The sequence below is a fragment of the Cetorhinus maximus genome, chromosome 8 (genome assembly GCF_964194155.1).
Source record: "Cetorhinus maximus chromosome 8, sCetMax3.hap1.1, whole genome shotgun sequence".
NCBI lineage: Eukaryota > Metazoa > Chordata > Chondrichthyes > Lamniformes > Cetorhinidae > Cetorhinus > Cetorhinus maximus.
Genome location: NC_135886.1, coordinates 110,544,540 through 110,688,718, shown reverse-complemented (window position 1 = coordinate 110,688,718; position 144,179 = coordinate 110,544,540). Strand labels below are relative to the sequence as shown.

General features: G+C 44.5%; 1 protein-coding gene across 2 annotated transcripts; it reads left to right on the top strand.

Annotated features, from left to right (window-relative positions):
- Positions 1 to 68,907: 68,907 nt before the first annotated feature.
- On the top strand, positions 68,908 to 137,074 carry LOC144683323 (uncharacterized). Of its 2 annotated transcripts, XM_078546259.1 has the most exons (6): positions 68,908 to 69,109; positions 70,203 to 70,499; positions 92,308 to 92,457; positions 105,424 to 105,656; positions 128,377 to 128,529; positions 136,876 to 137,074. In XM_078546259.1, the coding sequence occupies exons 1-6, from the start codon at positions 69,070 to 69,072 to the stop codon at positions 136,978 to 136,980; spliced, it is 978 nt and encodes a 325-aa protein (XP_078402385.1). In that variant the 5' UTR covers positions 68,908 to 69,069; the 3' UTR covers positions 136,981 to 137,074. The 2 variants fall into 2 exon arrangements, with proteins under 2 accessions (XP_078402385.1, XP_078402386.1); XM_078546260.1 differs by lacking the exons at positions 128,377 to 128,529; positions 136,876 to 137,074 and adding an exon at positions 117,491 to 117,762 and having other exon boundaries at positions 68,937 to 69,109.
- The last annotated feature ends 7,105 nt before the right edge of the window (positions 137,075 to 144,179 follow it).

The window sequence follows — 144,179 nt, the reverse complement described above, 5'->3', positions numbered from 1 at the left end:
GGAAATTGGAGTTGAGAAGTTCAGCATTGATTTTATTGAATAGCAGAGCAGGCTTGAGGGGCAGAATGGCCTACTCCTACTCCTCCTATTTCTTAGTGTCTTAGGAGAAAAAAAATTGGCAGAGTAATAAAATAATTTCATTTGAATGACTTTTCTTCATGTATGCTCTGTGCTGGTGTTAGGCTATTTAAAAACAAGTATATTACACCTAAGCCAGCTGCCCCCACTCAATAAATGTACAAGTACTACTTGCATCCCTGACTGGGATCAACTAAAAGCACAATGGGATCTTGACCTGTCTGGTTTGCATTGCTCAATAACTCATTAAGCACTTTGATTTTTTTAAAAAATCTTGTTATTCATTGCTTTTTATTTACTTAAGACAGTGAGAATTTATAAAGCAGAGATTATTGCTAATGACCAAATACTGCACCTAACCTTTTGGAATAGTCTGTTCCTTTTTGCCGAAGGGAACTGTTTACAGAATCAAAGCCACAAGGGTTGGTAGGAGTGGGTTTTTTTGCTTTTTGTTCAGAGGAGTCAATTGACCTGCACCAATTGTAATACTAGACTATCAAAAGTGCCAGGAAACCTAGCCTTGTGTGTCAATCAGATTAGACAACGCCCTAAGAAATCCATTAGTGTGGATTCCATGACATTTTCTTCAGTAACTCTGTGATTGCTCAGGCAGTACCAGGTCAATGTGAGACACAGTGGTTTTGTGCCTCTCCATTTCCTAAAACATAGCCTGTATCCAGCATGTCTTATAAATTGCCCCGCTTAATCCTTCAACAGTCCCAATAACAAACGCAGGGAAAATATCAGTATTAGCTTCAGGAATCCAGGAGAGTTCCAGTTTGGGCTGAGAGAGGGAGAAGTGTTAACATGAACCGGAAGGGTAAAGTTGGAATAGTTACAGAGTCAATATGAACTGGATCTGGAGAGGTTTGAACAGGAATAACTAATTTAGATGTGAGAGAGAATAACTGGGACAGTTTTTGGGGCCTGTTGAAAATCCAGAAGTTTTTCCTTTGTCACCAAATGACAAATAGAGAGTAGTTTTCAATAAATTCCCACAGTGGACTAAAACAATGCAATGCCCCCATATAGATTCCAAAACACTGGCAAATGCATCAAATGAAGTGCCAAAAATGAACATTTTTCAGGACTATTTCAGGAAAATAAATTTTATTTCCTCAATATTTGTGTTTTCTCCCTAATTATTTCAAACCAAGGAACCTTCAGATTATGTGGTAATTTATTCTGCGGCTGTTTGTGGAATGTGGTATGTGTAAAATAGATGCTGTGTTTTTCTACAGTCACTGCTTCAAAGTTATTCGTTGTATGTGCAGCACTTTGAGATGTTTGAGAGAAGTGTTAAAATGCTTTATAAACGGAAGCTTTTTAATAATAATAATAAAGAACCCCAATCCTTGAAAGACCCAGATATAAATGCATTTCTTTACTTATTCATTTTTTAGACATGTCAGTGGCTTTTCTTGCTCTTCAGCATATTAAGAACAATATTATCCCCTGCTTTCCTAAATGTAATGAAAAATTAAACAGGTGTATAAAGTGAGGAACTCATACCTAAACCCAAACTTTGATCTCATAGACTCCCCATTCTAGCAGCAAGGAGGCCTGCCCTTACCAATTTCTCCTACAGTTGAATAGGCTGCCTGGATACAGGAAATCTGTATAGTGTGTTAGGCCAGCAATGCCATGAGCTGAGTTGCAAAAACTTGTCGGGCTCTAGCTCTTAAAGGGCTGCTGTGGGCTTAAAATTTTTGGGATTCCAAAAAACACCTTGATGTGTACACGTGCAGCAAGGGGAAATATGGACAAAACTGTTCTGTTCACTGGTCATGAATTGGAGGCTCTTGGGATGATCACCTTCTTGTGAAGACTGAAATCCACGCAGTAGGGAAGATGGTGGCTGAGCGAGTGAAAGAAGCCCATCCATCTTACCTAGAAACCAATCAGGAAGATGATTCCTAGAAAACAGAGAAGTGCCAAGGTAGGTGCACATTCCTTACCGTGCATGTCTGCTTACCAGCCTAAATATCTACCTCCTGTACCCAAGGCAGATAACTGCAGAGATTATTTACCCCTTTTTGCAAAATATGTGCCTGAGTGCCTGATACCTGTAACAGAAGGTACAGGGTACAATTGCAGCAAGACACCATAATACCTTGCTGTTCTAAGATTAGCTTGTATACAATATTTCCACTAGTTCATTGGAAATTCCTGTGCAGAAGAGAAGTGGCCTGTGCATAGATGTGATGCTTGCTGTGCTCAGATATAGACGTCAGATAAGAATGGGATTACATTTAGCTGTGATACTGTCCATTGTGGAATGACCAGTTGACACTCATTCACTGTCACGGCTCACTTAGGTAAAGTGCTAAAGAGCTGCCAGTGCGGAAAGAATTGTTACTTTCAGGAGAAGGGATTTTTGAATGGAGGAAAATTGCCATCAAAAACAAACTTGTTTTCTGCAGCAAAAACAGGAAATGCCAGAAACGCACAGCAGGTTCATCTATATACGGCTGAAAGAAAAAAGATAAAATAATGTTTTCAGTGAGGATTTTTCTCAGTTCACCACATTTCCAGTTCTTTTTTTAAATCTATTCTGCTGGAGCATCTTTATACTAGTTCTCGTCCATCCAAATAGAAATAGCCTAATTTTCATAGGACCATAGGAAATAGGGGGTTGGCCATTCAGCCCCTCGAGCCTGCTCTGCCATTCAACTAGATCATGGCTGATCTTCTACCTCAAAGCCATTTTCCCACACTTTCCCCATATCTCTTAATGCCTTTAATATCTATAAATTTATCAACTTTTGACTTGAACATACTCAGTGACTGAGCTTCCACAGCCCTCTGGGGTAGAGAATTCCAAAGATTCATCATCCCCTGATGTGAAGAAATTCCTCCTCATCTCAGTCCTAAATGGCCTGCCCCTCATTCTGACACTGTGTCCCCTGGCTCTAGACCGCCCAGACTGACGAAACATCCGTCCTGCATCTACCCCGTCAAACCTTGCAAGAATTTTGTACGTTACAATGAGGTCACCTTTCATTCTTCTAAACTCTAGAGAATACAGGTCCAGTCATAAGACCATGAGACCATATGATGTAGGAGCAGAAGTAGGCCATTCGGCCCATTGAGTCTTCTCTGCCATTCAGTGAGATCATGGCTGATCTGATAATCCTCAACTTCACTTTCCTGCCTTTTCCCCATAACCCTTGATTCCCTTACTGATTAAAAATCTGTCTATCTCAGCCTTGAATATACTTAACAATCCAGTCTCTACAGCCCTCCGTGGTAAAGAATTCCACAGGTTGACTATCCTCTGAGAGAAGAAATTCCTCCTCATCTCTGTTTTAACTGGGCGCCCCCTTACTCTGAGATTATGCCTTCTGGCTCTAGACTCTCCCAAAAGGGGAAACAACCTCTCAGCATCTACCCTGTCAAGCCCCCTAAGAATCTTATCTGTTTCAATAAAGTCACCTCTCATTCTTCTAAATTCCAATAGGTACAGGTCCAACCTACTCAACCTTTCCTCATAAGAAAATTCATCCATACCCAGGATCAACCTAGTGAACCTTCTCTGGACTGCCTCTAATGTCAGTATATCTTTCCTTAGGTAAGGAGACCAAAATTGTTCACAGTATTCTAGGTGTGGTCTAACTAGTGCCTTGTATAGTTTTAGCAAGACTTCCCTATTTTCATACTCTATTCCCTTTCAAATAAAGCCAACATTTCATTTGCCTTACCTATTACCTGTTGAACTTGAATGTTAGCTTTTTGGGATTCATGGACAAGGACTCCCAAATCCCTCTGTGCTGCAGCCTTCTGCAGTCTTCCTTCATTTAAATAATATTCAGCTCCTCTATTCTTCCTGCCAAAGTGCATAACCTCACATTTTCCTACATTATAGCCTATCTGCCAGGTTGTTGCCCACTCGCTTAACCTGTCTATATCCTTCTGTAGACTCCTTGTGTCATCCTCACCATTTGCCCTCCCAACTATTTTTGTGTCATCCACAAACTTGGCGATAGTGCATTCACTTCCCTCATTTAAGTCATTAATATATATTGTAAATAATTGAGGCCCCAGCACTGATCCCTGTGGAACCCCACTAGTTACAGGTTGCCATCCCGAAAATGCCCCTTTTATCCCATCTCCATGTCTTCTATTAGTTAGCCAATCCTCTATCCATGCTAATATACTACCCCCAACACCATGGTCTCTTATCTTATTGAGTAGCCTTATTTGAGGTACCTTATCGATGCCTTTTGGAAATCCAAATATGTTACGTCTACTCCTCAATCTCTTTTCCGAGGACAAACCAGCCACCCCAGGAATCAGCCTGGTGAAACTTCATTGCACTCCCTCCATGGCAAGTATATCCTTCTTTAGGCAAGGAGGCTAAAAGTGCACACAAAACTCCAGGTGCAGCCTCACCAAGGCAATTGCAGCAAGGCATCTTTACCCCTGTATTCAAATCCTCTTGCAATGAAGGCCAACATATGATTTGCCTTCTTAATTGCTTGCTGCACCTGCATTTAGCCTTCAGTGACCCATGAACAAGGACACCCAGGTCCCTTTGGACATCAACACTTCCCAATCTCTCACCAAAACCAGAAATATTCCGCATTTCCGGCTTTCCTACCAAAGTGGATAACTTCTCATTTTTCCACATTATATTCTATCTGCCATGTTTTTGCCCACTCACTTAGCCTGTGCAAATCCCCTTGAAGTCTTTTTGCATCCTCCTCACAATTCACATTCCCACCTAGTTTTATGTCATTCGCAAGCTTGGAAATATTACATTTGGTCTCCACATCCAAATCATTGATATAGACTGTGCATAGCTGGGGCCTACACACTGATCCTTGTGGTGCCCCACTAGTCACAGCCTGCCAACCAGAGAATAACCCATTTACTCCTAATTTCAGTTTTCTGTCCATTAACTAATTCTCAATCCATGCCAGTATATTACCCTCTATTCGTAGTGCTCTAATTTTGTTTCTTAACCTCTTGTGTGGGACCTTGTCAAAAGCCTTCTGAAAATCCAAAAACACCACATCTACTGGTTCCCCTCTATCTATTGCACTAGTTAAATCCTCAATAAACTCCAACAAGTTTGTCAAACATGATTTCTCTTTCATAAATCCATGTTGATTCTGCCCAATCCTACCATTATTTTCTAAGTGTCCTGTTATTGCATCCTTTATAATAGATTCATTTCCCTGCTACTGATGTCAGGCTAACAGGTCTGTAGTTCCCTGTTTTCTCTCTCCCTGCTTTCTTAAATAGTGAGGTTACATTTGCTTCTTCCAATCTGCAGGAACCATTCCAGAGTATAGAATTTTGAAAGATGACCTCCAACGCATCCACTATCTCTTCAGCCACCTCTTTCGACACTCTGGGATGTAGATCATCAGGTCCGGGGGATTTACCAACATTTAGAGCCATTAATTTCTCCAGTGCTACAATTTTACTAATATTAATTTCTTTCAGTTTCTAATTCTTGCTTGTCCTTTGGTTCTTTAATATTCCTGGGAGGTTTTTTGTATCTTCCTCTGTGAAGGCAAACTTCCCCATGGGGTTTCCACAACTACATCTAGCTCCTTTATTCAAGCAGAGGAAGTCAAGGGGAGATTTGATAGAAGTGTTCAAAGTCATTAAAGGTTTTGATAGGCAGTTTTCAGTGGTTGTAGGGTCAACAACTTGAGGACACAAATTTAAAGTAATTGATAAAAGAACCAGAGGCAATGTGAGGGAAAAAAATTAGCCGTTATCTGGAAATCATTGCCCGAAAGGTTAAGATTCAATAGTAACTTTCAAAAGAAATTGGAACATACTTCAAGGGGGAAAATTTGCATAACTTTTGGGAAAGAAAAAGGGAATAAGATGAATTGGATTGATCTTTCAAAAAGCTGGCACAGGAACAATGGGTTGAATGGTCTCCTGTGTGTATCATTCTATGATTCTACGAGAAGGCAAATTCATAGACCCACAATAAACTGGGTCTATAAATCTGTTGCTGGGATAAGGGGAATCAGATTTACTAATGTAAGTGCTGCACTTGATTGTGAATCTTCCAGAATCTGAACTAAATTGAATTGAAACAACAGCAATGTAAAAGTTAAAGCAGCTGCAATTACAAATCCCCAACTAGGTGAATAGTAGGATTATGATTTAAGCTTAGAAAATAAATGCATTTTGTTGTCTTCAGCTTGGTTTAAAGCTATAGCCCAAGAGAAAAGTATACTGGGATTTGTACAAAATGCATAACAATGACATGAGTGGACAGCAGATAGTCAACAGCAGCTGTGTCAATGAGAAGGGTGGAGCTGTGGAGAAAAAAGCTGCTTAAGCATGTCGAGGAAAACAAAACGAGAAACTTTAAACCACTCACACTAATACTTAACACTTAGATTACAAATCAACATGATAAACAGATTTTAATTGGGAAAGATTGTCTTGAAATGACATTCAGTTAAATGTAAGAGCTGAAGATAGCACAGTCTGCAGAGACTAAATATCTGTGCCAGTCTTGTCTCAGAATGTTGAGGCTTTGTGCTTCACTGAGTGTATGAGCTAGTCCACAATTTTGTCAAGTATTGATGGATACTGCATATTGAGAAGAGATACGTAAATAAACCCAAGCTTTGTCAACTTGATTTGCTGGTTCAAGTGGACATTAAAAACCTCATGAGATTGCATGAAAAAAAGGAGGGAATTCTGGCCAAACTTCCTTCCTCAACCCTACCAAAATAGATTAACTAATCTTTCTTCTCTTTCTAGGACAATGCTATTGATCCCAAAGCTTTTCAGCTGACTTTCCAGTTAGTAGTATCTTCCTCCTCAAGTTCTAGCCCTAGTGCTTTTGTACAGCTGTGCTCTGTGCATTACCCACTTCTAATTCAACAAAAACAAAAATACCTGGAAAAACTCAGCAGGTCTGACAGCATCTGCGGAGAGGGATACAGTTGACATTTCGTGTCCGTATGACCCTTAATCAGAACTAAGACATATAGAAAATTCACTCACTAATTCTCTTGGATGAGTGTCTCTGAGCGAATGCATGGGAGGGATAGAGTAAATGACAACACCTACTGTGAAGTGTTGGCAGAGTCATATGGACTTGAAACATTAACTCTGTTTCACGCTCCGCAGATGCTGCCAGACCTGATGAGTTTTTCCAGCATTTTCTGTTTTTTATTTCTTGGTTCTTCAATTTCTTAGTCAAGCATATCTAGACTCAGAGTGAAATAGAAAGAGCGTTTAGGAGGAGTTGTTGCAGAACAGAGTTCAAATATGACTTTCAGAACAAAGAATGATTTAAAGGCTTCATGGTATGGTTTGTGGACAAATAATGCAGTATATAAGATGAATGTCATCATGAACCTGTAGCAGACATTTGCTTTCCCACCACCTTATATTGAGTCCTTTAACATAAACACCCCTCCTCCTCCATTTGTTCCAGGAACTTCAAGACTTTCTCGTCAAAGGATGTAAAAAAAATTGCAGGTTTAGGAGTCCATCACCTATTTCTGATCTCTCTCGGCTGTTACAGGTTGCCTTCTTGAAAAATAATACAAGTGAGATGTAAAAATCACACCATATTTTTCTCTTGGGCCTCTAGCTTTCAACCAAACTGAAGATAGCATAACACATTTATTTTCTCAACTCATATCATAATCCTGCTGTTCACCCTGCTAAGTATTTGAAACAGCAGCTTCTTTAGCCTCTTTTACATTGGTACTGGTTTAGTTTAGACAGTTTAGTTTGGATGCTGAGTGACCAGAAACTAGACCAGTTTGCAGCATTTACATTAGTAAATCTGATCCCTTTACTCCAACAGCAGACTTGTAGACCCAACTGCTTTGTGGGTCTACAAATTTTACATCTGGATGAAGGTGCAAGAGTTGAATCATGGAATCATACAGCACAGAGGGAAGCCATTCGCCCCATCATGCCTGTGCCAGCTCTTTGAAAGAGCTATCCAATTAGTTCTACTCCACTGCTCTTTCTTTCTTTTCAGGTATTTATCCGATTAGTAGTGTAAACATCAAGGGACAGATTGAAAATTGGTCTTCATTCATTTTGAAAACAGCAGGAAATATTCTTGTTAAATCATATCCCAAAGCCATAATAAAAAGCTAATAGAAATCATTGTTTCATCATGAGTTACAGAATATAAAGTCCAAGAGGTAATAATGAGACAATATAAAACCTTGCTAAGACCTCATAGTATTGGGCTCCACAGGAAAGGAAATATTAGAAAGGGCTCAGTGTCATTAGGATACTGCCTGGTATGAGAAAATACATATGAAGAAGTACTTGAAAAATTGAGGCATTTTTCATCAGAACAATGTAAATTATTGGGCAATATGATATGTGTTCAAAATGATAAAATTATGGGACTGTGTTGGTAGAAACAAGCTGTTTCCAGTAGTTGAAGGGTCATGAATGTAAGAGATTGAATGTAAGAGATTTACAACAGTGAGCGGGAGAAACTTTTGTACATAGAGTTTTGAGGCAGTGGAATTCATTTCCAGGGCTAGTGATTGAGGCAGCAACACTGAGGATTATATTGGATGGGTGGATGTAAGGAAAGAAGGATAAGGGATGCCACAACAACTCAGCTTGTTTAGCTGAGCCATTGAGGGAGTGAGAGCTAAAACTTAAGTCTGGATTTTCTCCCAGCAGGAGTTATGCAGGCATGATCCCACTTCCTATCGCTCTACCCCCCTTCCCCCAATCCCCAATCCCCACCCCCCAGTGTGATGGCACGAGAAATTTTAAATCCTGGACCTCATCTGCATAATGATTCCTCCAAAATTGGCTGGATGTGTTAACTGGCCAACAGGTGGAAGCAGGATTTCAGATGGCAACAAGTTGCTGCCAAGGACTCTTAGGAATAGTTTCCAGCAGTAATATAAGGCTTTTGGGGATGGTGGTGTCAGGAGGGTCTTGTTGGGGAGGGGGAGTGAAGTCCCGGGCAGGGAAAGCACAAGGTGTCTCCGTGGGGCCTAGAGGAACACTTTTTCTCTTCCTTTCCTACAAGGAACTAAAAAGAAAATCTAAAAATAAATTTCTTTTCTACATCTGTTTGCCATCAGATTCGAGGAGAGCTACAATAATTTCCCCACTAAAAGCCTGGATTAAAATTGCGGTCAGACCCCAATGATGTCATTGGAGTCTGATCTCTTTGCTAAAGCAGGACCTGCCACCTTTCGGTGAATGCACCACAGGCAGGTTAAAATCACAACCCGTGTGAAGTTAGTGGGATCAGAGGAGGAACATCACTGTAGCCACACGTCTGATTTTCCACTGGGCGAGTAAGGTTAAAATCAGCCCTTTACGTTCAGTCTTGAAAGTGGTCAACACAATCACACTTTTCAGTAAGGAAAAGCAGCTGGAACGTGCCATTAACAGAAAAACCTCAGGGACAATTTCCTCTAAACATGTTCATGACAAACACAACACTAAGAGAATTACTGCTTAAAAAACAAAAATTTAGAGAAACAACCTTTTAAAAAAAAGATACATTCATCCTTCATGTCAAAAACAAGAACTGTTTTTCAATTTAAAAGGCATAGCCATATTGAGAAGCTCAACTAGTCCTGTAGTTCATTTGGCAGATCCTGCACAAGCAGTACAAAGGTTCTTTCAGGCAAGAATCCCAAGAGATTAAAACAAAAGTTTTAGAGGGTGCATGATAACAGTCATTGAGGATTGATTTGTCTCCTAAATGCCCTTTTAATCTGGGACAAATACAAATGTGAAATTACTATGGTCAAGAAATATTACTGCTATTTTTCAACTACCTTCCTTGATAGTTTTATAAGTCCAATGTAATAAGAAATTAATTTAATACCCTAAGTGCCTGTGTCAAACGCCTTTTTAGTGGGATGACCTGTAGCCTTATACACAATGTGAACTTTCTCACCAGGGATTTTTGCTTTCTGCAAGATTGTAAGATTGGTGCAGATGAGGAGGGTCATTTTACCCACCCAAAATGTCCCTACAAATCTTAGCATCCAATTATATTTTTAAATCAATTCGAGAATTCTTTGTCTACCCTGAAATCCATTCCAAGTGCTAATCACCCTTTGTGTGACACCAGGTCTTTTATTCCTTTCATCAGTTTGAACCTATGGTTCTTGTCCAACTGGTAGCTCTGGGCTAAAAATTGGATTGCTCCAGTTTTCTGATGCTGGGGTCACAATTCATGATTAACCCACGTCTGGTCCTGTTGAGGCAGATGGGAACACAAACTTTAAATGACTGTGGCTTTCAGTCAAGCATGACCTTTGCTGCTGACTGACAGAATGCTCACCAGCGATCCAACAGCATGTGTAGCTAGCACATGATTCAGCTAGCCTGCACCTCTCAAAGTCAGCCTGCCCTTCTTAAAGGGGAGCTTCACTCAGTGCACAAAAGCTGCTGCTGATTGCTTCAGTGCAATTGGGTTTAAGGAGAAGAACATCAAATGGAGCAACAGCCAAGAGAGGGGCTCAGGTTCTCGGATGCGGCTTTAGAGACCTTAACCTCTGGAGGTTAACAGTATGAGAGAGGCTATGAGGGGACTGGGAGACCATCATAAGGGAATGGGAGAAGGTGGCCATTGAGGTCAATTCTCAGATTCCGACCCTGAGGAGCTGACAGCAGTGCTGGAAGAAATTCAATGACTTTAAACGGGTAATCAAGTTCAGTGGATCCACCTTCAAGTGACAACTCCTACCCACTGCACCACCAACCTCTCAAGCAGCTCATTGCATCATAGACCTCATCACTCGCCCATTAGCAGTCCCTAGCAGTCAGGACTGAAGCCTAAAATTCAGATGCTCCACCTCACTCTCACATACCCACCTCTTACAGCATCGACATACTTCTAGCTATTCAGCTAATGAAGGCAGACTACCCAAACATATTGCAACATACTCGTTCTTCTCACTCTCTTGCAGAATAATGTGACTCACAACCACAGGGAGCAGAGCAAAACCAAAGGGTGACAGGCTCACCTGTCTCACATAAACCATTCAGAGGAGGTGGTGCTCTACATCAAGGGGCCAGTTGAAACAGAGTATGTGGCATTCGAGATGCTGAGAACATTAAGGATAACAGTAAATTCCTGCTTTATGGCCCTTCTCAACTTCCACCTCACCCTTATCCTGCTTTCTGGCATGAACTTAAAACTGCTGATCATGGACCCCTTGCTTTCCAACCCACTCATTTTTCTCACCCGAATGCTCCCTCTCTGATTTTCTGCTTTTAGATACCCAAGCCCCTACTGCAGCCTCTTCAGGAGGGTGAGAGCTGCTACAAACTCTGAAGAAGAAGCACCATCATTTAGCCTGACACTTGCGGCCACCTGTTTGAATACTGACATAGTGTGTACCTTAGAGGGTAGTATGGAATCAGCATTAGCATGTGATGAGTCACTGTGCATGAGTGGCTGCAGCCAGGCTTGAAGGAAAAGGACACTCTAACTGCCAGCTCACAGGAGGGTGAAGTCACAGTTGAGCTCTGCTACATGGAACTCAGATGAGGTTTTTGATGGGGAAGCGTACAGGAAAACGCCAATGAGCGTGCACACCGGGATGCTTGATGCATTGGCAGTCTTGGCAGACAACTTCTTGTCATTGTGAAGGAGCATGGAGAAGTCCGGCTCCAACTTGGCACAGGGTTTCATGCAGAGTCGGAGCCCATCCTTTTCACTGTGGAAGTGATGGCCAGCTCCATGGTTGCACTTGCAGACCCAGCCATGATGCAGCATCTGGTGGCTGATAGCTCAGCTTCTATTGCAGTATGGGCGAAAGCTGCAACATCTCATTGTTGCAGTGGATGTTCAGGCAGAGGCCATGAGATCCATACTTGCTGCCATGCAAGCTCAGACTGCTATCATCATAGCTGTGGATCTCAGTCCTGAAAGGGCATCTGCAGTCTTGCACAGCAGACCAACAATCTGTCCTCCAACAGATTAAAAGGACTATTGAGGCGCTGTCCCAGAGGAGTGGCAGTGGCTCCATGGAGAACAAACCTGTTACTCTCTCTCAGGTTGAGAGCTTTCAAGGTCCAACAACTTCCATTCTGCTTGGATCCTCACTGTCAGCCAGCCAGCCCAAACCCCAGCACCAATGCTGAGGCGGTGCAGTCTGAAGCAAGGCCCTCAAGGCCTAGAGCTTTTCAAGGACATCCCGCAAGGCCATCTACAGTCTCTATCAGTGAAATTCAGCAGCCTTTCATCAACCATGCTGCAGCCACTGGGGTAGCACTGCTTGGGAACACTAGGATAGACAAAGGAATCTACAGAACAGGCACTAAGGGAAAGCAGAAGGGTAAATAGTTGGGTTTTGTATATGCTATTGGATGTATTATTGGGTTAAGTCATTATGGAATTTTTTTTTTGGGTAAATTTTATTGCAGGAATTTGGCCAAGTGAGGGACCATTTGTGAGGGACCATAGCAGATGGACTGGAAGGTGGGGAATTGTTGAACAATGGCGGTGATAGGGTAATGGAGGCACTCACAGACAGTCTGATTGGAATAAAAGGGTTCTGCATGTCTCCTCCCTTCCTCTCCTTTCTCCTCTTCCTCTTCTTCCTCCATTTCCAAAGATGGCCTTTGTATGCCTGATGGAAGGCTGCACCTTCATGACAGCGATGTTGTGGAGGATGCAGTAGGCCATCATAAATTTGGAGACATGCTCTGGCGAATATTTTAGAGCTCCCCCCCAACCCTGCTGGGTCCAGGCAGAGAAACCATTGCTTGAGAATGCCAATGATTTTTCTCCATAATGTTCCTGGTGACAGCCTGGCTCTCATTGTAGGTGTGTTGTTCTTGCGTGATAGGGTGTGGGAAGGGGAGTTGTCAACCATGTGTAAAGGGGCTACACCTTGTCTCCAAGCAGTCAGCCTCTGGTTCTTCTTAATGACCTAGGAATGACAGACTGTCTCAGGAGGAAGGTATTGTGGCTGATGATGGATAGCGATCATTCACCGACATGATGGTTTGGGCATGGCTGCACACCAACTGTGTGTCAATGCGGTGCAAAATTTTGTGTTTCCCATACTTCTCCCCATTTACATGTGGGGCCTGCAGAGCCATGTGAGTGCAGTCAATGACTCCCTGCTCCACTGGGATACCATTACCCTGACAAAGCCACATACCCACTCCTCCTCCTTCTCTATGCTTAGAGGGAAGACGTCTCCCCTCCTGCGGTGCAAGGCCTCTGTCACTTCTTGGATGCAGCGATGGACGGTGAATTGGGAAATGTTTGCTCTGTTGCAACTGAAGGATCCGACTGCATAGAGGTTGACAGTGACGGTTAGCTTGAAGGCTATTGGTAGTGCGCTCCTGCCTTACTGTGAGGCTGAAGCTCCTGCTGAAAGAGGTGACATTGTGATTGGCTGCTAGGGGTGGGTGTTGTGGGGAGTGGGGGAACAACCCCCTTAGTGAATAAAACATTGCTCCCGGTTGAGGTGGTGGTGGGTAGGGTCTTCAGTAGGGCCTCCTCCTCCTCACTCTGAACACAGCTTCTCCTCCTTACAGAATCAACTCCATCTCCCTGTCATATTGCAGGTCAAGAGGGACTACAACTCCAGCCTCCATAACTGTAGCAACCTTTCTGTGGGCAGGTCACAAATGTCCTCTGAACTCCCTGTCGGGATGAAGCAACAGGCTTTTTCAAAAGCAAGAAGTCACCAAAACTCCTCCGAGGACAAACCACAGTATGTCCACAAACTTTGGAAGAGCAAAACTAAGTCAAAAGCACCTCACATGCAAGTTGGATGGCAGGCCCTTTAAACAGTATGAGTGTTGGGTGCAGCTGAATGTGTGTTCAGCTGTGACTGATTAGGACATGGCATTCACTGGACCTGCATGGTCCAAGTTAGCAGAATGTGAACCAAATCAGCCTGAGAGTTGTTTGATATCATGGTCTGCCAACTGTAAAGGCTCCCGGCTCAGGCATGGCACATTATGCTAGCGCCTTTCCCAATGTGGGATGCCACGTTGGCCATGCCAGAAGTGCTGCACCTGCCATTTTGAGGGACTCTGGCCTGCATAGTCCCAGGTCCAGGAATGCTACGGAGCTGGAACTTTCAGCCTTTGAATTTATTTTTTCTACACCATTTACTAACGCTAATTGGTTCCCCACTCAGTGGTTTTCTTTTGAGGTTAAAAAAGTTTAAAAGCTTCTCTGGTCTTCCCAAAAAGCAAATAGTTGTTTGATGCTGAAGATCAGCCTTGTAACACCACTTCCAGGGTCTGAATGTCTGCTTTTCTATTCTTTTAATTTTGATTTAATTTGGATTATGGGCTAGCTTTAGCAGCTGGTACTTATGGAGCTATAGCACAGTGAGTAGTCAGCACCTATAGGAGAGAAGAGAGGAAAGAGGGAGGGAAAAGTGACGACCAGAATAAAAGACTTTGTGATGCAAGTTGTGAATTAACAATCGTGTATGATGTATGTTTATATATTTGGGAAAAGAAACTCATCAGTTGTGTCCAGAAAGATGACAGCAGACAACAGGTGGGGTTTGTATAGTAGTAAAATAAAACGGGGACTGCATCAATCGCTAAGGCTCACAGTAAATGGTGCAAACAAGAAGAAATGATGAACCAGGTGTTACCGATCAAACATCGAGATCAAACGGCCACATAGACATATGTAATTTACGCTTACTGAAAAGGAAGAAACACTTGGCAGCTGGCAATCAGCAGTAAGTTATTTAAAGATTCAGCAGTGTCAGCAGGGCTTTGTTGGCACCAATCTCTGACTCAGAGGGTTGTAAGTTTAAACTCTTCATCAAAACTTGGAGCAGAATTTTCCATGCCTTCTGGCATCGGGCATGTTCGGAGGTGTGAGCGGACAATATGGTGAGAAGGCCAAGAATTGGCTTCGCGACATCATGAGACCAGTTTGCAATTGTCCGGTCTGGCCGTCGATGGCGGGCCGCTTTTCCAGCTGTTGGACGTCGGAAGCCTCATTATAATACATCTGTATATAAAGATAAACCAAGCCGGAATTATCCTCCCACACTGGATCATCCGCCCACGTTGGCGGGAAAACACGCCAGTACAGAATATGTCTTGACAAGTGTGATGTCCAGAAGTTGGGACTTACCGCCATTGGGCTTTACTCACATCATGGACCTCTGAGGAGCAGAAGATGCTGGAGCCTGACAGCAACGGGACCCTGGAGGAATGTCAATGGCATGCTGGGTGGATTCTCATGGACATGGCTTCACAGCGAGCCAGCCCATGGAAATTGGAAAGTCATCGTTGAGGGTCTGCTTACAATGGATGATGGTCGAGGGGGTGGAAAGGAAGATCCAGCTGTGAGTGGGAGAGGAAGATGTACCGTGGAGTGGGAGAGGAAGGTCTAGGAACAACTGGGAAAGGAATTGTCGGTATGGGGGGGGTGGTTGGGTTAGTTGAGATGGAGGAGGGGAGTGAAGGTGTCGGGGGGGTGAGGTTGGGTGTGGGGAACAAAGGTGTCGGGGGGGGTGAGGTTGGAGGGGAACAAAGGTGTCGGAGGTGAGGTTGGGTGGGGGGGTGAGTGAGGGGGTCAGAGGGGTTGTTGTGAGGGGGGAGGGACTACGGGGGACGTGGGGTAACAGGAGGAAGACAGCAACTGGGGAGGTAGATGTAAGGGGTGAGGGAGGTGTAAGGGAAGAGGTTTGGATTAGGGGGAAGGAGTACAGGGAGAAATGCAGTGGGAAGACTCGCAAAGCCTGTCAACAAAGCTGAAAGACGCCATTCCATGTTATTCAGTGAAAGTGAATTTATTTCCAGGTTATAAAGTGACAAAATGTGTTCACCCATGCAACCAACTGTGATCAGAATTTCTTAACTTTTGAATGCCTTAGACTTCTAGTTGCTGCCCTGATATCCACAGCAGGGGTGGAGACGGCCTGTGCAATGGTTGACCCTGTTGCCTCTGAAGCCTTCAGTGTGGGTCCTCTGGAGACCCGAGGCCTTGGAGGCCCCGGCTTGCTTTGGCTGTCCTCCTGTGGGCCAGCTGTTCCCTCTTCAGTGACAGAGAACAATGTTGAAGGGGTCACAGGCAAAGGGGGCTCAAAGGAAGTGGACAGCCTCTGAGATTCTTAAGTGGATGACCCAGGTGTATCCAGCTGCCACTCCTTCTCCCTTCAGGTGCCCAGGGGCCCCAACCTGACTCCTTGAGGGGAAGGAGCACCTGGAGGAACGTCGAGGTGCCCCGCTTCCCTCTCGCATTGCCACTGCAGGAACTCACCCATGGCTCCTGCGATGGAGTGCAGGTCTGCTCACATCTACACATCCTGCTGGGCCAGGATCTTCTTGGCATCCGCCATCCCCAACATGGAGACCTCCATATGTGCACATGTGAGCACCACTTCATCAGAGAGCAGGTGGATGCACTCCTCTGTTGAGAGCTTCCAACAGCTCTGTGTGATGTTCCACTGCCTTCTGCTGACTCTCCATGATGGGTTGGAAGGCCAGATCCAGAGGCTCGTCATCTGACTCACACCTCACAGATGCCTCTTCCCAGCAGACTTCTGAGTGCCAGGGAGCTCGACTGAGCCTGCCTCCCCCTGCTGTAGTCATGTTGCAAAAAAATATTTTGGATTAGGGGAGAGTGGATTTTAGTAAAATAAGGCAGGATCTGGCCAAGGTAGACTGGGAACAGCTACTTGTGGGGAAATCTACAGAGGAGCAGTGAGGGGGGGGTTCAAAAAGGAAATGGGGAGGGTACAGGCTCAACATGTTCCCTCCAGAGCGATAGGAAGGAGTAACAAGCCCAGAGAGCCATGGATGGCCAGAGATATTCAGGTTATGATGAGAAGGAAAAGAGAGGCTTTTAGCAGGTACAAGGGAAGCAAATCAGCAGAGGCATTAGTGAAGTACAGAAAGTGCAAGGTGGAGCTTCACAAAGCAATTAGGAGAGCAAAGAGGGGATATGAGAAAGTTCTGGCTAATCAAAGTAGGGAAAATCCCAAGATATTCTATAAGTATATCAATGGGAAGAGGATAACCGGGGTAAGAGTAGGGCCCATAAGGGACCAAGGAGGCAATCTATGGGTGGAGACAGAGGACATCGCTAGAGTGTTGAATGAATACTTCACATCTGTCTTCACCCAAGAGAATGAGGATGAAGGTATGGAACTTGGGGAGAGAGACTGTGAGGTTCTTGAGCAAATTGATATAGGGAGTGACAAGGTATTGGAGGTGATGCCAGGCTTAAAAGTGGACAAATCTCCAGGTCCGGATGATTTGTGTCCCAGACTGCTGAGAGAGGCAAGGGAGGAGGTCGCAGGGGCTCTGACCCAAAATTTTAATTCCTCTCTGGCCACGGGTGAGGTGCCAGAGGACTGGAGAACAGCTAATGTGGTTCCGCTATTTAAGAAGGGTTATAGAGATAAGCCAGGGAACTACAGGCCAGTGAGTCTCGCTTCAGTGGTAGGGAAACTGTTGGAGAAAATTCTGAAGGAAAGAATCTGTCTCCACTTGGAGAGGCAAGGTTTGATCAGGGATAGTCAGCATGGCTTTGTCAGAGGGAGGTCGTGCCTAACAAATTTGATTTGATTTAATTTTTGAGGAGGTGACCAGGTGTGTAGATGAGGGTAGTGTAGTTGATGTAGTTTATATGGATTTCAGCAAAGCCTTTGACAAGGTCCCACATGGGAGACTTATAAAGAAGGCAAATGCACATGGGATACAGGGTAATTTGATAAGGTGGATTCAAAATTGGCTTAGTTGTAGGAGACAGAGGGTGATGACAGAAGGATGCTTTAGTGACTGGAAGCCAGTGTCCAGTGTCGTACCACAGGGATCTGTGCTGGGTCCCCTATTATTTGTCATTTATATAAATGACATAGATGACTATGTGGGGGGTGGGATAAGTAAGTTTGTGGATGACACAAAGATTGGCCGAATGGTTAACAGTGAGGTTGAGTGTCTTGGGCCACAGGAAAATATAGACTGGATGGTCAAATGGGCAGATAAGTGGCAGATGGAATTTAACCCTGAAAAGTGTGAGGTGATACACTTTGGAAGGAGTAATTTGACAAGGAAGTATTCAATGAATGGCATGACACTAGGAAGTTCTGAGGAACAAAGGGACCTTGGCGTGTGTGTCCATAGATCTCTGAAGGTGGACGGGCATGTTAGTGGGGTGTTGAAAAAGGCATATGGGACACTTGCCTTTATCAATCGAGGCATAGATTACAAAAGCAGGAAGGTCATGTTGGAGTTGTATAGAACCTTGGCGAGGCCACAGCTGGAGTACTGTGTGCAGTTTTGGTCGCCACATTATAGGAAGAATGTGATTGCATTGGAGGCGATGCAGTGGAGATTCACCAGAATGTTGCCTGGGATGAAACATTTAAGTTATGAAGAGAGTTTGGATAGACTTGGGTTGTTTTCGTTGGAGCAGAGAAGACTGAGGGGTGACCTGATCGAGGTGTACAAGATTATGAGGGGCATGGACAGGTTGGATAGGGAGCAGCTGTTCCCCTTAGTTGAAGGGTCAATCACAAGGGGACATAAGTTCAAGGTGAGGAGCAGGAGGTTTAGGGGGGATGTGAGGAAAAACTTTTTTACCCAGAGGGTGGTGATGGTCTGGAATGCACTGCCTGGGAGGTTGGTGGAGGTGGGTTGCCTCACATCCTTTAAAAAGTACCTGAATGAGCACTTGGCACGTCATAACATTCAATGCTATGGGCCAAGTGCTGATAAATGGGATTAGGTAGATAGGTCAGGTGTTTCTCACGTGTTGGTGCAGACTTGATGGGCCGAAGGGCCTCTTCTGCACTCTGTGATTCTGTGATATGCGCCTGTGGGGCAACCACCAGATTGTGAACCCGAGCCTGCTCTAGATCGACGTCCCACCAAGATGTGTGTCTCTGTGCTGCTGGAGGGTATGGTTAAGTGCAGTGACAGGTCTTCCAGGCTGCTTATTTCAAGCTCTTCAATGGAGATGGTGTTCTCTTCACTGGAGGTGAGGAGGTGGATGGAGCTGAGGGACTGGCTGGTTGAGGGTGTCAGTCGCTTGGCAGAGCTCCCTGTGAACCAAAGTAGAGATAATTAGTGCATGGCAGCAGGGTCAAAAGCAGGAGAGAGAGCACCCATATTTGCATTGAGAGAGGGATGATATGGTCCAGGATCCTCATGAGGGTGGTCGCCGCCGCCCTCACCGTCACCACAGGCATGGTCCACAACCTCACCAGTGAGTGTGTTGGCACGCTCCTCAAAGTGAGTGAGGAGCCTAATGTGGGCCACTGCATGAGGTCTGGGACCTCTCCCTGCTATTGTGAGCCAGCTTCTCCTGGAGAGAATGTGAGCTGGACACATGACACTGCATGGAATGTTTGTGTGGTGAGTGGAGACATGAACTGGATGAGGACACAAGCTTCAGGGGATATGAACCTGATGGAGATGTGAGGGTGTGTGTGACAGTTAGTGGTGTTGTCCCTTGAGGTGTGAGATCCCTGTGGATGTGTGATGGGTTTGTGAGTTTGAGAGTTGAGAGTAATGAGACGAGTGACTCACTCTGGCAGAATGGATGAGACCATTCAACCTCTTTTGGCATTGGGTGGCTGTCCTCTTTTGCAGGGCATTGGCACTGACCACTGCTGCTGCCACCTTCCATGCTGGATTAGTGATGTTGTTGCCTTTCCTGCGGCCAGAGCAGGGGTAGAGGTCATCACAGCAGGCCTCCACTGCATCACAAAGGTGCTTGAGGGACGTGTTATTAAACCTTGGGGCTGCAGTCTTCTTGCCTTTCAGGGTGTTTCCTCTGTGCAGCAGTCCTGGGCTGGAAGCACTGAGAAGTGTGCTCATGGCTGCACTTGAAATATGGCACCCAGCATGATGAAGCAGCAAAGTGATGGCATGGCGGGGGGAATGAGAGCCCGCCCGTCATCGAAACAGCGTGTTTCCTGGGAATGCATAATTAATGAGGCGGGATTGGGATGATAGGGCGCAAAAACCTGTCATTGCGGCCTGCAGGAAAAACTTTCTTTTTTTTGCCCACTTCTGCACTTAGTGCAAATCTGGGATGATTCCACCCTTGATCTCATAATCAATGAGGAAATGCTGCATTGTCAGAGGCGCTGTCTTTGAATGAAATATGAAGCTAAGGCTTGGTCTAAGGCTTGGTTTAAATGGGTATTGAAGATCCTACGATGCTTTATGAAGAACAGAAAGTGACCCTGGAACTAATTCCTCTATCAAGCAAACCACCAAAAGCAAATGAACTAATCAGCTGTTGTGTTGTTGTTTCTGGGATTTCGCTGTGGGTGTTCCTGGATAGTGATCAAGAGTAGGAACTCTGGCTTACTTTTTCCTTTTTAAAGTAGATGCACTGAAATCAGTTGTAATATCTTTACTGCTGCCCCAGCCAACTCAGCAAAGACAAAGGATCAAGATTGGAACAGTTTGTATGTATAGCTCAGCTATGCGCTGCTTAAACCAGCTGACCATTTCCTATTTCTACTATTTTACTGACAGGAACAATCTATCTCTAGGATTCATCCAGTAGAGACAACATGGAGTACGTTCTTCATGGCAATCTGGAGGAATAGAGTACATAACAGAGACAAGGGGTGGCAGAGTGAATCAAAGATTCCACCATAGCACTTGAATATTTCTAACATTACATTGGCGGCTACACTTCAAAAATATTTAATTAATTATGAAGTGCTTTGGGATGTCCTGAGAACGTGAAAGGTGTTATATAAATAGTGTCCCTCTCCTTAAGGGGGTGAGGTAGGAGATGGTGCAAAAGCTGAACTTATGGCCTTGGTTTTGATCTTTGACGTCCATCAGGTGAGCAGTGGGCAATTTGATTGCAGTGCCTGGCCAATGTTGTCCACAATCTACTTGGATGGTCAGGTTTCATTTAAATGTAGTTGCTGGGCTGCACTCCTGACTTGAGTGCTGTCAGGAAGCTTGCCACTTTGGAAGGATGGGAAAGCCAGTAGGCTACCTCCTGAGCACGGCCCTGCAGTCTTCCATTAAAGGGGGGGCCTGGGCAGAGTAAGAGGGATGGCCAAGGGCTTAATTTAAGAGACAGAAGGTGTGGCAAACGTGGCATTTTAAATAATCCTGAAGGTTCAAAGCTGACAAATGAATTAATTAATATGGTGGGCAAGATATCCAAAACGGGGACACATCAAAAAGTTATGCGAAGGCGGGGCTGTGATTATTGACATGACGGGCAACCAATGGCAGGAGCCTGGAGGCGGGGCAGTCGAAGGTGGGCGGTCATGTGATGACGTCTCCCGGAATATGTCCAGCGGGAGTTGGCAACCTTTTTCCGTAGATTGTCCAAAAGGTGTCCTCAGCAAAAAGGTAACGTTAACGCCGCTGGAGACATCAAAGGGACGATGGGGGGTGGGTGGGGGGGGGGGGGTACAGGTCTGCTGCCTGCAACGCAACTGAATGGATGTTGACCCAGATTCCACCCCCCCCCAATCAGGCCCAGTTTATATTTGATAAAAAGGGGAAAAGTGAAAACCGGGACATTTGAACTATTTGTAGCAAATTGTCAAGACACCGGGATATTTAATAAAAAAGCGGGACTGTTCCGGCAAACAGGGGGGGTGGGGGGTCTGGCCACCCTATTAATAATATCCCCAGCCCTGCTTTCATTGATTTCTTTAACTTGCACTGGATCTGGCTGGTTCCTGCCGACACCACCCCACCCCCAGTGTATCACCCATGAATAGTGAGTGGGTCTAGTGATAAGAGTGGTGAGAGAAGTGGCCTAATCTTCTTAAAGGCATCCCAGGATCTCAATTTGTATTGAATAATAAAGCTCCAGCCTCTTTCTACTGGGAGCACCTTCAAGGCCTGTTTGAAAAATCAGGTCAAGCAGCTCCCAAACTCATCCAGTTGTTCGGGACATAAATTATGCCAACATTCAAGGTTAAATTGAGTAATGATATGAAGAAGAAGAAGGGGATAAAAAGCAGGTAAATGTGGTTAGGACTCTTTCCTGATGTTGACACAAGAAGCAGGCGAGTAAACACCAACATTAAAACTAATGGGCACTGCAGGACCTGGAGTGCATAGTAGATATGTGGATTTGATTGAGATGTGATTTAATTTAATACATTTTTTTTAATGATTTGAGTGTTTACTATTTCTATTCCTCGAAAAGGAAGCCCTTGTGGGACTGGGGCAGTCCAGTGTTGTTCCAAGTAAAAGTAAAATTCTTTGGACCAAATCGCCTGCTCAGTGTTATAACTTTGTATTTTATGGTTACAACTGCAAATGAATCAAGCAGCATGGTGCACCTTTCCACCGGTGGTTAAAGTTTCTTCATGTAGCCTGGGTCTTAATTGAGAGTATTCTTCTCAGATTCTGAGTGCTTCTTAAAAGTGTTTCCTTACAGCCAGGTCATTGTTGTCTCTGTCTGACTGCTGTCTGATTGTAATCCTGAGCCAGGGGTAAAGTTGCAGGGCTAGCACTGAGGGGAAGGGGGAGGGGGATGGCAGGGGGGAGGGCAGGAGTGGTTTGGTCATCAATATCTAGTGTTTTTTCCTGATAAGTGTTGAATGATAGAATCATTGCACAGAAACATGAGCAGTTGGACCTGCTGGCCTGCTCGTTTGAGCTCAATGAGCTGGAATTCAATTCTTGCTATTCACATTCACTGAGGAAAAAACCTATCTAACGTGTATCGGGGTGGAATCTGATTAAATCTCACTGAATTCCTTCTTGAATGCAACAATTTGTCCCTTAATCTGGTTTCTTTAGACGAATTTGACACCTTGAGTTTGTCATATGTAACACTTGTTTTGTTCAACTCTGCAATAAGTTTCTCCTAAAGCAGCGTGTATACTCTACACAATTACTGGATATGTGGCAATAGTAAGCAAAAGTTCAGAGATCTTCTCTATTCTGGCAAATAGAAACAAAATAAAAATATGGTAGAATTTAGGACTTGGGTATTCTTATTACCAGTTTGAAGAGTGAAATGGGACTCCCTGATGGCTTGGTGGATTAAGGCACTGCCTGGTATGTTGAATCATTAAGGTCTCATGTTTCATTCTTGATCTGCTGCACTGATCTCAGCCAGTGCAATAGTTGATTTGCCTCAATTTATAACAGTGTCTCTGTCATAGCAAAGTGAAAAATTGGCCCCAATTCCTGATTCTAATATTTATCTGGTGACTCCTGCTGGTAAGTACTTGTGGGTGAAGAGAGGCTTTATTGCCTCTGTGGTTGAATCCCACAAAAAGTAAGGCTAAAAATTCTGTGCTCCAGGGGGCAGAACTGGGTTTTTTTTCCCAAATATTTCCTTGGATCTCAAGTGGAGCTTCCACACATTCTCCATTGCTACAGCTGTCTTCCCTTTAGCTTCTTTTACATCCTGTCATCCTTTCAGGCTTTAAGTTACCTCATTTTCTCTCTAAAATACTGTATGTATTCGCTCCCATGGTTTCACCTTTTCATGTGTTTATAACTGCTCCCTTTTGCTATTAAGCAAGTATAAGTGCAAAAAAGGACCCATGCTCTTTCCACCAAATTACACAATGACTTAAACTTTAAAGCTCCCCCCACAAACCTTTTTGCCTCTCTATCTCTCTCTTTCCCCTCTCAAGATGCCCCGTAAAAACCTATCTCTTTGTTCAAGCTTTTGATCACCTGCCCTAATATCTCCATCTGAGGCTCAATCAGTGTTTTTTTTTATTGACGCTGCTCTCCCTATAACCCTGGGACATTTTATTACTTTAAATGCTCTGTATAAATATGATATGTTGTTGTAATCATTGAATTGTACGATACTGCAGCACAGAAGGAGGCCACTTGGCCCATTGAGGCTGCGTCATGTATTTCAAAGAGCAATCCAGTTTTTTTTTGTTCATGGGATGTGAGTGTTGTTGTCTAGGCCAGCATTTATTGCCCAACCCTAATTGCCCTTGAGAAGGTGGTGGTGAGTTGCCTTCTTGAACTACTGAAGTCCCTATGTTATAAGTACACCCACAGTTGTGTTAGGGAGGGAGTTCCAGGTTTTTGACCAGCGACAGTGAAGAAATGGTGATATATGTCCATGTTAGGATGGTGAGTGGTTTGGAGTGGAACTTCCAGGTGATTATGTTCCCATGTGTCTGTTGCCCCTATCCTTCTAGATGGTAGTGGTCGTGGGTTTAGAGGGTGTTGTCTAAGGAGCCTTGATGAGTTCCCGCAGTGCATCTTGTCCATGTTACACACTGCTGCCTCTGTGCATCAGTGGTGGAGGGAGTGAATGGATGGGGTGCCAATCAAGTGAGCTTCTTCAGTATTGTTGGAGCTGTACTCATCCAGGCAAGTGAAGTGTATTCCATCACATTCCTTACTTGTGCCTTGCAGATGGTGGACAGGCTTTGGGGAGTCAAGAGATGAGTTACTTGCCACAGAATTCCTAATTTCTAACCTGCTCTTGCCACAGTATTTATATGGCTGTGTCCACTTTAATTCCTGGTCATGGTAACTGCCACGATGTTGATAGTGGGGGATTCAGTGATGGTAATGCCATTGAATGTCAAGGGGCGATGGTTAGATTCTCACTTGTTGGAGATGGTCATTGCCTGGCACTTGTGTGGTGCGAATGTTACTTGCCACTTGTCAACCCAAGTCTAGATTTGGTCCAGGTCTTGCTGCATTTGGACATGGACTGCTTCAGTATCTGAGGAGTTGCAAATGGTGCTGAACATTCTGCAATCATTAGTGACTATCCCCACTTCTGACCTTACGATGGAAGGAAGGTTATTGATGAAGTAGCTGAAGATGGTTGGGCCTAGGACACTACCCTGAGGAACTCCTGCAGTGATGTCCTGGAACTGAGATGATTGATGTCCAACAACCACAACGATCTTCCTTTACGCTAATTATGACTCCAACCAGCGGACAGTGTTCCCTCTGATTCCCATTGACTCCAGTTTGGCTAGGGCTCCTTGATGCCATGCTCGGTCAAATGCTGCCTTGATGTCAAAGGCGATCACTCTCGCCTCACCTTGGGAGTTCAGCTCTCTTGTTCATGTTTGAACCATGGCTGTAATGAGGTAAGGAACTGAGTGTTCCTGGCAGAACATAAACTGTGCATCAGTGAGCAGATTATTGCTAAGCAAGTGCCACATCATAGCACTGTTGATGACCCCTTACATCACTTCACTGATGATTGAGAGTAGACTGACGGTCCGGTAATTGGCTGGGTTGGATTTGTCCTGCTTTTTGTGTACAGGATATACCTGGGCAATTTTCCATATTGCCTTATAGTTGCCAGTGTTGTAGCAGCACTGGAATAGCTTGGCTAGGGGTGCAGCAAGTTCTGGAGCACAGGTCTTCAGTGCTATTGCCAGAATATTGTCATTGCCCATAACCTTTGCAGTATCCAGTGCCCTCAGCTGTTTCTTGATATCACGTGGAGTGAATCAAATTGGCTGAAGGCTGGCATCTGTGATGCTGGATACCTCCTGAGGATGCTGAGATGGGTCATCCACTTGGCACTTCTGGCTGAATATTGTTGCAAATGCTTCAGCCTGATTATAGTGGGCTCCCCCATCATCAAGGATGGGGATATTTGTGGCGTCTCCTCCTCCAGTGAGTTGTTTAATCGTCCCACTCCTCCACTGCATATTCTTGCAATTATTCATCCAGTTCCTTTTTGAAGGCTATTATTCAATCTGTTTCCTCCACCTTATCAGGGAGTACATTCCTGATCCTAACATCTCATTGCATAATAAAGGTTTTCGGCATGTCACTTCTGCTCACCTTAAACACCTTAAATCTGTGCCCTCTGGGAGACAGATTTATCAACCCTTCGATCAGAAACAATTTTTAAAATTCACTCTATCTAAACCATTCATGATTTTAAACACCTCTATCAAACCTCCAGTTAGCCTTCTCTGCTCTAAGGGGAACAATAGCTTCTGCAGTCTACCAACATAACTGTTTCCTTCATCACTGGAATCAGAGAATCAGAATCACAGAATCACACAGTGCAGAAGAGGCCCTTCGGCCCATCGAGTCTGCACCGACACGTGAGAAACACCTGACCTACCTACCTAATCCCATTTACCAGCACTTGGCCCATAGCCTTGAATGTTATGATGTTCCAAGTAATCATTCTAGTAAATCTCTTCTGTCACCTCTCCAAATACTCATGTCCTTCCTAAAGTGCAGTGCCTAGAACTGGCCACAAGTTGGGGTGAAATAATGTTTTATATAAGTTTGAGAACTTCCTGGCTTTTGTACTCTATACGTCTATTTATAAAGCCCAGAATCCCATACATAAGCTTAATTAACCGCTTTATTAACCTGTCTGGCCACCTTCAAACATTTATGCACAAGCTCCCCTGGGTGTCTCTGTTCTTGCACCCTCTTAAATTTGTACCATTTAGCTTGTTATGACTCTCCTGATTCTCCCTACCAAAAACCTCAACTTTTCTGTATTGAATTTCATCTGCCATGTTTTTGCCCATTCCTTCAGCCTGTTTATGTCCTCTTGAAGCCTATTACCATCTTCCTTAGTGTTTACTATACTTTCAAGTTTAATGTCATCTGCAAGTTTTGACATGGTGCCCTTTACCCCCCAAGTCCAAGTTTTATTGAATCCCTGCTGTTTGTTACCTGCTGCAGTTTCCTGTGGATTCCTGTGCATGTGTGTAAATCACATGTCTACTAGTCAGCTGATATATTATGCCATGAAGTTGATGTATGTTGTATGTCATTTCATGTATTTTTCTTTTTTCTTGCCCAACAGTGCTATAAACAAAGGACACTGGTCCCTCCCTGGCATATTTTCTTCTTCCAGTTGTTTGAGGAAATTTGAATATAATAAATTCCCAATTCTGTGACTGATCCCTTTACAATTTTCTGGAAAATTCCTTTGGAAGTCTAATGACATCATTAGAGTGAAACCCTGAACCACGTAAGAGTTAGTGCGTTCCATCCTGGAATCTCAAATCTCTATATAAATAATCTGATCACTTACTACATGGAGAGCCCATATGTGTGGAATTGGCACATTCTCCATGGTACAATTCAGTGTTGTAAAATCACCACGAAAGGTTGTACATGTAGTGATAGTGAGCTCCTACAGCCAAGTGTCATTTTCAGCATGCTGCTTAGCATTGTTTCTGGTTACATCAGCGTACCAAGCTGGGAAAGCATCCTTCTTTTGGGCTGAATATTGAATTCAACAACTTTAGATCTTAAACTCCCCCTCCCCCCCATCCCCACCCCGTTTCTCCCCCCTCCCTTTTTTTTCAATAATTTATATAGATTCTTCTTTTCCCACCTATTTCCATTATTTTTAAATCTAAAACTAAAACTTTGTTAGTCTTTCCACCCCACCCCCACTAGAGCTGTACCTTGAGTATCCTGTCTTCCATTCTTAATTAGCACTTTTCTTAGACAATATCACCACCTTCAACACCTCTTTGATCCTTTTGTCTGTGACATCTTTTGATTATCTGCTCCTATCACTGCTCGCTTATCTCCACAATCACCACACCCTCAACTTCTCTCTCCCCCCGCCCCCCCCACCTTAAACCAGCTTATATTTCTCCTTTCTCCTAACTATACTCAGTTCTGCCGAAGGGTCATGAAGACTCGAAACGTTAACTGATTTCCTCTCCACCGATGCTGCCAGAGCTGCTGAGTTTTTCCAGGTAATTCTGTTTTTGTTTTGGATTTCCAGCATCCGCAGTAGCTTTTAGCTTCTTTTGAAAGCACTCCCCTGAATTCCAGATCCCTGAGCTTATCTGCTAAAGAGGGATGCAATTTAGTCCTCCAGGCAGCTGCTCATCTCCCATATTCAGTGACTTCTGCTCACTTGTGCTCTCCATTTCCCCATCTGATCAGTGTTCTTTTACAACATGCTTTGGTATCATTTGAAATCTGTGCTATTTTCTCTTTATCTAGATAAGTGGTAATGCCATCCTTTAAAAACACTAATTTTGCCATAGATGTTAACTTAACTGACTATAATTACATGAAATAAATCCGCCTTTTAAACATGGGTCCTCATTGGCCACTCTTCCTTGACTAATGAACTTGACTAAAATATTCCTTTTATGAGGTATTTTGAGGTATTTTGATTGAAATGTAAAATGTGCTAATTATAGTTTGTCGCTATTTCTGTGTTCAAAAGAAAGCTAGTTGTAAACTTTGCATTTAATTATAGTTAATTTTCTGACCTCCTTTCCTGAAAGTGCTGACTCCCAAGTACCTTGCTCAAGTGACCATTATTGATGTAAAAGAGAGATTGATAGATTTTTTGTTATTTAAAGGTTGGGGAATTTGAGCAAGGTTTATATGGAGTTTGGTCACAGATCAGCCATAGTCTCATTGAAAGCTGAAAGACGCTTGAGCAGTAAATGGCCTGTTCCTATATTGCTAAGAAAATGTAGGTTGTTAAGACACTTATTCATAGTGTGGAGATAGTTGTCTTAGCTGAACCTAACCCTATCCTCATCTGACATCCCCTTCATCTTTGTACCACCATACCATGGGTTGTCAACTCTGATTGGATTATCCCTGGAGGTTTTACCATATGATCTCCCACCTCCAATTGCCCACCCGCTCAAATAGTCATTTTTTTCATATCCAATATTTTTTATATCTAATACACAAGTGTTAAAAGATGTTTTTTTTTAGAAAAGTCTCCTATGATTTTTCTCCCAAGTTGCTCACAGCAGTGTCCAGGGGATTAATCTTCATTTCCCAGAGACTCTAAGCGACAATGCTAGAGGGTTGACAGCCTTACTCCCATGTATGTAGACACACTCTCTAGCAATGATTGCTTGATGATACTCAGCAATCAATGATCCCCTTCCTACCTCAGGGTTGCTGTGGCTGCTTGTGATCTAACTACCATTGACTGCTCTGACTGACAGTAGCTAACTAACTCCACTCAGATCAGGGATCAATGGTGTGTAACTACTCACTTGGCAGGAAGAATAGGTCATTAAAATAAATTTATATTTGTTTAAGTTACCATGGGAATGATACCAATTAGAAAAGATGAAACTGAAACTGATATGGTAGTGGCTTTTTATTGTTAGGTGCACAGGACAGTCTGGTTGCTATGGCAATAAACAGTTGGGCCTCCACATAAGAGGTCTAGTTTGAATACTAATCTCAACTGGCGCTGACTTATCTCCCTATAACCTTTGACAGCTCAGACATTACTCCTGGTGATTGAACCTGTGGGGTAATCCACACCTGGATGATCTGAGATTCCCGACCAGCTCTGAAGCATTGGATGAACCTAATCTATGTTGAGTTAATGCACTTTTACTTTAATGCTCTGACTTCAGGGAGGCTTTTGGTCTATGGCCTTCAAGTGCCATGTTCCTCCATTTACATTTCAAACTGGCACGGTACTGAACAAATGCAGAGAAGATGAATCACAAGTTCAAAAAACCTTGTGAAGAAAATGGTTCTCCATTGCTGCTTGAAAAAGGGAAGTTTACATTTTTCGATTTCCTTGTATAGCTGTTGGCTGCCCAGTTATAACGTAACAATGCCTTCAGCTAAATGACACTGTGGCAGCAGTTACATGCTACCATTGACCTCCCTGGGTTAATCAGAGGTAAATTAGCCTGGGTTCCTGATCCTACTTTTGTCCAGTGGCGACTTCTGGAAAATATACTTATGTAGATGTGGAACGTGAATGCTGTAAGACTTGACTGTGATTCAACCCCTTTCCTCTGGCTCCGTGATCAAAGAACCATCTACACTCACTAACCCTGACATCAAAAGAAGAGAGCTTCAGAGTGGTGAAGCGGAATTGGTAAGACAAAGCTCAGAAATCAAATGAGTGGGTAGGAATCTGTGATCTCAACTCAATTGTACCAATTAAATTTGACTTCTGGATTTTACATCTCCAAGCTGCACATCAGACATGATGCGCACTTGCATTACGCAGCCTCAGCTGTATTTAAAAGGGTAATGCACTAATAGAAATTGGAGGAGTTTAGGATGGTTGGTGGACAGAGGATAAGGGCGGCACCTAGGTTCAAAGACATCTTGCTGGAAGTAACTGCTGGGTGCAAGTTACAAGCGAGGTACAAGCCAGAGGGACAGACCTTTCCTTAGCAATGGGACAAAAAAACCTGTGGCTCTCACCAAGGCGGCATTATTGGACGTAACTGAGAAGGTGAGCAATAGGACCATGTCTCAAAGCCACCTCTCCGAATGACCACATCCAGTGGGTGAATACCATACCTTCAGTCACTCTCAGGTCTGTTTTCTTTGTAGTAGAAGAGAGCGTAAAACAAAAGGGAAGTGGGCCATCACAAATAGTCCAGCTGAGGATTTCATTTCTTGCGTTTTACACTGTGAACCTTTGCAATATTGGGGCACCCTTGGGATCCCTGGCAGCAATATAAGCAGCTGGTTTAGCATGGATGTCTATCTCCAACCCCTCCTCCTTGATATTCTCCGCTTCCAAAGATGAGCAATGAGCCCCTTTGTTGTCCTCCGCCTTTTTTTTATTATTCATTTACGGGATGTGGACGTCGCTGGCTAGGCCAGCATTTGTTGCCCATCCCTAATTGCCCTTGAGAAGGTAGTGGTGAGCTGCCTTCTTGAACCGCTAGTTCCTGTGGTGTAGGTACACCCACAGTGCTGCACAATGTTATACAGGTTGCACACACAGGTATCATCCTAGATAGTTTGGTGGTGAGTACTGAAGAGCACCTTTAGACCTATCTAGTCACCTGAAGCATATCTTCAGAATGACAATACACAAAAGCAAAATACTGAGGATGCTGGAAATCTGAAATGAAAAATTCCAATGGTCTGCTTGCTGGTGGCCATGTGGCTCTTGCTGCGATGTTCTTGCACCTCATTGGTGAGGTTCCCCACAGGCATCATGGACCGAGTTTGAAGGTGGTATCCCATGTTTCTTACAAGTCAGTCATTAAGTCTGTTCCTGGAAAGAAAAGGCTTAGAGCATTGAACTGCTACAGTATAAAGGCTCCTAGAGAACCTGATGCAATCCTCTTCTCATGGTTGCGCACAAAAGCTGTGCATTTTTGGACAAGTTCTCCATGTGGTTGATTAATAACTCCTGGTTTCTGTGGTGGTGCTCAGATTGCTGTGTGTGTGCAGTCAATAGCACCCTGCACCTGAGGGAATCCAACCATTGAGACAAAAAGTGCCCGCTCATTCTGGTTACTATTATCGCTGGGGTGACTTACATAATTGCCAAATCTGGCAAATAATTCATTTGTCACCTGCCTTATGTGCAGCTAACTGAGAAATCCTGGATCGATCTCTGGTAGAGCCTTGGAAGGATCTGTAGGTGAAAACATTTATGGCGTGGTCACTTTCTCAACCCCTGGCAACGCATGGCTGCGAGCTCCAGCAGGGAGTTTGGTATCACCTGACTTGACAGCCTCAGCCTGCAGAAGCACTGCTCTTTCAAGAGGCCAAGGAAACTGACCTTCTGTTTGTAAATCCTATCGTGGGTAGTGCCTCCTGTGACTTCAGCCTCTTTCCTGTGCACCTCCCTCATGTGTGCCCCTCTGCAATGTCTATGCTGATCCCACCATGTCTCAAAGCCACCTCTCTGAATGACCACATCCAGTGGGTGAATACCATACCTTCAGTCACTCTCAGGTCTGTTTTCTCACCCTTTGTAGTAGAAGAGAGCGTCAAACAAAAGGGAAGTGGGCCATCACAAATAGTCCAGCTGAGGATTTCATTTCTTGCGATACCGTGAATGGTCATTATCTTTCTTTTCTGATCTGCTCTAAATATATCCAACAACCCCCCTGTCTTGATCTCCAATGTAAAAGCCCCCAAGGTTGGAAAAAAAGCTGTACTCACACAAGCACTCTCTGCCAAATGTTTGCCACAGGCAATGAGACAGCAGCTACAATAGTGAGATTTTATTCTGATGGGGCAACGACAAATTTAAATACCCACCTGAATTGCTGCTCAAAACTCGCCTCTGTTTCACTGGTCAGTTTCCCAAACTTCAGGAAACACTTGATGCACAAGTTAAGTTTGAAGCCAAATTGAAAGCAATTTGCAAAGATCTCATTAGCATTGCTAAGGACATTAGCTACACAAATCAGTACCTGTCTGCCTGCAACAATTAAACCCCTGACTACATTGAGTAGGTTTCTCATTAGCATCCAAACGTGTCTCCGTTAAACCTGGAAGTGGGTACACTGGATTTGGGTTACACTCCGAATTGAAAACTCAAAAATTTTAAGCTGGACCTAACCGCTGATCCTTGTGGAGATTCTGTCCAAGGTCATCGCCAATCGGGTCAAATCCGCTCTGGAATTGGTGATTCACCCTGACCAGACCTGCTCTGTGCCAGGCAGGAAGATCTCTGACAGCCTGGCGCTGCTCAGGGATACGATTGCCTATGTACAGGACAGGGGTGTGGATACCTGCCTCATCAGCTTGGATCAGGAGAAGGCCTTTGACAGAATATCGCACACCTACATGGGGGATGTGCTCTCCAAAATGGGGTTTGGGGAGGGAATTCGAAATTGGATCCAACTGCTCTACACTAACATCAGTAGCGCAGTCTCAATCAATGGGTGGGAAACAGATAGCTTTCCGATTAAATCTGGAGTCAGGCAGGGCTGTCTTCTCTCGCCTGTCCTTTTCGTGTGCTGCATAGAACCCTTTGCCGAGTCCATCAGGAAGGATCCGGGCATAAGAGGAGTGACGATCCCAGGCAGTGGAGGCACTCAGGTAAAAGCCTCCCTGTACATGGACGACGTCGCCGTCTTCTGCTCGGATCCGCTGTCGGTGCGCAGACTGATGCACATCTGCGACCAGTTCGAACTGGCCTCGGGAGCCAAGGTAAATCGTGGGAAGAGCGAGGCCATGTTCTTTGGGAACTGGGCTGACCGATCCTTTGTCCCCTTCACTGTCAGGGCTGACGGCCTGAAGGTGCTGGGGATATGGTTCGGAGGGACCGGGGCATGCGTTAGAAACTGGAAGGAGCGAGTGGCTATGGTGAAAAGGAAACTGGGCATGTGGGAGCGACGCTCCCTCTCCATTGCGGGTAAGAACCTGGTCATCAGGTGTGAGGTACTCTCGCTGTTGCTGTACGTGGCGCAGGTCTGGCCCATTCCAGACTCCTGCGCGATGGCGATCACTCGAGCCATCTTCCGCTTTATCTGGAGGTCGAAAATGGATCGTGTCCGCAGGGACGCGATGTACAAGCCTCTAGATCAAGGGGGAAAAAACGTGCCCAACATCGCCCTCATACTGATGGCCACCTTTGTGTGCGGCTGCATCAAGTGGTGCGTAGACCCTCAGTACGCAAACACCAAGTGTCACTACGTGCTGAGGTTCTACCTGTCCCCGGTGTTGCGAAGGATGGGTCTGGCCACGCTGCCGCGGAACGCTCCAAGTAGTTGGACCGTGCCGTACCACCTGTCCCTGGTGGAAAAATTTATGCAGAAAAACACCTTTGACCACAAGTCCATCAGGCAGTGGTCAGCACGTAACGTCCTAGAGGCCCTGAGGGAAAAGGAGAGGGTGGACCCTGTGGGATGGTTCCCCGAGCAGACTGTCAAAGTCATTTGGCAGAATGCCTCATCGCCAGAACTTTCCAACAAGCACCAAGACGTAGCTTGGCTGGTGGTGAGAAAGGCCCTCCCCGTCAGATCCTTCCTACACGCCAGGAGGCTCACCCCCTCTGCACGTTGCCCTCGAGGTGGCTGTGGTGGGGAAGAGACCGTTGTTCACCTCCTTGTGGATTGTGCCTTTGCAAAGAAAGTCTGGAGAGAGATGCAGTGGTTGCTGTCGAGGTTCATCCCGAGCAGTTCTGTGACACAGGACTCTGTGCTCTACGGGCTGTTCCCAGGGACACACACCGAGACAAACATCAACTGCAGCTGGAGGATCATCAACTCGGTGAAAGAGGCGCTTTGGTCTGCCCGAAACTTGTTGGTCTTCCAGCACAAAGAGTTGTCCCCGACCGATTGTTGCGGACTGGCACAATCCAAAGTCCAGGACTACGTGCTGAGGGACGCACTAAAGCTTGGGGCAGCTGCCGCAAAGGCGCAATGGGGAAGGGTCGCTGTCTAAGACCTTTCTACCACAGCGCACCGAGAGACTGGGAACTGTTTAGAGCCCCTCGGGCTGTACAGATCAAAATGAAAGGCTGTAAATGATTGTAATATTGTTTGTACTGATGCACCTGGTGATACATTTTGTAAAAGTTTAACCTGGATTGTACCCTTGTAATGTTGTTTTTGAAATGGTTTGGAATGTGATTGAAGATATTTTATGAATAAAGTATATTTTTACAAAAAAAAAAAAAAAAATTCCCTCCATTGTTTAGTTCACTTATGAAGACTAGCTCCATTGGCAGTTGGTAACCATGGAATCAGAAGAGGTAAAAAAAAATTGATAAAAAGAATAGAAGGTGTTAGAACGATGCATGATTACAGCATCTTCCAATTCAATCAGTCCTGAACATCGAATTCTATAGGACATAAGGACATATCTGTTTCACATTACAAAATGGCTCAGTACACCTTGGCCTGATGCTATTTCCTGTGTGTGGCCCTTATGCGCAGAATGATCAATTTGTTTTGATAAACAGAAATCAAAGGGGAGAAAAACAGATGATCCAAATTATGTTTATTGTGGCTCTGACATACCAAAATCTGTCATTCATTACCTTGTGTGCGGCATTATTTGTTAACAGAAACTTGTTGCTACAGGGTATCAACTCCTGAGAATGTTGTCAGTTGTGCACTAGCTCAGAGTGAAACACATGTCCTTTGGCAGCAACTCGTCTTCTTTTAGCCCATGATCTGTTACAAAGAAATAACTTGTATACATGTAGTGCCTTTCACAATCTCAGGCTGCCCCAAGTATATGAACATACATGGAATTTCCCGTGCCCGCTGGCATCGGGTGTGTTCGGTGGCTTGAGTGGGACAATATGGTGAGAAGGCCAAAAATCATTTTCACGATGTTGTGGAACTAGATTTTGATCATCCATTAAGCCCGTTGTTGGTGGGCCACGTCCCCCGCAATCGGACGTCAGGAACCTCATTGTAAAACATCAGCATATCACTATAAGGCCAGCCAGCCGGGCTCATTCCCCCCCTCCACCTCCACTGGCTGGACGGTCCGCCCACATGGTGGGGAAACACACTGGTGCAGAACATGTCTTGGCAAGTGTGATGTGCAGGAGTTGAGACTTATCGCCAGGGCCTTGCTCGCATCACGGACATCCGAGGAGCAGAAGATGCTGGAGCCCAACAGCAACGGGATCCTGGAGGAACGTCCATGGCATGCTGGGTGAATTCTCATGGACATGGCTCTTCTGCGAAGCAGCTCGCAGAAGTTGGAAAGTCACTGTTGATGTTCACAATGGACGATGGACGAGGGAGAGGAAAGCCAAGCATCAACTGGGAGAGGAAGACGTGTTGGGGGGTAATAAAGGGAGGGGGGGACTGAAGGTGTCAGGGGGGTGAGGTTGGGAGGGCGGGAATGAAGGTGTTGAAGGGGGAGAGGTTGGGAGGAGGGGAAAGAAAGTGTCAGCCGGATTCAGGAAGGGGGAGGGACTAAGCAGGGAGGTAGGCCGGGTGGAGGGGGTGGAAGGACTAAGTGGGGGGAAAGGGGGTACGGGGGGGTGGTGAAGGAGTCTGGAGGGGGGGACGTCCAGATGAATGTGCAAGGGAGGGGTTTGATGGGTCCATGACTGCCTCCTGAGGAGCGGACTGAGGGTAGGCGTGGTATGAGGAAATGGTGAGAATGACGGAGGGCAGAGTGAGGTGTTATGGTGGGAGGGTGAGGGTTCAATGGTAGCGGTAGAAGGGACGGCAAGGGTGGTTGGTGGAGACTGGGAGGCAGACATGGACCCGAGGGGTGGGAAGGAGGAGGTCAGGAAGGTGAATATGGATGGGGGTGGGATTTTCAGGAAGGAAGGTAATGTGCACGTTCACCTGGACATCCTGAAGAAAAAGGGTCGTGGCTGATAGGTCACAGAGGGGAGGTGGAAAATGATGCTAGAGGGGGTCAATGGGGGAACTGAAATGGGTGACTGGGGGAGGGGAAAAGACAGGGGAGCACATGAGAAACTGAATCCAGGCCATACTGTCCAAGTCGAAAGTGAAACGACATTTGTGGTCAGTGAGATCAGGTGCTGCATGGGAGTGTGATCATTGGGTGGGCAGAGATGCAGGTCAGCTCAGATGTACAACTGAAAATGAACCCCAGCAGGCAGCATTCAAAATGCTCAGGACATTAAGGATGGGTAAGGTACATGAAGGACCTGCATGCTTGGGAGTGTGCTTGCACAAGGCTCTCAAAGGCCCTGCCGCAGACACACTTCTCCCTCCAGAATCATTCATTGGCCAGCTGCTCCCTCTGCAGTGACAGAGGACGAGGTTGAGGAGCTCACAGGCAAAGGGGACTTTGAGGGAGAAGACGGCCTCTGCGATTACTGAGTGGATGACCCAGGGGTATCCAGCTGCTGCTCCTCCCTTCCCTTGGCAAATTGGATCCAGAATTGGCTGAGTAGCAGGAAGCAGAGGGTGATGGTCGAGGGGTGTTTTTGCGACTGGATGCCTGTGCCCAGTGGGGTTCCACAGGGATCGGTGTTGGGTCCCTTGCTGTTTGTGATATGTATAAACGATTTAGACTTTAATGTAGGAGGGTTGATCAGTAAGTTTGCGGATGACACGAAAATTGGTGGGGTGGTAAATAGTGAGGAGGATATAGACGGGCTGGTCAGATCGGCTGATCAGTGGCAAATGGAATTTAATCCGGATAAGTGTGAGGTGGTGCACTTGAGCAGGACAAACAAGGCACGGGAATACATGATGAATGGTAGGACCCTGGGAAGTACCAAGGATCAGAGGGATCTTGGTGTGCATGTCCACCGGTCCCTTAAGGTAGCGGGACAGGTAGATAAGTTGGTTAAAAAGGCATACGGGATACTTGCCTTTATTAGCCGAGGCATAAGATGTAAGAGCAGGGGGTTTATGCTGGAACTGTATAAAATGATGGGTAGGCTACAGCTAGAGTATTGCGTGCAGTTCTGGAATCTGCATTATAGGAAGGATGTGATTATACTAGAGTGAGTGCAAAGGAGATTTACCAGGATATTGCCTGGGCTGGAGAGTTTTAGTTATGAGGAGAGATTGATAGATTGGGGTTATTTTCCCTGGAGCAGAGGAGATTGAGGGTGTACAGGATTGAGGTGTATAAAATTATGAGGGGCATAGATAGGGTAGACAGGAAGGAACATTTGAACATTTCCCCTTGGTGGAAGGATCAATAACCAGGAGGCATAGATTTAAGGTAAGGGGCAGGAGGTTTAGAGGGAATGTGAGGAAGAATTTTTTCACCCAGAGGGTGGTGGGAATCTGGAGCTCACTGCCTGAAAGGGTGGTAGAGGCAGAAACCCTCATAACATTTAAGAAGTATTGGATGTGCACTTGCGATGCCATGGCATACAAGGCTATGAGCCTAGTGCTGGAAAATGGGATTAAAATAGTTAGATACTTGTTTGACCGGTGCAGACTCAATGGGCCAAAGGGCCATTTTCTGTGCTGTAGACCTCTGAGTCTATGACACTAGGTGCCCGAGGGCCCCAGCCTGACTCCATGAGGGGAAGGAGCACCTGGAGGGACGTCGAGGTGTCCCATTCCCCTCTCGTGTTGCCACTGCCACTGTCACCGCAGGCATGGTCCATGTCCTTACCTGTCAGTGCGATGGCACATTCCTCAAAGTGAGTGAGGATCCTCATGTAGGCCACTCCACCCCCAGTCTGGGACCTCTCCCTGCTGCTCTGAGCAAGCTTCTCCTGCATGAAAACAGATGGAGCAGGAGACATGGCACTGCATGGAATGTTTGTGTGGTGAGTGGAGCCGTGGACGGGATGAGGATGTGAGCTCCAGAGGATATGAGCCTGATGGAGATGTGAGGGTGTGTGTGAGAGTTAGAGGTGTTGTCCCTTGAGGTGTGAGATCCCTGTGAATGTGCGATGGGCTTGAGTGTGTGAGTTGAGAGTGATAAGAAGAATGAATTACCTTGGAGGAACAAAGGAGATCATTCATCCTGTAGTGGTACTGGGTGGCTGTCCCCTTTTGCAGGGCATTGGCGCTGACTGCCACTACCTCCCCAGAGGGATAGGTGAGATTGCTGCCCATCCTGTGGTCTGAGTGGGGGCAGAGGACATCACAGCAGGCCCCCACTGCATCCAAAAGCTGCTCGCGGGACGCATCATTAAACTGGGGGGCTGCAGTTTTTTCACCTTTCAGGGCCACATCTTCTTTGCAGCAATCTTGGGCTAGAAGTACTGAGATGTGTGTGTACATCTGGACTTTAAACATGGCACCCGGGGGATGAAGCAGCGAGGTGATGGCATGTTGGGTGAATAAGAGCCAGCCCGCCATGGAAACAGAGTGTTTCTCGGAAATGTATAATTAATGCAGCGGGTTTGGGAAGATATGGCGTGAAAAGCCACCATTGCGGCTGGCGCCTGTTACACCTGTGAATCAGGAGCAGGAATAGGCCATTTGGCGCATCAAGCCTGCTCTGCCATTCAGTAAGATCGTGGCTGATCTGATTGTGGTCTCAACTCCACATTCCTGCCTACCCCTGATAACCTTTGACTCCCTTGTTAATCAAGAATCTATCTACCTCTGCCCTAAAAATATTCAATGACCCTGCCTCCATTGCTGTCTGGGGAAGAGTTCCAAAGATGAATGACCCCCTGAGAGAGAAATTCTCCTCATATCAGTCTTGAATGGGACACCCCTTATTTTTAATAAATTACCGCCAATGAAATACCTTTTGAAGTGAAGTCACTTCTGTAATGTTGGAAACACGGTAGCCAATTTTTACACAAAAAGCTTCCACAAACAACTATATGTTAACACGCTCGACCTCTCCCTCCAGCAGCACCACCACACCCTATTTCTAAGTTGCGCGTGCCCCCAGTTTCATTTTATTCTTCGTCTCATCCGATGCCTCAACAAGAAACTTTGTCTCTTTCTTTCAGGTGCAAAGGAACGCAAGCTCCAACAACTCATCGACACCACCACCCATCAGGACCCTCCACCCCTGCCTGTCCCTCTCTCCCCATCCCGTCTTCCAATCCCAGCCCCGGTCGTGTATTCACCATACCCCCTGACCTTCCCCTCTCCGACGCTGAACATTCAGTGCTCAGCAAAGAACTTAGTTTCATACCCTTATGCCCTCATCTCAATGAATTTTGGGCTCGGCACGATGCTGAACTCTTCTTCCGCCACCTTCGTCTCCGTGCTCACTTCTTTGGGCAGGAGTCCTCTCCCCGTGCAATGGATCCTTTTACCCACCTCCAATATTCTCCCTCCACCTGGACCCCTTCCTCTGGATTCTTAGCTTCTCTTGATCTTTTCGTTGAGAACTGTCGGTGTGACATTAGTTGTTTCAATTTCTCTGCTCCTCTCACCCACTCTAACCTGTCTCTCCCTGAACTTGCTGCACTCCGTTCTCTCAGGTCCAACCCTGACATTGCCATCAAACCTGCTGACAAGGGTGGTGCTGTTGTTGTCTGGCGCACTGAACTCTACCTCGCAGAGGCTGAGCGCCAACTCGCAGACACTTCCTCCTACCTCCCCCTGGACCATGACCCCACCACCGAACATCAAGCCATTGTTTCCAGGACTGTTACTGACCTCATCTCCTCTGGAGATCTTCCTTCCAAAGCTTCCAACCTCATAGTCTCCCAACCTCGGATGGCCCACTTCTACCTCCTACCCCAAATCCACAAACAGGACTGTCCCAGCAGACCGATCGTGTCAGCCTGTTCCTGCCCCACGGAACTCATTTATTGCTATCTTGACTCCATTCTCTCTCTCCTTGTCCAATTCCTTCTCACCTACATCCATGATTCCTCTGACACCCTACATCATATCAACAATTTCCATTTCCCTGGCCCCAACCGCCTCCTCTTCACCATGGACGTCCAATCCCTCGACACCTCTATCCCCCACCAGGATGGTCTGATGGCTCTCCGCTTCTTCCTCGAACAGAGGCTCGAACAATCCCCATCCACCACTACTCTCCTCCGGCTGGCTGAACTTGTTCTCACACAGAACAATTTCTCCTTAAACTCCTCTCACTTCCTCCAAATAAAAGGTGTGGCTACGGGTACCCACATGGGCCCCAGTTATGCCGGTCTCTTTATGGGGTTTGTGGAACATTCCTTGTTCCAGTCCTACTCTGGCCCCCTCCCACAACTCTTTCTCTGGTACATCCCATTCTCTCAGTTCCTTCGCATCTGTTCTGATGATGCCACTTTCAAATACAGTTCCTCTGACATGTCTTCCTTAACCAAGGTTTTCCACCCACGGTGGTTGACAGGGCCCTCATCCATGTCCGGCCCATCTCCCGTGCATCCGCCCTCACACATTCCTCTCCCTCCCAGAACCATGATAGAGTCCCCCTTGTCCTCACTTATCACCCCACCAGCCTCCGCATTCAAAGGATCATCCTCCACCATTTCCGCCAACTCCAGCATGATGCCACCACCAAACACATCTTCCCTTTACCCCCCTGGTGGCAATCCGCAGGGATCGTTCCCTCCGTGACACCCTGGTCCACTCCTCCATCACCCCCTACACCTCAACTCCCTCCCACGGCTCCTTCTCATGCAACTGCAGAAGGTGCAACACCTGCCCCTTTACTTCCCTTCTCCTCACCGTCCAAGGGCCCAAACATTCCTTTCAAGTGAAGCAGCATTTCACTTGCACTTCCCTCAATTTAGTCTACTGCATTCGTTGCTCCCAATGTGGTTTCCTCTACATTGGAGAGACCAAACGCAGACTGGGTGACCGCTTTGCAGAACACCTTCGGTCTGTCTGCAAGCATGACCCAGACCTCCCTGTCGCTTGCCATTTCAACACTCCATCCTGCTCTCATGCCTACATGTCCGTCCTTGCCCTGCTGGATTGTTCCAGTGAAGCTCAACGCAAACTGGAGGAACAGCACCTCATCTTCCGACTAGGCACTTTACAGCCTTCCGGACTGAATATTGAGTTCAACAATTTTAGATCATGAACTCTCTCCTCCATCCCCACCCCCTTTCCGATCCCCCCTTTTCTTTCCAATAATTTATATAGATTTTTCTTTTCCCACCTATTTCCAGTATTTTTAAATGTATTTCCATCCATTGTTTTATCTCTACCTTTTAGTCTATTTCGATCCCTTACCTTCACCCCACCCCACCCCCACTAGGGCTATCTGTATCTTGCTTGTCCTGCTTTTTACCCTTAATTAGCACATTCCTTAGATAATATCACCACCTTCAACACCTCTTTGTCATTTTGTCTATGACATCTTTTGGCTATCTCCACCTATCACTGGCCCTCTATCCAGCTCTACCTGTCCCACCCCCCCCACTTAAACCAGCTTATATTTCACCTCTTTTCTATTTTTACTAGTTCTGTTGAAGAGTCATACAGACTCGAAACATTAACTGTGTTCCTCTCCGCAGATGCTGCCAGACCTGCTGAGTTTTTCCAGGTATTTTTATTTTTGTTTTGGATTTCCAGCAACTGCAGTTTTTTGCTTTTAACAATATGTTAATACCCAGATAACCTCTTTTTGTGGTGTTGGTTGGAGGATAAATATCAGCCAGGACATTGAGGAGAACACCCCTGCTCTTTTTTGAATTAGTCACATGGGATCACATATGTCTACCTGAGCGGGCAGATGGGGCCTCTGTTTAAAGTCTCATCTGAAAGGCTGTAAAGGAAGAAACACTTCCTCAGTGCCACATCAGCCAACTTAGAAATATCGTCACTGGCTCAAAATCCTGGAACTCCTATTCTAACAGCATTTTGTGAGTGCCTTCACCACATGGACTACAGTGGTTCAAGAATAATGTCCACCACCGCCTTCTCAAGGGCAACTAGTAACAGACAATAAGTACCAACCTTGCTTGTGATGATCACATCTCAAGAATCAATTAAAGTAAAACCCCACAGAATCGCCATCATAAAGCCCTCCTGGTGCATTCCAACCTGAGTGATAGCAGAAGTTTGTCCCATATAGAAGACTAAGAGATGATCTTATTGAGGAGTTTGATACATATTGACAGGGCTTATAAGGAAATACCTTTTTCTCTCATAGGGGAATACAGAGTAAGGGGAGATATCTTAAAATTAGAACTTACCTGAATCAAAGTGGACCCGGAGAAAAAAGAATCTTCCTCTCTCAGTTGGTGCGAATATGGAACGTACATAGGAAACAGGATCAGGAGTCGGCCATTCAGCCCCTTGAGCCTGCTGCACCATTCAACTAGATCAGAGCTGATCGTCTACCTCAATGCCATTTTCCTACGCTTTCCCCATTTCCCTTGATGTCATGAGTATCTAGAAATCTATCGATCTCTTTCTTGAACATACTCCGTGACTGAGTCTCCACAACCCTCTGTAGTAGAAAATTCCAAAGATTCCCTACCCTCTGAGTGAAGAAATTCTTACATCCCCAGAACGCCAAAGGGGAACTTGATTGAGATAAATATTTACCTGGGTTGTAACATTTAGAGGAATGTGCAGAAATTGGGAATAAAAGGAAAAAGAGCTGCCATATCAAAGTAACAGAATAAACTCAATGGGCTAGATGGTCTATTCCTATAATTAGTCAACAATTAGCCTCAGTGTCCCTAGACTATCAAGGAAATGAAATCAGTCAGAATTTCTGCTTAATGATTGTTATCACTAGCCCTCACTTAAAGTGCATGTGTGGATGTTGGATGAAAACACATGGTTTGGCTGTCATGCACACTACCTGTTTGAAATCTGTTGGCACTCGCTGTCTATTTTCATACCCTAAGCAATAAGTCTACATGTAAAATCCCACAGAGCAACTGGTGCCATTGGAGCTGTGCCCCAGCAAATGTCAGAGCCTCAGGAGAGAAAGAGAGAATAGCAGGTAAGAAACAGAAGACCTTTAAGTTACATTGCACACGTCAATGCTATTTTCCTACATTTATAGCAGTTAGTAGAGCTTGGAGTTGTCACGCTAAATCACAATATTTCAGGAGGTTTTAGCACATGATGATGAAAGCTCCTGTCACAGCATTCCCCAGCACCCTAGCTGCGCTGTAAAGCCTGTATCAAACCTTGTATGGATTCAGCAGTGAGAGTTGAGACACCCTTGGGTAAGAAGACTATAATGTTATTATTTAAGGCCAGACAGCTGTATGCAGTCAGACTGAAGTTTAAGTACACAGAGACTGAAATTGATTGTGTAGACATCTATTTATTTTGGTAGATTAATCTTGCAGATATTCAAGTAACTTGAGATACAAGTGGAAACAAAAATTACGAGTGCCAACAAACACATCTGTGAATTCACAAAAAAACTACCTTCTCAAGGGCAATTAGAAATGGACAACAAACGCTGGCCTTGCCAATGATACTTGCATCCAATCAAATAATAAAAAAAAACCCTTCTTAGAACAATTATTAGCACATTTGAACCAGTATCGGTATTAGGGCTGCAACACTGCACTGATTCTCCAGCTTATACTTCATTGGAGTGTGAATTTACCAAAGCATAATAATACATATGATATCACTCTTGCTTTATTATCCTCCATCTCTCCCTACCCCTGTTAAACGAATGCTTAGAGACCATCCCTTAACAGTCAATCCTGATGAAAGGTCACAGACCTGAAACATGGGCCTGAATTTTCATCCTCGAGGCGGATAGCGGGTATTGGGATAACCTCCGGCTTCACACGCCCGTCTCGGGATAAAGTGGCTCTGGAGGCGTGTTCCTCAGTGCCAGTAGGCGGATGCAAGCTGAAGTCGGGCCAGCCAACCCAGAAACACTTTGGAGGCAGAGGTGGGACCGATTTAGGAGGTGGGTTTTTCAAGACTCAGGCCTGGGGTTGCCAACTGTGATCAAATGTATTCCTGGTGATTTCATCACATGACTTACCCCCGTGCTGTAGCTATTCATCAGCAAACACATCCATCCTTGCGGCATACGGTCTTCGCCTGCCAATTGGAAAGCAAAAAGACTTATTATCAAATTGGATGATGCTTGACTGTCAGTCAAATAGCCTTTTTTTTTACCATTTCAAATATTTTTATATCTGGTAAACAGAAATGTTCAAAGAAATATTTTTTTTTAGGTATCTTTTTTAATGTCCCTATGATTTTTCTCCAGGATTGCACACAGCAGTGTCCTGAAGATTGATCTTTAATTTCTGGAGATTCCAGACCAATGCTAGAAGTTTGGCTACATTACTCAGGCTGTATATAAAGGGCCTGGAAGTTACTCACTGTGACAGGAAGGAAGTTGTGAAGGGGTGGCAAGGCTGAGTGGGAGGTGACGTCATTGCGTTGTCATGTGAGTTTAAGTTTTAAATGATGGCCATCTGGTTATATTTGTTGTCACAGGTGACCCATTCAGAGCCTTCCATAGGAAATTTTAGATGCTGTAGTCTGCCTATTGCAAACGTGTCAGGAGTGTCCACAAAGCTTTTTTTTCATTCACTCATAGGATGTGGGCGTTGCTGGCTAGGCCAGCATTTATTGCCCATCCCTAATTGCCCTTGAGAAGGTGGTGGTGAGCTATCTTCTTGAACCGCTGCAGTCCTTGAGGTGTAGGTACATCCATAGTGCTGTTAGGGAGGGAGTTTTAGGATTTTGACCCAATGACAGTGAAATGACTCCAACCAGCGGAGAGTTTTCCCCCTGATTCCTATTGACTCCAGATTTGTTATACTCAGTCAAATGCTGCCTTGATGTCAAGGGCAGTCACTCTCACCTCACCTCGGGAGTTCAGCACTTTTGTCCATGTTTGAACCAAGACTGTAATGAGGTCAGGAGCTGAGTGACCCTGTCAGAATCCAAACTGAGCCTCAGTGAGCAGGTTATTGCTAAGGGAGTGCTGCTTGATAGCACCGTTGATGACCCCTTCCATTACTTTATTGATGATTCGAGAGTAAACTGATGGGGCAGTAATTGGCTGGGTTGGATTTGTCCTGCTTTTTGTACAGGACCTACCTGGGCAATTTTCCACACTGCCGGGTAGATTCTAACGTTGTAGCTGTATTGGAACAGCTTGGCTAGGGGCACGGCAAGTTCTGGAGCACAAGTCTTCAGTATTGTTGCTGGAATACTATCAGGGCTCACAGCCTTTGCAGTATCCAGTGCCTTCAGCTGTCTTTTGATATCATGTGGAGCGAATCGAATTGCCTGAAGACTGGCATCTGTGAAGCTGGGGACCTCTGGAGGAGGCCGGGATGGACCATCCACTTGGCACTTCTGGCTGAATATTGTTGCAAATGCTTCAGGTTTATCTTTTGCACTGATGTGCTGGTCTCCCCATCATTGAGGATGGGGATAGTCATTGTTTGCAAAGATCCACCATCCCCTGCCGTGTTGATGTCAGCATCTTTGCAGCTACATCAGGTCAGAATACAACAAGTGAAATGAGCAAGGCTCCTCAGAGGCAAGAACTAGGACCCTGCACGCAGATCCTTCATGTTCAGTCACATGCCATTTCATCTGTCACATTTTCAAATGTGGTTACCCAAAAGTGCCTCACCTATAACCGTCACATCAGTGCACTGTCCTCACAGGCATGTGTGACTTCCAAGGGAGTATTCCATGAGGGCCCTATAAGCTCCAGGCCACACCATGACATTCTGAGGTGCTCACACACAAGCGCAGAGCACCCAACCCAACAATGGGCACCCCACCACCACACCCCTCCCCATGCCACAACAACATAAGCCTGTGCACTACTTGAGAAGATAATTCTAGCAGGTGGTTGCACATTGAGTAACGTGGCATAAAGAGAGAATCATGATTCATCCGTGTGCTTTATTCATTGTCATGTCAGAATGTCCCAGAGGAGCGGAATGTCTGATTCTCATGGATTAAATGCACCCAGATTCTATGCCCAGGACCTGGAGATCCTAGTGCAGGAGGTTAAAGGCCGGAGGGATGCCCTGTATCCAGCAGGTAGAAGGAACCCTCCTGCCTTCACAAAGAGTGCATGGCAGACAATTGCTGCTGCTGTGAGTGTTTCAGGAGCATATGGCTGAACGTGGATTCAGTGCTGCCAGCGGCTTCGTGACCTGCTGCACTCAGGCAAGTTGACCTGTTTGACTGAAGCATACATTTGCCTCTGGTTTGGGTCCTGGATGACTGAGACATCAGATGGGGCGCAGATGCTGCATATATCACCATCAACGAGGATGATTGAATAGACATTCTTGTATGTCTTGTAAGCATAAATGAGATGGCATCTGAATGCCCACTATGACACCTGGCTACATAGACCATGCTCGTATGTGGATGCAGGATTCAAAGTCCCCCAGTTTGTTTTTATTATTCACTTACAGGAGAAGAGAGCTCAAAATGCTAAGGTGATGGCCGGGACAGGGGGTGGACGTGCGAACCTCAGGGTGATTCGCCCAGTGGAGGAGAGCGCGATGCAGAGAGTGTGAGTGCCTTCCCAGACCAGTGTAGGAGATGGCAAATCACCCATTGCAAGTGCCAAAGGTGGCGTCAAAGCCACCTTCGATCATGGCTGCACTGGTGGTGGTGATGGTTGTTCAGCATGGGGGGAGGGGGATCAAGTGTAATGGGCATTTGACGCATTGTAGAGCACAATGGATGCACTCCGCGCCAAAGTTCCTGCTCATATAGTTTTTAATAATGACCTGTAACTGCATGTGCGCTCACACTGAGCAAGGATTACACTAATTATGTCCTGTTGTGTCTCACACAGATCCCACCACTGCACACCCAGCCCCCAGAGCCAGAACTTCCATCGGGCATCAGGAGGGGGATGAAGAGATGTCTGAGGAAGCACCATTCCATCTGACCAGCCCACAGGTCACCAACATAGATACGAGCACTGCGTAGGGAAATAGTGAGTGTTTAGAGTCAGTTGCACGTGGTGAAGGTCACAGCACCAGAGTGCAGGAGGAGGTGTCTGAGTCAGAGACATCTGTGCACAGCCCCCCTTGAAGGAGGGAGAGCAGTGATGATGATGCTCCAGCTGGTATAGAGGTGGAGCCTCAGGAGTCACCTTATGGGGCACAGTACTGGGACCAGCAGCAGCAGATGTATGGACGCCTGGAGGAGTTCCCTGAGGTAATGTGTGCTCATGCATTGCGAGTGGAGGAGTCCATCGCGGTGATGATCTCAACCTTGTCTCGGGGGATCGACTATGTGAGCTGTAACCATGAGAGAATGGCTAATCTCATGGAGAGTCATAGAAATATAGAAAATAGGAGCAGGAGTAGGCCCTTTGAGCCTGCTTCACCATTCAATATGATCATGGCTGATCCTCCATTTGAACACTATATACTCCCGCTCTATCCCCATGCTCCTTGACGCCTTTAGTGTCCAGAAATTTATCTACTTCCTTCTTAAATATATTGACTGACTTGGCCTCCACAGCCTTCTGTGGTACAGAATTCCATAGGTTCACCACCCTCTGAGTAAAGAAGTTTCTCCTCATCTCAGTCTCTACCCCCGAACCTGAGACTGTGACCCCTTGTTCTAGACTCCACAGCCAGAAGAAATATCATCCCTGTACCCAGTCTGTTCATACCTGTCAGAACTTTACATGTTTCAATGAGACCCCTCCTCATTCTTCCAAACTCCAGTGAATACAGGCCTAGTCAGCCCTATCTGTCCTCGTACGACAATCCTGCCATCCCAGGAATCAGTCTGGTGAACCTTCACTGCACTCCTTCTGTGGCAAGTATATCCTTTCTTGGGTAAAGAGAACAAAACTGCACACATTACTCCAGGTTGTGGTCTCACCGAGGCCCTGTACAGCTGCAGTAAGACATCCTTGCTGTTGTTCTCAAGTCCTTTCGCAATAAAGGCCAAAATACTAGTTGCCTTCCTAACTGCTTGTTGCACTTGCATGCTTGTTTTCAGTGAGTGATGTACAAGGACACCCAGGTCCCTTTGCACATCAGCATTTCCCAATCTATCACCAATTAAATAATACTCTGCCATTTTATTTGTCCTACCGAAGTGAATAACTTCACACTTAACCCTGTTATACTGCATCTGCCATGTAGTTGCCCACTCTCTCAACCTGTCTAAATCACCTTGAAGCCTTTTAACATCCTCCACATTGCTCACATTCCTACCAAGTTTCGTGTCATCAACAAACTTGAAAATAATACATTGGTTCCCTCGTCCAAACCATTGATATATATTTGAATACCTGGGACCCAAGCATTGATGAGGTACCCCGCTAGTCACCATGTGCCACTCCAAAAAAGACACATTTATTCCTACTCTGTTTCCTGTCTGCTAACCAGTTCTCAATCCATGCCAGTATATTACCCCCAATCCCCAATCCCATGTGCTTTAATTTTACACGTTAACATCTTATGTGGGGCTTTATCAAAAGCTTTCTGAAAATCCAAATACACCACATCCACGATTCTCCTTTATCTATTCTACTAGTTACATCCTCAAAAAAACTCCAGTGGGTTTGTCAAACATGATTTCCTTTTCATAAACCCATGTTGACTTTGTCTAATCTTGTTGATATTTTCTAAGCGTCCTGTTATCCTATTGTTTATTATATACTCTAGCATTTTCCCTACTACTGATGTTAGGCTAACTGGTCTGTAATTTGCTGTTTTCTCCATCCCTCCTTTTTTAAATAGTGGGGTCATATTTGCCACCACCCCCCCGCCCCCCTCCGCCGCCCCCCAGTCTGCTGGGACTGTCCCTGAATCTACAGAATTTTGGAAAATGACATCCAACACATCCACTATTTCCATGGCCACCTCCTTTAATATCATTGGGTAGATCATTGGGTTCTGGAGATTTATCAGCTTTCAGTTCCATTAATTTCCCCAGCACTATTTTTTTCACAAATACTAATTTCCTTCCCACTAGACCCTTGGTTCCCTAATATTTCTGGGAAGTTATTTGTGCCTTCTTCCATGAAGACAGAACTAAAGTAGTTTAATTGCTCTGCCATTTCCTTTTTCTCTATTATAAATTCTCCCGTTTCAGCCTGTAAGGGACCTACGTTTGTCTTCACTAACCTTTTTCTTTTTACATTCTTGTAGAAACTTTTACAGTCTGCTTTTATGTTCCTTGCAACTTTACTCTCATAATCTATTTTTCCCCTCTTAATCAACCACTTGGTCTTCCTTTGCTGAATTCTAAAATGCTCCCAATCCTCAGGCTTGCTACTTTTTCTAGCAACTTTGTGACTCCTCTTTTGATCTAATACTGCCCTTAATTTATTTTGTTCGCCATGGTTGGGCCACTTTTCCTGTTGTGTTTTTGTGCCAGAAAGGAATGTATAACTGTTGCAATGAGTACATTGGTTCCTTAAATATTAGCCATTGTCTATCCACCATCATGCCAATCTATCTTAGTCAACACACATCTCATAGCTTTGCAGTAACAAGCCTTTGTCACCCTGCAGCCATGTCTCCGTAATTGCAATCATATCATATCCATTTACATCTATTCGCGATGTTAATTCGTCTACCTTATTGTGAATATCCGTGCATTCAGATACTGTACCTTTACTCTTGCCTTTTTAACATTTTTATGCATCATTTTTTGTACTATGGCCGTATTTGCTCCTAGCCCTTGTTTTTTCTGCCTTCCACTTTTGCTTTCTACTTTTCTGTCTTTCATTCCTATCTTTGTTTCCCTCTCTTGTGTCTTCCCGCTCAGGTTCCCATTCCCCTGCCAATCTAGTTTAAACCCTACCCCACAGCGAATATCTCTGAGAGGGTGTCACTCCCGGTCCTGCTGGGGTGCAACCCGTCCAGCTTGAACAGGCCTTACCTTCCCCAGAATTGGCCCCAGTACCTCAGGATTCTAAATCCCTCCCTACTATACCATCTCTCCAGCCACACATTCATCTAGTCTATTCTCCTATTCCTGATCTTGCTAGCACGTGGCCCTGGGAGTAATCCTGAGATTACTACATTTGAGGTCCTGTTTTTTAATTTATCTCCTAGCTCCCTAAATTCTGCTTTCAGGACCTCATCCCTCTTTTTACCTATGTCGTTGGTACCGATATGGACCACAACCTTGAGCTGTTAACCCTCCCCCTTCAGAATGTCCTGCAGCCACTTAGTGACATCCTTGACCCTGGCACCAGGGAGGTAACATACCATCCTGGTGTCACAACTGCGGCCGCAGAAATGTCTATCCATTGCCCTTATGATAGAATCCCCTGTCGCAATTGCTCTTCCACTCTTTTTCCCCCTCGCTGTGCAGCTGAGCCACTCATGGAGCCACAGACTTGGCTCTTGCTGAATGCCCCTGAGAAACCATCTCCCTGGGATCCAAAACATGAAACAGAAAAAGAAAATCTGTTGGAGTTACATTTAGTATTACTCCCAGTGGATGCAAGAGCAGCGTGAATTCCTGCAAAAGGCTGGAACAGTCCGTTCAGAGTATGAGCACTGACCTCCATGGAATACATGAGGAACTGTGTACCTGTAACAGGGTGTCCTCACCGGTCACACAGCGGATGCTGGGATTGATGAGTGCTGCGCCCCAGCAGCCCACCCCATCCAACCCCCAGAAAGCCAACACAGGGATGAGGAGGTTTCAGAAGAGCATGAGTCTGCTGTGAGCAGCTCTGCACACTCATCTTCCTGGCTTACCCATCCCCTCAGCCAGAGCCCTCATCTGTGATACGTGCTCCAGAGACCACGGCTGCCCCTGCAGAATTGTAGGTCCTGCAGTCTCAGGTTGGTCCCCAATGGTACCTCCACAAAACTGGCCATGACACTCCTCAATACCTTATAGACAGAGAGCTGAGCAGATTGCCTCTATCTCCTCCAAGGCAGCATAGGGAGCACTACGCAGGAGTGGTTAAGCTCGAAATGGGCTGTGGCATTTTGATCACTGATGGGTTCACATGTAATGTTATATCTCACATTGTTAAATATAACTTCTTCATTTTCTGTAAATACACTGTACAAATCAAAGGATGGATGTATTGTTCTGTATTTGCTTACTGGTGCATATAATAACCAAGTAAACATACAAGTGCGTGATCTTACCAGTGTCACTGAAGATTGCAGCCAGAAGTCCATCCTTCAGTCACCTGACAGTTGTGAAGGGAGAAGCCATGCATGTCCATCATCATCAATTTGGATGCTAAGTGAAACATCCGCTGCTGGCAGCAGTCAACCATGGGATGTCGGTGTCGATGGACAGGTCAGCAGGTATTGCCCATCCCTTAATGCCCTTGAGAAGGTTGTGATGAGCTGTTATCTTGAATTGTTGCATTCCATGTGATGTAGGTACACCCACAATGTTCTTAGGAAGCGAGTTGCAGGATTTTGACCGAGACTGAAGGAACAGCGATATAGTTCCAAGTTTTTTTTATTCATTCATGGGATGTGGGCTTCGCTGGCTGGGCCAGCATTTATTGCCCCTCCCTAATTGCCCTTGAGATGGTGGTGGTGAGCTGCCGCCTTGAACCACTGCAGTCCATGTGGTGTAGGTACACCCACAGTGTTCTTAGGAAGGGAGTTCCAGGATTTTGACCTAGCGACAGTGAAGGAACAGCGATATTTTTCCAAGTCAGGATGGTGAGTGATTTGGAGGGGAACTTTCAGGTAGTGGTGTTCCTATCTATCTGCTGCCCTTGTCCTTCTAGATGGCAGTGGTCATAGGTTTGGAAGGTGCTGTCGAAGGAGCCGTTCAGGATTGGCTTGGAGGGGACCTTGCGAGTGATGGTGTTCCCATGCACTTGCTGCCCTTGTCTTTGTAGGTAATAGATGTTGCAGGTTTAGAAGGTGCTGTTGAAGGAGCCTTGATGAGTTGCTGCCATTCATCTTGAGGATGGTGTACACTGTTGGAGGCAGTGAATGTTTGAGGTGGTTGATGGGGTGCCAATCAAGCCAGCTGCTTTGTCCTGGATGGTGCCAAGCTTCTTGAATGTTGTTGGAACTGCACTGATCCAGGCAAGTGGAGAGTATTCCATCACACTCCTGACTTGTGTCTTGTAGATAGTGGACAGGCTTTGGGGAGTCAGGAGGTGAATTGCTTGCCACATAATTTCCAGTCTCTGACCTGCCCTTGTAGGCGGGTCCAGTTCAGTTTCTGGCCAATGGTAAACCCCAGGATTTGATAGTGGAGAATTCAGCGATGGTAATTCCATTGAAAGTCAAGGGGTGATGGTTAGATTCTCTCTTGTTGGAGATTGTCATTGCCTCACACTTGTGTGGCATGAATGTTACTTGCCACTTATCAGCCCAAGCCTGAATATTGTCCAGGTCTTGCTGCATATGGGCACTGCTTCAGTATCTGAGGAGTCATGAATGGTGCTGAACGTTGTGCAATCATCAGCAAACATCCCCAGTTCTGACCTTATGATGGAAGGAAGGTCATTGATGAAGCAGCTGAAGACGACTGGGCCTAGGACACTAGCCTGAGGAACTCCTACAGTGATATTCTAGAACTGAGATGATTGACCTCCAACAACCACAACCATATTCCTTTTTGCTAGGTATGACTCCAACCAGCGGAGAGTTTTCCTCCTGATTCCCATTGACTCCAGTTTTGCTAGGGCTCCTTGATGCCACATTTAGTCAAATGCTGCCCTGATGTCAAGGGAAGTCACTCTCACCTCACTCTTTGAGTTCAGCTCTTTTGTCCAGGATGTTGATAGTGGGGGATTCAGAGATTGTAATGCTATTGAATGTCGAGGGCAGCCTGCTAGATTCTCTCATGTTGGAGATGGTCATTGCCTGGCACTTGTGTGGTGATAAAGGTTACTTTACGATGCCCAGTCTTGAACTGCAGCCTTTCCATTGCTGCATTCAACATATCTGCACCTTCTGAGTCTCCAATAACATTGCACAGGAGTGCTCTTGACGTAGGGGCCAGGCCTTCATTAGTGACTGGATGACTTCTTCACCATCTATTTGACAGCTTCCAGGAAACACTTACAGGCCTCTCTGTCACAGGGCATCTCAAGGTCAATCTCTCAAGGTGACTGAATGCTGACTTATGAGGGTGAAGATTTTAGCCATTGTGATGCCAGAGAGTCTCAAGGACACTTGCAGATTTTCTCCCTTGTGGCAGAATGGGCATCTCCTGAAAGATGAGGCAGCAACGGTATCAAAGGCACTCGTCTAGCGATGGCTGGACAACCATTTGCTTCCTAGGGTGTATTTATATCCTCAATGTTGCCATGGAGGATCACCTCTGTATTGGTCCTCCCTGTTTACTACGGCGTCATGTGCTGAGCCGGCCCTAGGAACCCAGCTATACCTCTCATCATTCCCCCCATTGTCCCGCTCATGTTCATGCTCATCCTCCTTGGTTAAATCTTCATCCGAGGCAGATGGCACCACCTCCTCCTTGACCTCTTCCTCTGCTGAACAGTCTACTTCACCTGGCTCTGGATCTTGCACATGTACATTCTTTCACTGCATGATATTATGCAGCAGGCCACCAGTATCCTTGACACCCTCGCACGAGAGTATTGCAGAGCTCCTCCCGAGCGGTTAAAGCATCGAAATGCTTTTTTGAGTAGGCCACTGGCCTTTTAATGGTTGCCCTGGTTTGAATGTGACTGCTCTTATAACGCTGTTGTCATGACAGCGGGTCATAGCCCCGAATTACTTACGGACATATTGAACTTTTAAGTAAGGCATATGTTTTTTAAAGAAGGACGTACAAGCAAAAGCTGGCTAAGACTGTAAAGTAACCACTTGCTAGAAAATTCCTATGTGGATTACACTTGACCAACTAGTCCAGAGAGAATGGAATGTCGCACCTAAAAAGGTGTCAAGGCCTCCTTCAGACAGAGACACTTGAAAGGAAGAGATGCAATGCAAACAAAAATTAATTACCATCTCAGCAGAAACCATCTCCTGTTGAGTTATATCCCAGACTGTGGACATGATCTGAGCTGTAAGAAAGCAGTTTCTGGGCAAAAAATATGTTTGTTTTTCCCTTTCAAGAACACACAAGAAAAGGGATTAAAAGCCAACTGCAACCCTGATCTCTGTGTGCTAGTCTTGTATTCTAGCTGGTGTTAGTGTGTGCTGTGAAGGTCACAGTTGAAGAACATCAACAAGGTATCCCTGCAGTTGCAGGGAAAAGAAAATCTTTCTCTCTGATTGCTGGAAGCAAGTCACAAGTCAGCAAAGCCACAGTCCAAAAAGAAACAGGACAACTCCTTTCAGCTAATCTGCAGAATGAAGAATCTCCAAACCAACTGCTCAGCTGCTAAAGCCAGTTCTATCGGAATCATCCAACTTAATGGCCACAACAATTCACCATCTACTCCTCACGAACAAGCCAAACACTGATTTCAGAGACAACAAAAAACAGAAATTGCTGGATCCATATATCTTTCTTCACTTTTATTTTTGGACTCGCTTCTCATTTCTAATCTGTGTGTGTGTGTGTGTGTTGCATTTTTATTATTTTTTTCTCGCATTTTAGTAACTAATAAACTCTCTCTTTCTTTGACTTAAAGCCTGTTTAAATTGGCTCCTTCTAAAACGTAAATACATTTGGACTGGGAAAAGGTATCCACGAGGGAAGGGATCCTTTTTAAATTAACCTTGCAGTGACCAACCGAGGGGGTTGAATAAAGAAGGGGAGACAGTTCATGGCCTCCTCATCTGGGGGCATAACAATTTGGGGTACCTCACCCTTCTGGTACACCAATTCCTGCTCCCCAGCCAGGCATTGATTCCCACCAGCTTCGGATAGGAGTCCAGGTCTGAATATTTAATGAGGCCAGGGAGTCGCAGGGTGCAATTTTGGGTCAGGATCCTGACATGATCCAGCTGGAAGAAGGTGAGACCCCCAACACAGGTTCGGCAGACAAAGGATCATCTCTTGACATGCCTGAACACCAGTGCCTCAGGTGTTCAGACTCTCATGGCTGGTCACTGCTGGTATCTGCAGCCTCAAGACCTACTTCCCAGTGAACCAGGTGTGCATACATTACCAATGGCCAACAAAAGCATCCCTCAACCTGCCTCTTTGCCTCTCACCAAGTTCAGTGCTCTCTTCTCCTGTAAAGCACGAAGGGAACTGAGAGTGCTGGGAATGGGCTAGTGTGCAGAGGAGGGAAGGGCACGTGTGTGGGAGGAGGTTGGGTTCGCAACCTGAAAATGGTCGTGCTGATGCACCAGAGACTAAGGCAGTAAGATATCAACCAAACCTTGCCTTGGCATGTGCTTTCATCACTCGACCAGGCTCCCCGTGTACATAATCCCACCCTGACTTAAAATCAAGGCTGTTAACCTGTCTTTTCTCTCTTGGGTGCTCTGCAATGCTAACATTTTTTGGCTTTATTTGAACATTTAAACCCAAACTTCAATTTTACATTTGAACAGTATTGATCCAATTCCTATCCGATATAATTTGCAGAAAATATTGGAGATTTGTAAGCAGGTGCAGAGCAACATGATTGAAATGTATTTAGTTCTTTATTTTCAAAGGTTATTTCTGTTTAGTATCCTTACCCCTTCCCTCACTAATGGTCCGTGAGGAACATGTACCTTTCACAGTTGAACAGTTGAGTGAGCATGCCTCAAGCACCTGGCACTGATCTGGTTTAAAGCAGATTTTTGTAATGACTTGAGACGATTCTCTCAGATCAGATCAGGCCATGATCCCACCTCTTAACCCTATATGGAACAATCCACTGTTATGCACTCTGTGACAGAAATCTCTCATGGTCCGGCCTATTTTTAGTATTGGATTTGATTTCTTCCTTCCCTGATGCTTATTTCCTGTTTGAGAATATTTACCAAGTGACAGGTGCCCTCTGGTAACTCTCCGAAATGGCCATTCATTATGAGGAGAATTTTCTCCATGTTGGGAGCGGGCGCGGAGCCAATCACTACCCGCAGTCGGCTCTGCGCCGCCATTTTACGTGGGTGGGCCAATTAAGGCTGGTGGCACTCATTGCTACCTGTGCGAGCAGGGGGAGGAGAGAGAGTTGGGGCATGCACGTGAAAGAGCCTAGAAATCTCCCCGAGACATGGAGTTGCCTCAGGAAGATTAAGTTCAGATCGACAATTTTTTAATAAAGATAAAAATTATTTACACGTACCCTCATGTGACAGTGTCACATGAGCTGGGACATGTTTGTCAATTTATCAGAATTTATTTATTTATTTAATAAAACCTTCAGGAAACCTCATCCCGCCTGTAGATGAGGTTTCCTGAAAAACGTGAAGGCCGCTTGGGCTCTTCGCCTGCCTACCAACCTTAAGGTTGGATGGTCAGTGTTGATAAGTACCTTAATTGGTTTTTTAATGGCCTTTAATAGACCGTTGACAGTTTGGTGGGCGCGCAGCCACCTCCAGTGTGTGCCCGCCGAACGTAATATCTAAATGGTGCACGCTGAAGTCAGGGTGCACGCCCGATGTCACCGCGCGTCATTTTACACATCGGCGTGTCAGCTTGCGGGGGCGGGCCCGATGTTAAAATTCTGGCCTATGTGTGGCAATGAACAGATTGTGGTAGATGAATTGATTGTGTCTGCTATTATTCTCTGAGGCATCACAGCCTAACATCCATACATGCGTGCCAGTTAATGACCGAAAATATTGGGAGGACAAGTCCCTCTCATCTACACCTGAGCCAACACTCATTATCGGGGGTCACTCATGCAGAATAGCCACTTGAACTCAGTGCCAGCAGTTACCTGGTGTCCACAGAGTTGCACCTCAGTTACAGTTAGCACCTTCACAAGAGGAGGGAAAGGGGCTAATTGACAGTAAGAAATGGAAAGGAATTGCAGCACATTCCAGTTCAATTAATCCCAAACATTGAATTACATTGCACATCAGCTTTGGGTTACAGAATACAGATACACCTTGACCCAATAACTTTCCGTGTGTGTGTGTGGCCTTTAATTTGTTAAGATAAACAGATGTCAAAAGGAAGAGAAACAAACCATTCAAATAATGTTTATTGTGGAACTATGGCTCTGAAATACCCAATCTATTACTCAGTCCTTTATGACACATAAAGCATGCTGTTACATTGAAGCAGCGAGAACTTCATAAGCAGTAATATTCATTCACAGGAATCTATCTCAGCAAGTAACCCGAATTCCTGATAATGTTAGCTCTTTTTTCTGCCATGAGTGGCAAAGCAGTGTTCAAATGGAAACCCATGATCTATGAGAGTATGTTTCCCTTTTAGCTTGCAATGTACTGACAATCTCTATTGCCTTCTGTACAGATGGGGACCCATGTTTAGTATTTATCCAAAAATTATGAACATTTGGCCCAGGATGCGAAAGGTAGAGAGTTTGCTTTCTTCAAATTGGGAAGCCCTGTAAATGGAAAATCAATCTAAAACACTTGGAGTGAAACTATGCTTTATATCAAAAAAATGATATTTGAATTTACTGGCTGGAAATACCTAACTGTAATGTAAAAAAAAGACATTCAGTGAATTGGGATCACAGTCAAAGATGACTACACATTTGCATTACTGCACCTTTCACATTCCAAAAACTATTGAAACTGAGACAAACTGTCTGAAAAGCTGAACCAGGAACAAAGGCCTTGAAAGAGAATGGGCAGAATCATTTGCTCCCACCAGCAGTGGGAATCATGGCGGGCGGGGGCACTTCATTTGGTGGGAAGCAAAAAAACCTGTTGCCCAATGGTGGGATAAACTCTTTGAATTTTGTTCCCCCAAATTTTGTTCCCCAGACTTTCAAGGCAGGTTAAAGGCAAGTAGAGCTTCCCGATGAATAATGTTGGAACTTCATTTGCATGAACTAGCATCTTGTGCATGCTCATTAAAGGGCCGCCTCATTGGAATTAAGTTTGCCCTTCAAATTAAGTTCCCCACCAGTGAAATATTAGAATGTTCAGTTTTACGGCTGTATAAGTGGCGTGCACCTTGCGAGCTTCCCTTCTTCCATGGTTTTGAGGCTAGTAGATGTTGCTTTCACCTTGTTGGAGACTGCGTGTAACTTCATTCATATCGAGTGCTGGTAGCAATAGCTGCACCAAGGCTTGACATGGGAGGCAGGCTAAGCAGAGAATTGGGGGTGAGGAGCAGGAGAGTGTCTTAGAGGGCTGGGTCGTTGGTGACAACAGTGGGGTTTGGTGGGGGGAGGTGAGCTTAGAGCACTAGTGATAGGAGGGAACAGTCACAGTCAGAGAGGAGTAGTGGGATGCAGTAGGGTGGTAGGTCCATGGTGAGAGTCTGGCAGGTGAAGGTTTCATCGGGTGGGTCACAGAGGTGGAATAAACAGGTGACTCGGATAAGGGAAGGGGCACGGTCAAGGTGGGCATAGGAATTGTAATGAGTGTCAGCTCTGAGGGGAAGGAGGCATTTGAAGGTGGGTTGTAAAAGGGTCCAGAGTAATGGGGGGAGGTTCAAGGGTGACAGAGGGGAGAGGAATGGTGATAGTTGGTGGGTCAAGGGTGATGGGCGAAGTTGGTCGGTGATAGGGGCAGGGCAGAAAGTGGTGGAGAGAGTCTGGAATTGACACCATTTTTCAAATTTGACCTTGACCATACAGTTAGTCATTAAGTGAGATCCCTCAAAGTGGAAGAAGGGTCTTTTCAGGTGGCTGGAGTTCCTAATAATTATGAGGCAACTGGTTGTCAACCATGATCAACTGTGTTCTCTTCTCTGTGGTGAAGCCCACATGGCAGCAGGTTTGTTCCCGACCCATGGGTCTTATAACATCGAGATCCCAGCAAGGTGTGAAGCTACCGTTCATTCTGTGCCATTTGTCATCTGCTGCGGTCAGAGGCAGGGACGGAGTGAGGTGGATGCCTTCAAGGGGCATAGCTGGTGGACTGCAGTCAACTTGTAACTCCAAACCCTCATCCTCCCGGGTGAATGTCGTGGCTGACGGGCTCATGTGGTTAGTCTTTCTATGCCATCAAGGCAATGGTCTCTCTATAGAGTCTCGATGGGTGTGGAGGCAAGTGCAATAGTGTTAGAGGGAGGCTTATCACTATTGGCTCTCATCACCCTGATCAAAGAGCAATGTCTCCATGTGTAGTCATATATGAATGGGGGAAACACCCATCTCTGGTCCTCCAGAATGTCCTTCACCTGGAAGGGGTAGGGTGGGACGGGGGAAGCCATGTCTAGACACAGACCAGGTGAAGGGCATTGGACTGGCCAGCTGGTTTTGAGATGGAGGGAAACCTGTGAAGGACATGCTCACTAAATATATCATTTCAATTTGTTCATGAATCCACTGACGCGTTGATGCAGGCTGCAGGCAACCCTGCTTTTGTAACGGCTCTCATCCAGATGAGGAGAAGGAGGGCCTATTGCTAATTGGCACAGGGCCATGAAGAGAAAGGGCCTGAGCAGCAAAAGGCAGTGGGGCTTCAAGAAAATCTAGATGCTGGGAAGCAGGGTCCACTGCAATGGCGAGCATTGGCCCCACCATGGGGGTATCACCGGTAGTGCTCTTATCTGGAAATGAGCAAAAGGCAATGCCAGAGGTGCCTTTGGATGTCCTGGGATGTAGTTGCTCACGTCTGACAGCTTTTCCAGTATGGGCTGCAGCCGCAGGGACGCTAGAGGTGTAATGTGAAGCTCCTGGCAGTGAGTGAATGTCTGACTGGGTGCTGTTTAAATATGACACCAGGACCTTCGACCCCATAAGGTAATGGGATGGCAGGCAACTTACTGCCCGCCCCACCACGAGATTTGCCAAGCCCATCATGGATGCATAATTAATGAGTTGAACAGTGGGAGATCACATGTGTTCATCCGTCCCATCATCCAGTGGGAATCATTCCAACTTCCCTGCCTGCCACCTGACTTACACTCCAGAATGGAAGATTCAGTCTAATCAATGGGGGCCATTTCCTGCCACCCTAGCAAATCAATCCAAACAATCAACTGGGTGCTCAACTGGGTGGAGACAAACCATTAGCCGTAATCACTTGGACAATAGGACCCTGGCTGAGTGAGGAATTCCCAGCCATGATCCAATCAAATTACAATTGGAATACACTAACCATGACCTTGTTTGGATCACTGGGCAGTTTGAAAAAGAAGTGACAAACTTTTGTGCGTTTTAAGCACCTGCTTTCTCAGAGGAACAGGGCAAGCAGCTGAGACGCTGAATGAACAAGACCTGGAGTGTTTATTTCTCTCTCCATCCAACTTGCAAGTTTTTGAACCCTGTCTGCTGATTTTGACTATCCACATGCTGAAGATACAGATTTTTAAAGGAGCTCAATGCAGCGCTGTTGTCTCCAGAAGAACAGAAAAATCATTCATTTACAGTTTTAAACTGCCTCGATGCCTAAAGCAGCAGGACCAGCAAATTCAGTCCGAAACCAGCTGAGTCGCTGACCTTTAAGAGCTGTATACACCTTTAATTTTACTGGACTCTAAACTCCTTAATTTATCCTCCCCCACTCTGTAATTGATTTGTGTGTGTGTGAAAGTTGGAGCATTTTTATTATTTTACTTAGATTGGGTTAAGCACAATAAAAACTATCCCTGTTTTTTAAATACTCAACAAAACCTGCCTGATCATGCCTTTTATGCTCACAGCACATAAGCAGTTAAGCACTCACAGAATTGGCTTGAGGTTAGGATCCTGGTGGGGAACTGGCACGGAAGCTGGCAGCACAAAATTGCAGGCTGCCCACCTCCAATTCAGACACTGGCCCTTTTAAAAATTCAGCCCTCTTGTGTCGAACAGAGCAAATGACAGTCTTCTGATTGCTAGCAGGAAATGGACAAACTAAGTCCTTTTTAAGCTGCTCTGGGAGATACTTTGAAACGAAAATAAAGCTACCTTGTACTGTGCAGGCATCTTACTTTCGTACAAAGCTAGCTTTGTATCTGTAGTTAAGACCGGTCTTGTACAAAAGGATAATTACAATTTGAAACATGTTTGCCATCTATTGGTTTAGGAGTAAAACTGCAGAAATAGGGCAACAACCTCAATGGAGGCTGTAGGCAAATTTACCTGCACACTAGACATGGAATAATTGCCTTACTGACATCCGTAGATCTAAAATTGAGCAGGAAAAATTGCATTATCATAATGGAGACCACTAGATTTTCTATCCATTACTATAAGTATTCAAGTGCAAAAGAGAAAGAGCCAACTTGTCATTTATATAGCTTCTTTCATGATCTCAGGGCATCACATAGTACCTTATATTCAGTAAAATTCTTTTGAATTTTATTCACTGTTGTAATGTAGGACACATGGCAGCCCAATGACTGTAGATGGGGGAAGAACAAGCAGAAGGCTATTCCCACCAAGTTAGCACAGCAACACTGAGGCTGCACCAACTTCTAGTTCAGGCCCAATGACATTATCCTTAAAAGCCCCAGGATTTCCTGGAGCAATACAAGAGGAATGGAGACCTAATTTAAGTGATCTTTGCAAATTTTCCTCTTACCTTTACTGTCTAGTGTAAATTTCTTGAGTGCAGGATGGAGCAAATAGCCTGCTTATAATAAATATTCCTTTCAGCACCTACTTGGGAACAGGCTGTTTTAGATCTAGCAATGTGTAATGAGGCAGGATTAATAAGAGATCTTGTAGTTAAGGATCCTCCAGGGGGTAGCGATCACAACATGGTAGAATTTCAAATTCAGTTTGAGGGTGAGCAATTGGGGTCTCAAACCAGTGTCCTCAACTTAAATAAGGGCAATTACAGAGGTATGAAGAAAGAGTTGTCTAAAGTGGGCTGGGAAAATAGGTAAGTGGATGAGCAGTGGCAGACATTTAAGCAGATATTTCATAAAGCTCAGCAAAAATTTTATCCCTGTCAAAAAGAAGGACTTGATGAGAAGGATGAATCACCTGTGGTTAACAAAGGTGGTCAAGGAGAGTATCCAATCAAAAACTAAGGCATACAAAGCAGCAAAAACTAGTGGTGGGCCAAAAGATTGGGAATTGTTTAGGAACCAGCAACAGATAACTATAAAGCTAATAAAGAGGGAGAAAATTGTTTATGAAAATAAAAACAAACAGCAAGAGCTTCTACGGGTATATAAAAAGACAGAGAGAAGCTCAAGTGAGCGTGGGGCCCTTGGAGGATGCGACTGAAGAATTGGTAACGGGAAACAGGGAGATAACTTAAACCAATATTTTGCATCGGTCTTCACAGTGCAGGACACTATAAACATATCCCAAGGATATCAGATAAACAAGGAGCTAATGGGAGGAAAGATCTTGTAACAGTCTCTATCACGAGGGACAAAGTATTTGACAAGGGGGATCAATAACCTGTGGGCATAGATTTAAAGTAAGGGCAGGAGGTTTAGGGGGGATGTGAAGAAGAATTTTTTCACCCAGAGGGTGGTGGGAATCTGGAACTCACTGCGTGAAAGGGTGGTAGAGGCAGAAACCATCGTAACATTGAAGAAGTATTTGGATGTGCACTTGCGATGCCATGGCATACAAGGCTATGGGCCTAGTGCTGGAAAATGGGATTAAAATAATTAGATACTTGTTTGACTGGCGCAGGCTCAATGGGCTGAAGGGCCTTTTTCTGTGCTGTAGACCTCTGACTACAGGAGGGCAAGTTGCCAGGACCTGATGGTCTGTGTCCAAGGGTTTTAAAGGAAGTGGCTGCAAAGATAGTGGAGGCATTGATCAAAATATTCTAGAACTCACTGGAATCCAGAAGGGTCCCAGTGGATTGGAAAACCATTAGTGTGACACCCATGTTCAGGAAGGGAGGGAGACAAAAAGCAGGAAACTTATAGACCAGTCAGTCTAACATCTGTCGTTGGGAAAATGAGAGACTCCATTATTAAGGAAGAAATAGCAGGATATTTAGAACAGCTTAACTCAATCAAACAGAGTCAACATGGTTTTATGAAAGGGAAGGCATGTTTGATAAATTTGCTAGAGTTCTTTGAGGATATAACAGGCAGAGTTGATAAAGGGAAACCGGTAGATGCAGTATATTTGGATTTCCAGAAGGCATTCAATAAGGTGCCGCACCAAAGGTTATTGCACAGGATAGGAGCTCGCAGTATTGGGGGTAACATATTAGCATGGATTGAGGATTGGTTAACACACAGAAGACAGAGAGTCAGGATTAATGGGTCTTTTTCAGGTTGGAAAGACGTAACTAGTGGAGTACCACGAGGATCAGTCCTAGGTCCTCAATTATTTACTGTCTATATTAATGACTTGGAGGAGGGGGCAGAGTGTAATGTATCCAAATTTGCTGAAGATACAAAAATAGATGGGAAGGCATGTTGTGATGAGGACATAAGGAATCTGCAAGGGGATATAGATAGGTTGAGTGAGTGTACAAAAACTTGGCAGATGGAGTTTAATGCATGAAAGTGTGAGGTCATGCACTTTGGTGGGAAAAATCAAAAGGCAGACCATTATTTAAATGGAAAAAGACTCCAAAAAGTACAACACAGAGGGATCTGGGTGTTCTTGTGCATGAAACACAAAAAGTTAGCATGCAGGTGCAGCAAGTAATTAAGGCAGCAAATTTTGGAATTTTGGCCTGTATTGCTAGGGGGTTGGAGTTCAAAAATAGGGAAGTCTTGTTACAACTGTACAGGGCGTTGCTGAGGCCGCACCTGGAGTACTGTGTACAGTTTTGGTTCCCGTATTTAAGAAAGGATATACCTGCTTTGGAGGCAGTTCAAAAGAGATTCAGTAGGCTGATTCCTGGGATGAAGGGGTTGACTTATCAAGAACGGCTAAACAGGTTAGGTATTTATTCATTAGAGTTTAGAAGAATGAGTGGTGATCTTATTGAAATGTATAAGATTCTGAGGGGGCTTGATAGGGTAGATGCTGAGAATAATGTTATTCAAGCAAATAAATCCCTTTTAAAAGAATTTATGAAGTCTGATGGGCCAATACTTCATCAGCTGTAAATAAACATACTGAACATAAGAAATAAGAGCAGGAGTAGGCCATTCAGCCCATCAAGCCCGCCCTGCTATTCAATAAGATCATGGCTAGTTGGGGAATCTCGAACTACGGGACATAATTACAGAATAAGGGGACATTCATTTAAAACTGAGATGCAAAGGAATTTCTTATCTCAGAGGGTAGTGAATGTCTGGAATTCTCTATCCCAGAGAGTTGTGGAGGCTAAATCACTGAAAGTAATTAAAGAGGAGGTAGATAGATTTTTGAAATATCAGGAAGTTGAGGGCTATGAGGAGCTGGCAATAAGAGGAGTTGAGGCCTGGGGCAGATCAGCCATGATCTTATTGAATAGCAGGGTGGGCTTGATGGGCTGAATGGCCTACTCCTGCTCCTATTTCTTATGATCAGAATGTTTATTTACAGCTGATGAAGTATTGGCCCATCAGACTTCATAAATTCTTCTAAAAGGGATTTATTTGCTTGAATAACATTAATTTTAACAGGTTTGAGAAAGGACAGGATTAACTTCTTCAGTCAATCTGGTATAGTTCATCAGAGATTGTATGTATACAATCAGTTTCTGATGGTGTTTGAGCTTACTATAGTGCATTCAGTGGAGGCTTGTGTCATGCTTAGGAAAAGTTAAACAGTCAGATGCTGTTGTGTTACAAAAGAGAGCATCTACACTGTGGTAATCTGAGGTGCAATACACCTTTAAGAGAATGTGAGCAGATTGATCATGTGACTGTATTACCCAATTGCTGTGTAGTGGACTACAATGTTAATCAGTAGTATAGAGTAGGGTCTGGTTTGAGAAGCACACATGTGTTAGTGCTCTGTTACTTGTGTTAATAAACAGCATATGCTTCATCTTACATTGGTCTCTGTGTCTGCAGTATCTTGTTTACCAACTCACTCACCAGTAGCTAGGTGTGCAACCGTGTTCACTGAGCAAAGTGACCTGACAGAGAAGGAACATAACCACTGGCGATGAGGCAAAACATGACCAGTCGATGACACCAAAGAAAGCCACGAAAATTAAACAGAAGTAAATCAGCCGTACCTTGTAAGATTGTAAGTACAGCCTTCACCATAGTTGTCGAAGTTATGGAGTATACCACAGCTTGGCCGTATCGAACCGTTTGATCGGACCACTGATGACTGGTCTTATTATATTGAACGCCTCACGGTCTTTTTAGCCAATGACATATCAGGGGAGGAGAAGAGGTGAGCGATCCTCTTATTGACATGTGGCAGTGAAACATACGGCCTAATTAATAGCCTAACGACACCCAATGCCCCCGATTCCAAGAGCTTTGATGAGTTGGTAAATGTTGTGAAAAGCCACATTTAGCCGAAATCTTCGGTAACAACGCAGCGTTTTAAATTTAATTCGAGGTGTCGCATCCCTGGAGAGACAGTCGCTTGCTATGTAGCAGCCTGAAAACAACTGACAGGGCACTGTGAGTTCGAGATGTCGATTAACGACATGTTAAGAGACTGATTAGTATGTGGGATAAATGAAGACGCCATTCAAAAAAGGTTGTCAGAAACAAATTTAGACTTCAGCAAAAACAAAAATACCTGGAAAAACTCAGCTGGTCTGGCAGCATCTGCGGAGAGGAACACAGTTAACGTTTCGAGTCCAAATGACCCTTCAACAGAACTAAGTAAAAATAGAAGAGAGGTGAAATATAAGCTGGTTTAAGGGGGGTGGTGGGACAAGTAGAGCTGGATAGAGGGCAAGTGATAGGTGGAGATAGTCAAAAGATGTCACAGACAAAAGGACAAAGAGGTGTTGAAGGTGGTGATATTATCTAAGGAATGTGCTAATTAAGGGTAGAAAGCAAGACAAGCAAGGTACAGATAGCCCTAGTGGAGTTATTGATGAGATGTCTCAGGACAGGTTTGAGTCTCATAAGGCCGAATTTGGGGGGAGAGTAGGGAGAAGCTGGGAGGCCCAGAAAAATGGACATGATTACCACAGTCGTGAAAGAAACTTCATTGTTGGAGACACAGTTTTTGCAAAGAACTTTGGAGATGGGCCCAAATGGCTATCAGGTGAAGTGACAGGACCTCTTTTCCATCACATATCGGTTGAAGATCGGATAATTAGAAGACATGTAGATCACCTCAGGAAAAGAGAAACAGTTCTACAAGAAAGGATGCGCCAAGTGTTTCTGTTGGAACCTACTCCACACGTGAAAGGAACTCCACTCGGTATGGAAATGCCTGTAGGATCCGTTGAGCCTGAGAGAGCTGAAGAAACAAACTTACAGGTTCCTCCTGGGGAGCCTAGTGGACAGATAACTCCTGAGAGGGGGGCCTCAGATAAACCATTCGAAGTCGTAGAACTATGACGTTCGACATGTTTGAAGAAGCCTCCAGACAGACTGAATTTGTAAATAGTTTATTTATGTAAATTGTTCATATATTGTAAAGATTGTAAATTGTACTTTCGACTCAAGGGGGAGGGATGTGGTAATCTGAGGTGCAATACACCTTTAAGAGGATGTGGGCAGGTTGACTCCATGATTGCATTACCCAATTGCTATATAGTGCAGGCTACAATGTTAATCAGTAGTTTAGAATAGGGTCTGGTTGGAGAAGTACACTTGTGTTAGTGGTCTGTTATTTGTGTTAATAAACGGCACGTGCTTCATCTTAAATTGGTCTCTGCGTCTGCAGTACCTTGTTTACCAACTCACTCACCAGTAGATAGGCGTGCAACCGTGTTCACTGAGCAAAGCGACCCAACAGAGGAGGAACATAAAATGCACATTTGGGCCATGGATGTGAATATCTCTGCATGTTTACATAAAAGGCACCCCTTAAAGATGAGCGCTGTATGGGGTCAACTGTTGCATAAACTAGACTTCCTGGTTCTTGCAGGCACACTGCTGGGTTGTGATGGGGAGCCAATGGCTGAGAAACTCCTTCACTCTGGGAGCTTTTCATCATACTTCTGGCAAAGTCATGCTGGCCAAATAGGAGCAGTCCCGAGGAACTATCCAGCTATATTGCCAGTATGGACAGTCAGGTAAATTGTTTTTATATGATATTTCACATACTGTTGCTGTGCAGGAAAACACAGTACTCAATCCAAGCCACAAATGTTGCTTCAATAGCAATGACATGAATTATCAGATAATCTGTTTTTGGAGATATTGATTGAAAGAGAACCTGGAAGATGCTATGCATTATGTATGCCTAATGTCATAGTTCATATATTTTAGAAGTATAATTTTTTAGTTTTGGAAATTAATTTTAAATGTAAGTTCAGTGGGAAAAATGCCCTGGTAAACATCTAGAGGCTGGAAAACCACACAGACTTAAGATAATTATAATTCAAAAGGTTACTTTGTGTTTATTGGACAAAGTCAGAGTAAAAAGGTGAGAGTCATAAAACAGCAGGTTGTCTTACTTAGCTAAAGAACTGGAGACATGACGTCTGCAGCTATTCCAGTAAAGGATTTAAGCTATTCATGTAGTTTCCCAGAATTAAGGAAAATTTGGAATCAAAAGGTAGTTAATTTGCATTTTTATCTGTGAACAGGTGTGTGTGTCACATTGCCATGGAGATGGATGGAACTTAGTGAGATCGTTTGTTGGCTTTATCAGGTTATCTCTGTGAATGGAGTTAGTGCATGGCCAGCAGACAAGACTGGGTGAGCTGCTAAGAGACTATGTCAGCTTTGGATCTTATGTAGCTTGTAGCTCTTTGGAAATCAAGAGATAATGCCAGACCTGCACCTAAAGTGGATTAAATGCTAGACCTATTGTCCATGACACAAACTGCGAGTGGGAGCTGGTATTCAGTATAAGACAAAGTTGGAAGGGGGGAAAGAATGACAGGAAGATTTGTTTAGCTGGAAGCTAAAGGAAGAAATCTACACTAAACCTCAGTGAAGGGCAGTTAACTTTGTTGCAATTGGAGTTTTGGAAGTAATCAGCTTGGTTGCAGTTTGAAACTATAGTGGCGGGCTATTGGAAACCAAGGATGTTTTCTGATATTTTAAGCCACTGCACAGGAGTCGCAGGGAAGCCTGTGCTGGAGCTGTGGAATCCAGAGTTATTAGATTGGTAAAGAAATTGGGCAGGTTGCTAAGCCAAAAAGCTAATAGAAATGAAATCTTGTACTTTGGCGAATAGCTGGAACATTGAAGAGAAATCAGAGTGAATTCCAGGGAGTGGTTATATATCTTTGAATTGGTCCCAGGAAAAGTGAATGAACCTTTAAAGATCTCTTAAGACAAGGGAACTCTTGTGAAGAAGTAAAAAGTAGAACTGAGTTCATAGCATAAGTCTCTATAAGCTATAGTGTTGTTAATACTTTGTTTAATTCTTTTTGATATACATAAAGTTAGTTTTTGTTTAAAAAGTGAAATCTTGTGGCATGTTTCTGTTGGTTAATTGCTGATTGTTCAGATTTCTTCTTTAAATGTTAATGGTCCCCAACAGGATCGTAACAATTGGAACTCTTCCTTTTCACCTAATAGTGCCACAGGATCTTTATGTTATTTGACTCAACTATACAGGACTCATGCAGGGTTCAGTGAAAGAAAAAAGCATGGATTTTTATTGCATATTATAATATCATCAGAATATCACAAAGTAATTTCTAACCAATTTTATTATTTAGGCAAACAAGGGCAGCTATTTATTGTCCAGCAAAACCCTAAAACAGCAAATGTGCCAAACTATTTCAAAATACATTCCAATGATATAAGCATAAATAAAATTTTTGCTACATATGGAATAACTGACAATTAGAATACTGGAGCTACATTTAACCAAAGAGTGGGAGGGATTATTGACATTATGGAGAGTCACGTGGGAGTCTTAAGCTGCTCTCATGCCTTGATTCAGTGAAGGAATAAAAACATCTATTCAAGCAATAGCAAAGCTGCAAATTTAAATCAGAAGTCTGTGTTAACAGTAAGCAATTATACATGATATCTATTTCCAGCAGATCTTTATTTAGGTTACTTGTAAAATCAAATGCCTTGGTTGAGACTCTGGGGAAATTCCTCCCCTCAGAACATATTTGGAATGGAACATTCCAGTTCCTTTAAGAACTATGCAGCAGTGTGAGGTTGGGGAGGAAGTCCAGCAGCTCACAGGAACTCAGTTATTTATTATTTAACTTTATGTTCTCAGGGACCTGAGTGAACTGTAGAAACAGAGCACAGTACATAATCTCCCATTGAACATGAAGGAAACCACTAAATGTGTCTCACCCAAGGGTCACAGCTCACTAAGCTGAAAGGTGAGATGAGATAATATGCCTGTTACCAAGACGACGCTTTCAGCCTACAGAGGTTTGCAAAAGAAAAATGGAAGCAGGAATGATTTCACTAGCTCTCTGTGAGAGATAGCACTCAGCTCATGGAGTTAACAAACTGTTGTATTTCCAACCTCACTCTTCAGGCCTATAATGTCAGGTTTCATTGACTTTGTTAAACTGTATATTTAACAGTTAATTGTTCTCTGTTCTCTTGCAACACTTGGGCTAATTCTGAACTCTCATGTGCTGACAGGGAGTATGAGTCAGTGAATCAGTGCTACAATTTTTCCGCCCTCTTACCCTGATCCTTGTATCTGTGGCAACCTGCTGGCAGCAATGAATTATTAAATTACCTCAACTGTTTTCTGTTTTGTTTTAAAAAATATAATTTCTCCCATTTCAATTTTCTGTTATTTGACCATAGTGAGGGGCTGGGTGGTAGTGGGTGGTGGTTCTTCACAGCTGAGTCTGATCTTAGCTCTCACACTTCCAGCCAGGGTATTTGACTGAGATCAAGAGCAGATACTCCAGGCATTTAAAAAATTTGCTAATATAGGTTTATACCTAGTACCGTAACTGTTAATGCAGCTGAGATCAGCTAATGCTGTATAATGGGAATGGTTTGTTGCATGGCCCAAAGTCCCTTCTGAATCCAGTCTCTCAATTTTATTCCTCTTCTCTAGGTGCCAGACTTCAGTTCCACAGGGGCCAGGAACTCTGTTACCTGGTCTAAGTGATCATTCTTCATGCATGAGTTTAGATAACGAGGGCAGGCAGGTTATTTAACCATGGGAGGAAGTCACAGCTGAGCCTTACTTGACATTGAGACACATGCATTTTCCAGTAGGAACCATGTGGGAAGGTGAACTCCCACTGATTTTCCCTTTTTCCTATTAGCCCAGGGAACTGAGGGAAATCTATGCCATCCCACTTGAGATCATCTAACTCAGCAGATGCCAGGAATTGAATCTGTGTTCAATCGTACACATTAGTGCGTACAGTGGATTTTACTTTTAACAAGCAAAACATTAGGGAAGCTGTCGCTTACAGATTATCTTTATTCTTTTTGTTTTAGGTGCCCTCCTGTTACCCATGGCAAACAAAACAGAAACTTGTGAAGGGCAGATTCTGATCAAGTACGCTGAAGATGACTCCTGTGAATCATACCACAGCTGCAGTAGCAGTATAGTGAAATACAGTGATGAATCCTTTGCATCCTACACTGATGAAAATGAGGAGAGTGGTCAATCCTACAGTCAATCGTTTGAATCTTATCATCCTTTCAATGAGGATTTTGAACCAAATACAGAATCAGAAACCAAGACAATCAAATCTGAAGTGAAGTCTCTGTCACCTCCAAATGTCAAACAAGGTGAGGGAGAATAATCAATTGTTTGTTAAGGTACATTCCTGAGCAAGCTTGACTATGCTATCTTTGATTATTTTCCCCTCTAATTTTATCCCCCTTTCTTGACCAGTGACTCCTGGAAAACACACTATATAGAGATTGGATAAATATAGGAACATCAGAACAGGAGTAGACCATTCAGCTCCATGAGCCTATTCCTTCGTTCTGTGAGATTATGGCTAATCAGCGACCTAAATCTTTTTCTTGTCTTTGTTCCATATCCTTTAATACCTTTGCTTAACAAAAATATATCAATTTCACTTTTAAATTTAACAGTTGATCGAGCATTAATTGCCATTTGCGTAAGAGAGTTCCAAACTTCTATCACCCTCTGTGTGAAGATGTATTTCCTAATTTCACTGCTGAAAGGCCTGGCTCTAATTTTTAGATTATGCCCCCCAGTCCTAGACTCTCCAGCCAGCAGAATTGATTTCAACCAATGCCCCTATCTGTTATCCTTAATATCTTGAAAACTTGGATTAAATCACCCCTTAACCTTCTAAATTCCAGAGAATACGACCTGAGTTTGTTTAGTCTTGTAATTTAACCCATTGGGTTTAGGTGGCATTCTGGCAAATCAACGCTGCACTCTCTCCAAGGCCAATATATCCTTCATAAGGTGCAATGTCAGAACTGCTCACAATACTCCAAGTGTTGTCAAACCATTGAATCATAGAATAGTTACACCACAGAAGGAGGTCATCTGATCTATCATGCTGGCTTTCTGCAAGAACAACTCAATTAGGTTCACTTCTCTGCCCTTTCCCTTTAGTAATATTGTTTTCTTCAGATGCTTATCCAATTCCCTTTTGAAAGCCATGATTGAATCTGTCTCCACCATACTGTCAGGCAGTGGATTCCTGATCCTACTGACTCGCTGTGTTGGTTGTTTTGTAAATCACCTTAGACCTGTGTCTTCTGGTACTTGACCCTCCCACTAATTGGAACAGTTTCTTTCTATCTACTCTGTCGAAACTCCTCATGATTTTGAACAGCTCTATAAAATCTTTTAATTCTTCTCTTCTCTAAGGAGAATAACCCACCTTCTCCAATCTACCATGTAACTGAAGTCCCTCATCCGGGAACAAATTTTGTAAATCCTTTCTGCAAGGTCTCTAAAGCCTTCACATCCTTCCTAAATTGCTGCTCCCATAATTGGACTCAATACTCCAGTTGGGGCTGAACTAGTGTTTTATAAAGATTCAAAATAACAGGGCTTTGTTTAGCTGAAGGATGACTTCTACCCATTATGTTCCAGTCCTCTGGATATAAAGGTCAGCATTCATAGAGTGTAGTAGAGACCCTTCGGCCCATCGAGTCTACACTGACATGTGAGAAACACCTGACCTACCTACCAAATCCCATTTACCAGCACTTGGCCCATAGCCTTGAATGTTATGACGTGCCAAGTGCTCATCCAGGTACTTTTTAAAGGATGTGAGGCAACCCGCCTCCACCACTCTCCCAGGCAGCGCATTCCAGACCATCACCACCCTCTGGCTAAAAAGGTTTTTCCTCACATCCCCCCTGAACCTCCTGCTCCTCACCTTGAACTTGTGTCCCCTTGTAACTGACCCTTCAGCTAAGGGGAACAGCTGCTCCCTATCCACTCTGCCCATGCCCCTCATAATCTTGTACACCTCGATCAGGTCACCCCTCAGCCTTCTCTGCTCCAACGAAAACAACCCAAGTCTATCCAACCTCTCTTCATAACTTAAATGTTTCATCCCAGGCAACATCCTGGTGAATCTCCTCTGCACCATCTCCAGTGCAATCACATCCTTCCTATAATGTGGCCACCAGAACTGCACACAGTACTCCAGCTGTGGCCTCACCAAGGTTCTACAGAACTCCAACATGACCTCCCTACTTTTGTAATCTATGCCTCGATTGATAAAGGCAAATGTCCCATATGCCTTTTTCACCACCCCACTAATATTCCCTTCTGCCTTCAGAGATCTATGGACACACACACCAAGGTCCCTTTGTTCCTCAGAACTTCCTAGTGCCATGCCGTTCATTGAATACTTCCTTGTCAAATTACTCCTTCCAAAGTGTATCACTTCACACTTTTCAGGGTTAAACTCCATCTACCACTTGCCTGCCCATCTGACCATCCCGTCTATATCTTCACGTAGCCCAAGATACTCAACCTCACTGTTAACCACCCAGCCAATTTTTGTGTCATCCACAAACTTACTAATCCTACCCCCCACATAGTCATCTATGTCATTTATATAAATGACGAATAATAGGGGACCGAGCACAGATTCCTGTGGTACGCCACTGGACACTGGCTTCCAGTCACTAAAGCAGCCATCTGTCATCACCCTCTGTCTCCTACAACTAAGCCAATTTTGAATCCACCTTATCAAATTACCCTGTATCCCATGTGCATTTGCCTTCTTTATAAGTCTCCCATGTGGGACCTTGTCAAAGGCTTTGCTGAAATCCATATAAACTACATCAACTGCACTACCCTCATCTACACACCTGGTCACCTCCTCAAAAAATTCAATCAGATTTGTTAGGCATGACCTCCCTTTGACAAAGCCATGCTGACTATCCCTGATCAAACCTTGCCTCTCCAAGTGGAGATAGATTCTCTCCTTCAGAATTTTCTCCAATAGTTTCCCTACCACTGACGTGAGACTCACTGGCTTGTAGTTCCCTGGCTTATCTCTATAACCCTTCTTAAATAGCGGAACCACATTAGCTGTTCTCCAGTCCTCTGGCACCTCCCCCGTGGTCAGAGAGGAATTAAAAATTTGGGTCAGAGCCCCTGCGATCTCCTCCCTTGCCTCTCTCAGCAGTCTGGGACACAAATCATCCGGACCTGGAGATTTGCCCACTTTTAAGCCTGCCAACACCTCCAATACCTTGTCACTCCCTATATTAATTTGCTCAAGAACCTCGCAGTCTCTCTTCTTGAGTTCGATACCTTCATCTTCATTCTCTTGGGTGAAGACGTTTGTGAAGCATTCGTTCGACACTCTACTGATGCCCTCTGGCTCCACCCATAGATTGCCCCCTTGGTCCCTAATGGGCCCTACTCTTTCTCTGGTTATCCTCTTCCCATTGATATACTTATAGAATATCTTGGGATTTTCCCTACTTTTACCAGCCAGAACTTTCTCATATCCCCTCTTTGCTCTCCTAATTGCTTTCTGAAGCTCCACCCTGCACTTTCTCTACTCCACTAATGCCTCTGCTGATTTGCTTCCCTTGTACCTGCTAAAAGCCTCTCTTTTCCTTCTCATCGTATCCTGAATATCTCTGGTCATCCATGGTTCTCTGGGCTTGTTGCACCTTCCTATCACCTGAGAGGTAACATGTTGAGCCTGCATCCTCCCCATTTTCTTTTTGAACGCCCCCCCCCACTGCTCCTCTGTAGATTTCCCCACAAGTAGCTGTTCCCAGTCTACCTTGGCCAGATCCTGCCTTATTTTACTAAAATCCGCTCTCCCCCAATCCAAAACATGTTTTTGCAACTTGTCTATTTCTTTTTCCATAACAAGCTTAAATTGCAACATGTTGTGGTCGCTATCACTAAAATGCTCCCCCACCACCACCTCAGCCACCTGTCTGGCATTCCATTAGCATTTTTGATTATTTTCTTTGCATGACATTTTAATCTATATCCCTGGACCCCCATTGTTTCCAGCTTTCCACATTTAAAATGTATCTTGTTCTATCCTTCTTAGATCCAAAGCAGATGGCATCAAATTTGACCGCATTGACACCTATTTGCCACAGTTTTGCCCATTCACTTAATCTTTTAATATTTCTTTGTAATTTTATGCTTTTGTCTTTTTTTAATTCATTCACGGGATATGGGCTTTGCTGGCTGGGCCAGCATTTATTGCCTATCCCTTGTTGCCCTTGAGAAGGTGGTGTTGAGCTGCCTTCTTGAACTGCTGCAGTCCATGTGGTGTAGGTACACCCACAGTGCTGTTAAGAAGGGAGTTCCAGGATTTTAACCCAACGACAGTAAAGGAACGGTGATATATTTCCAAGTCAGGATGGTGGGTGACTTGTAGGGGAACTTCCAGATGGTGGATTTCCCATGTTTCTGCTGCTCTTGTCTCCTAGTGGTAGTGGTCATGGGTTTGGAAGGTGCTGTCTAAGGAAATCTACATTGCTTATCATGCCACCTGTCTTTGTGTCATTGATAAATTTGAATATGTGGCTTTCTAGCCATTCATTTAACTCGTTAATAATTATAGTGAATAATTGTAGCCCCGACACAGATACTTCTGGGATACCACTAGTCATGTCATGCCAATTTGAGTACCTGCTCTCTGTCTCCTGCTTCTCAGTCAATTTTGTAACCTGATCAATAATTTGCTTTCAATTCCTTGAGCTTCACTTTTAGCTAACAGTATCTTATGAGGGACTTTAACAAAAGCTACTTCTCCAGATTCCATTACTGAACCTGGTGAACTAGTTGATCATCATCAATGTGCTGGAGACTCTCCTGTTTCAGGTATCAGATCGTTAAATCTGTCACAGATGGGTGACTTGACTTCTTGGCATACACTTGGCTTAGTGCTAGCTGCATTCAGTACAACCCGATTTTACAGAGGGAGCTTCAAACAGGTGTTAAGGCCACTTATTTGAATATGCAAAGAGCCTAATGCCTGTATCAGGCGTATGCCCTAAGGCCAATTTTTTTTTGTTGCCGACATCAATATGGCAGCAGTACATCTCACAATTATTTATGAGCATGCACTTCCTGCCATCAAATTGGAGGCATAACAGGCCACTAAATGTCTGAAAAAAGATGTGGTATGGGCAAATTGCTAGTTACAAATGTTTAATTTTATTAACATTAACACACCTCACTCTGATGAGCACAAAGTTTCTTTAAAAAAGGAAAGAAGGAATATTTGTTCCTCTGAACTTTCTTTGCTGGGTATCCAGTGGTGCGGTATTGTCCATGATAATATCCAGAATACTTACCTGCTAATATGCTCCATGTGTCCTTTCAAATGTCTTTTCACTCATGATCCTTCCTGAGTTCAGGTTTTCAGACATACAATAAAACCAGTTACTCACTGTCGCCATCAGACTGTGTCTGCTTCACCGCCAAATTATCAATCAATGCTGTAACCAGATGTCCTCACCTTGAATCCCCATTCCTTCCCTAAAGACTATGACATCATTTAACTATTTGAGCACCTTCAGAATACCCTTCGTATGATATCAGTAAAACTGTAAATCTGTAAAGTTCTGGTAAAATTCCAACAGAACAAGAATGTATTGAATATCTTAAATATTTTCTACCTCTTTTCTCCCCTCCTGTCCTAGCTGTGTACTTAGCTCCCACTTTCTGGTCACAGCCCTTTTGGAGGAATATGAGTGTCTTTGAGAGGGTGCAGAGGAAATTTACCAGAATTGTTCCAGGAATGTGCGACTTTAGTTCAAGGTTAGGTTTGAGAAGTTGGGGTTGTTCTCCTTGCGGCAAAGAAGATTGAGGGGAGATTTGATACAGGCACATAAGAATATGACAGGTTTAGATAGGGTAGACAAAAAAGCTGTTTCCATTAGCTGATGGGACAAGAACTAGGGACACAGATTTAATCAAAGTTTTGGGCAAAAGATACAGGGTGGGTGGGGATGTGAAGAAGAACTTCTTAGATTTCTGGAAGGGATTTGATAAAGTGCCAGATCAAAGGTTATTGTGGAAAATAGAAACTCATGGTATAGGGGGTAACATTGGCATGGATGGAAGATTGGCTGGCTAACAAGAAGCAGAGAATAGGCATAAATGGGCCTTTTTCAGGTTGGCAAGATGCAACGAGTGGTGCCACAGGGATCAGTGCTGGGACCTCAATTGTTTACAATTTATATAAATGACTTGAATGAAGGGATTAAAGGGATGGCTGCCAAATTTGCTGATGACACAAAGATAGGGAGGAAAGTAAGTTATGAAGCGGACATTAGGGGCTACAAAAAGATATAGATAGGTTAAGTGAGTAGGAAAAGATCTGGCAAATAGAGTATAATGTGGGAAAATGTGAAATTGTCCATTTTGGCAGGAAGAATAAAGGAGAAGCATATTATCTAAATGGTGAGAGATTGCAGAGCTCTGAGGTGCAGAGCGATCTGGGTGTCCTAGTGCAAATACAGTAAGTAATTAGGAAAGCTAATAGAATGTTATCATTTATTGCGAGGGGAATTAAATTCAAAAGTAGGGACATTATGCATCAGTTGTACAGGGCACTAGTGAGATCACATTTGGAGTACTGTGTACAGTTTTGGTCACCTTATTTAAGGATGTAAACGTGTTGGAAGCAGTTCAGAGAAGGTTTACCAGACTAATACTTGGAATGGGTAGTTTGTCTTATGAGGAAAGGTTGGACAGGTTAGGCCTGTATCCGCTGGAGTTTAGAAGAGTAAGAGACAACTTGATTGAAACACATAAGATCCTGAGGGGCTTTGACAGGGTGGATGTGGAAAGGATGTTTCCTCTTGTGGAAAAGTCTAGAACTCTGAGTCACTGTTTAAAAATAAGGGGTCGCTCATTTAATTACAAGTTGAGGTGAGTCTTTGGAACTCTCTTCCTGAAAAGGTAGTGGAAGCAGAGTCTTTGAATGTTTTTAAGGTAGAGATGGATACATTTTTGGTAAGCAAGGGTGTGATAGGTTATTGGGGGTAGATGGGATGCAGATTTCACGTTGCTATCAGATCAGCCATGATCTTATTAAATGGTGGAGCAGGCTCGAGGGGCTGAATGGCCTACTCCTGCTCCTTGTTTGTATGTTCTGTTTTAAAATTTAAACAATTTTGCTTTAGTGTTTAATGAAGGTCATCAATAATTGGAGCAGGAGAGACCATTATTTTGATCTCAGCTTGAAGCACTCAATTGAGAATCTCTATTGAGCGGTTGACAGGAAACATTACATAGAACTTACAGCACAGAAACAGTTCATTCAGGCTAACTTGTCTATTCTGTAATTTATGCTTCAAACAAGCCTCTTTCTACCATAATTTATCTAACCTTACCTGCATATCAATCTTTTCCTTTCTCCTCCATGTTTATCTAGCTTCCCTTTAGGAACATAAGAACAGGAACAGGCCATTTAGCTTCTTGAGTCTGTTTTGCCATTCAGTGAGGTCATTGCTGATCTGCGACCTAACCTCTTTTTTTGCCTATGCCCTTGCCCCGTATCCCTTGATACGTTTGGCTCACATAAATCTATCAATTTCACTTTTAAAATTAACAATTGATCTAACATCAATTGCCATTAGAAAAGAGAGTTCCAAACTGCTACCACCCTTTGCATTAAGAAGTGTTTCCTCATTTCATTCCTGAAAAGTCTTGCTCTAATTTTTAGACTATGCTCCTAGTCCTAGACTCCCCAACCAATGGAGATGGTTTCTCCCAAATCTACCCTTTCTGTCTTCCTTAATATCTTGAAAACGTCAATCAAATCGCCCCTTAACCTTCTAAATTCCAGGGAATACAACCATAGTTAGTTTAATCTCTGCTCATAACTGAGCTCTTGAAATTCAGATATCTTTCTGCTAAAAGCTGCACTCCCTCCAAGGCCAGTATATCCTTGCTAAGGAGTGAAGCCCAGAACTGCTCACAGTACTCCAAGTATAGTCTGACCAGGGCTATGTATTCTAATATTCTATTCCTCTAAATATAAAGGCTAGCATTCCATTACCAATTTTGATTATTTGTTATACTTGCTCATGGCATTTTTAGGGTCTGTGTACTTGCACCACCAACTCTCAATTGGACATCCACTATTATCTATTTGCCACAATTTTGACCTTTCAATTAATCTATCAATATCACGTTGTAATTTTCTGTTTCCATCTACACTGCTTACCATTCCATCTATCTTTGTGTCATTGGCAAATTTGCATATGTGGCTTTTTACCCCATCACCTAAATTATTAAAGGAATGAGAGAACTTTGGAAGATCGAAGTTAGGGCATCTGTAATGTTCTCACCTATTTATTTTAAAACCCTGGGATGGAAATCATCTGGTCCTGGGAATTTGTCACTTTTTAGTGCCATTAATTTCTCCATGACTGTTATCTCACATGTTAATTTTGTTGAGTCCCTGTCCCTGATTCAATAATAGTTTCCTTGGGTTGTCTGTCATGCATCTACTGTAAGTACTGACGCAAAGTAATTATTCAGCATGACCACCATTTCTTTATTTTCATTGACAATATCACAACTATCAGTTTTCAAAGGGCCCACGTTCCTTCTGACCACTAATATAAAAGCAAAATACTGTGGATGCTGGAAATCTGAAACAAAAATAAAAATAGCTGGAAAAACTCAGCAGGTCTAACAGCATCTGCGGAGAGGAATACAGTTAATGTTTCGAGTCCGTATGACACTTCATCAGAACTGTTCTGATGAAGAGTCATACGGACTCAACGTTAACTGTATTCCTCTCCGCAGATGCTGTCAGACCTGCTGAGTTTTTCCAGCTATTTTTATTTTTGTTCCTTCTGACCACCCTTTCTTTCCGAATGTACTTGTAAAGATTTTTGTGTTGATTTTGATATCTGTTGCAAGTTTCTTTACATAATCCCATTTTTGTAGTTCTTACAATCTGTTTTGTCACCTTTTGCTACTATTTGTATCTCCCCATTTGCCAGAATCTGTGCTATTTTTTTGCATGTTTGAATGCCTTTTCCATTAGTTTAATTTTGACTCTTACCTTTAGCTGTCTTTCTTGGCGGGTAGAACTCTTGCCCTTTAGGAGTATAAACTAGTTCTCTATCACATTAAATCCTTTTTTGTACACCTCCAGTATTTGGCACAAAGCAAGATGGTTGTGATTGTGGTAGCCAATCATCTCAGCCCCAGGACATTGCTGCCAGAGTTCATCAGGGTAGTGACTTTCTGTTCAATATAAGATCAGAGTGGGGATGTTTGCTGATGATTGCACAGTGTTCATCATCATTTGCAACTCTGCAGGTCATGAAGATGTCTGTGCCCACATACAGCAAGCTCTGGACAACTTTCAGGCATGGGCTGATAAGTGGCAAGTGACATTCATGCCACATGAGTGCCAGGCAGTGACCATCTCTAACAAGAGAGAAGCTAATCAACTACCCGTAACATTCAATGGTATTACCATCATTGAAACCTCCATCAACACCCTGGGGATTACCATGACCACAAACTGAACTGGACCAGCCATATAAATTCTGTGGCTACAAGAGCAAGTCAGAGGCTGGGAATTCTTCCATGAGTAGCTCACCCCTAACTCCTCAAAGACTATCCACCATCTACAAGGCACAAGTCACGATAGTAATGCAAAACTCTCCACTTGTCTGGAAGAGTGCAGCTCGAAGAACACTCAAGCAATTCAACACAATCCAAGACAAAGCAGCAAGCTTGATCAGCACCCCATCCGCCACTTTAAACTCTCTCCACCTCTGGTGTATAGTGGTAGCAGTGTGTATCATCTACAAGGTGCACTGCAGCAACTCACCAAGCCTCCTTCAGCATCACCTTCCAAACTTGCAACCTCTACCACCTAGACAGATACATGAGAACATGACCACTTGCAAGTTCCCCTCCAAGTCACACACCAACCTGTCATGGAATTATATCACCACTCCTTCACTATTGTTGGCTCAAAATCCTGGTACTCCCTCTCCCTCCCCATTTCAATAGTTCAGTTAAGGGCAAAATAACACATTTATTTGAGGTAGAGAAAAGATATTTATCTCTCCATAGACACAGGGACAGCAGCAGTTCAAGGCAGCAGCTCACCATCACCTTCTCAAGGACAGTTAGGGATGGGCGATAAATGTAATCTTGCCAACAATGCCCACATTCCAAAAATGAATTTAAAAGAAGTGTGGTCTAACCAAAGTTCTATGCAAATTAACATAACTTCCCTGCTTTTCAATTCTGTTCCTCCAGAAATGAACCCTAGTGCTTGGTTTGCATTATTTTGGCATTCTTGTTTAACAGAACTTGAACGGCAGCTAGGATCTAGTAGGTCTATTTGCAACACTGCTCCTGAGCTTGCAGGCTGAATAATCAGGTTTTAGAGGAGGAAGTGCTTTTCTTTCTTTTCTGGGGTTCTGCTGTAGAAGATGCATGTTGCTGGGAGGCAGTCAAGTGCGAGTGTCTGAGGATTATCCAGGGCAGGTGATGAACGAGGGAAGCGGTTTCTCTCTTGTTTTTACAGGTGAGAGAGCATAATTTTTTTCTGGAATTTATTTTAATAGCTGCCGCCTGTTCCTGGAGATACTTAATCAGGTTATTATCTGAGCCAGGATGCCACAGCCAGTCTCCAATTAGGATTTTTAAAAATCGTTTATCTACGTATTGCTTTATTTTTCTTGTCACTTGTCTTTTAGCAGAAAGTAACTGGATTTGACAGGCACATTTATATGAAAGATCCCATTTCTCAGCAGTGTACTGAATCTGTAAATAGTAGGTTGACAAGAATATAACTTTTAAAAAGAACTCACACGTGTCTCAGATAAACGGAACCGGCATTGCAGCTTTGATCACTTAAGAGGAACATTATTTAATATTTTTAAAAATACTTACATTTACACTGAACCCAATCACATTTGTCAAAATTTTTTCTAAATGCTTCACATACAAGTGCCCCAGTTTTAACCTCACCTGCCCCTGCAGGATTGGGACAGGCTTGGGTCAGATGTCCATTTAACAGTCTGCCCAATTTTACTCTCCATTAAGGTCAGATCAGGGCCAGTGCATTACTTTGAAGTGCAATGACTGTATTTCAGGCAAATGTAGCAGCCATGTTTTGCACAGCAAGACTTCACAGACAACAATGAAATAAATGGCTTGCTAATCTGTTTTGGGATAGGGTTGGTGTTAACCGGAGAATGGAGAAAGCTCCCTGCTCTTCGTTTAAAATGGTTTCGAACTGACACAAAAATGTAGCCTTGGTCACCCAGGCAATAAGAATGTGCAAAAGATGTGGCAGCAGATTGCTGCAACATATTGTACTGTGCAATATTTGTAATGAACATATTAATGTGTTTCTGTGAAATTCTTATGACTTCTTTAAAAGGGTTTTCCCATATATTTTTAAATAGCAAGCAAAGAAATTTAACGTGTAGAAATTGACACATTTCTTACTAATACTGTACAGCACATTTTTTAAATCCTTATGTTCTGAACAGATTTAGGTTAAAATTTTTACAGAAGACTATTGCAGCCAGAATATTTTTGGGTTATTAGTCCAGGGAATTAACAGATCTGGGCAATCACTGGAAATATACTTTTTTATTTTCATGTGTTTGCAATTCTTTTTTTAACTTATCTATTTTCTTTGTCAGAAAATGGTACTGAGTAGATTATATGAATACACAGCCCTGATGAGGAGTCTCTCCTGCTAGTGGCACGTGTTAGGAATTCAAGAACAAAGATCATCGCTGATCTCCATCCCTGAATGCCTGATACGTACTTCTTGCATACAAAACTATATGGCTTGAGTGCATGTATCCAAATAAATTCCTATCTCTATATTGTTCCATCCAGAAATCAGTTGAAAACTAGAAAAAATGCAAATTGTATTGAATCTGCTCATCTCACCTGTGCTAAGAGTAAGAACTTTATTTTGAATTCATAGTATAAGACTAACTGGTCTTTGTTTTCAAAACTTTGTTCTATACATTTTCTTTTTTTTCTTCTCTTTCTTTCCAGAAGTAACAATTCCCTTTGAGCGTGTGAACTCTCAGATACCTCACACAAATGACTATTATTCACTGGATCGTAAATGCTGCCAGGCTACTTAACCATAGCATGCATTAGAACTTAGCCCATTCCTGTCTTCAGTCAACAGCTGAGGGCAATTGTACCACTTATTATTGTTGCATGACTGAAATGATCTAACACAGCACAGGGGATTTTTCAAGGCTTTTTTATAGTTCACTGGTTAAACTCACAAAGTCAATGACTGAGCTTTATGCCGTTCTGTATAGGGAAGGAGGTGAAAAAGCACAACCAACTGGAATTTTTGAACAACATGAATTGCTCAAATTTAAGAACATTGGCCCGGCACCATATTGTGATTTCTAACTGCGCATATTGCGATATCCAGTGGGTCAGTGGTTGCGGTATCATAGATGACTTCAGTAGTCTGCAATGAACAGAGAAAAACAATCAGTCAGGATTCCTGCTGCTGATCACTACTTAGTGACTCTTGTTGAAAGTGTTCATCAGGTGAAAAGAAGATTGGGCTTACTTGTGTCGCCCTCACAGCTGAATTGCCTGCCAGCGGCCTCTGTCTCGATTTACACATGAAGAATATTTTTGGTGAGGTACTAGAGGGCTGCTAATTGAAAGACAACAAGCAAGGCTTAGCACCCAGCATCGTAGGATGGTCACTGCACAGAAAGAGACCATTCAGTGCATTGAGTCTACGCCAACTCCCTGCAACAGCAATTCAGCTAGTCCCACTTGCTCGCCCTTTCCCCATAACCCTGCAATTTTTTTTTTTCCTTCAGGTGCTTATCCAATTCCTATTTGAAAGCCACAATTGAATCTGCCTCCACCATATTCTCAGGCAGTGCAAATCCTAACCATTCGCTGTGCCAAAAGAAATGTTTTCTCATGTTATCTTTGGTTCTTATGAACCACCTTAAATCAATGTCCTCTGGTTCACAACACCTCCACCAAAGCAGTTTCTCGCTATCTACTTGTCCAAACCCCTCCTGATTCTGAACACTTCTATTAAATCTGTTCTTAATCTTCTCTTCTCCAACGAGAACAACCCCAACTTCTCCGATCTATCCTCGTAACTGAATCCCTCATCCCTGGAACCATCTTTGTAAATCTTTTCTCCAACTTCTCTAAAGCCTTCACATCCTTCCTAAAGTATGGTGCTCAGAATTGGGTACACTTCTCCAGCTGAGGCCGAGCCAGTGTTTTTATAAAGTTTCGCCTTGGCTTCCTTGCGTTTATACTATGCCTTGATTCATAAAGCCCAAGACCCCCGTATGCCTTTTTAACCACTTTTTCAATCTGCTCTGCCGCCTTCAACAATTTATGCACATATACTCCACATCTCTCTGTTCCTGCACCCCAGGATTGTCCCCTTCAGTTTATATTGTCACTCTTGTTCTTCCTATCAAAATGTGTCACTTCACATTTCTCTGCAATAAATTTTAGCTGTCACTCATTCCACTAGTCTGTCTATTTCCTCTTGAAGTCTATCACTATCGTCCTCACAGTTCACAATGTACTCTTCCAAGTGTTGTGTCTGCAAATTTTGAAATTATGCCCTGTATACCTAGGTCTATGGCATTAATATAAATAATGAAAAGCAATGGTCCCAATACTCTCCCCTGTGAAATACTAGTCTGAAACCTTCAGAAGAGGAGGAGCAAAAGAAAACGGAGGAAACAACAAATGATAGCCAACATTAACATCCAACTTTGCGGTTTTTTTCTGTTCATTCCTGAATATTTCCCAGGGCACTGAGTGTGCCTGCTTTAGGAAGAAAATTGTCATTAACTGAGATCGTCATTGATGCAGAAATGATTGAGCTGTGAATGTTAATTCAACATTCTCATTACCTCCGGCTCAGTATTTATTACAAGCCAGGTTCTTATATTATCAACACTCCAGCAATATCAATCAAGATTCAAAATTGCTGCTTTTATTTTTTCCCAATTTCAATCCCTCTTCATCTGAAGGAATAGACTCCTCCTGGGGTACAGTTTCATGTATTAGAAACCCTTCAGTGCCTTGTTTGAGTGCCTATTCTCCCAAGGCGATGGAATCAATAATGTAACCTGCACACCCTGAAAGCTTTACTGTAGTTTGAACGGCAGCACCCATATTATGAAGCACAGAAGCCTGAGGCTGACAGTACCACATGCATTGAACATTGGGCAGTGTAGGTGGGAAGAGGCTATGATATTATAGCCCTTTGTACTCACCAAAGTCTTACCAAAACCTCATTGGTAATGCTTCAAAAGTCATTAGTTGCTTGGTGCCTGTTGCAAATGGCTGATGGGAGGGGCACTGGGAATATCTTTCCTTGGTTGATCTCTAAGGCTACCTAGCTTAACTCCAGCTGGACTGTTAGGCTGGAGAGACTGATTTTGCTACTTACCATCAACTTGTCACTCTCAAAAAAGATCTGCTCAGGGAACTTGGAAAGAGCACTGCATGAGTGCATAACTTGCACTGAGCATGTCCCACTCAGATATGTGTGGTGCTTACAGCACCTAAAATGCAATGATTCAAGAAGCACTTAACTGGTCGGGCCTACATGTGGCTTCAGACCCACAGCAATGTGGTTGACTCTTAACTGCCCTCTGAAATGGCCTGGCAAGCCACTCAGTTGTATCAAACCACTAAAATGTCTAAAAGGAATGAAACCGGATGGACCGCCCAGCATAATCTAGGCACTAGAAACGGCAATGGCAAACTCAGCCCTGTCAACCCTTATGTCCTCCTCACTAACATCTGGGGGCTAGTGCCAAAATTGGGAGAGCTGCCTTAAAGACTAGTCAAGCAACAGCCTGACATAGTCATACTCTTGGAATCATACCTTACAGATAATGTCCCAGACACCACCATCATCATCCCTGGGTATGTCCTGTCCCACCAGCAGGAAAGGCCCAGCAGAGGTGGTGGAACAGTGGTATACAGTCAGAAGGAAGTTGCCCTGGGACTCTTCAACGTCGACTCCGGACCCTATGAAGTCTCGTGGCATCGGGTCAAACATGGGCAAGGAAACTTCCTGCTGATTACCACGTACTCCCCCCTCCCTCAGCTGATGAATTGGTACTCCTCCATACTGAACACCACTGGAGGAAGCACTAAGGGTGGCAAGGGCACACGATGTACTCTTGCTTGGGGGACTTCAATCTCCATCACCAAGGATGGCTTGGTAGCACCGCTACAGACTGACATGACTGAGCCCTAAAGGACACAGCTGCTAGATTGGGTCGGCAGTAGGTGATGAGGGAACCAATATGTGGGAAAAATATACTTGGCCTCGTCCTAACCTGTCTGCCACAGATGCATCTGTCCATGACAGTATCGGTAGGAGTGACTGCTGTACAGTCCTTGAGGGGACAAAGTCCTGTCTTCACACTGAGGATACCCTCTATCATGTTGTGTGGCACTACCATCATGCTAAATGGGTTAAATTTCAAACACATCTAGCAACTCAAGACTGGGCAACCATGAGGCTCTGTGGGCCATCAGCAGCAGCAGAATTGTACTCAAACACAATCTGTAACCTCATGGTCTGGCATATCCCCCACTCTACCATTACCATCAAGCCCGGGGATCAACCCTAGTTCAATGAAGAGTGTAAAAGGGCATGCCAGGAGCAGCACCAGTCATACCTAAAAATGAGCTGTCAACCTGGTGAAGCTATAACACAGGACTACTTGCATGCCAAACAGCAAGTGATAGACAGAGCTAAGTGATCCCACAACCAATGGATCAGCCCTAAGCCCTGCAGGCCTGCCACATCCCGTTGTAATTGGTGGTGGACAATTAAACAACTCACTGGAGGAGGAGGCTCCACAAATATCCCCATCCTCAATGATAAAGGAACCAAGCACATCAGTGCAAAAGATAAGGCTGAAGCATTTGCAACAAACGTCAGCCAGAAGTGCTGAATGGATGATCCACCTCGGCCTCCTCCAGAGGTCCCAGCATCACAGAGTTTTCTTTCAATTTGATTCACTTCAAGAAACAGCTGAGGGCACTGGATACTGCAAAAGCTATGGGCAATAGCACTGAAGACTTTTGCTCCAGAACTTGCCACGTCCCTAGCCAAGCTGTCCCAGCACAGCTACAACCCTGGCATCTACCCACCATTGTGGAAAATTGTACAGCCATGTCCTGTACACAAAAAGCAGGACAAATCCAACCCGGTCAATTACCACCCCATCAGCCTACTCTTGAACATCAGTAAAGTAATGGATGAGATCATCAATAGTGCTATCAAGCAGCACTTGCTTAGCAATAAGATGTTCATTGACACTCAGTTTGGGTTCCGCCAGGGCCACTCAGCTTCTGACCTCACTACAGCCTTGTTTCAAACATGGACAAAAGAGCTGAACTCCAGATGTGAGGTGAGAGTGACTGCCCTTGACATCAAGGCAGCATTTGACTGATTGTGGCATCAAGGAGCCCTAGCAAAACTGAAGTCAATGGAAATCAGGGGGAACACTCTCCACTGGTTGGAGTCATACCTAGCACAAAGGAAGATGGTTGTGGTTGTTGGAGGTCAGTCATCTCAGCTCCAGGACATCACTGCAGGAGTTCCTCAGGGTAGTGTCCTAGACCAAACCATCTTCAGCTGCTTCATCAATGACCTTCCTTCCATCATAAGGTCAGAAGTGGGGATGTTCGCTGATGATTGCACAATGTCAGCACCATTCGTGACTCCTCAGATACTGAAGCAGTCCATGTACAAATACAGCAAGACCTGGACAATATCAAGGCTTGGGCTGACAAGTGGCAAGTAACATTCGCGCCACACAAGTGCCAAGCAATGCCCATCTCCAACAGGAGAGAATATAACCATTGCCCCTTGACATTCAATGGTATTACCATCACTGAATGCCCCAGTATCAAATCCTGGGGGTTACCATTGACCAGAAACTGAACTGGACTAGCCATTTAAATACTGTGGCTACAAGAGTAGGTCAGAGGCTAGAAATCCTGCAGTAAGTAACTCACCTCCTGACTCCCCAAAACCTGTCCACCATCTACAAGTCACAAGTCAGGAGTCTGATGGAATACTCTCCATTTGCCTAGATGAGTGCAGCTCCAACAACACTCAGGAAGCTTCCACCATCCGGGACAAAGCAGCCCACTTGATTGGCATCCCTTCCACAAACATTCACTCCCTCCACCACTGACAAACACTGGCTTCAGTGTGTACCATCTACAAGATGCACTGCAGAAATTCACTAAGGTTCCTTAGGCAGCACCTTCCAAACCCACAACCACTATCATCTAGAAGGACAAGGGCAGCAGGTACACAGGGACACCACCATCTGGAAGTTCCCCTCCAAGCCACTCATCATTCTGACTCGGAAATATATCACCGCTCCTCCACTGTTTCTGGGTCAAAATCCTGGAACTCCCTCCCCAACAGCACTATGGGCGTACCTACACCACGTGGACTGCAGTGGTTCAAGAAGGCAGCTCATCACCACCTTCTCAAGGGCAATTAGAGATGGGCAATAAATGCTGGCCTAGCAAGTGAAGCTCACATCCCGTAAATGAATAAAAAGAAATGTTACCGTGGGGAGGAGTACAGTGGAAGCCATTTGTGAGATCAGGTTACAGGCTTCCTTACAGATCAATCAATATCGCAGACAGATGGCAGTTTCGTGTGGTCAACAGAGAGAAGAAGCTACTTGGCTTTACAAACTGCCACAGCTAGATGCGGGAGGGAGATGGTCTCTAGTCGAAGAGACACATCCCATAGCCATCTAAGGATTCCAGAAGATTCGTCCTGATGTAGCTGGATGGGGGACCCATTGGGACAGGCTTTATTTCTGGTGGTGAATTTAAAAAATTCCCTGAAAACTAAAGGAATTACCTGGAGGTGGTCAATTGAAGTTACTACTTGGCAAAATGGAGAAATGCAACTCCATTGAAAACTGGGAGCAAATGTAAGGACTTTGCTATAATGACTGTAATTCTGTGGAGAGTGCAACGTGTGATAGGTATAAAGAGGGAGCTTAAAGTATAATTTGCCTACAAAAATAAATAGGGTTTCTTCAATCGTGTTTTTTTTAGCCATTTGTTACAGTAAAAGTTTTTAAACGGGAAATCTTGTTCTATCCTGTTGTGCCGTCCTTTTCAGCTATTAACTGGAAGTTTGAATTTCTTTTTTAAATATTTCTGTTCTCCATTGGGCTCGTAACATCATCAACTGAGATCAGTTACTCACCACTGAACAAGAACTCAACATGGCAGCATCCTATTATTTCTAACTTGGTACTACACAGTGATGTTTTTATCGATTCAGCTATTGGGAGAGCTCCAAGATCAATATGAACTTTTGGTTACATAATATTTAGCATTTCACGATTTGAACTGCAACTTGCATACTCTCACATTCACAACTTTAGATACTTTTGCTGCTGCTTTGCATCTACGACTGCTGAAATCCTATCACATCTTTGTCATTTCTAGACTTCATTTCTTTGTTTCCTTCCTGACTCTGAAAATCCAAAGTTCCACTGGCCAGCACTAAGCCCCAGACACTCAACACCCCCATTCTCACTGACTCACAGTAACTCCCTGTAACATAGCAATACCCTGGGAGGTGATGGCGTAGCGGTTTTGTCACTGGACTAGTAATCTAGCGACCCAGGGTAATTCTCTGGGGACCAGGGTTTGAATCCTGCCATGGCAGATGGTGGAATTTGAATTGAACTTAAAATCTGGAATTAAAGGTCTAATGATGACTATTGTTATAAAAACCCATCTGGTTCGCTAATGTCCTTTTGTCCTAGCAAGTTATTCAGTTGAAACAAACTACTACAAAGTCTCAAAACAGGAATGAAACTGGGCGGACCACCTGGCTTCGACCTAGGCACCGGAAACAACAACGGCAATTACAGCCCTGTCGACCCTGCAAAGTCCTCCTTACTAACATCTGGGGGTAGTGTCAAAATTGGGAGATCTGTCTCACAGACTGGTCAACAACAGCCTGACATAGTCATCCTCACGGAATCATACCTTACTGAAATTCCCAGACACCACCATCACCATCCCTTGGTATATCCTGTCCCACCAGCAGGACAGACCCAGCAGACATGGCAGCACAGTGGTATACATTCGGGAGAAAGTTGCTCTGGTAGTCCTCAACATCGACTCCAGACCCCACGAAGTCTCATGGCATCAGGTCAAACAGGGGCAATGAAACCTCCTGCTGATTACCACGTACTGCCCTCCCTCAGCTGATGAATCAGTGTTCCTCCATGTTGAACATCACTTGGAGGAAGCACTGAGGGTGGCAAGGGCACAGGATGTACTCTGGGTGGTGGACTTCAATGTCCATCACCAAGAGTGGCTCGGTAGCACCACTACTGACCGAGCTGGCTGACTCCTAAATGACATAGGTGCTAGACTGGGTCTGCAACAGGTGGTGAGGGAACCAACAAGAGGGAAAAACATACTTGACCTCATCCTCACTAACCTTCCTGCCACAGATGCACCTGCCCATGACAGCATCAGTCCTTGTGGAGATGAAATCCCGCCTTCACATTGATAATACTCTCCATCGTGTTACCGCTGTGCTAAATAAGATAGATTTCGAACAGATCTAACAACTCAAGACTGTGGGCTATCAGCAGCTGCAGAATTGGACTCGAACAGAATCTGTAAGCTCATGACCCGGCATATCCCCCACTCAACCATCAAGACAGGGAATCAATCCTGGTTCAATGAAGAGTGCAGGAGAGCGTGACAGGAGCAGCACCAGGCATACATAAAAATGAGGTGTCAGCCTGTTGAAGCTATAACACAGGACTACTTGCGTGCCAAACAGCATAAGCAGCAAGTGATAGACAGAGCTAAGCGATCCCACAACATACGGATAAGATCTAAGCTCTAAGCTCTAAGCAGTCCTGCCACATCCAGTCGTGAATGGTGATGAACAATTAAACAACTCACTGGAGGAGGAGGCTCCACAAATATCCCCATCCCCAATAATGGAGGAGCCAAGCACATCAGTGCAAAAGATAAGGCTGAAGCATTCGCAACAATCTTCAGCCAGAAGTGCTGAGTGGATGACCTATCTTGGCCACCTCCGGAGGTCCCTGGCATCACAGACGCCAGTCTTCAGCCAGTTCGATTCACTCCATGTGATGTCAAGAAACGGCCGAAGGCACTGGATACTGCAAAGGGACCCTGATAATAGTCCGGTAATAGTACTGAAGACTTGTGCACCAGAACTTGCTGCACCCCTAGCCAAGCGGTTCCAGTACGGCTGCAACACTGGCATCTACCCGACCATGTGGAAAATTGCCCAGGTATGTCCTGCATACAAAAAGCAGGACAAATCCAACCCAGCCAATTACCACCCCATCACTCTACTTTTGATCATCAGTAAAGTAATGGAAGGGGTCATCAACAGTGCTATCAACTGTCACTTGTTTAGCAATACCCTGCTCACTGATGCCCAGTTTGGGTTCTGCCAGGGCCACTCAGCTCCTGACCTCATTGCATTCTTGTTCAAACATGGACAAAAGGGCTGAACTCCCAAGGTGCCCTTGACATCAAGGCAGCATTTGATCAAGTGTGACATCGGGGAGCCTTAGCAAAACTGGAGTCGATGGGAAACAGGAGGAAAACTCTCCGCTGGTTGGAGTCATACCTAGCCGAAAGGAAGATGGTTGTGGTTGTTGGAGGTCAGTCACCTCAGGCCCAGGACATCACTGCAGGGGTTCCTCAGGGCAGTGTCCTCAGCCCAATCATCTTTAGCTGCTTCATCAGTGACCTTCCTTCCATCATAAGTGGCAAGTAACATTCGTGCCACACAAGTATCAGGCAATGACTATCTCCAACAAGAGAAAATCCAACCATCACTCCTTGATGTTCAATGGCATTACCATCACTGAATCAACAACCTTGGGGGTTACCATTGACCAGAAACTGAACTGGACTAGCCATATAAACACTGTGGCTACAAGAGCAGGCCAGAGGCAGGAATCGTGCGACAAGTAACTCATCTCCTGACTCCCCAGTGCCTGTCCATCATCTACAAGGCACAAGTCAGGAGTGTGATGGAATATTCCTCACTTGCTTGGTTGAGTGCAGCTGCCACAACACTCAAGAAGCTTGACTCCGTCCAGACAAAGCAGCCTGCTTGATTGGCACCATATCCACAAACATTCACTCCCTCCACCACTGACGCACAGTAGCAGCAGTGTGTACCATCTACAAGATACATTGCAGGAATTCACCAAGGCTCCTTAGATAACACCTTCCAAACCCATGACCACCACCATCTAGAAGGCCAAGGGCTGTAGATAGATGGGAACACCACCACCTGAAGGTTCCCCTTCAAGTCACACACCATCCTGACTTGGAAATATATCGCTGTTCCTTCACTGTCACTGAGTCAAAATCCTGGAACTCCCTTCCTAACAGCAATGTGGGTGTACCCGCACCACATGGACTCAGTGGTTCAAGAAGGCAGCTCACCACCACCTTCTCAAGGGCAATTAGGGATGGGCAATAAGTGCTGACCCAGCCAGCGAAGCCCACATCCCATGAATGAATTTTTTTAAAAAGTGAAATATAAAATCCTTGCCTTTATTTACATATTCTTCCATGGAGCTTGCTACGCTCGACTTCTGCAACGACCTTCAACATTGCATCCCATCCCGTGCCTTCAGTTCCTGGACTTCTGTGTGCCTTGCGTCCCAGTTGAGCCTTTACCCATTTCAATCTCACTCTCCGGAACTCTGTCCCTAAACCCTTCTATCTTGCGACCTCTTTCCCCACTATTCAAAATCAGCAGAAAACCTAACTCTTCATCTCAAATGTTGGTTGCTTAGCCTAATTCTCCTACAAAGGTTCAGCACCTGTCCCTTTCCCAATGTGAGCACCTTGAAATTTTTTTCTATATTAAAGGTGCCATACAAATGCAAGTTGTTGTTGTAGATATAATCCCTTTGAAACACCAGCAGATTGATAAAGCCTCAGCTAAATACTTACCAAAGGTGCTTAATTGTTATTTTTTAATATTGCAAACCTTTTAAAATACTTATTTTACAAAGCAACTATTGATGTTCTTAGAAATAAAAGAAGAATTTGAATGCTGTGAAGACCCTGAAGATTTACTTGCAAAAGAAAATTTTATAGAAAAGCGTATTGGTATATTGAACAGTAAAAGGTTTGACTCTACTCCACTCCATCAAAATGAAAAATGTGTAGCATCCCAAAAAGGTAAGACATCTGGTCAAAATTTTTCAAACTTATAATTTCAAGCTGTTTTGGTAATGTTAATTTAAACCAGCATGTTATTTAACAAATAATATTCAGAAATTAATAGCGTAAGTAAAACATTTGCTTTGTTTTGTGAATTTTGTTCTCATGAAAGTGAGGGATGATGATCCATTTTGGAAAACCAATGTCTTTATCAGGCATGCTCAGATTCAGCACATCTGGTTAATAGCAGAGAAAAGTTTCCAATGCGCCTACTCGTGAGGAACTGGATTATTTTCTGCCCCAAATTCCATCCATAGCTGGCAGAAAAAGAATCATTCCACCCCAAACTGGAATGTACGGTCTCAGTTAAGAATGACTAATGTCCCAAGCCACTGCAACAATCTATTCCTCCAAAACACTACCAGCTCTGGGGTTTAATAAACTGGGAATCACTGGTGAAAGTGACCTTGGAGTTTATTTAAGTAAAACCCTGACTTCTTTGAAATTTTCTTGAGGTGTTCTTTACAGAATCATCATTTTCTGGGCTAAATTTTAGGACCACAAAAGACTGCCTTTGGATTGAGTTGAGGCTAAAATTTTGAAAATTTTGTACCTGACCTCTACTTGCCTCCAATCTATCCACTTCCATTTAATGGAGGTGGGACAAGGGGCAGCGTGCCAACCCTGTGCCCCAGAGGATGGCACTGCTTGTGGGCCAGAAGGAACGGGAGTACTTCCCCAGGACCCAAGTATCCCATCCATCAGAGCTCTCCCCATTCAAAGACTCATGGGTCAGAGATTGGTTTCCCACCCCACCACCCCCACGCCTGCCCCTTCCCCCCATCTCCAAGATCAGGGATTGAACCTCCTCCTCCTCTGGGATCAAGGATTGAACGCACCCCGGCTCTGGGATCAGACCCCCAGCCCCAGATTTGGGGTTTGGACCAACCTGGTCCTGTGGCCTCCTCTGGAGTCCTCCTCATCCATTTAGATGCCAGGCCTGTCAGTTAGGCTGACTTCCAAATAGAGAACCTGTCAAGGACAAAAGATGCACAAAGTGGAGTTAAAACTCCACAGCACGTGGGAAACCTTCTGTCCAATATCTCACCCGCCCCCGTCTTCATAATTCATCCATTAGTATCCAGGCCACTAGGTATTGTTTCCTACGTGTAAATTAATTTGAGTAAACTGACTAAAAAAAAAATGGCCTCAAATGACCAAGTTAAAACAAAGTGAAAGCAGCTGTGGTGTAATGTAACACATGGAGACCATGTTACACTGCACAAAGCAAAATTAGTTCTTTATTTGATGTTCCTGTCAGTGGAATAGGCTGAGCAGCTTTTGAGACTTGTTTGATATCCATCACTTTTAAGGCATTTATTAGACTCCTTTCTGCTTTCCACTCCTCAATGTCATTTGCCAATCTCAGCCTAAAGGCAGAGCTGTCACCTTTGTGGGAATGTCAAGAACGCATTAATTAGTGTGGAATCTGCCAGATTCCCTAAAAGGGCTGCAAGCTGCATTTTTACTGTCTAAATTTAATTCCTTCTCATGTGTAAAATACTGGGATATAAATAACAAAAGCAGCCAGAGGAAAAGAGACAGTTGTTATAGGGCTTGTCAGTTACTTTTTTTTAATGTCCTTGATGAGGTGGTGCTTCCCTCAGTGTAGAAAGAATTTGACGAAGGTGATACTCTTGTCTACTCATTCCTGCTGATAGTTTGTGTACATGATGAAACTGTCTATCTCTAAGGCTCTGCCAGTTTTAGCACAACACTGAGAGGCTAGATGTGTTCCTAGCTCTCATATTACCCCCACAGCCCATGATTCAACCCTACTACCATGGCACAGCTCACCATACATAACAGTCCCAGCAAAGCTTTGATGTCAAACTATGCCAGAGCCCGTGATGCCGATGTCCGTGATGCCGGTGTCCATGATGCCAGAGCCCACACTGTCAGAGTCCACCATGCCGGAGCCCACGATATCAGAGCCCATAATGTCACAAACCATGATGTCAGAGCTCGATTAAGTTCTATTTCAGAGCCCAATATCAGAGCCCGATGTCTCCCTGATATATTTGCCTGGTGTAAGAGCCAGGTGTGCTTGGCTGCTATCAGAGTCTGTTGTCTGAACCTGTGGCGTCAACTCACAATGTCTAGGTTGATTCTGTAGCCCGATTTTAGAGCCTGATGTTAAAGTTCCACCATCAGAGTCCAATGTCTGGGCTTGATGTCAGAGCCTGCAATGTCTGGACCCGTTGTCAAGTCCTGACCCTTGGATCTTATGTCTGAACCTGATCTACAGCCGAATATTAGTGCTGATATTGGAACCCGGTGTCACAGCTCAGTGTCTGAGTCTATTGCCAGAGCCCAATTTCAGTCTGATGCTAGAAGTGGTGGCAGATTTTGACGTTTGAGCCTGAGGTCAGACCATTATGACAAATCCTCTTGGCAGGCAGCGGAGTCAGGGCCCGATGTTAATGGCTGATGCCTGAGCACACAAAGCCAGCTCCTGCTTAATCTCTTTATATGTGAAGATCATTGTTAAATTTCTCTTATTTTAAAAAAAACTCATTCTTAGGAAGTTAGCATCACTGGCAAGGCTAGCATTTATCATCCATCCATAATTTCCTGGTGGGGAGCTGCCATCAACTGAGTGACTTGCTAGCCATTTCATAGGGCAGTTAAGTGTCAACCACATTGCTATAAGTCTGGAGTCACATCTAGGCCAGACTGGCTAAGGATGGCAGATTTCTTTCCTTGAAGGATATGAGTGAACCAGACAGTTGTTTTTTTACTGCAATCTGGTGGATCCATGATCACTATTAATGAGTCTAGCATTTTATTTCAGATTTATTAATTAGTTGAATTTAAATTCCTCAGCTACCGTAGTGGTACCGTAGTGAGTTTGAATTCATGTCTACAGATCATTAGTCCAGATCTCAGGATTACTAATCCAGTAACACTGTCACTATGCCACCTTCAGACATTAGCCTTATAAAACATTAATCTACTATGAAATTTGATCTGATATTAGGACATCTGACATCAGGAAAACTTGTCCAAAATCAGGGACTTGAAATTCATCTTTAGCAATATAGCAACAGAAGCCTGTTTGTGGCCTGCACAATATTGATGACATTAGAATGAATAACAATCAAGCTAAAACAAGGCGGCTGGTATCATACTACCCCCAATTGGTGTGTAGTCTGACAGCAGGGGCGGAATCATCCGTGCCGGCTGGGGTCGGGCGGCGTGAGCAGACAATATGAGGGTGAGGAGGTCCTCTAAGCCGACAATGATGGCGATGAGGCTCTCGCACTGGCCAGCAATAGCTCTCTGTGGCTCTTCATCGGCATGTGTGGGAGCCCCAGCCACCCCTTCTTCCAGAGGGTGCTGCTCCTCCCTGTGCGCAGCCAGGCGCCTCAGTTGCTGTCTTCTCCATTGTCTTCACTCTTTGTACGCCACGAGACATGCAGCTAGTTCACCAGGCTCCATGATCCTTATGTACTCTTCCTGCAGGATGAAAGAGAGAGAGACGCGTGGGTTAGCATGTGTGTCCTAAGAACCTCTCTTGGTTAAGTGAGAAGGTCCCTCAACGTATCCACTTGGATGGCCAGAGTTTAGTGCGCTGAATGGCCGCCCGAAACCCCACCCACCTACGCCCCACTCCACCTGACCGATTGGCAGCAGCTTTGCCCATTGGACTACCTGCTGTGCTCTCAGCTCAGGCGCAGGCATTCTCCTAACCTGCACTGCAGTTGAAACATCATTTACCCGCCCGCTACCACACTTAGTGCAAATTTGAGATGATTCTGCCCCAGGTGTGTGTTGATATCAAGAGTTGGTCTGACATAGGGAGGAGTGATTTGGTCTCCCATGAGTAGTTTAGCACTAGGTTTTGATCTGATATCAAAACTTGTTGGTCTGACTTGGAGGGAGGTCTAACATCGGTGGGTGATCTAACATTGGTGGGTAGCAAAGGGGAAGCACGTCATATGGCATTTTGAGTGTGGTTTGTCATTAGGCTTCTAGGGCTAAGATCTGAGCACATTTTGGATGAGCTACATAGTGGTATTGTACAGTATTGTCACAGCTTGGGTGAAAGGCTGAATACATTGTATTTGTTAGTAGGAGAACAGTGTCAGATACAGTTTAATACTGATAAACGTAAAGTATTGTACATTTTTTCCATTATTCTTGCATGGGACGTGGGCATCGCTGGCAAGGCCAACATTTGCTGCCCACCTCCTATTGCCCTTGAACTGAGTGGCTTGCTGAGCCATTTCAGAGGGCAGTTAAGAGTCAACCACATTGCTGTGGATCTGGACCAGGTAAGGATGGCAGGTTTCCTTCCCTAAGGGGCATTAGTGAACCAGGTGGGTCTTTACGGCAATCAATGATAGCTTCATGGTCACCATTACTGACACTAGCTTTATAATTCCAGATTTATTAACTGAATTTAAATTCCACCAGCTGTCATGGTGGGATTTGAACCCATGTCCCCAGACCATTACACTGGGCCCCTGGATTACCAGTCTAGCGACATTACCACTAGGCGACCATATCCCCCATAGGAAGATAAATAGGGTACATGCTCCGAATCTTTTTAAAATGTTTAAGGATGAAGAAGAAAGTGATCTCAGCATATTAATAGTCAACATTCATGTGCCCAAACATTGCCAAGTAGCAATCGAAAAGACAAAATAATGAAGTTCAGGTTAGAACTGGTCAGTGCTCTGGCTCGATCAGATATTGAGCATAGTGCCCAGTTCTGGTCCTCGGTGCAGTGGAGACATTCAAGCTCTGGAGACTGCAGGGGAGCACAAAACTGATCCTTGGCATCAGAAGATGGTAAGTTATGAGGAAATAAACTGGTGGAACTTGGCTCTGCAATCTTGAAAACAGTAGAGAGATCTTACAGCGATACAAAAGTGTAAATGTTACAAAAAATTTAGATCAAACACAATTTCAAATTAAATTGTGACAGTTAGACAAATGGGCACAGGTTTAAACTTTCTAAAAGTAATTTTAGGCCGAATGTGAGGAGGTTCTCCATACAAAGTTTAAAGAGTGTGTAGAATGGACATTTTGAGGCAAAAACCCTGAAATAAATTAAGACGGTGTGATGCAGATAAGACACAGTTGGTTCTTTAAATTTAAAAGGATTTCTTTATCTGTATCTATCAGGATCCACCTGAAGCAAAATATGTAAACCATGGAGAATAAAACGCTCTGAGACATCTTCTACTTGGAGGGGTGCTTTATAAATGCAAGTTGATGATGTAACGTTTCCAAAGAATTCATTGTTTTTATCATCTCTGAATAAACTGTTGGATTTATGAATGTTTACAGCTCTTAATGAACTATGCAGCTTGTTAGCTGGTTGAAAAGTTCGAAGTTGACTAGTAGTAAGGATTCTGATGGCCAGGTTCAGTTGGGTGACATTACAGAATTAATTTGGCACAGTTCCAACTAGAAGAGACCCAGGTGCAGTTTGATTGCTAGATGATAGTAACCATGGAAATAGGTGAATTTTAATTTCTAAAGGAGGCCCATATGGAGCTGTGATTAATTTTTGGAGCATGTGAGATGAATTAAAATTGATTACATCATTAAACCAAAATGAGTGAGACTCACTTCAGATAAATAAGAGTTGACAAGACTTACATAAGGACAAGAAGGTGACTGGTTCGTGAACCACGGAGAAGTCTGTGAGAATTGATGGATCTTCTCTGTAAATTCCTCCTCTGTTCCTATGTTGAGACACTAAATCATCATTTCCACCCCACCCCCGTCCCATCTTAACCAGGACTGGGTGCTTGCTACAGGGGGAATTGTTCTTGTAAACATGCTCTGTACCACTGGATTGTGGATGACTGAAATGCAGTTGGGTCAAATGTATCAGAAGCTACGTCTCCATTATCATGGCTAAATTAATTTTGTGACAAAAACATGTTTGTGCAGTGGGTGTTATTATTCGTTGCAGAATTCAACCCATGGAAATGCAGATGGGCTTTCATGTCAAGAATACAACATTTTTCGGTCCAATTTTGTACCCCCCTCTCATGTATGCACTGATTTTTGTTGGGCCAGTGTCTCTGTTTTCTTGTCCATTTCTCATATGTGTACACAGGCTATTTGAATAGAAAAGGTCTTGCTGCTGAACCTGATCCAATCCTTGATCAATGTCTGCACATGCACTTTCCAGCAGGTGTCGCTACAGACATGGGTGTGATTCCAAGCTGATTTTTCCCTGTTGCCCTGGGCTCCAACAACTGCCCTGGCCAAGGCGAGATCAGCACAAACCAGGGACCAAATATGGGACATCCAAGTTTGTATTGCTTAATATTACAACTTAGTGCCTGCACACACTGTGGTAAAACTTTGCCCAGCAAAAATACAAAATGATAAAATTACCCATACTGGGCCTTTAACTATGGGTATTAAGGGACATAGGTGTGAAGTTTTCAAATGAAGAGTGAAATACAAAACTTTAGAACACAACTTTATACAGGAAGCCCTGGAGTATTGTTTGAAAAGGGAAAAGTTTTTATTCTAGACATAAACTATTTCTATTATTCACAAGATCTTAAAATGAATTAAATATTGCACTCTTGTTTAATTTTTAATGCAATAAAAGAAAAATTGAAAATGTAACTGGTGCATTAAATTCAGATTGAGATAATTATCTGGTCATTTATCTTGTTGCTGTATGTAGGACCTTATTGTGTGCAAATTGGCTGTTGAGTCTGCCTATATTTATAATAGTGACACGTCAAAAAATTGCTGACTTGACAATGATGAGATTTTGATTTTGGGTTTTGAAAAGTGAATTATGAACATATGTACTTATAAAAATGATAGACAGGAAAAGACCTACTTGTCCATCTACTTGCATTGCCATGTCTCCAAAGTACTTTATGTGCAATGAATTATTTTGGAGTGCCATAATTACATTTATGTGGCCATGCTGAAAGAGAACAGTGGTAGTAATCAGAAACAGTTTCTCAGCTATGTTCAGGGTCAGAGGACCATAAAAAATTGTATTGGGCCTTTGGAAGATGCTCAAGTACAGATGAAAAAGGACTCTCAAGTTTATGACTCTGAACATTTGTAGAGATCTTTACCCTTGAAGACGATGTTTGACTGAGAGCATTAAGAGGTGCTGTTAACAGTAAATAGTTAATATTAAAATAGATAAGGTTATCACCTTAAATGGAAAAGGAACTTTAAAATGGCTGCCAACCCAAATAATAGCTACCCAAGGCTCCTTAAAGAAATGGGGCAGATGCTAATTGCCCATATCTTTAATAGTTCACTGAAGAATGGGAATATTCCCTCATGGTAGAAGGCTGCCAAAGTTATTTAAATATTTATAAAAGTGTGATAAGGCAGCACGGAATAACTATAATCCCATTAGCTTGACTCCAGTAGTAGGTAAAATACTCAAAGATATCCTCAGAGATGCCTTAAATGGCCACTTAAAAAGAGAAGGCATTATCAAGGACACCAGACACAGCTTCTGGAAAAGAAAGCCGTGTTTTACTGATTTGATAGCCAAATTTTTTTGTTCTTTCACAGGATGTGGGCATTGCTGGCTAGGCCAGCATTTGTTGCCCATCCTTCATTTCCCTTCAGAATATAGTGGTGAGCTGCCTTCTTGAACCACTGCAGTCCATGTAGACCCACAGTGCTGTTAGGGAGTTCCAGAATTTTGACCCAGCGACAGTGAAGGAATGGCGATATAGTTCCAAGTCAAGCTGGCGTGTGGCTTGGAGGGGAACTTGAAGGTGATGGTGTTCCCATGCATCTGCTGCCCTTGTCTGTCTAGATGGTAGAGGTCGCGGGTTTGGAAGGTGCTTCCGAAGGAACTTTGGTGAGTTGCTGCATTGCATCTTATAGGTGGTACACACTGCAGCTACTGTGCATTAGTGGTAGAGGGAGTGCATGTAGAAGGTGGTAGATGGGGTGCTGATCAAATGAGCTGTTTTGCCCGGTGTAGAGTTTCTTGAGTGTTGTTGGAACTGCACTCATCCAGGCAAATGGAGAGTATTCCATCAGACTCCTGACTTGTGCCTTGTGGACAGGCTTTGGGGAGTTAGGAGGTGAGTTACTCGCCACAAAATTCCCAACCTCTGACCTGCTTTTGTAACCAAAGCATTTGTATGGGCTGGTCCAGTTCAGTTTCTAGTCAATGGTAAACCCCAGGAGGTTGATAATGGGGGATTCAGTGATGATAATGCCATTGAATGTCAAGGGGAGATGGTTAGATTCTGTCTTGTTGAAGATGGTCATCGCCTGGCACTTGTGTGGAATGTTGTCCAGGTCTTGCTGCATATGGACACTGACTGCTGCATGAAGAGTCATGAATGATACTGAACATTGTGCAATCATCAGTGAACATCCCCACTTCTGGCCTTATGATGGAGGGAAGGCCACTGATGAAACAGCTGAAGATAGTTGGGCTTAGGACACACCCTGAGGAACTCCTGCAGTGATGTCCTGGGACTGAGATGATTGACCTCCAACAACCACAACCATCTTTCTTTGTGCTAGGATTAAAGCAAAAAACTGTGGATGCTGGAAATTGAAAACAAAAACAAAAATACCTGGAAAAACTCAGCAGGTCTGGCAGCATCTGTGCCTTTTTTTTCCTTAGTTCTGTTGAAAAGTCATGTGGACTCGAAACGTTAACTGTGCTCCCTTCCACAGATGCTGCCAGACCTGCTGAGTTTTTCCAGGTATTTTTGTTTTTGTTTTCTTTGTGCTAGGTATGGCTCCATCCATTGGAGAGTTTTCCCCTGATTCCCACTGAATTCAGTTTTGCTGGGGCTCCTTGATGCCACACTCTGTCAAATGCTGCCTTGATGTCAAGGGCAGTTACTCTCACCTCACCTCTTGAGTTCAGCTTTTTTGTCCATGTTTGGACAAGGGCTTGAATGAGATCAGGGGCTGAGTGGCCCTGGTGGAACCCAAACTGAGTGTCAGTGAGCAGTTTATTGCTATGTAAGTGTCGCTTGATAAGACTGCCGCCGACACCTTCCATCACTTTGCTGATGATGGAGAGTTTATTGATGGGGGGTTTATTAGCCACATTGGATTTGTCCTGCTTTCTGTGGTTAGGACGTACCTGGACAATTTTCCACATTTTATTATCCATACCTGGGTAAATGCCAGTGTTGTGGCTGTACTGGAACAGTTTGGCTAGGGGTGCAGCTAGTTCTAGAGCATAAGTCCTCAGTACTACTGCCAGAATGTTCTCAGGGAATATAGCCTTTGCAGTATGCAGTGCTTTCAGTAGTTTCTTGATGTCATGTAGAGTGAATCGAATTGGCTGAAGACTGGCATTTGTGATGTGGGAGACTACAGGAGAAGGCCATGATGGATCATCCACTTGGCACTTCTGGCTGAAGATGGTTGTAAATGTTGCCTTTTGCACTGATGTGTTAGGCTCGCCCATCATTGAGGATGGGAATATTTATGGAGCCTCCTCCCCCAGTTAGTTGTTTAATTTTCAACCACCCTGCATGACTGAATGTGGCAGGACTGCAGAACTTAGATTTGATCCATTGGTTGTGTGATTGCTTAGCTTTATCTACCACTTGCTGCTTTCGCTGTTTGGTATGCAAGTAGTCCTGTGATGTAGCTTCACCAGGTTGACACCTCATTTTTAGGTATGCCTGGTACTGCTCCTGGCATGTCCTCCTGCACTCTTTATTGAACCAGGGTTGATTCCCTGGCATAAGGGTAATGGTAGATTAGGGAAAATGCTGGGCCATGAGGTTACAGATTGTGGTTGAATACAATTCTGCTGCTGCTGATGGTTCACAGTAACTCATGGATGCCCAGTTTTGAGTTGCTAGATCTGTTTGAAATCTATCACATTTAGCATGGAGGTAGTGACACACAACATGATAGAGGGTAGCCTCAATGTGAAGATGGGACTTTGTCAGCACAAGGACTGTCGGGTGGTCACTCCTACCAATACTATCAGGGACAGTTGCATTGGTGGATTAGTGGTAGATTGGGGAAGATAAGGTCAAGCAGTTTTTTTTCCCTCTTGTTGGTTCCCTCACTGCAGATCAATGTTACTATCCGGGGAACTTTTTTGTTTAAAGTAGACAAAGTTTGAAATCCCAGTTACCCACTCAGAGAATAAAGCCACAAGATACCATGGTTTTGAAGAAACAAATTAAATTTAATTATACTAAGTCAGAAAAGTAAAACAATTTACAATATCTATCTTATACTCTAACATTCAGATTTAACATGAGGTAAATGTGAATAACCTGGTAAACTGTGGTCGAATGCACCACACTGCACATTAAATGGCAGATGTGACCACAGATTTCTCAGCAACCCACCCAGACATCAATGACTACTATGAGTCACAAAATCTCGTTATAACTCTGTCTCCCGCATTAGAGATTTCAGCATTTCACTTTCAAAAATCTAGCCTCTGAATGCCCTCCAACATCACTCCGACTCGGGGACTGCCTCAATGACTGCTCACCTCCTGATGGTTAAATCTCTTCTCCTGAGGCTGTGTGTCATGGGATTCACAAATCTGCACTGTCGCATCTAATTACTGGCACACTTCCAATTCTATCACAGATTGCTAGCTTCACTAAGCTGGCACTGCCCCTGGGTTTTTCTGAACGCCTGTGTCCTGGCTGCACCGAGCCATAAATAGCTCCCAGGGTTTCTTTTGAGCCCTAACCCTCTCCAGCACAGAACCAGCAACCTTCTGCCACCTTCTCAGCTCCCCAGGACTTCTCTGAGCCTTAACTCTCTCCAGCATGGAATCCCCTCTCTCAACAAACACAAAGATACATAGAAACCAGAGAACCTTCCTAAGCTCAACCTATCTCCATGATGGCATAGCCTTTCAGGGTTCACTGACTGCTGTTAAACTAATTTAGCTCTAACTCCCAAAACAAAATATTTATCTGGACTGCACTTTTTTGCAAGTAGTATAGACACCACGTCTCTAGTTCTCCAGCTAAATAAGCCTGTCTACTATTTTAGGATCTTACTTTTATAGCCATTAACACCTGTAGTCAACAGGTCCCTGATCTTTTAAGTGTAATAGACTCCAAGCTGCTTTGGTTGCATTTTTTCCATTTTCTACAGTTAAGCTTTATTCTTCCTGAATTAAAAATTCTCTCCAAAATATTAACATGAACCATGAATTAGATATTTGTCACACCCAGTTCACCAGCTAAGTCCTTTAGAACTCTGCCAGCTTGATCAGTAGCCACTCTGACTCAGACTGCCTCAATGCCTGCACACCTCTTGATGGTTAAATCTCTTCTCCTGAGGCTGTGTCACGGGATTCACCAATCCGCACTCTCGCCTCTAATTACTGGCTCACTTTCAACTCTATCACAGACTACCGAGCCAGTCTTGGTGATGGACATTGAAGTCCTCCGCCCAGAGTACATTCTGTGCCCTTGCCACCATCAGTGCTTCCTCCAATTGGTGTTCAACATGGAGAAGCACTGATTCATCGGTGGGGGTTGGGGGGGGGTGGGGGGAGAAAGGGCAGGTGCATTAGGCAGTAACCAGCAGGAGATTTCCTTGTTCATGTTTGACTTGATACCGTGAGTTTTCATGGGATCTGGAGTGAATGTTGAGGACTCCCAGGGCAACTCTATCCTGACTGCGCTGCCATCCGTGGTGGGTCCGTCCTGCCAGTGGGACAGGACATGCCACGGATGTTGGTGTCTGGGACATTGCCTGTAAGGTATCACTTGGTGAGTATGACTGTGTCAGGCTTTTGATTGACTAGGCTATGATCAGTTCTCCCAATGTTGACACAAGCCCCCAGATGCTAGTAAGAAGGACTTTGCAGAGTTGACAAGGCTGGGTGTGCCATTGTCATTTCCAGTGTCTGGGTTGATGCTGGGTGTTCAGTCAGGTATCATTCCTTTTAGACTACATAGCAGATTGATAAAACTGACTGGCTCGCTAGGCCATTTCAGAGAGCATTTAAGAGTCAACTACATTGCTATGGGTTGACCAGGTAAGGCCATTAAAGGACATTAGTGATTCAGATGGGTTTTTATGAAAACTGATGAAATTTTCATGGACACCCTGAATGAGACAAGCATTTTTAAATCCCAGATTTATTAATTGAATTTAAATTCCATCAGCTGCCATGGTGGGATTTGAACCTGTGTCCCCAGAACATTAGCCTAGGCCTCTGGATTAGTAGTTTAGTAACATTACCCCTATGCCGCCACCACCAAGCCCCCTCCCCACCCCGGATGAAGATATCCTACCGGACTTTCAGAAAGCTTTTGACAAGGTACCTCACAAGAGACTTACCTTGTGGAATATATGCTAATCTGCAGTGATAAATTGAGAATTGGCTAAATGTCTGCAGGTAGAATGTTGTGTCAATGGATTTGGATCTGCTTGGAGACTGGTGTCTTTAAGGCATTGATGTAATGACCTTTGATATTTACAATTTTCATTAATAATGTCGATTATGGAAGACAGCAAGATATGTGCCAGTATTACAGCTGTAGGAGGTGCTTGCTTACTCTAAGCAGATCACATTGTGTTGGGAATGGACCCCTGCTTGGCAAAAGATGTTCAACTTAGAAACTGTAGTGTTATGCATGTGGGCAGGTTAAATGATAAATATGCATTCACCCTACTGGGAGCAGAATTGAGGCCAGCAGTGAGAAAGAGATCTGGGTGCTACACTACATCACTCTTTAAACGTTTATGAGCAACATTGTGAGACTATAGCTAAAGCCAACTAAACTGTGGGTAGAACCATGACCTAGTTTTAATGAAGGGTGTTGCATCGCACATGGTTATAGTATAAGGGGTGAATTGATGAGTGACAGAGCTATTCCTTTCTCACCACAAATGTATGCTTTGCTTCCATGAGCTTATTTTTCAATAAGCACTTTTTAGTTTGTATTCTTTTTCCTGGTATTTACCTTAAACTTTTCTTTTCGTTAGAGGCCACTCAGTCACTCCCAGTAGAATCAGCAACTTTGCAAATTTATTACCGTATGAAGATTGACCAGATTCAACAACAACTTCAGGCGAAAAAATCAGAATCCTGCAAACATGGAAAGCGACATTCAACCAAGCCATTGAAAAGAGAGACTGCTCCTCAGCAAAGCTGCATTGTACCCCAGCATCTGATAAACCAAGTACGGCTTAAATGCATCTCAGAGACAGTTAAACAGGTACTCCAGATTACATTACATTTTCATTGAAATTACAGTTTGCTCATGTATTTGTTGCAGCAGAATAAAAGTAGATGGTATCCTAATGGAATTAGAGCCAAGGCATGAGTGGCAATTAAGCAAGTTATTTAATTACCATTTTCTCTCCTCCTCTCCTGAAGCTTATTTCTGGTCCAAATACATTAGGGATTCTCCATTCTTCATGTTTTTGCTAATATCAGCTTTAGAAGCAGTTGGGGTGCAATAGTTGGTCTTAACAACCTCAGAAAGGTTTAGGGGAGAAACAATGAGTGTTGTTATTTCAGTGACCCAGCTGAAAAGGAGGTCATTCAGCTGACTCCAATCTGACCTCACCTGAGCCCCAATTTTAACTTGGGGCAGGAATTGGAGAGTGTGACAGCTGAAGCATGTGAGGATCTGTCCGGCCTCTCAAACGGTGAACCTGGAAGATTTGAGTTCCTGGCCCACATGATCATGCTGACTCCCAACCAAAACTGGCAGCAATAATGTTACCTCCAGCAAGTAGGAGTTTCAATTCAGTGGGACAGGGGTGGAGGTGAGGGGGTAGGGGTGGGGATGCCACTGGGCCTCATGGAAATGTTTTTCAGCAAGGCAAGCCAGGACTGGTGAGGAGGGGGAATTGTGAAGGCCCATGCCCAGGGGAGGGAGGAAACACATGCCAAGAGTTTAAGACCAAAATATCCTTACTGGGCTAGGAGGAACACTCTTAACTGGGCCTCCTTCAACCAGGAGTGTTGCTGCCGCTAATTTTTGCTGCTGGCTGTGCGACTGTATGGTACTTGGTCATGCACACAGTTAAAATGCTTTGTGTGTTCCAATGATGTCACTGGGAAGTGACTTTGCCATTTGAATTAGGCCCCCACTCCTCTAAGGCCTGAAACCAGGCAAATTAAGATGGTGGGACAGGAATGAAACATAAACACCCAGGCTATCTTAACCCTGTCATGTTGCATTATTTCCTCTTGAGGCAGGACTCAAACCCAGGACTCTGATTTTATCAATGCTCACTCTCTAGCAGCAGTCATCGGATAATGATCAGGAAAAGGAACCCCCACTGATTTTCTTGCCCATGGGTTCTGCAGTCAGTTGGGTGGCTTAATGTGGCCCAGCTCAGATCAGCAAACACAGACTGAAAATCAAACCAGTGATTATCTGGGGGCATATGACATTTTATTAGAATTCAGAATAAGACTTTCAAGCAACAGCAAAACAAGTTTTCTTTTGCAGCTAAACTTTTAAAGGTTGCTCTTGTGGCAATTGGTATTGTGGTGATAGATACTTTCCAACTTGACTCTAATTGCTTTTGATTTCTGAGTTTCACTATGCATACCACATAATCAGCCTTAGTCAAACCTTCTTGTAACTTCATTTAGTGGCAGCCAAATATCACAAGCAGCTCCGTGATAAGGAGACCACGGTGGAGAGAAAAGTGGGATGGCTGTCTAACAATTCCAGAAATATAACTGATTAAATCGGCACTGATGCATTGCAGTGAATGGAATGTTGGAATTCGAAACCAGGTTTTGCAGCTGTGATATACCTTTCATGTGGGATTATCCACTGTACCGTATAATTTAAAATTACTGCAAATCATACCTACATTCCATCCTTGGCACTATGGCATAACCACCCTTGTGTGGATTTGAAACAATTACATTTGCAATGCAGCTGGGAAGAGCTTGCTAAAATGGTGCACTATTTTTAGATACTGCTGCCGTCAACAATGTTCAGAATTTCAAGAAGCAAGCCTGAACCAGTGAAATGAGATTGAATGCAGAGAACGTTCGTTTAATGCATCTTTGATTATTTGAAGCTTGACATATGTCAGGCAAGAAAACAATTACGGCCTGCAAACAAGTGTAAAAAGCCAGTGATATCATTCTTGCGTTGTTGAACTTTTGCCTCAGGTTATTTTCTTGTGTTCACTGCTGAAGATCACTCCCATAAAAAAAAGTTCTCATTCCCTATGAACCAGAGCAAGCCTTTGCTTGTTCAATATCCAGGTCATTCTAGCAAGAACAGATACTGAATGGAGGCCCTTGTCAGTGTATTCAGATTAGTAAATGTATTAAATGCCCCACACATTCCCAGACTTCAGAAAGTAGTAAAATAAGCACTCTATCAGACTTTGGTTTAATCTATAAACTACTATTTATTTCCAGTAAATGTTACTTCTATAAATTAAAGTTAAAGGGTGGGGTAAGGGGCACTCATTGGACTTGTGCACAAATATAGAGACACCTTTCTATCCGACTGTCTGCCTGTCTTTCATGGTTAGTCCACGCCTGGGTTGTCCTTGGAGAGGGAGAACTCGGTGTCCTCCGGTACACTTGAGGCCTTCTGCAGCTGGTGGGCAGTGCAGGGGCTGGAGTGCATTATCCCTCCCCAAAATGTTATTTTAATTTAAATTATTGAGTTTCCTTTAAAGTTTTGTTTTTTTTGTTACAGTGCCCCTTTAATGGGCGGTTCATTAGCTAATTAGTTTATTTGTTTAACTGTTGTACTCAAACTATAAAGAGACACTTATTGACACTGGTAGTGGGTTGTAGAGTTAGGAACTTTACTTCTGCAATGTTTCACTTTGTGCATAAATCTAAAACTGAATAAAGATTAACTTCTGGTCTCCTCCTTCGCCAACTGGCAGCAGGAAGTTTAACAGTAAATAGATAAGTAAACAGTAAGTTAACAGTAATAAATAGACTTGGCTATTCAAGTGCAGAATGTGGAAAACAACAAAAGCCAAGTGTCTTTCGATAAAACATAGGGTAGGATTTTACCTGAAGCAAGGTTCCTGCCATAGCTATCATGGGTTTCATTGCTAACCACCGAATTTTCTGCTTAGTTAATTCTCTGATGTCTTCAGAACAACTACTGAATTGGAAAAAGATGGCACAAAATATAGGGACCAATTTTCCTGTTGGTTACCTCATGTAAGGTAGCTCATGCCCCTAGGAAAAAGGCCAGAGATCCATGATACCCATTCTGATTGGGCCCAAGGGCAGTTGCAGAAAGCTCTTGCTTGAAACATTAGAGTATTCAGGTAACGCAAGAGTAACATCATAATGTCTCCCCGTGTCTTCTTTTGTCTATTATATCAGTGCAAAGGCTTCTCATCCTGCTCCTGCACCTCTACCTCTGGTGCCCCCCAAGGATCAATCCTTGGCCCACTTCTATTTCTCATCTATATGCTACCATTTGATGACATTATCCAAAGGCACAGTGTTAATTTTCACATGTTTGCTGAAAACAACCAGCCCTACCTTACTATCCCCCTCTTGACTCCTCCACTGATGCTAAATTATCAGACAGCTTATCCAACATCCAGTACTGGATGTGCAGAAATGTTCTCCAATTAAACATTGGGAAGACTGAAGCCATTGTTTTCGGCTGCTGCTCCAAACTCCGTTCCCTAATTACCAACATCATCCTTCTCCCTGGCAATAGTCTGAAATTAAGTCAGTCTGTTTGCAGCTTGGTGTCACCTTTGACCCTGAGCTTTGTGCCATCACTAAGACCGCTTTTTCCCATCACTGTAAGATCGCTCGACTTCACCCCTGTCTCAGTTCATCTGCTGCTGAAACCCTCAGTCATGCCTTTGTTACTCCTAGACTTGACTATTCCAATGCACTCCTGGCTGGTCTCCAACATTCTACCCTCCATAAACTTGAGATCATCCAAAATTCTGCTAGCTCTGTCTTCACTCGCAGCAAGTCCTGTTCCCCTATCTCCCCTGTATTTATTAACCTTCATTGGCTCCTGGTTAAGTAACTCTTGATTTTAAAATTCTCATTCTTGTTTACAAGTCTCTCCATGGTGTTGCTCCTCCCTATTTCTGTAATCCCAATGCCATAACCCTCCAAGATATTGCGCTAATCTAATTCTGGTCTCTTGTGCATTTCCAATCATAATTGCTGACCGTGCCTTCAGTTGCCTAGGCCACAATCTCTGGAATTCCCTCCCTTCACCTCTCTGTCTCTCTACCTCATTTTCCCCCTTTAAGACACTTCTTAAAACCTACCTCTTTTGAGAAAGCAATTGTCACTGGCCCTAGTATCTCCTTATGTGGCTTGGTGTCATACTTTGTTTTATAATGCTCCTGGGAAACACCTAGCAATATTTTATTATGTTAAAGGTGCTAAATAGAAGTTGTTGTGTAACTCCATTTGAAAATATTACCCATGCGTTATGGATGTCCAGGGTTGTTAGGGAATTAATTGTGCGCCAAAGCTCATCTAAAGGGAAAAATAAGGGCCAGGATTTTTAGGATGGCGGGGTTTCCCATCCAGCCAATGAACATATGCCCGCTGACACTGCCTGCCCCGCAGCAATTTCACGCTCCAACAAGTGTTAATTTGTCATAGGCGGGAATTCTGCCTCTCACTCGGGATGAATTCCCGCTTTAGAAGCTGCTGGCCTATCAGATTGGCTCGCTGTTACCTAGTTCCTGTGTGCCAGAAGCTGCATGCAGCCCAGGGAGCCTAAGTCCCAGGATTCTAGGAACAGGTAAGTTTTGGGAGTCTCAGGGTGGGGATGGGAGGGGAGGCCTAGGGGGTGGACAGTGGAGGATTGGGGTGTCATGGGAGAGGCCAGGGGGTGGAGGGAGGTCCAGCGGTTACCGGACCTTAAGGGTGGGGCACCAGAAGTTAAAAAGCAGCTCCTGATGGAGGTGCAACCCCCCACCAGCCTCTTCCAGCCCAAGGCCTGAACCCACTTATTTTCAGGCCTCCCCCATATCTGGGAACTCCTCCCGCCAGCCTAAATTTGAGGCTGAGTGGGAAACAGCCTTTAAGTGGTAAATAATTAGCCATTTAAGGTCCTCAATTGGGCCAAGGGCAGCGGCGCATCTGAGGCCTCGCCTACCCCAGCGTAAAATTGCAGAATGGTCGGGGCGGGCAGGAACCCAGCAGGAATCCCATCCGAGGAATGTTATGCTCAAACCCCAGCTATAAACTCGCCGGCGGGGGAGCATAAAATTCAGGCCAAGCTCTTTAAATGAACAGTTTGATGGCTATTTCTGCACTGATTTTCTTAATTTCCTTTTACTGTCAGCAATTAAGCTTTCATGAGCAAAGCAGATCATCACTCTGCTGATTTTTTTTACTTCTCATAGCTCCCTTAATGTGCTCAGTGACTTGTTGGTGAAGGAACAGGAATGCCAGTTGAATTCTGTTAAGTACGTGAGAAATATTGGCCCAGATTTTCACAGAGCCGTGGAGATTCTATAGAGTTTCCAAAATGGAGGACGGTACCCGGGTCTGGAAGTCCCACCCTAATTTCTGACAGATCACCTATTGGCCGTAGGGAAAAAGGTGGAGCATGAATCATACATGAAGGAAACTCAAACTCAGATGGGCCATTTGAACTCAGTGCTGAATTCAAACAGATCCCACCTCACTGTAGCAAGGACCTTTATCCGCAGCATGGGATGTACAAATTTTTAGAATAGGCATAAATGCACTTGAAGGGCAGATAAGGTCTGTAGAACTGTCAAACTGTGAAGCTCTTTAAATCCCCAACCCCTTTATTAAAAAAAGCCTGCCAATGTCAGTGAGAGTTAGGGGGAGGAAGTGGCGTATTGGTAATGTCACTGGGTTACCAATCTAGAGGCAGAAGCTAACACTCTGGGGACACAGGTTCAGGTCCTACAACAGCAGCTGGTAGAAGTTAAATTCAATTAATAATTCTGGAATTAAAAGATAGCCTCAGAAATGGTGACCATGAAACCATTGCGTAAAAACGCATCTGGTTCAGTAATGTCCTTGAGGCAAGGAAATCTGCCATCTTTACTTGGTCTGGCTTACATGTGATGCCAGACTCATAGCAATGTGGTTGACACTTAAATGCCTTCTGAAATGGCCTAGCAAGCCACTAAGTTGTATCAAAACTGTTACATAGTCTAAAAAGAATGAAACTGGACACACCACCCGGCGTTGACCTAGGCACTGGAAACAACAATAGCACACCCAGCCCTGTCGACCCTGCAACATCCTCCTTACTAACATCTGGGGGCTTGTACAAAATTGGGAGAGCTGTCTCACAGACTAGTTGAACGACAATATAATATAGCCAAGTTAACGGAATCATACCTTACAAACAATGTGCCAGACATCACCATCACCATCCCTGGGTATGTCCTGTCCCACTGACAGGACAGACTCACCAAAGGTGGCGGCACAGTGTTATACAGTTGGGAGGGAGTTGTCCTGGGAGTCCTCAACATTGCTCTGGAAGTCCTCAACAAGCCCATGAAATCTCATTGCATTAGGTCAAACAGAGGCAAGGAAACTAACTGCTGGTTACCACCTACTACCCTCCCTCAGTTGATGAATCAGCACTTAACTATGTTGAACACCACTTGGAGGAAGCACTGAGGGTGGCAAGGGCCCAGAACGTACTCTGGGTGGGGGACTTCAATGTCCATCACCAAAAGTGGCTCGGTAGCACCATTACTGACTGAGCTGGCCAGGTTCTTAGGGACATAGCAGCTAGACTGGGTCTGTGGCACGTGGTGAGGGAACCAACAAGGGGGAGAAGCCTAATTGACCCTGTCCTCACCAATCTGCCTGTCGCAGATGACAGTATTGGTAGGAGTGACCACTGCAAAGTCCTTGTGGAGATGAAGTCCCATCTTCACATTAAGGATACCCTCCATCGTGTTGTGTGGCACTACCACCATGCTAAATAGGATAGAATTCAAACAGATCTAGCAACTCAAAACTTGGCATCCATGAGGCACGTGGGCCATCAGCAGCAGCAGAATTGAATACAACCACAATCTGTAATCTCATGGCCTGGCATATCCCCACTCTATCATTGCCAACAAGCTGGGATATCAACCCCGGTTCAATGAAGAGTGTGGGACGGAATGCCAAGAAAAGCAGCAGGCTTATCTAAAAATGAGCTGTCAACTTGCTGATGCTACAACAGAGGACTACTTGCATAACAAACAGTGAAAGCAGCATAGATAGAGAGAGCTAAGCGATTCCACAACCAACGGATCAGATCTAAGCTTTGCAGCCCTGCCACATCCAGTCCTGAGTGATGGTGGACATTAGCCAACTAACTGGAGAAGGAAGATCCACAAATATTCCCATTCTCAATGATAGGGGAGCCCAGCACATCAATGCCAAGACAAGGCTGACGCATTTGCAGCCATCTTCACACAGAAGTGCTGAGTGGATGATCCACCTCAGCCTCCTCTGGAGGCACCCAGCATCACAGATGCCAGTCTTCAGCCAATTCGATTCACTCCACGTGATATCAAGAAATGGCTGAAGGCACTGGATACTGCAAAGGCTATGGTCCCTGACAACATTCCAGCAATAGTACTGAAGACTTGTGCTCCAGAACCAGCTGCGCTCCTAGCCAAGCTGTTCCAGTACAGCTACAACACTGGCGTCTACCCAGCAATGTGGAAAATTGCCCAGATATATCCTGCCCATGGAAAGCAAGATAAATCCAACCTGGCCAATTAGTCTATTCTCGATCATCAGCAAAGTGATGGAAGATGTTGTCGACGGTGCTATATAGTGGCAGTTAATCAGCAATAACCTGCTCACTGTAGCTCAGTTTAGGTTCTGCCAGGTCCACTCAGCCCCTGACCTCAATACAGCCTTGGTCCAAACATGGACAAAAGATCTGAACTCAAGAGGTGAGGTGAGAGCTGACATCAAGGCAGCATTTGATCAATTATGGCATCAAGGAGCCCTAGCAAAACTGGAGTCAATGGGAACAAGCAGGAAAATGCTCCACTGGTAGGAGTCATACCTAGCACAAAGGAAGGTGGTTGTTGGAGGTCAATCATCTCAGTCCCAGTATCTCATTTCAGGAGTTTCTCAGGGTAGAGTCCTAAGCCCACCCATCTTCAGCTGCTTCATCAATGAATTTCCCTCCATCATAAGGTCAGAAGTGAGGATGTTTGCTAACAATTGCAAAGTCTTCAGTTCCAGTTGCAACTCTTCAGATAATGAAGCAGTCTATTCCCACATGCTGCAAGACCTGGACAATATTCAGGCTTGGGCTGATATGTGGCAAGTAACATTCACACAACTCAAGTGCGAGGCAATGACCATCTCCAACAAGAGAGAATCCAACCATCGCCCCTTGACATCCACTGACATTACCATCGCTGAATCCCTCATTATCTACATCCTGGAGGGGAGGGGGGTATCCATTGACCCTAACTTGAATTGGATCAGCCATATAAATACTTTGGCTACAAGAGCAGGTCAGAGGCTGGGAATTCTGCAGTAAGTAATTCATTTCCTGACTCCCCCACCCCTGTAGACCTCTACAAGGCACAAGTTAGGAATGTGATGGAATATTCTCCACGTGCAACTCCAACAACATTCAAGAAGCGCAACACCATCCTGGACAAAGCAACCTGCTTGATTTGCACCCCATCCACCACCTTCGACATTCATTCCCTCCACCATTGATGCACTGTAGCAGCAGTATGTACCTACAAGATGCACTGCAGCAACTCACCAAGGTTCCTTCAATAACACCATCCAAACCTACTACCTCTACCACCTAGACAGATAAGGGCAGCAGACGCATGGGAACATTACCACTGCAAGTTCCCCTGCAAAACACACACCATCCTGACTTGGAACTATATCACTGTTCCTTCACTGTCGCTGGGTCAAAATCCAGCAACTCCCTTCCTAACAGCATTGTGCATGTACCTACACCACATGGACTGCAGTGGTTCAAGTAGGTGGTTCACCACCACCTTTTTAGTGACAATTAGGAATGGGCAATGCTAGGTATGTAGGCCATATGTCCCAAACACTGGATGACCATAAGAAACAGTGTGTCCTAGCCACTGTTCACAGCAGGCAGGGTACAGCCCATATCCAATCAGCCTGTGCTTGCAAAACTCAAAACACAGTGTCCAACATTAGATGTGATTCTGTGATTGGACAACATTTGCTAAATAATCCTCAATGTGCCAAGAATTACACTGACAAATAATTGAAGATTGTCAATTGGGCTCATGATGTGGTGCATTTGCGTGTACTGGAAGCTACATATATTAATACACAGGGCCCTGTTCTTTGCAGACAGAAAGAACATGTACATACATTGCGCCTGTTTCAGCTAAACAAAATAAGTGACAGCTATTCGGTGACTCATTCCTCAGGGCAATGCCTTCATCAATCAGGGTCAAGCTGCCTGGTTTAAATTTCAAACAATGCTTGGCAGTTAACTGTCATTCACCATCAGTGGTGCATTCTCATGGCAATGCCACTTGCCAACCAATCAGCACTCTCTTCACACACATTATAAATTGCTGTTTTCCCCCTTATATTGGTATTCTTGCAAGTGTCCTGATGGGTGCAATGCCCAGCAACACCCAAGTTCTGTACTACCAAACGACTATTTAACCATTATTTCTTTTTACTAACACACACCCATTGGAAAATTGGACTGGATTCTGCCATGCATGTCTTCGGCTTACAAAATGCCCTAAATTAGCTCACCTTTGGCCTATATTACAGAAGCTAGTCCAAATTGTAGAAAGAGTTGCCCAAGCCTTCCTAGCCACAACAGTGAAATAAGTGAAATTAGCTTCTACTTTACCAGTATTATCAAAGATAGCAGATACAAAGATGAATTAGCTAACACTTCACTACTCTAACAATATGCATGATAACATAATTTATATTATCACTAGGCTAAGCAATGAGGATTACATAAAGTGCCTGTACACATCCTATTCATTGATAAAGTCTACATTATCATAGACACAGTCATAATTGAAATGTATCACAATGTCACATCAGTAGCTGTGTTTTGCTCAATTACAGAGTTCTATTCAGTATATAAAATTACAATGCAACATGGCACGGTTAAATTTGCAGTATCTATTGAACATGTCACTGGTAAGTTTCCAATGTTCAGGCTTTCTGTCTGTGACATGAGCATAACAGATGCAACAACCACATAACTGTAGTACGTTGACTACTGTAGTGTTGGACCGTTGTGCCTTTATCTGCAATGTTCAGCTACAGCTTTCTCTCTGCTATTGTATGTCAGCAGTGTGCATCATTTTCAGGTTGGAAGGCTGTAACTAACAGGGCATCTCAAGGATCAGTGTTTGAGCCTCAGCTATTTACAATCTATATCAATTACTTTGATGAGCGGACCGAGTATGATGTGTCCAAGTTTGCTGGTGGTCCAAAGTTAGGTGCGAAAGTAAGCTGTGAGAAGGATGCAAAGAGGCTGCAAAGGGATATAAAGAGAAAGACTTACATATATATAGAGCCTTTCATGATCTGAGGATGTCACAAAGGGCTTTACAGACAATGAAGTGTGTGATCACCCAAGTGCTGGAAAAGTCTGCATTTTCTTTCATGTAATATCCCTTTAAGACCAAAGTGGGGCTGGGGAGTACTCTGAAAGATGGTCATTTGGTTTCCTGGTTATGACATCATTAGTTTCCAGGAAATGCCCATGTGACCTGAGGTTGCCATGGAAATGAGCAGCTAAGAAGCAAAGGATAAATAGCTAATTGCAGTGGGATTAGGTCAGCCTGTGTTTTCTGTTTGGCAGCTCAGACCACACAGAGGATTCATGTAAAGAGGAAACAAGCAATGCTCTCTCTGGATGGAACAGTTCTCTGTTTGGCAGTCTTGGAAAGGATCTTGGTGTTTGTTATAACACAACAGTTGGTAAAGGCTGAGTTATTTAAAATCCCAGAGGGAAACTTTAAACAACTGTCATAACCTATATTTTCAATTGGTATGTTTGAGATGCAGCTCTGAGTTCAGAATTGAAACCACCAAGCCTCAAGAGGTTTCTTATATAAATGAAATTAAACTTTTATTAATTTAACAAGAAATTAAACACATACACATGTCTACAAATTACCACCATAATAACTATTAAACAAATCCCCAAATTAATCAATCCCAGGTAAATCTTCACCAACGCAACAATAACCCATAGACTTAAACAGACACAAGGCAAAGCATATTTTATCTTACAAATACAAAATGAGGTTCTTTTCAATTTGATTCCTTTGCACCATTGTAGGCTTACAGGCGGCTTAGATATTACATGCCTCTGACTTACACACGCAAAACTTTTCTGTGTATACCTAGCCTTCCCTTTGAATGCAAATTCTCATTGTATCACGAGGCCCTTTGAACTCCACCTCTTCTAACAATAAAACCCCTTTCATAGTTCCAATTTTATTAGTAATATAAACATATTGCTTTGGTGTCTCCTAGCTAGGTGCAAGATTTCACCCTCAGTCTTTGAATGGTTTATTCAACAAAAAGCAAATGTACCTTTTACCTTACTGTTTAACATCTCAAAACTACTATACATCAAAGCACCCAGACTAGCTGGCTTTAATCCAGTTAAGACACACACGCTGACACCCACAGACACAACTACAAGTCCAATTTAAAATAATTTCCAATAACATTATATACATTAATACCTTCATGACAGTGTTGAAGAAGTTCCCTTAGAATAGAACAGAAACTGTGTTACTGAGTGTTTTATAAGAGTTGAAAAGAACAGAGAGCAAAAGACAGGAAGGGCAATAAATTGTGGATTCAACAAGACCCCCTTGCTGTTGTCTCAGTGTTGCCAGAGCCCACCAGACCATTAAAAGGGATGTGAGAGGGGAATCTCTGGGGATTCTGTGCCATCAAGACTATCATTTACGGTATCTTTCTTTACAGTGCAGAAGGAGTCCATTCGGCCCGTCAAGTCTGCACTGGCTCTCTGAAAGAGCATTCCACTAAATCCCACTCCCCTGCCTTATCCCCGTAACCTTGCGCATTCTCTCTTTTCAGGTAGCAATCCAATTCCTTTTGAATACCTCGATCACCTTTTCAGGGAGTTTGTTCCAGATTCCAACCACCGTCTGGGTGAAAAGATTTTTCCTCACATCACATTTACATCTTTTGCCATGACCTGAGTGAGAGTGTGAGAATGTGCCATGTCGGCATCCTGGGACTTTGGTTGAAATAAGGCTGCTAGTAAATGCGATTTAAGAGCTGAAACAATTGGATGGAAAGTGAGAAATCCTGCATAGAGGAGGTCAGGTTGGAAAGACAGTGAGACTGCACAGTCCCCCATTTGTGCAGGAAGTAATGTGAGTGCTTGCAACTACGTGAGGTGTATCTTTGTTGTCTCTACTATTTAAAGTGAAATTTACTGTTTTGTTTGAAATAGTCTTCACCTGTTAATTGTATGAATTATGTTGATTTTTGTTGGTTTGTTACCGTATAAGTTTTAAAAGGTGAAATCTTGTCCAGTGAGTTTTTTTCCATTGGCGTCATGAGGATTCCTTTCTTTTTACCAAGTTATCGGTCTCTAGGTGGATCATAACAAGTGCATTTGAGCTGTAGCCACTGTTGTAATGTTGGATAAAAGCAAAATACTGCAGATGCTGGAAATCTGAAACAGAAACAAAAAATGCTGGAAAAACTCAGCAGGTCTGACAGCATCTGTGGAGAGAAGGACAGAGTTAACATTTCGAATCCAGATGACTCTTCTTCAGAACTAAAGAGAAATAGAAATGTGGTGAAATATATACTGTTTAAGGAGAATGAGACAAATGAAGCTGCTTAGAGGGCCAGTGATAAGTGGAAGCAAAGGAGAGATTGCAAAAGATGTCATAAACAAAAGGGCGAAGTGGTGTTGATGGTGGTGATACTAGCTAAAGGAGGTACTAATGGTGACATTAAGAGTAGAAAGCAGATGAGCAAGTGACAGATGGGGTGGGGTGGGGGGAGGGGATGGTGTGGGAGAAAAGATTAAAATAGGCTAAAAGGTGGGGAATTAGTTCTGAAGAAGAGTCATACGGACTCGAAACGTTAACCCTGTCCTTCTTTCCACAGATGCTGTCAGACCTGCTGAGATTTTCCAGCAATTTTTGTTTTTGTTGTAATGTTGGAAATCTGGGAGCCAATTTGTGCACAACAAGCTCCCACAAGCAACAATGTGATAATTAACAAATAATCTGTTTTTTGTGATGTTGATCAGGGGATAAATATTGGCCAGGACAAAGGGGATTCAGAATAGTGCCATGGGATCTTTACACCCACCTGAAAGGGTAGGCAGGGCCTTGGTTTAACATCTCATTCAAAATATGGCAATCCAGACAATGCAGCATTCGAGCGCGATTTTCGCGCTTAAATCCTGGAGTGGGACTTGAACACACGTCCTGTGGACTCAGAGGCAAGAGCTACAGCTGATACCATTACGTAACAGGTCAATAGGCTGGGCAAAAACATGGCAGATGAAATATAGGACTGGATTTTACAGTGTGTCTTGGCCCCCAGCTGTCCAGCTAAAAAGTAGGTGGGAGTCCACCCACCATAGCGACAGCTGGCCTGGAGCAATTTAACGCTGGGAGCATTGTTAATTGCTTTAAGGTGAGACTTCTGCCCCAATGTCGGGAGGTAGTCCCGCCTTCGAGAGTTGCTGGCCACTTGGATGCTGGCAGTTCTCTAGTCCCAGCAGTGCCAGGTGGGAGTAGTGGCCACTGCTGGGACTATAAGCACTCCTGATGAAGAGGGGCCCAGACTTAAGGCAAGTGCAAGGTATCGCTGGGACCAGGCTGGCAGGCCCGGGTGAGAGAGGTGGTGAGCTTGATTTGAGAGACCTGGGGTGGCAGGGTAATGGGGGAAGAGCCACCTTTGGTGGGGTGCCTCCTTTGGGCACAGGAGACCCACAAAGGAGGTTCCCCCACTTGCCCGACACCAGCCTGCACAGCTGAAGTTGTCGGGCTTCTCACATGGCGTGGACCTCCACCTACAGTGGGATAAAATAGCAGCGGAGGCGGGATAAGGTCCTTAAGTAGCCTCAATAGGGGCCTCAATAGGCCCAAGGACCGTTGGGCCACTCGACACCTCCACTGCCCCCCTGTAAAATTTGAGATAGGTTGGTGGGGGGGAAGGGGTGGTGGGGGGTGGCAGGTAGACAGCAGATAGGCCAAGCGATGGATTTTAGAAGCTCCCACATCTTCAAACCTGCTGGCTGGGGAGCATAAAATCCAGCTCATAATGTGGGACGTTATCCACTTTGGAAGGAATAATATAAAAGCAGAATATTTTTTAAATATTGAGAGTTGGCAAATGTTGATATTTAGGGACATGGATGTCCTTGTACATGAATCACAGAAAGCTTGCATACAGGACAGCAAACAATTAGGGATCAACGAGTATGCCAGCCTTTATAAAAAGAGGTTGGAGTCTAAGAGTGAAGAAGTTTTACTTCAATCGTATAGACTACACCCTTGAGTACTGTATACAGTTTTTGGTCTTCTTGCTAAAGAGGAATATGCAAGCCTTAGAGGGACTGCAATGTAGATTTCCTGGAATGATTCTTCAGGAATTGCCCTATGAGAAGAGATGGAGTAGACGGTGTTTATATTCGCTGGAATTTAGAAGAATGAGAGGTGACCTCATTGAAACATGTAAAATTCTTAAAGGACTTGACAGGGTGGATGCTGCGAGGATGTTTCCCCTACCTAGGGAGTTTACAATTAAGGGCCACAGTCTTAGAATAAAGGATTGTCTATTTAAGACTGAAGTGAGGAGAATTTTTTTCACTCCTAGGTTTGTGTCTCTTTGAAATGCTTCTCTGCCCCCAAAGGACTTTGGATGCTCAGGTGCTTAATATATTCTAGACAGAGGTTGATAGATTATTTTATAGCAAGGGGAATTAAGGGAAAGGAGGATAGTGTAGGAAAGTGGATTTGAGATAGAACTTCAGGCATGATTGTACTGAATGGCAGAGCAGACTCGAAGGGTTGAATCTACACTGGCCATCCAGCCAACTGAGCCAACTGGCCCCCCCAAGGAGTCCGAGTTGCTGTGGCAACATACACTACTGCTTGCATGTTGCAACCTGGAGCTATGGATAGTGATGGTGGAGGCTGCAATTTCTTTCCATCACAATGCAAAGTCTACAGAGTAGAAATTTTAAAACTGAATTTGATAGATTATTTCTAAGTAATGGTATTAAGGGATATGAAACCAAAGCAGATAAATGGAATTAAGTTATAGATCAGCCGCAAGCAAAATGGTAGAACAGGCTTGACGGGCTGCATGGTTACTGCTGTTCTACCAGTAGCAGCAAAAGGCAATTTAGTGACATATGCTGCTGTGATTGCAGGATAGTGAGAGGAATCAGCTGAGGGGAGCCTTGTGAAGGTTGGGACTACAGGTGGTGCTGGGCTAAGAAGAGAGTGGAATCTTATCTTAGCAACTCAGATCATTAAACTTCTTCCCACATTGCATTCAGATCGTGGGTGCAAAGATTCTTGCATTGATCTACTTGGCCAATTCTTGCCACTGATATTGGGAACCAGCTTGGCAAACCTTTTGCTTCCTGTTGGGAAGAGCACCTACCCATTCCTAATGACCAAGACCTCCAAAGTGGTGTCAGAAAACCTGGGGATGTTTCCTGCACCTCTGCCAACCATTTTAAAGCTTTTTAACCACTCTTAACCTTTGCAACTAAAGTGCATCTCCCCTTTGAGATGTGCAGGCTGCCTTTTCATGGCATCAGGAAGGTTCGATTTCCTTCCCATTAGGAAAGCTACTCATGAACAGCATGCATACATGCTGAACAAAAACAGAATTACCTGGAAAAACTCAGCAGGTCTGGCAGCATCGGCGGAGAAGAAATCAGTTAACGTTTCGAGTCTTCATGGCCCTTCGGCAGAACTGAAGCATAGTTAGAAGAAGGGAGAAATATAAATTGGTTCAAGGTGGGGGGGGTGGGGGGGTGCGGGGGGAGAGAGAGACATTGAGGGTGTGGTGTGGTGATTGTGGAGATGAGCAGATAATCAAAAGATGTCACAGATGTGACATCTTTTGATTATCTGCTCATCTCCACAATCACCACACCACACCCTCAATGTCTCTCTCTCCCCACCCCCCCCCCACCCCACCTTAAACCAATTTATATTTCTCCCTTCTTCTAACTATGCTTCAGTTCTGCCGAAGGGCCATGAAGGCTCGAAACGTTAACTGATTTCTTCTCCGCCGATGCTGCCAGACCTGCTGAGTTTTTCCAGGTAATTCTGTTTTTGTTTTGGATTTCCAGCATCCGCAGTAGCTTTTAGCTTTTTGTTTTTATGCATACATGCTGGTAGGTTGCCAATTTTAATGAAATGAGAAACAAATACCAATATGCCTCTTGCCTATGTGATCAGGCATACAGGACAATCACTCTGGATCAACTCTGGAGTCACTAGATAGCAATCAGGATTAGGAATCTTAATTTCGTTTTCCCCCTTTCTAGCCCCCAGGGGGCTGATATATGCCCAACTGCTGCCTAGCTCAGTTAAATAGACGCAGACAAGAAGATGAAATTTTTTTAATATAGTTTTGATTATTTGAAGCTTGGTACGTGTCAGCCTAGATAAAATATTACTTATAGGTAGGAATGACATTCGGTCTCAGAAATAAGTAATACTTAATTTTATGAGTTGAAGTGTAATGGGGCTTGGTAGTGATATAATGCTAGTAAAATGACATTCAAGCAATGAATGAGTTTTATATATGTTTAGAGGAACAACTCAATGTTCAGTTTGAATCACAAATGTTGGAAAAATAGATTATGTACTAAAAAATATTCAAAAATTACAGGGAGAATATTACAATGGAACTTTCATTATCTGCATTTCAATTATTCACTGTGATTTTCACGGTTCACAGCCTTACACAAGACCATAGATCAATGCATAGATGTATACAGCACAGAAGGAGGTCATTCAATCCATCATATCACTGCCAACAATTTGCTAGATCAATCCAAGGCTGAACCAACTCTCCTTCTCTCTAGTCATAGCCTTTCCTCTGCTTCAAACATTTATCCAACGTTTCCCAAACTTTCAATGGTCACTGCCTCAAATACTCCATCCGGAATAGATTTCCGTGCTCTAACTGTGTTAAGAAATGTTTTCCAATATCTCATTGTTTGAATGACAAATTTCAATTGATACCCCTATGTCAAGGTGTTGTCGACAATGTTATCAAATGACACTTGTTCAGCAGCAAACTGCTCACTGATGCTCAGTTTGGTTCTGGAAGCGCCACTTGACTTACAGCCTTGGTCCAAACTTGGACAAAAGAGCTAAACTCCAGAGGTGATTTAAGAGTCACTGCTCTTGACATGAAGGCAGGATTTGACCGAGTGTGTCATCAAGGAGTCCTAGCAAAATTGAAGACAGTGGAAACTGGGGGAAAGCTTGGAATCATACCTAGTATAAAAGAAGATGCTTGTGGTCATTGGAGGCCAATCATCTCTGCCACAGGACATCACTGCAGGTGTTCCTCAGGGTTGTGTTCTAGGCCCAGCCATCTTCAGCTGCTTTATCAATGAGCTTCTTGTTGTATTTCTATGTTTGCTTAATACAAATTACCAAACTCACACAGGACTGGCAAACTAAATGTTGGTTCGGTTTATTTGAAGATGTAGTATAGGATTACTCAGCAGACAGATTTACTATAAAGATTCATCAACTTGTTAATGGGAAAGTACCGCTGCAACCTCTTCACACCACATGCTGCTAGCGAAACTAAAAGCTCCTCTGAACAATGTCTGCTGGCCACATGGTTTACATCCTGGCTACTTACTCATTAGCATATTCTCTTGTAATATCACAAGACTTCCCCCCATCAGAATGTCAGAAATGGGGATGTTCACTGATGATTGGAGTGTTCTGTACCATTCGCAGCTCCTCAGATGCTGAAGCAGTCCGTGTCCATATGCAGCAAGACCTGGACAGCATTCAAGCTTGGGTGTGATATGTGACAAGTGAATTAGCGACAGACAATGGCTACCTCCAGCAAGTGAGAATCTAGCTATCTCCCGTTGACATTCAACAGTATTACTGTTGTTGAATCCTTCCCATCAAGATCCTGGAGGTTACCTTTGATTAGAAAATTAACTGGACCAGCCATACTGTGGCTACATGAGCAAGTCAGAGGTTGGGGATTCTGTGGCGAGTAACTCACCTCCTGACTCCCTAAAGCCTGTCCACTATTTATAAGGCACAAGTTATGAGTGTAATGAAATACTCTCCACTTGCCTGGATGAATGCAGCTTCAACAACACTCAGAAGTTTGACACTATACAGGACTAAGCACTCTATTTGATTGGCATCCCATCCACCACTTTAAACATTCACTTCCTCTACCACCGATGCATAGTGGCAGCAATACGTACCATCTACAAGATGTTCTGCAACGAATTGCTAAGGTTTCTTCGATGACACCTTCCAAACCCACAAGCTCTACAACCTAGAAAGCAAGGGTAGCAAACACATGGGAACACTACCGCCTGCAAGTTTCCCTCCAAGCCACACACCATACTTGAAACCAAATATCTGTTCCTTCACTGTCGCTGGGTCAAAATCCTGCCAATCAAAATGTGAACTCAGCCTTTCTGCTGAGATAAGTGGTTTTGGAACTTTCAAACACAGCATTCATAATGGGCTCAGCTGCTATAACAGCCCTTGGGAAATGTCAAAAATGAAACCTATTATAACTTCAGGAACAGATGGAAATATTCTTTTTCTAAGCTACATCAGATGGCCTATCAATTAATGCACTCCACAGCAGGTGCTTTTTTTACTCTTCTAAACAGCTGCCACCTGGCTTTTTCATGTTTAAAGAGCTGGAGATTTAAATAACTTCTGATTGTGACATTTAAACAGGTCTTATCCACCCTTCAAGATCATTTATGTCTCCTCCATAAATTTGTGCCCCCCACACTGTGCTTGTTAAGGCTCTAAGAACAGCAAAAATGGGTTGCGTTTGAACTCAGCACTAATTTCAAATGGCCCTGCTGAGTTCGGTTGTCCCGCCTATGTGATTCAGCCCCACCCCCCGCTCTCCCTGTTGGCAGAAATGGGATCTACTAGAAATTGCGGCAGGTCTTCCACATCTGGGTCATCCCTGCCTTTAAAGGCCTTTGGAGTCGACCCAACTCTGTGAAATCCGGCCCTATATTGTTTAATCTTCAACCCATCATTCTGATTGGTTAATAAAATACACAGTAGATTGTCCTGTTCACACAGGTCCCAGATGTCCTGTAGAGGACATCATGCATTACCATTTTCCACTAACAAAAATCTGGAATTGTAAAGTGTGGTGATCACCATGAAACCATTGGTGATTGTCATAAAAACCCATCTGGTTCACTAATGTCCTTTAGGGAAGGAAATCTGTTGTTCTTACCTGGTCTGGCCTACATGTGATTCCAGATCCACAGCAATGTGGCTGACTCTTAAATGTCCTCTGAACAAGGGCAATTTGGGATGGGTAATAAATGCTGACCTATCCAGTGACACCCACGTCCCATGAATGATTAAAAAAACCAGCAATTTGCGATGCAAAGCTTCATGGAACGTAAATAGACAAGGGGGAGTCTAGAGAACAATGGACACCATTCATTCACCGGCTTCAGTAAACTGTGGCCTTGTCTCTCCCTATCAGTGCATCACCTCCCATAATTTAAAAACCCTCTGTTACCTAAATCCTCTATTCTCCCTTTAGTTTTTTTTGCATGGGGTGTGGGCATCACTGGTCAGGCCAACATTTATTGTTTATCCCTAATTGCCCTTGGAGTTGGTTGTTAGGCTATTTCAGAAGGCAATTAAGAGTCAACCACGTTGCTGTGGGTCTGAAGTCACATGTAGGCCTGACTGGGTAAGGATAGCAGATTTCTTTCCCTAAAGGGCATTAGTAAACCAGATGGGTTTTTACAACAATTGATGATAGTTGTCACTATTACTGAGATGAGCTTTCAATTCCAGATTTTTTATTTGAATTTAAATTCCACCAGCTGCTGTGGTGGATGAATACTTTCCAGCAGATTCTTTCTCTGTTCCAGTGAAAATAATCTCAAACTTCTCTTTATATCTATGGTTTCTCATCCCCAATATCATTCTGAAGAATCTATACAGTACATACTCTATGGCCTGAATTTTTCGGTCGTTGGTATGCCCGATTGGCAGGCCCAGGAGCGGATGGGAAATGGGCCACTGGCCGTGATCGGCCCCCCACCGCGATTTCACGCTGGCTGGCCAATTAACGGACAGCCAGTGTGAAACTCGTGCTGAAATATTCAGCGCTGCTGGGCTGGGGGAGGAAGAGGGCAGGCGCCAACTTAACCAAGGGTGCCAGTGAGCGCTTTGAGAGAGCTCCCTGAAAGCAGACAGCTGCCCCAGGGAGCTGCAGACTTCCGCAGACTACAGGACACAACAAAAATTCTGCAAAATATGTCCATGCAGCACAATCAAGCACCTGAAAGCATACCTCATAAAAAACCAGTACCCTGATATCTCTGCTTATTTTATTTCCTCACAGAGATTTCATCCACCCTGGATCGAGGGTTGAGCTAAAGCGTGAATGCCGCCTGGGAGAATGGACGGGCCACGTAAAATCACTGTTGATTACATCATCAATGGGTTTAATTACCCACTTAATTGTCGACGGGTGCACTTCCGACTGCCGCACACGCCCACTGAGTGAAATATCGCGCGAATGCGCAATGATGTCAGAACGCTCGCCCAAAGTCGGGTGCATGCCCGCCGACGGAACGTAAACTCTGGCCTATAACTTTAAAACCCCTTCTATAATCGAATCTCCAAACTGCACAAAATATTTTAAAAATTGGTGTTATCATTACCTGCACAAATTTGGCATGATTTCCTTGCTTTTGTACTTTGTGACCACCCATCTCTTCCCTCAGTTTTGCATTTTTGATACACAGCACAGAGGAAACGTAGTTTTCATTAGAAAATTATAGAGTAATTTACAGCACAGAAGGAAGCCATTCAGCCCATTGAATCCATGCCAGCTCTCTATAGCGCAAACCATTCTGTTTCATTCCCCTGTGCTATCACTGCAAGTTTATTTTCTTCAAGTGCCCATCCAATTTCCTTTTGAAATCACTGATTGTTTTGCTTCCAACATTCTTGTGAGCAGCAAGTTCTAGGTCATTACCCCTTGCTGCGTATAAGGTTCATTCTCGCATCCCTGCTGCATCGGAACACATGAAAGGGAGCAATATGAATCTTCCATACTTTGGGGTCAGCTTCTGATGTGAAATGCAGATAAACACATCATGGTCTTACAGCTCATAAACGTTTTTAGCAATTTGTTTGGATTTACAGTGAAATTGGAAAAATTGATTGAAAGAAACATGGGGTTAGAGATAGGAAAAATAAGGTGTATGTGGTTCAGAAGATACATTCAAAAAAAAAGGCTTTCAGGTGGACAGTTGTGACAGTGTGAGAGCATAATAGGTTATCACTTTGTACTGTCATCTTTGTGGTCAGAATTTGAATCCGTTTCAGATGCTGGCTGTAAGGGGTGACTCTTGAGTCTTAACTTGTTTCCTCAAGTATCTGAGTATCAGAGAAGATGTTTAAGGTCTCAATTAGGGGATATTTTGCGAGCTTGCCTACATTTTGCCCCTGGCAGAATGGCCCCCACAATGATTCACCCAGAATGTTTCCCCTCTAAGTGGCCTAATGGCTTTGCCCTCATAATTTTCAATTTAGATCCATGCCTCCAAGGTCGCCTCCAAGCTGAGGCATCCTTGCAGTTCCCAATGCCCTCAGCAGCACCCACCTCTCCTGATGGGTCTGCTGAGGCTTCAGAACTGTTTAACAGGGCAGCGAGTATGGATCGGGCCAATTAGGAGGCCATCTCCCAGAAGATTGTTATGGCAGACTTTCTGTCGACAAGTTCAGGCTTGGAACCCCATTTGTTTCTGACACTGGTGTCTCAAAGCCAGGGGTAAAATCCAGCCCCATGTAATGCCATTCATCTTGACTGACAGCCGAAGAAAGATTATATTCAGTTTCTGTTGTTTGTAGGGCACTCATCTTCCTTCTCTGTGTCAAGCGTTTTGCTGTCACCTAGGTACAAAACCAAAATTTATATAATACTTAGGGTAGAAGGTGCATATAAAACCAACATTTAAGTGCTCTTAATTATCTACCAATATTCAACTTTCCACTGCTGGATCTTTTCCATCATGGCGAACGATAGAGTCCTCTCTGTGTTTTGATTTCCACAGAAGAATGTTCCACTAGAGAAATACTGAATGTGTTATAACACAGGTGTAGAAAACACTTAATAATTTGAATTATTAAATCATTTCAATGAAATTACTTTGTCTAACATTTTAACTGAAGTTACAGCCCATTTAAAGTAAGTGGGTTATCATGTCTCTAAAATGGCAGACAATTAAGCTAATATGCGTACTAATATCACACAGCATAATATCTAGGTTACAATGTTTGATGGATGTCTGCTTAGTTTCTCAACCCTTACATGCACGTGTTCTATCCTAATTAATATATAAATGATATAATAATGGCAAAACTTGTGAATGAGCAGCGCACAAATTAAAGCTTTTCAGCCAATGTTCTCACTTCTGAATGATATCTATTGGCATCTGCTGGAATGTATATGTGGAGGACATGGATAAGCGAAGGGTGGGACTCACCTGTAATGTCATCTGTGGTCGAAAACTTTAATGATGATCTTCAGACTCTGAAGAAGGTTACTTGGGTGAAGGACTGGAGGCTCTCAGTGCTTGTGGAACTATAACTGAACAAGAATCAGCATATTGAGGAGACAGAGGAAAGCTATTGCTCTGTGCTCATTGCTGCCCTTTTTTCTTTACTATTTTGCCATTTTAGATTGTGGAAACCAGCATGCATCAACCCTCCGAATGTGCTGCCTGCCTCGAGAAGGTCAGTAAGCTGGCAGAACACAACTTCCTCCGCGTCAAGAAGATACAATTGGAAGAAGCTTCTCTCCAAGAAAAATTAGAGGAACACATTTATACCAAGGTATGCAGCTTTATTTTCACCTGAGTCTTTGGCATGCTGTCAAATGGGGAGGCGTGCCCTCCAGTTCTTTTATCTGCACAATTCAATGGGTGGGATTTTCCGGCTCTGCCCGCTGCTGGGACCACCCAGTCCCACCGACAGTCAATGGACTTTTAGCTGGGCGGCCACACACCCCACGGTGGAACCCGCCACAGCGGGGCTGGAAAATTCAAGCCAATATCTTTTCACCCTTTTCTGCAGGATTTCACATCTCCCCATCACCCACTTGGCCTTGCAGGACCACCCTTGTGATTTCCATTGTCACCTCCTCCATGGCTATAAGGATGACGAGCTGGCTCTCCTTCCCCTGTGCGAACCTTCCCCTGTGCAAACCTTCCCCCTCGCAATGTGTGCCCTCTTCTCCTATAAGGACAAAAGAGAGAGAGAAGGATAAGGCAGTGCTGGTCTCTCTCATCAATTCTAGTAGCTCATTTAAATAAGAAACTGCATCTACGTGCTGCCAGATCATCAACAGCGCTAGGCCCCTGAGCTGTGCTGACAGATCAATAATTATCCTGGGCACACATGTCTCCCAGCTCCATGAGCACCATGTGGCCTCAGGCTGTTCTGTGTCTGCTGATGGCTGTGGACCTGGAGGCCTGACATCGGAGTGTCACATTGCAATCACCTTGCCAGAACAAAGAAGGTCATTAACCTTTTCTGGCACTGCACTTAGGTCTTCTGGACAGCACTGCAGCTACTGACATTTTCTGCCACCTCCCGTCATGCCTGCTCAGTTTGACCAGGCGCCTTCTCCTGTCACCCTTCAGGAACAAGATCCTTCACATTTCTCTTACTACCTCCAACATAATCCAAGGGCTTCATCTGCAAATCATGGGGTAGCCCTGCCCCAGGTGCCAGTTGTCTGCCTCTCCTCCTGCTGATCTTGGGCTTTGGTTACTATGCACGAAGCCTGCCCCGCTATAATGGCTGCTCGTGCCTTTAAATCAGGTCCACATTTTATTGCTGGGATTTAGTTCCTGCGACAGGGATCCCCCTGTGGTTGGAGAACCAGTGGGAGCTCTGTATCACTTCTGTGGGGAAGGCCCAATACAATTTAAGTGCACTCAGGCAATTAACAGGCCAGAATCCCAGGGGATCAAAAATCCTCACCCCCCCCCAAGAGCTGCTAGCCAATCAGAATCCAGCTCTTCTCCGTTGCTGTCAGTGCCACTGAGTTCAGTGGCTACTGCTTGTAAAACTCCCGAGGCCTGCCCAGAGGATTGCTGCTGGATCCCTGGAGAAAGCTAAGTAGGGCAGGGGGGAGGTATCTCTGGCAAGTGGGTGCAAGGGCGTCGGAGGTAGGGGCAGGGGGGGTGGCTTTGAGTGGCACCCCCCCCTCCACTCCTGATGCCAGGTCTGTTGATTGGGCATTGAGTGACTGTCAATGAGGGGCCTCCCTCCCTACAAGACCACAGGAGTGGCATTCGGAAGCCACGGGAAACCCGTGCAAGTCCCATTTACTCCCTGAGCCACGACTAAATTCCAGTGGGCTCAGGGATAATTGGTGTCAAGTGGTCCATTAATGAGCTTAATTGGCATCCTGCCACCAGTGGGCGGGATTCCCACCTCAGCCCCTTCCCATCCCCAACTTGATTGGGAGCAGTTTTCCTAATGCCAGGAATGAAATGCGGGTACTCCAGTCTGATTCTCCCTGTTCCACCCTCTATCATGCCCGCTCTGGCAGGCTCAATTAAATCCCACCCTGAGAGTGCCACCTCCACACCACATCCGCCACTGCTAATTGGCCACCAAACCTGCCCTCCAACCAATTAGCTCAGACAAAATTACAGACTGTGATTAACTGCATCCCCTCACCCCCCACAACCCCCACCACCCAGTGTGGGGTCAAGACATGGAAATGGTTCTGATGTCCAATCCCAAAAGCAAAGTGCTGCTCCACTTTTCCATACTGAAAAGCTGAAGCTTCCCTCAAACTTCAGACTTCTAAACACCAGAGAACAACCTTGTGGCTCTTCTTTACACTGCTTTCAGTGTTTGAATGGCTCCTTTCTGTCTCAGTGACCTGAGCTGGAGGCAGTACTCAAGGTACTTTTTTAGACATGTATTCCACTATTTTGGCAATGTAGTTCTAGTGTCTAATACCTGTGTCGCTCTGTATGAACATATTTAGCATTGAGTCTGTTGAGACTCCAAGGTCTCTTCAGATTGATCCATAACCATTCCATTCATCCATAAACACTTTCATGGAGTATGCTTTCTCGCTTATTTTTCTACCCATGTGCAGTGTTTTACATTTGTCTATACAAAGTTTCAACTGCCCACTTAAATAGTCTATCCAACTCATTTTCACAGAATCACGAAATTGTTATGGTGTAGGAGTTGGCCATTTGGCCCATTGTGTCTGCACCAGCTCTCTGAATGAGCATTATGACTCAGTGCCATTCTCCTGCTTTTTCCCAGTAACCCTGCACATTGTCTCTATTTAAATAATCATCTAATACCCTTTTGAATGCCTTACTGAACCTGCCTCCACCACACTTCCAGGCAGTGCATCCCAGACCAGAACCACTTGCTGTGTGAAAAAGTTTTTTTGGAATTCCTGAACAGCTTCCTCCAATTCCACAGCCCCTCCTAGTTTGCTTTCCATTACAAATTTGACTATGTTGCATTTCCTTTGTAGCAGGAACCTGCATGTTTACGGGGTTCTATAGAAACAAACCAATAAGAATATGGTGATCTCTCGTGTCATATTTTCCATCATTTCTGCCTCGTTAGCACCTGTGCCATGATTCCCCCTTTACCAAACCGGGTGTTAAGGGTTCATAAAATCATAGAATGGTTACAGCACAGATGGAGGCCATTTGGCCTGTTGAGTCCATGCTACCTCTTTGCAAGAGCAATTCAGCTAGTCCAATTTTGCTGCCCTATCCCCACAGCCCTGCAAATTTTTTCCCTACGGTACTATAATTCCCTTTTGAAAGCCACAACTGAATCTGCTTCCACAACACTCACAGGCAGCATATTTCCGATCATAACTACTAGTTATGTAAGAAATTTGTACCTCATGTCACCTTTGGTTCTTTTGCCCGTCACCTGAAATCTGGGTCCTCTGGTTCTTCCATCAAGGAGAACAGTTTCTATCTATTCTGTCCAGACAGCTCATGATTTTGAATACCTCTATCAAATTTCCTCTCAACCTTCTTTGCTGTGAGGAGAAGAAACCTAGCTTCTCCAATCTATCCACGTAACTGAAGCCCCTCAGCAGGAACCACCTGCAAGTTCCCCTCCAAGCCACTCACCATCCTGACTTGGAAATATATCGCCGTTCCTTCACTGTCGCTGGGTCAAAATCCTGGAACTCCCTCCCTAACAGCACTGTGGGTATACCTACAGAACATGGACTGCAACAATTCAAGAAGGCAGCTCACCACCACCTTCTCAAGGGCAATTAGGGATAAGCAATAAATGCTGGCCTAGCTAGTGACGCCCACACCCCATGAATGAATTAAAAAACATACCCCTTGCATCTACACTCATTGAACCTATTGTAGATTTTTGTGTATTCTCTCTTAGTTTGATCCCACTTAATAAGTTGCTATTTCTTCTACTAGTGCTATCTGTCCCTCCTGATCTTTTGAGCACCTTGTTTCTCCTTTTATTGCTGCATCCTGGTGCCCACCCCCCCTGCCTAATTAGTTTAAAACCTCCCAACATCACTAACGTAACTCATCCTGTGGGCTAGGGGCAAGCGTTCTGACCTTTACCGATCTCATCTCCCCCAGAACTGGTACAAGTGTCCCAGGAATATTAAGTCCTTCCTCCATCACCATCTCTAAAACCACACTTTCATTTGCTCTATCCTTCTATTCCTGGACTCACTAGCATGTAGCATTGGGAGCAATAGGGAGATTATTACCTTTGAGGTCTTCCCTATTAATCTCCCTAAAATCAGAATGGGTTGCTACGCTCTGCTATAAAGTTAGAAACGAATTTTAAGACCAGCAAGATGTCAAGGAATAGTTTCCTTTACAACACTCCCAGCACTTACCAGGGCCACGTATTGAGAAAAAGTGAAGCCCTTTCCCCTGACCCTTAATGTCCAGCTTGTGATTATTACAACATAGCTGTTGGCAAAGGCTGAGTTGTTCAAATCTCAGAGGGAAACTTGAAACAACTGTCATAACCCATTTTTTGCAATTCATATGTTTTGAGATGCAGGCTTTGAATTCAGTATTAATAAGACCACTGAGTCTCAAGGGGTTTTTTTATAAAACTAAATTAAACATTTATCAATACAAGAAAAATTGTCAACACGTACATATGTCCACAAAATTACTACTATAATAACTACAAAAATCTCCTAATTAATTTGACTCTCAGTTAGACCCCTGGTAAGGCAACAGTAAATCTCATAGATTTAGACAGACACCTGGCAAAACACACCCTGGATAGTCGCAACAAAAGAGTTCCTTTCAGCTCTGGGTCATTGCAGACAGCAGCTTGAGGCTTCTCACACAAGTTGGATCTTAAAATGCCTCTGCATAACCCACAATCTCCTTTGTCCTTTATACATATCTTTCTCTTTGAATATAAATTTTCCATTGTATCACTAGGCTTTTAATTTTACCTCTTCTAACAATAACATCCTTTCATCCCACTAAGTTCATTAGTAAGCTGAAAAAAATAAACACATTGCTCGGCGTCTTCTAGCTAGGTGCAAGATTTCACCCATTCTTTTGAATGGTTTATTTAAAAACGCAATTTTCCCCCTTGACACCTATGAGCAGAAAATTATGCTTGATGTGCGGATGTGCGCCTGACATGCTGGAGCTTGAAATAAAGCGCATTGACATCGGCTGCGGGTGCCAACATCAACACGCATTCTCACAATAGTTAGGTCAGTGGGCGCGGGCTGGAGCCAGAAGCGTGCCCACCAACAATTAAAAGGCCTGTTAAGGCCATTAAGTTAACAATTGTCTGAATTTTTCACTTTTTTATTGGTTGACGCGCAAGCGAAACCTCATCCACGGGCAGGATGAGGTTTCCAAAATCAAATACAAATAAAATAAAAATTTAACAGTTGAATTAAAAACATGTCCCTGCTCATGTGACAGAGTCACATTTATGATATTTTTATTTCCTTTATTTTTTTTAAACAGTGCTTCATCTCCCTGAGGTAACTCCATGCCTCAGGGAGCTTGAAGCGCTCTTTCTCGCGCATGTGCGAATTGCGAGCTAGGCCTGCACGCCCTCCTCCCCCACCACCCGCACAGGCAGCGCTCAGTGCTGCCACTCGCGTTCCACGATGGGCGGGCCTTAATTGACCCACCCGAGTAAAATTGCGGTGCGGAGCTGATCACGGGCGGTGGTCGGCTTCTCGACTGCCCCTGCCCACCACCACCGAGCACCTCCGCCAAGGGCAAAATCCTGCCCCATGTTCCTAAACTTCCCCATGTTTATCTAAATACCATTTCAAACCTACTTCTTTCTATACGTCAAAGCCTCTAGGCCAGCTGGCTTTAAACCAATTAAGATACATACATACACACACAGACACCACTAAACTCTATTTTAAAAAATAATTTCCAATAACCTTATAGACATTGATCTCCTCATGACAGTGATATTCTGCCAGAGAGGAAAATATCACCTTTATTTTGATAATTTATAAAATTCATATTTCTTAGTTGATTTAAATGAACCATTTACTTTGCTGTTGCCAGTTACTTTACCATCAGTTTTCATGACATTTGACCTAGCTCTTCAACTTCCAACCCCACCCCCACGGCTTTGTCTTTGTCTACTTCAGACAGGGCACACCTAGAAATTCCCCTGTGCTTTGTTTGATGGAAGAAGAATTGGAGGATCATTGGAATAATGCCATGCTGCTCAGGCACCAAACACAGCACTCACCCACCAGTAGTCCCACAGCAGAGCTGTTCCTGCCTCCACTTGTCTCACAGCTCTGCTATACAGTGGAAGTCATCACTGACTGGAGGTACATGCAGTAATCCAAAGTGCATCCCACTTTCACCACAGCCATTAACTGTAAAGGTTAAAAATCACCCTGAGATTCTTGGTTATTTTTTGATTCAAGCCTGCCACTTGGGACATCACTCCATTAGCTGATCAACTCTGCACAACTGCAGTAGCAGATCATACATTCATTCTTTGCCAGAACTGAACATTTCAACCTTTCTCTCATTGTAAACCAACAACATATACAAAGAGACTGCAATATTAAAAAGTGACAGAATTTGGAAAGATCCAAGTAGTCAGTTTACACCCACATGATCATACTGATAGGGGCCTCAGTCAGGACTCATTGGGAATAATTTTGCCCCCTGTTGGAATGGGCCCGTGCAGGCGCGTCTCCGATTGGGCCGCTATTTTACATGGCCCGCCCAGCGTGACGTCTGCCAGGAAGCGCTATGCGCTCCGGGTGCGGGCGGGGGGGGGATTTCCATCGACTGAGAGTGTGCTCTTTCACGCACTCACCTCCCTGAGGCTAAACGCTGCCTCAGGGAGATCGGCACCAAATTCAAAAATGGTCAATGCGCAAACATAAAATTTCCCTGACATGTCCCCTCATGTGACGTTGACGATGAGTTGGGACATGTCCATCACTTTTATTCAAACTTTTATTAAATTTTTTAAAACTCTCATGAAACCTCATCCTGCCCGTGGATGAGGTTTCATGCTTTTTCTGAAGCCCGCCAGGGCTCCCGGCCTGCCCACCAACCTTAAGGTTAGACGGACAGGCCCATTAACTACTTGAATTACTTTTTAAATGGCCTCAATAAGCTGTTGACAGGTCAGCGGGCACACAGCTGATTCAGCTGCGCCGCCGCTGACCTGAAAATTGAAATGAGGTGGGCTGACTTCGGGAGTTATGCCTGACATCATCCTGCGTCATTTTACGCGTCGGCGAGCGAGCCCCCCCCCCGCCCCCCCCCCCCCCCCCACCGGCTTGCCAACCTCAATATCCTGACCAATGGGTATTTGCATTCAAAGAGATAGATATGTATAAAGTAGGAGCAAGGGTCGTGTGTAAGGGAAGACACATTTTTTAAGATCTTACAAGTGTGTGAAAAACCCTTCAGCATTTATGCCTCAAGCTGCTGTCTTCAAAGGACTGAAGTTAAGAAAACTCACTTCGAAGTTGACTTGTTCAGGGTATCGTGTTTCTTTGCCTGGGTCCTTTAAAATCTATGGCCTGAATATTGCTGTCAGTGTGTGGGAGCAGGTCTGACACGTTGATGCACAAAATGACGCGAGATGATGTCAGGCATGCGTCCTGACGTCATCGCGCGTCATTTAGATCTTTTGTTTGGTGGGCGCGCACCGGAGGCGGCTGCGCACCCGCTGAACTGTCAAAGGCCTATTAAAGCCATTCGGGAAGTAATTTAGGTAATTAACAGCGCTGCCCATCCAACCTTAAGATTGGCGGGCAGACGAAGAGCCCAAGTGGCCTTCGCATTTTTCAGGAAACCTCATCCCGCCGTTGGATGAGGTTTCCTGAAGGTTTTATAAAATTATTAATTCATTTTTGCACAATTGACACTGTCACATGAGGGGACATGTCTAAATAACTTGTAACTTTATTATTTATAAACCTTCATTATGTACTTAATCTCCTTGAGGCAGCTCCGTGCCTCAGGGAGATTTCTGCGCTCTCATGTGCGCATGCGCAGGCCCCGACTCTCCCTTCTCTCCCCGCCTGCACACTACCAGCTGAGCACTACCGGCCGCACGTCACTTGCGCACGTAAAATGGTGACGCGCAGCCGATCACAGGTGGAAATTGGCTCTGCACCCGCCCCCGCCCAGCCCGCCTGACACAGGTAAGTTTCTTGCCCAAGTGTTTTACTGTTGCCTTAATGAAAGTGTAACTGGGAGTTAGATTGATTAGGAGACTTAGAAATTATCATCGTAGCAATTGTAGATCTATGTATGTATTTAAAGTCTTTTTTAAATTAATAAATGCTTAACCAAGTTTTGTAAAAACCTATTAGACTTGGTGGTCTTATTACTACTGAATTCAGGGCACGCATCTCAAAATTTTAACAAATTGTAAAACAAGTTGTGGCAGTTGTTTTAAGTTTCTCTTTGGGATTTGAACAACTCAGTATTTACCATCGGCTGTGCCACAACACCTTACTGGTATGTTTTTCACTCAACTGTTGGCTCAAATTAACAGGACACACCCGAAATGTCACAGCATGTCTTTTCTTTTTAAATATGCTGGCTGACCTGTATTATATTTCCAATATGTTTTTATTTTAGATATCCAGCATTTGTAACTTTTCCTTAATTCTGCTCTCTTTCATTTGTGTTTTTGTAGGATGCACTTACACAGATTGGAGAAATACACAGTGCCCTTCCAAAATACTCAGATACTGCTTCTCTGGTGTGGAAAAGATTATTCAATAGAAATGCCCTAAATTAATTCTGTAATGCTTGGAACTTTCACAGCAGAGTACAGCTTTGGAAATGGAGTCACATAAAATAATAAATGCTCAGTTTGATCTTTCTGATGCTGACCGAAATGCTTATTTTCTCTGACTGAGAACAGTCTAATAACTACCTCACCAAAGTTATCCTTTCCAAAATAGTTATTAAGTGAAAAGAAGTTTACTAATACTTTAACCAGATACTAATACCAGCTCCCCCAAAAGGTATTCTTTAATATAATCCAGGGTGACATTGACTACAGGCCCCAGATTCAATTCTCTGTCCAAGCAGAGAAAGTCTAGCTAACAGGGAACAGAGGGTTGGCATAAATGGTTCTTTTTCTGGTTGGCAAGATGAAACATAGTGGTGTGTCACAGCTATCAGTGCTGGGGCCTCAACTGTTTACAATTTAAATACATGACTTGGATGAAGGGACCAAAGGTATGGTTGCTAAATTTGCTGATGACACAAAGATAGGTAGGATGATAAGATGTGAAGAGGAGACAAGGAGGCTACAAAGAGATATAGATAGGTTAAGTTAGTGGGCAAAGACCTGGCAAATGGAGTATAATGTGGGAAAGTGTAAAATTGTCCATTTTGGCAGGAAAAATAAAAAAGAAGCATATTATCTAAATGGTGAGAGATTGCAGAGCTCTGAGATGCAGAGGGATCTAGGTGCCGTAGTACATAAATTGCAACAGACTAGTATGCAGGTGCGGCAGGTAACTAGGAAAACTAATAGAAGGTTATCATTTATTGTGAGGGGAATTGAATACAAAGTTAGAGAGGTTATGCTTCAGTTATACAGGGCATTGGTGTGATTCTGAGTACTGTGTACAATAGTCTCCTTATTTAAGGAAGGATGTAAATGCATAGGAAGCAGTTCAGAAAAGGTTTACTAAAATAATACCTGGATGGGGCAGGTTGTCTTACAAGGAAATGTTGGACAGGCTAGGCTTGTATCTGCTGGAGTTTAGAAGAGTAAGAGGTGACTTGATTGAAACAGATAAGACCCTGAAGGGCCTTGACAGGGTCTATGTGGAGAGGATGTTTCCTCCTGTGGGAGAATCAAGTACTAGGGGCTACTGTTTAAAAATAAGCGCTGCCCATTTAGGACAGAGATGAGGAGAATTTTTTTCTCTCAGAGGGTTGTGAGTCTTTGGAACTCTTCCTTAAAAGACGATGGAAGCAGAGCCTTTGAATATTTTTAAGTCAGAGGTAGATAGATTCTTGATAAGCAAGGTGTGAAAGGTTATTGGGGGTAGGTAGGAATGTGGAGTTGATGGCCTACAAATGGCCTACTCCTGCTCCTAATTTGTATGTTTGAATGTTCGTATTTAGATAGTTACTCTTAGCTGGTACAACAGCTTGGTACTGCAAATGCCCTCATTAGTTCTGCGATAGAGAGAGGAAAGGACAAATCATCATGCTGTGCATGATTGCTCCTAATCAGTGAAAAATGTGTGAATGTTGGGTAAGCATAGCATTGAGCTCAGTTGTGACATCTCTTTGGTTATGGGTCCCCAGCAAGATTAGGTAGAAGCTAAAAATTGAAAGAAGAAAGACACAGTTATCTCATTCATACCCAAGTGCAGGAGTTGAATTCAATGTGTTTCATTGGAAGATGATGGGCTGGATTTTCACTACCGAGGCAGGTTGCTTGCTTCGGGGAATTTTCCAACTTAGCAGATCTGCTTTGAGATAAAGGGCCCCATCACGTGCAATTTTTACTCAGGGGCGGTGGGGCAGGATCAAGTCAGGCCCATTGACTCCAGAAGCAGTTCGGGAGTGACCAGGGGGGCAGGCAAGTGCCAAGGTAGTCTGGTTAGAAGACCATGAGCCCATTTGGCGAAACAGATGTCTGGCCATCTGTCTCTATTGATGTAATTTGCAAATGTCCTCATTATGATCTCCAAAACTCTCACATGGGTTAGTTCAACAGAGGTTCTGTTTTGACAGGTGGTAGTGGAATGTTTGCTTTGATTGATTGACATATCTATAAAGTTATAATAAGTTATTCTTTCTTTGTTCTGCTTTTTAAAATGTCTGTATGTTTATTTGGACAAAATTAAGATGTGCAAAGTGAGGGAAAGCTTCTGTTATTATGAGTACTCTGAATGGCTCTGTCTGACACTTTTATAGGGCTGTAAGAACAGCAGCTTTTTCAAAGAAGATTCCTAAATGGGTGTGTCTTCCCCTCAGCATTTCAGGCCTTGCCATTGCTTTTATATGGCTCATTCGTTTTATGCATATTGGGTGAGGGGCATGGAAGGAGAATGGAGATCATGAAGGGAACATGGGGGGGCATGGGCAAGACCTTTTAAACTTACCTTACAAAAGGTTCCCAAATTCAGACAATGGTTTATGACTCCGCTGAGTCATGAGTCATCCAGAAGTTGGGCCGATGTCTCTGGTTCACACTATTTATACTTAAGAGCAACTCACGACATGGAAGGCAAGAGGACTAATTATTGCATATGCTGTCAGTTTTTCAGATTCCCATTGCCAAATTTCTCACCCACCTAGTGCTTTTCCTCCACCTGTCCCTTCAGGTACTAATGTTTTACAATGTACAAGGACACAAAGAGGTTGCAAAAAGATATAGGGCAGAATTTTCCCGTTGGTGTACTGGGGCGGGTCCCGCACGCTGATGCATAAAATGACGCGCGGTGACGTCGGGCGAGCATCCCAATGTCACCCCACGCCATCGTGATATTTCGTTGAGCGGGCGCGCAATGATATCCGATGTGTGCCCGCCATTAATTAACGGGCCACATAAGGCCCCTGAGGCACCAATTGACGTCGATTTTTCAGCGCCCGTGCAACCTTCGGGTTGGCGCAACAGGCAGGCGGGTAGGACACTTTTGTATAAACCTCATCCATGGGCAGGATAAAAGGGCTCAGTGGGGTTGCAAGTGTGCTCTGTCAAATATTGATTTTTCAAAGTTACTGATTTTTGCCTGTGTGATCTGCAATGCTACAAAACGCATACCAGCTGCTTGGTCTGGACTCACAGCCTTCGGGTCAGCACTCTGCATTGAGGAATCTTTATTGGGCCTGCAGGTTTCAGGAAGCCTTCCCTTAGCCTGGGAATAGAAGTTGAACTCTCCACCGGAGGCAGCTCCTCTGAGGAGGAAGGGAGGGCTAGAAGGGAGACGAGGCCAGGAATGCACATTCAGCCTCCAGGGGAGCCACCTTTGGGAAGACAGGCGCAGGCACAAGGGGCGCAGGGCCAAGAGCTAGTCCAAGGCGGAAGAGGCCGCAGAAGATGCCACTATCCTGCTGCCAGGGTTTACAGGCGGCGAAGCAGCTACCTCAATATATCTGAGGTGCAGTGCCGAAGGAGGCTACATCTCTCAAGGGAGACAGTCAACTATATCTGTCAAATGATTGGGCCTGAGATCTCCGCTAACTGTGTGGGTGGGCACCCCATTGCCAGCGGCTCTAAAGGCCACAGCTGCCCTCAACTTCTATGCCTCTGGCTCATTCCAGGGGTCGGTGGGTAATCTTTGTGGTGTCTCTTAATCAGCTGTGCACACTTGTGTCAAGCTTTGTTCAGGCGTGCATTGACCTTCATCCACTACCACTGGGGCCAGGCAAGTCAGGCACAGCGAGCCAGAGGTTTCGCGCATTACAGGCTTCCCCCGAGTCCAGGGTGCAATAGACTGTACACATGTGGCTGTCAAGGCGCCAGCAGGTGAGCCTGGTGCCTTCATCAACAGGAAAGGCTTCCACTCCATGAACGTGCAGATAGTGTGTGATCACAGGATGCTGATTTTAGAAGTCTGTGCAAGGTACCCAGGCAGCTCCCATGACGCCTACATCCTCAGACACTCCCAAGTGCCGGCGCTCTTCAGTGCTCCAGCCCGGCTGGATGGATGGTTGGTGGGTGACAAGGGCTATCCCCTCAGAAGGTGGCTCATGACGCCTCTCCGCCACCCAAGAACAGAAGCTGAGCAGCGCTACAATAGGAGCCACGCCTCCACAAGGGCTGTGGTGGAGAGAGCCATCGGTCTTCTCAAGATGCGCTTCCAATGCCTGGACTGCTCAGGGGGCGCACTCCAGTACCCCCCAGATCGTGTGTCGCTGATAGCGGTTGCATGCTGCGCTCTCCACACTCTTGCCTGGAAAGGGGGGACGCTTTGGACAACAAAAATGTAGATGCAGTGGCTCCAGCTGCACACGATGACTCCAGCAGTGAGCCCGAGGATGAGCATGCAAAGGGAAATGCTGAGGGGGTAGACGCTGACCCTGCCATACCCCAGGGAGGCAGGGACACCCTGGAGGCTTTAATCCAACGAACCTTCAGCTAGCACACCACATATGGACCTCCAGGACAAGCCGGTGCTGCAGGCTCCATACTCGATACCTGAGTGCAAAATCTGCCTGGATAGGAACATTAACTAAGGACCTTGTTAATAAAGCTGAATGTCCCACAAATCATTCATAACATTATTGGTAACCATCCACCTGCAGAAGAAAAAAGGTACCCTCAGCCATGGTGACATATCTGAGTTTAATATTATAACAAAAGGAACTTAAGGAAACAAAATGACAAAGGTATTAAACATCATAGCAACTCAAAAATAACTCATTTTTGGCCAACACAAAAGCACCAGTGATAAACCCGTGGTGTGCCTAAGGTGCCTTATGTTTATGTTTTCGGGTGCTATGTCTTGGTGCTGCCCCATCGCTGGGAGTGGCACCTGAGCCAGCCTGCTGACTCTGCTGTCCTGTTGGCCTCGATGACCTTGGCGACCGTCCTCTGGCCCGTGGAGCCTGTGCTGGCCCCGGCTGGGAGGGAGCAGCCAGTTCCACAGTTGACATCTCCCCAGTCGTCGCAGCCTCACAGGATGATATGGTCACTGGGAGAGGGGCGGAGGAGCTGCCATCCTCATCTGCAGTGCCCTGAGAGGAGCCCGCAGAGACAACAGGCAGCTGCTGCGCCGATGTGAGGTCACTTCGGACCTCCCTGCTCACCGTGGATGGATGGGCACTGAGATGGGAAACTTGGTGCCCAGACCATCTCCCACGTTGGTACTGACCAGCTGAGGTCAATGCTGATGTGAGGGCTTGCTGGCCCGAGCGCATCCCCAGGAAGCCCTGACTGGTCTCCTTGAGGAGCCTCTCCACGAGAGTTGCCACTCTCTCCATGGAGGACACATGGCGCTCGGCCATGAGGCTCATTGCATTGGTGGTGGTCCAGGTAGACTCCTCCACCACGGACACCAAGCCAAGCATAGCCTCATACATCTCCACCAGATGCTCCCGCACACCCGGCCGCATTTCCTGCACCTGCTGCATCGCGGACGACTCCAGAGACGCATCATCAGGCACCAACTGAGCATGTGCCTGGTCCCCTGCAGTCCTCTGACTGGTCCGGATTCCACCACCTTTTGTAACTAGAATGCACCTAAGTGTAGGCTAGCTTTAATAACTCGTATTGCAACACATGCATGCACCTGGACTCCCTGCTGAGCTTTCAACCAGTCATCGGCATGTTTAGCACTGGACTACATGCTGCAATCACAGAGTTTAGCTGCTGCCAACATCTCAATCGGGCGCAGGGTAAGTGCACATTTCAATCTCCCCCCAGAATAACTGGCACTGTAGAATTTTTAGCCCATTAACTCTGGTATCATTCTGAAGTGGCATTTATTCATGTGTCAATTAGCTGTAGAGGAATATCACATCCAAGCTCAATCAATTCTGTCTTCACCTGACATCCAGCGTCAGTTGCTGGATAACAGTCCATAATGAGAACTCTGGCTAATTTATTTCCCACTTCCGTAGCTCAGGAACACAAATGCCGTCTTAGCCATATTATTGATATCAAATCAGTTTGTGCTGTGCAGACTAAGCTTCTTCATGGGCAGAATTTTGACGTTGGCGTGCATGGGCGGGCCCGACATGCCGACACGTAAAATGACTCCGGGCGTGCATCCCAACGTCACCGCACGACATCGCAATATTTTGGTGGGCAGGGCGCTATGAGTTCCGAGGCGCGCCCGCCATTAATTAACAGGCCATTTAAGGCCCTTGAGGCTTTAATATACCACGATTTTTCAGACCCCGTGCGATTTTCAGAGCGTCGCACAGGCACGACGGGCAGGCAGATAGGCCGCATTTTTAAAAACCTCATCCACAAGTGGGATAAGAGGGGTGAGTGGGCCAACGAATGCTTGTTGTTAGTCATTAACTTTAGAAACTTACTGCTACTTGCTTGTGTGAACAGAACTTCAAATCTCTTCAGAGCTCCTTTTACAGGAATAACCGGCTTCAGGTTAGGACTCTGGAGGAAACATAGTTCTTGGGGCCTTGCAGGTTTCAGTCAGCCTTCTCTTACCCTGGGAATGGGGATTGTGCTCTCCACAGGAGGCGACTCCTCTGAGGAGGAAGAGAGGGCCAGAAGGGGGAGGAGGCCAGGAGTCTATATTCAGCCTCCAGGGGAGCCACCTTTTGGAGGAGAGGCGCAGGCACAAGGGGCGCAGGGCCAAGAGGAAGTGCAAGGTGGAAGGGGCCGCAGAAGATCCTGCTGCCAGGGTTTACAGGCGGCGAGGCAGCTACCTCAATATGTCTGAAGTGCAGTGGTGAAGGAGGCTACGTTTCTCAAGGGAGACAGTGACCTCCATCTGTCAGATGATCGGCCCTGAGATCAGCTCCAACTGTGTGGGTGGACACCCCATGCCAGTGGCATTGACGGTCACGACTGTCCTCAACTTCTATGCCTCCAGCTCTTTCCAGGGGTCAGTGGGTGATCTTTGCAGAGTCTTCCATTCAGCTGCCCACAGTTGTGTCAAGCTGGTGACAGACACTCTGCTCAGGCGTGCATTGACTTTCATTCACTACCGCTCGGACGAGGCCAGCCAGGCGGAGCGAGCCAGAGGCTTCGCAGCAATTGCTGGGTTCCCCCATATCCAGGGTGCCATCGACTACACACGCGTGGCTATCAAGGCGCCATAGGATGAGCCGGATGTCTTCATCAACAGGAAGGGATTCCACTCCATGAATGTGCAGATAGTGTGTGACCATAAGATGCAGATTCTGCAAGTCTGTGCAAGGTACCCAAGCAGCTCCCATGATGCTTACATCCTGAGACACTCCCAGGTGCCGAGGCTCTTCAGTGCTCCAGCTCGGCTTGATGGCTGCTGGGTGACAAGGGCTATCCCCTCAGTAGGTGGCTCATGATGCCTC

What these genes read in the sequence shown, in the direction of transcription:
- LOC144683323 (XM_078546259.1), top strand. Translation starts at nt 69,070, where the DNA reads ATGTGTCTCACCCAAGGGTCACAGCTCACTAAGCTGAAAG. An exon ending in TCTCAGAGACAGTTAAACAG is followed by an intron (nt 105,657 to 128,376) that starts GTACTCCAGATT and finishes TTGCCATTTTAG; the next exon opens with ATTGTGGAAACCAGCATGCA. An exon ending in AGGAACACATTTATACCAAG is followed by an intron (nt 128,530 to 136,875) that starts GTATGCAGCTTT and finishes GTGTTTTTGTAG; the next exon opens with GATGCACTTACACAGATTGG.